Raw genomic sequence first — 144,179 nt, forward strand, 5'->3', positions numbered from 1 at the left:
GGTCGGTAGTTCCCAGGGTCCTCCTTTCTTCCCTTTTTAAAAATGGGCACAACATTCCCCTTCTTCCAGTCCCCAGGGACTTCACCTGACTGCCAGGACTTTTCAAATATCATGGAGAGTGGCTTGGCAACTACATCAGCCAATTCCCTCAGGACTCTGGGATGCATCTCATCAGGTCCCGTAGACTTGTGTACATTCAGGTTCCTCAGGTGGTCTCGAACCTGATCTTCCCTTACAGTGGGAGGGGCTTTACCCCCCTGGTCCCCATCTTGTGGTCCATCGACTCGGGAGGGGTGAGGGGAGAGGTTGCCGGTGAAGACTGAGGCAAAGAAGTTGTTGAGTACCTCAGCCTTCTCCTTGTCTGTTGATACTAGGTTGCCATTCTTGTTCATCGGGGCGGGGTACGCTTTCTTTAACCTTCCTTTTCTGGTTGACATACCTGTAGAAGTCCTTCTTGTTATTGTTTATATCCCTTGCCAAATTCAGCTCCAGCTGTGCCTTGGCCTTCCTGACCCCCTCCCTACACAACCGGGCAGCTTCCCTGTACTCTTCCCAGGACACCTGTCCCTGCTTCCACTGCCTGGGCACTTCCCTCTTACTCTGCAGTTTGACCAGCAGGTCTCAACTCAGCCATGCTGGTCTCTTCCCTTCCTTGCCTGATTTCTTAGTGCTCATCTATGTTAGGCCTGCAGATACGAATTTATTGTTTAATCTGGTTTTATTCTAAAGAATATATACAATTGTCTACTCAATTGTATTATAGCAAGTGCTCTAAATGCTGTATTTTTAAAAGGAGTGTATCAACTGTTGAATCTGCAAACTGCAACGTATAATTCATTGGAATGTGTTTCAGTGAGCTCCAGATCAGAGTAATTTCCAGGGATCTTTTCGATACTGCTTCCTGATAAGTTTTTTTGGGGTCGGTGACGACATGCAAACATACTTTTTTGGAGTTGTAATTGGGAAGAGAAAGAATGCTGAATGCATGTGGTTATAGTTGCTGAAAGTGTTTATATAAAAGTGTAAGATTATTTTTTGTATGCTCTTGGTATAGCTGAAGCATTGCTCTTGGGTCTATACTGTACTAATTGTTTTCTGTTAGAGCAAAGTTGAGGACATGTCTCATAAAAATGAATTAAGGTGAATCAAGAGTGAACAGTATCTTTGACTGTTTGCTTCTGTAGGACTCTCCTAATGTTTACATTTTACTGTAAAACATTCTGAACAGGCAACCCTTGATTCTGTGCTCAGTTATTCTATTTTTGTTATCTCTACTTGCCTCTTTTTAGGTAACTTTGTAAGTTTGTTAGTACAAGACTCTTTTTCTGTATTGCATTCAGAGCAGTGGGGCCTCATCCTGGTTGCATCCTCTGTGCAGTGTAGTACGCAAATGTTAAAGAACACAGAAGATAAAAATGATAGAGCTTCTTGGCAGTACAAGGAAAGCACTGTGCTCACACCTAACTGAAATTTTGTCCAGCTGCCAGTTGATGTTTTCTCTCGTAATGTTTTTAGTCTCTGTAAGTCTTCTGCAGTACTCTGACCAGCTCTGTTCCCACCTGCCCCCTGCTCAATAATTTAGATTCCCATCTCTGTATGTCTTTCTCCTGCTGCTCTATCTCTCTGGATCCCTGCTTCTCCCTGTGCATCAAAATTAATATTGCTTATTTCATCTTTCACTTGTTACCGCCAAGAAAAAAGAGAAGGGGTGGAGGTTAGGAAGGACCAGAGTAAGGGTCTTTTCAAGTTCTAGTAAAGCAGCTATGGCTCCATTCCTGTTCCCTAGACCGGCCCTCTGACTTCCAGTGAGGCTTTCCTACTCCTGACTCTTGCACCAAGTACTCCCAAAGCCTGCCTTTTTGCATTAGTTGCTGTATAAGCAGAGGCACAGCATTACTGAGAGAGGATGTAAATGTTCTTTTTAATATTTGGAGATTACAGGGGTGAGGAAATCAGTCGCCTTTTCCTCCCTCTGACGGGGGTCCCACACTAGGTCACCTAACCAGATCTCTCCAGGAAGAAAAAGTACAACCTGGCTTGTATTGATACAGATAACTTGATTTCATAAGAGTAGGGAAGATAATAGAAGGGAGGATGCAATGGCTCTTTCCCAGCAAATCAGTACCTGTCACATCCCCAGACCATACCTTATGTTAGCTTTTATTCTTGCTTGCTTCCCATAGCCATTAGTTCAAAATAGCTGCTAGTCTGTGGAAGCAAAGACTAAGTGGAATTTTCTGTGATTTGTGTTTCAGTCCTAGCATACATTTGTGGCTTGCTCCCAGCTGGAGATTTAGCAATCTGTTTCATTTCCGGGCTCAGGTTTATAGGTATGATGAGACATGTTTCTGATAATTCCACGCTTTCACAAAAAAGTTTGTTGATGTGGATGGCTTGGAAATGGATACATGACACTTTCAGTTAGAGAGAGGATGGTTTGAAACCAAATAAAAAGACACCTTTTAACTTTTATCCTAGATTAGTAGGGAAACTTACCAGGCTTTTTTCATTTAGATCATATTTAAAAAAATTTATTGCTATAATAATCTAGTAATTGGTATACTACTAACAATTGGTATACTAAGGTAGTGGCCTTCTGTGACGGAGTAACTGCATCAGTGGACAAGGGAAGAACTACTGATTTCATCTACCTGGACTTCTGTAAGGCCTTTAACACAGTCCCACACAACATCCTTGTCTCTAAATCAGAGATGGGTTTGATGGGTGGACTGTGAGAAGGATAAGGAGTTGGCTGGCTGGCCATGTCCAGAGAGTTGCAGTCAATGGCTCAGTGTCCAAATGGAAACCAGTAATGAGTGGTGTCCCTCAAGGGTCCATACTTTGATCAGTACTGCTTTAATATCTTCATCAGTGACATAGGCAGTGGCATTGAGTACACCCTCGGCAAGTTTGCAGCGGACACCAAGTTGAGTGGTGCAGTGGATTTGTTTGAGGGAAGGGATGCCATCCGGAGGGACCTTGACAGGCATGAGGAGTGGGCCGACTCGTGAAGTTCAGAAAGGCCAAGGGCAAGGTCCTGCACCCGGGCTGGGGCAATCCCCCATATCAGTACAGAATGGGGGATGAATGGATTGAGAGCAGCCCTGCGAAGAAGGACTTGGGAATATTGGTAGATGAAAAATTAGGTACGAGCCGGCAATGTGTGCTTGCAGCCCAGAAATGCAGTCGTATTCTGGGCTGCATCAAAAGAAGCGTGGCCAGCAGGTTGAGGGAGGTGCTTCTCCCCCTCTGCTCAGCTCTGGTCAGACCCCACACAGAACACTGCGTCCCGCTCTGGGGTCCCCAGTACAAGACAGACATGGACCTCTTGGAGCAGGTCCAGAGGAGGCCATGGAAATGGTCAGAGGGCTGGAGCACCGCTCCTGTGAAGAAAGGCTGAGAGCATTGCGTTTGTTCAGCGTGCAGAAGGGAAGACTCTGGGGAGACCTTATAGCAGCCTTTTGATACATAAAGGGGGATCATAAGAAAGATGGAGAGAGACTTTACCAGGGCCTGCAGTGACAGGACAAGGGGCAGTTGTTTTAAGCTGAAAGGGGATTGGTTTAGATTGGGTGTGAGGAAGAAATTCTTTACTATGAGGGTGGTGAGACACTAGAACAGAGAAGCTGTGGATGCCCCATCCCTCGAAGTGTTGGACAGGGCTTTGAGCAACCTGACCTACTGGAAGATGGGCCTGCCCATGGCAGGGGGGTTGGAACAAGATGGTCTTTGAAGGTCCATTCCAACACAAGCCATTCTATGATTCTGTATTCCTGGTGCAACCCTAATTAATGCTTTTGCTGTCTTCTACAGTGTCCATTTACTCCATTATTTCTAGTGTAGATGCAGATAATAACAAATTTGAGCAGCAAACTTCTTAGCATAAATTAAATAACTAGAATAACTTGTTTTCCCAGTGCTCTAAGACCAAGTAGCTACTACGTAATCTTGTGTGTACTGCAAAATTGCAAGTTGACATTGAAGGTTTAGATATGTTAATTCTAAGTCATAAACCCCTCATCTGATTGCTGTGATTAATCTCTGATTTAAGTTGAAGATAAAACAATGCTTAAATGAAAAATCTGCCTCTGCAAATGAATTATTTTTTCCCTGAAGAATGTGTCTTGTTAAGATAGTGTGTTTCTTTTATGAAGTAGGAGAGGTAAGTCTAACTGTTAAACTTTTTTTCAGATATTTTTGTTGAAAGTAGATAAAATGGCGACATTAATTCGCACTTTAGCAGATCATAGTGATGATGTCAACTGCTGTGCCTTCTCATCATCGTGCTTGGCTACTTGTTCCTTGGACAAAACAATTCGTGTTTATTCTTTAAACAACTTTGCTCAGCTTCCGTACTCACCTTTAAGAGGTCATACATATGCTGTCCACTGCTGCTGCTTCTCTCCATCAGGACACCTTTTAGCTTCATGTTCAACAGATGGCACTACCATGGTTTGGGACACTCGCGATGGTCGGATGCTGGCAGTGCTAGAGCAGCCCAGTGGCAGTCCTGTTAGAGTCTGCCGATTTTCTCCTGAGTCCACATATCTAGTGTCAGGGGCAGCGGATGGGAGTGTAGTTCTTTGGAACATGCAGTCATTGAAACTGTACAGGTGAGTGCCAAATATTTTTTGACAGCCTTGTTTACGGTGACAAGAATATAATTTAAGTACTGTGCTGTATTGTGTACAACGCTTGCAGACTTACACCACTGATTGACATCACAAAGAAACAGGAATAGGATTTAGAAGACCAAAAGATTATCAATAGGAGAGGGAGAAGTGCTGAGTCTTTTCTTTTTTTTTTTTTAAGTTAAACAATGCAAATTCAAGGAGCTTTAATTTTTACTAAATTATCTTTCATCTAAATCCTGATTTTATTTTTTTTTTTAAGTTCATGGAAGCATTTTTGTTGATTTAACATGAAATCATAATGCATTGCATACTGCATGCATCTGGTTTCTAAACAGTGGGCCAACAAACTATGATACGTAATATACAGTTAGTGGAGCCTGACTGTGCTCTGTGCCTTCTATTGCATTATACATAGTGATTTTTAACTAATCATTTAATTACAAGGCTACTTGGAGTCCAGGAAGGTCTTAGAAGCTTGATAGTAATCCAGCAATCAAAGAGTTTGGAGACTTGGTATATCCTGAAACCATACAGTTTAACAGTGACAGCAAGGAGTATTGGAACTGAGTGAGTTAAGTATGACAGTCAACATTTCACGTGGGTTTCCAGGATACATTTGAAACAAAGCAGATGAGCATTTTTAGTGATGCTGCACAGTTAAAGGCATGAACCTTAGGGTGATCTTCAAAGTCCTCTTCTACATCTCTATTTCAGTAAAGTCTTCAGGCCAGTTGTAATCTGTACTTAGGCAAGACATTATTTAGGTTTTAGAGCAGCAATTACACAATATGTCTCTAAAGTTAGGGAAGAAATTAAGAGCTTGGGAGAACTGATGAGATGTTTCACTCAGGATGAGGGAGCAGCCATTTCTGAAAGCCAGACTTGTTTGGTTTTGGTAATCCCCTGTCAAGCGTGTTACTGCTTTTGTGGCCTCTCTATCTTTGCCTTCCACAGCAGTGATTTAGATGGGAACTGTAAAATTTTTCAAAATGATTGATTACAGTTATCTGAAATCGTGTAAATCTGGAAACCTGTCCATAAACAGAACTGTAATAGATTTTTGCCACCTTGTTGTTTGTAATGCATACAGAAACACTGAAATGGTGGTTTTGTTTTCAGAGAATAGAAAGCTATTGATTATGTATTGTTTCTTAGTTTTGTCTTTAAGAAAAATTGGGAATTTCAATCTTTAGTATTCTGAAGTCTAAGGGTTTATCTATTTTGAGGTATTACTAGTGAAGAGGTTCTTTTTTGGTTCTTTTTATTCAGAATACTTGTTACTGACAGGGTAAAACTCAGGAATATGAAAAAGTAATTTCTTACAAGTATATGCTATTAATATATGCAGTGATGCATGTTTTAGACCTACATCCTTCATTGCCTCCTAGTTGAATGGTGGATGTATAATAACTATGTAGAACATAGTTATACATAGAATATACACAGAACATACATAGAACAACTACGTATTGTTGTTTTAAGCAGAAATTATTCTACTTTGGTGTTTCCATTGTAAAGAAACAAGAAAAAACTTGAACGTTCCAATCCTGTCTGCTTCACTTCACTTTTAAAAGTTCATTTCAAAGTGTGAACATGACAACAGTAGTCAGCTTAACTTTAATTGTATACATTTTGGGATGTGTGTGTATATATATTTTCAGCTGATGAATTTTTTTTATTGTCATTTGTAATCGCATCTGTCTTGTTTCCTTAAAGCTGAGATCAGTATTACTTAGAAATTATCAAGGTACTAAAAAATTATGTCAGAGGGTTTCAGTTAACCATCTGATGTCAGTCTGTGGTCCCCTGTTTCTTTTGCAACAGTTGATTGTGTTGATGCTAAAAAAGGGAACAGTTTTTACCACACTGTTATGTCACTTGACTAAATATATGGATTGTAATTACAACAAAGGTATCCAGCTACTCCTTATCAGCTCAACTGTTGTAATTGACTGTTCAAATTGTGAAGTAAGATGGCTATTTAAATCGTCTTTATGATGGATGTGAACAACATAAAAGCAAGTTAATATGTTTATTTCTTGAAGTGTTCTCTGTTTCCTGTTCAGTAGTTATGATACTGATATCTGGCCTTGAAAGTCTTAAATGCATACTCTGAATATATATAGTACTATTTATTTTACTGTTACATTTTCAGAGCAGAATCTGCAGCTTTTCCTGTGAAAGAAGGAAAGTGTTAAAAGCTGCACTAAGGAAAAAGAATTGTACATACAAAAATGGGAAGCACTGTAGTGTATTTGATAGTATTCTTAATGACAGAATTAAGGGAGTCAGTGCTTTTTTGAAGGTCCTGGGTCTGATTAGAGAGACTCTCAGGAAAGAGACTTGTCTTCTGTGGCATTAAGTTTGACCCCTCTGGCACTAAGTAAAATGTCTATCAGCAGAAGAGAATGAGCAGCTGTTCTACAAAATACAGAGTAAATAAGACTGACGTTTCTTGATGTATGACTGTTGCTTATGGCTGTGATTTTTTTTTTTTTCCCTCCCTGCACTTAAAGATTGAACTATGCATGCTGGGCTGGATCTAGTATCCATTAAAAGGAGTGAGACACTTTCAATTGACTTTAGGTTACTATCAGATAATCTAAAGGGTGTTAGGTTGACCCCACTTCCTTCCTAAGGATTGACCACACACAAACATATCTGCTAGGAATTTTCTTTTAAGTTCAGCTTTACAAAGTGCTTTGGCTGACTTAGTTAAAATGTAGAAATAATTTTTTTTCACATTGCTTTTTCTTGCATATGAATAGTCCAAAATTAACCCTATAGCATAAATCACAAAGTATTCTACTCAGCTGCAGCTTATCATATGGGTTAGTAGGTGTTCTGTTTTGTCTTTAAAAACAGAACAGAGAAATTGTGAGAGTCTTTTTTTTTTCCCTGTTTGTGTACATGTAAATCTGTGTTACGATAGTTGTGTATTTATCTCTGACTTTTAAAATTTATCCTGCCATAGAATTTTAACAGTGCATTGTACCTTTCAAATGGTAAGTCCATGCAGATTGTCTTTAGTTTGAAAATTATTTTATCACTCAGTTAAAATTATTGCTGTGGGGTGCCATCTCACATTTTTCCTCCTGCAGTCAAAGAGCAGGTCCTGGTTCCTGCAGCTGTGCTTATTTTGCATCTCTTTCAATGGCTGGAGTTTCTCTCCCTTCTGTTACTAAGTTCCAAAGTGCAAAACTTAGAACAGTTTGTCTTGCTGTATCAGATTGCATTTTAGAGATCGCTTCTTCAGAACGTTACTTACTCTAAATTCGAATCCCATGTACTCTTGCTTTTCAGATCTGGGAATGTTAAAGATGGTTCTTTGGTGGCCTGTGCATTTTCTCCTAATGGAAATTTCTTTGTCACTGGATCATCGTGTGGTGATTTAACCATTTGGGATGATAAAATGAGATGCCTGTATAATGAAAAAGCACATGATCTTGGCGTTACCTGCTGTGATATTTCTTCACAGCCAGTTTCTGGTTAGTGACTTGACTCATCAGGGGAGGAACGTGGAAAAAAAGAGTTATTTTATTTTTCTCTAGCTCTTGTTTTCGTATTCTTTTTGTCATCAGTGCTCAAGATACAAATGACATTGGGAAGAGCTGATGTTTTAGAACATTCTGAATATTCTTAAGTAAAAGTTGTGGTCAGGTTGATGACAAGGAATGGACTAGGTCAACAAACAAGGTGATTAACATGCTTAGGATAGCTTTCAGTAGCTAATTATCGTGTTAGGGTTTTGGAAATGTTTGGGCAGTGTCTGTAAGTGAAGCCTATCTCCAGGGCTAACAAGGGTGTTAGAAGATGCAGTGCTTGATTACCATTCCCACTTTCATACTTTGGTTCCCCAAGGAGCAGCATGGGATTAAAGCAATGCAAAGAACTGTAAACCTAATAAGCTGAATGCTTGAGCTGTGGGATGTGAATAGACAGACTGTCTTCCTGTACCTGACACTCCAGTTGGAGGAATTTGAGGGAGCAATGAGCCCAGAATCTCACGTGTCCCACTAAGATGTGGTACTGTTGAAATGCCTTACAGCTGTTTTAGCTGACCTCAGTGTGTAACTTGCATTTCAGTTTTGTCATTATGTGCTTCTTCACAGTTGTGATGGGCAAGAACTTAATTTTTTCTTTTGAGAATGTAATCTGATATTCTTGTATATATTTGGGTATTGTAAAAGCATGCATAAAGCATGCATTGTGTAGGCCTTTCTCAGGACTGCATTGCATATTATGTTCAGTTTTCGCTCATTTCACATTTGTAAGGCTTTCTGTGGAACTAAAATAATTAGAACCTAGATTTTCTATATGCAAAATCATGTATACTGAAAATTGCATATTTAAATTTCCAGCTATCTCAGGGAGAGCTTTGCATTTGTGTGTACACAATTTTAGAATTATTGTTGTGGTTTAACCCTGGTGGGCAGCTCAGCCCCGTGCAGCCACTTGCTCACTCTCTCCCAGTGGGGTGGGGAGAGAATCAAAAGGCAAACGTGAAAACTCATGGGTTAAGATAAAGACCGTTTAAGAGAGAAAGCAAAAGCTGCATGTGCAAGCAAAGCAAAAGAAGGAATTAATTCACTGCTTCCCATCAGCAGGCAGGTGTTCAGCCATTTCCAGGAAAGCAGGACTTCATCACGCTTAACGGTGGCTTGGAAAGGCAAATGCTATAAAATCTCCTCCCTCCTCCCCCAGCCCATCGTGCCGAGCACGACGCCGTGCGGTGTGGGACGTCCCGGGGCTCAGCTGGGCCCCGCTGTCCCGGCCGTGTCCCCTCCAGCTCCCTGTGCCCCCCGGCTGCTCGCTGTGGGGTGGGTGAGGAGCACAACCGGCCTTGGCTGTGTGCAAGTGCTGCTCAGCAGGAACGGACACATCCCCGCCTTAGCAGCGCTGCTTTCAGCACAAATCCAAAATGCAGCACTGTAGGAGCTACTATACCAGCCAAAATGAGTACAATTATGTCGCAACACCGACTTTTTGTTTGTGTGGGAATACTGAAGAGCTGCTTGTATAGCGGGAAGAAACCTTTGTGCAAACAAGAACAACTTCTATTTGAAATGTCCTGTTAGAAATTAATTGTAGTACAGGAAAGTGTTATAGCCGAGCAAGCACATACTACAAATGCTGAAATATTTATAAAGGTCTGAAAAGCTGAAAGGTTAATTTGTATAAATTTTTGTCAGGTAAAAGTGTTTAATAAAGAGTTAGAAAATCACGTAGTCATCTGCTTTTGGTGGAGGTTGGGAAACAGGGCAGAAGCCTCATTCTCACATTTAGGAAGTAATGCTGTAACTTGTCTTAACAACCTTGTGAGCATACTTTTGTGCTTTCCAGACCTACTGTGGAGATAAAGTGGTCTCCGTAAAGATACGTAGGCTTCTGTTTTCAGAGTACCCATGAGCTGCTCTTTCAAAGGTACCAAAAATTATAACTGAGCAGCCACTTGTATCTTTCAGTGCTAAACATGACAATAAGTACTGCTGTCTGTGTGCCACCTTGTCTAAGAAGGTGGTGCAGAGCAGGAAGAAAGCAGGAGAAGCAGCGGGGGAAAAAGAAGGACAGAAGCAGGAGAAAGATGAGGAAGTAGGATGTGAGCATGTACTTCAGTACAGAGAATTAGTGACTGACAACACCAAATCAATCAAGTGTGTCTCCACTGAAAGGTGTGGACAGCACTGAATTAATCTGTCACAACAGAAAGGGGATTAATCTTTAAATAACACCTCTAGATCTTTCTTGGTGAAAATACTACCCAAAAAACTCCATTGTGAACTAAGAGTTGCATCTGAGAGCAAAGGGACATGTTGAAGCTGAAACAGATCAGAGTGTAATTTCCACCGCTCCATTTCCTGTTGAGACTATTCTCTTTGTTTAAAAAAGTATGTTACCAACCCTCCAGCATTCTGCCAAGATAGAGAGAAATAGGCAAGAAAGCAAGTATTTCCTACACTGTGGATTTTTTTAGCTGATTTATGATCATTCTTAATTTTATTTAAGCCATATGTTATTGAAAGTCAGCATTTTTCCTTTTTGTGTGTTGCTGTTTAATCACCAAGGATTGGAACTTCCGGGATTATTGGCAGATTTAACACATTACAAAATCCATACAAGTAGTGCTTATCCAATTACAATTAAAGATGGTTTTAGATTGAGACTCTTCTTACCTGCTTAATTTGGAGCAAAATTAGAACTGGAGTTTCTGATTGGTTCTATGTGCTTTAGACTGTTTGTAACGGATGATTCTCCTACTTTTAAAGTGGACTCAGTCACAGTTGCTTAGAAGCTCGTCAGATCTATAGCAGTTTGTAATGCTGTGCAGGCTTTCCCGTCCAATTGCAAAGTTTCAGTGCTGTCCTCCTCCTGAATGAGTAAACTTCAGTGAAATTACCTAGCGATACTGGTAAAAAATGGGCAGATCTTGCTAAAATTTTCTGGTGAACCCCAGTGGAAGACAGCATAGTCCTCCTCCAAGTTACCCCAAAGAGCTCTGCATGCTCTGCATGTTGTAATGCTGTAATACCCCATTCACAAGTTGGTGACTTGTAAAATAGCAGCAAAGTCTGTGCATCATGACAGAATTCGCATCCAGACCAAGTTTCCAAGTAACATATCTTAGTTACCAAGAAACACGTGTTTTTACAACATGATAGCTAATGCGCGCTACTCATCTCTCTGTAAGACCCAAATCTTACACTGTAAAACCCTAGCAAAAATGATGCACTTCGATGCTTTAACAGATTTGAGGTAAGTCCTAAGATCTCCCACAATCATAGCAGCTCTGCTCTGTGAACAAATAGGTCTATGTATATACTAGGATTTTATTGTGATAACCATATGAAATTAAAATATACTTTATGTGGTGGAAAAATGGAGGTAAAATCTCCGGGGTTATTTTGTAAGACACTTGACATTTTAAATATTTTGACATTCCTGGTAACTACAGAGCTGGAAAGATGAGCCCTTACAATGTCTGTTACGATTTTCTGATTTCCAGACTTAATCCTGGTGATTCTTGTAGGACTTGGTACTGGCAGAGGTAATGCCACTGAAGGATTGTTATGGTGACTTGTGTCAGGCTTGTATGCCAGCTCAGTGGAGTAGAAGAGCAGAAATAACTTGGCACAGGACTTAAGAATGAAAAAAAAAAAATTGAGAATGGGCTGAAAAAAACACGTTTAGAACGGAACATGATAATTTGGAAATGTTCATATCCACTGAATAGAGAGGGGAAAGCCATAAAACTGTTACTGTTGTGTTTCATCTTTAATGCAGTATTTCTCAAGTGGCTGGCTGGACTGCAGTCATGAAACATCACTTAGTTTATAGAAATGAAGAGTTGAACGTTTAAAGATGTGAACATAGCCTGTCGGATACTCTCAAATTTTGTACATCCGTATGTGGTTAAGTTTGAGAGCTACTGAACTGTAGAAGAAATGCGTATAACCATATCATTTAGGTTAAAAGTATATTGTTGCATTCAGTAGATAGAGGAATCAAACATCTGCCATCAAGAAAACTTAAAATACGAGCCCAGTTCTGGTCTTTAGCTGCTTGTTCAGGAAACAGTATAACGGTGATACTTTTTAGAACTTCTGCAGTTATTTTTATTAACACTTTTTTAAAAGTAGTGCTGAGATGAAGGAAACTTACTAAATTCCAGTGTAAGAATGGTGATGTAGTTTACTGATATGCTGTTATTTTCAGTGCTTCTGATTCCCATTAATATATTTGAATTTTACCAGACGGTGAACATGGATTCAGATACTTCCAGATGGCTTCTTGTGGTCAAGATAATCAGATCAAACTCTGGCTTATTTTGTTTGCAGACTTCTTAGGTGTGTATAGTGATGTTTTTTTTCATATTCCAATGTGTTAAGTCTTTAGTGACAATTTACATTTAAGATCAAATTTATACTGCCGTCATGGATTCAAAGCCAAACTAACCACAAATTGAAAGTTTTCTTTTAATTGTTTAGCAGGAGAGCAGCTAAGGCATGCAGCACATTGTGACATTAGGCCCTGTAGGTTTTATTTAGTGATCTATTTATCAATAATTGTAAACATAAGCATAAAAAACATAAAAAAACCTCCCAATTCCCTCAAACTTAATGTTATGATAAACATTTGGTTTTAATTAGCATTTTTATCTTTTGGTAACCAGTAATATTTCTACTGTGGCCTTTGAGCAGTTTGATAGGTTGAAACCTCTTAATCTACCGGGCTATGGAGAGGTATCCTTTCAGTACATCTTGACCCTTGAGCAAGGGCTGGAGAAATGAAAACAGTGTTGGCTCCTGCTGAAACTGTAATGTAGATGTGTGACTGCTATGTAGAGACTAGGCAGATGGCCGAAAACCTCTTCAGTGGGTATTTTTTTGTAATCTCTTTTATATAGAAATCTGTAAGGATGAATGTTTTGTGTACAGATACACATTGAATTATCTAAAACATTAGACATGCTAAGACTACAAAGTGAGGAAGCCAGAGAAGTTAAAATTAAGTTGCCTCTGTGATCTTTTATCCCCTTTTTTGTAGACAGTGTGTTACAGATGTTACAGTGTGTCAGATCTTGGGTGCAGCTTTACCCTTCTAAAAGCAGCTTGTCTTATACCTTGTCAAATGTGTCCATATATAATAATCTACTTTTTGTATTTTTAGGTGTTGAATTAAAATATAAATGCACATTGAATGGACATTCTGCCCCGGTTCTGGCTTGTGCGTTTTCTTATGATGGGCAGATGTTAGTTTCAGGGTAAGCAGTATCTTTTACTTGTTTAAATTTCATGCAGGTGGCTCTCCAGGGTCATGCTTCAGTGTTACAAAACAAAGTTCAAAAGAGTTGGAGATTTCAAAGTACATTTCCAATAATTAAGGAATAGTTCTGTGACCTCCAGAACTATTGAAGTGTCTTTCCAATTGGTCTGTCTTGTGGGTGATTTGAATTTGAAATCTGGGATGTTACAAGCCGTGTTCTCTTGAGTATTGTAATGAGATTCATGATTTCCTGGTTTTGGTGCACTTATGTGGCCTTTCATCTGGGTACTCTAGCATCTATTAAAACTACAAATCTACACTGCAACCTTGCCGTCTCTTTGGGACACCATTTAGGATTTCCTTCTCACTCACACACTTCAGGAACTTTTTTAGAAAGTTAAATATCTTGAGATTTTTGTCTCTGATAGACTTGTTTGGGATTAAAAATTTCTTCACTGATTCACACCCAGAGTATGGCAACATAAGCCTTTCTTCTGTAAAAAGTGCTTGATTGAGATAACTGTAGACCTGTGTTTTTGATGTCAGTCCTGTACAGAATAATGGTTAAGACCCAAAATTAGTCATGAACCATCAGTTACAGACCAATATTATTATTAGTCTTTGTTAGAGGGTGATAAGGGAGTTGCCAGTGGTGTTGCAAGGTCACTCTTATGTTTGAAAGACCCAGGAGGGTGGAGGTGATGACATTTTAATGTCAATGTGTTTTTGTTTTTTTTAAAAGGTCTGTGGACAAGTGTGTCATAATACATGAAACTGTAAGTATAGCATAATGCAAGATCATTCCTTGGATTGTTGTCTTTAAATATCAGCACTGCTTCTGCAGTGTCCTATCAATGTAAAGAAATATTAAAGAATAAGAACTGTATAATCCCAAAATATTTACTATGCATTTGGGGGGGGGAGTGAGGAGTTAGAGGAAAAATGTCTCTTGAGAATTGATCAGTCTTTCTCACTTTTTATTTACATTTCTTTGAGGGGTTTGTCACTTGATTTCTCTGCAGTGGAGTACTATTCAATGAATTCCATACTTACATGTTATGTTCATATTGAAGTAGAAGGATTTTTTGTTATCCTAAAATTATCTTAGCTTCCAAAGCAAGAGAGACTGTAGCTTTTGACATAAAATCAGGAATGGTGATCATAGAAATTCTTTAGTTAATTATATAGAAAGTGCACATAAAATAGAAGTGTAATAAAGAGTTCAAGAAAATTTCGATGTTAAATACAGTGTCTTTTCTTTAAAACATATTGTTTAGGCATTTTCTATAATAGTGTTATTACATCCTTCATAGTCCACCTGTAAGTGGTATTTACCTTTAGTACTTTATAGTATTAAAAATAATAATAATTTTGCTGAAATGAAGGGTGAACAAATTCTAAGCTTCTCCAGCTTGCTCTGCACATACTATTGTATTGATACATTTTTTTAATTAGGGTTAAAGTTTTTCACCAAAATCACTAATTTGATACCTTCCCAATTTTTGGCCCAATTATTTTAGTAGTTTAATGCTTAGACAGGTACGTCAGCAGTCCCCTCGATTTTTGGAACCCCAGAAAATGGAAGGATGCAGAAAACCACACCATAAGTATTTCTTAATACTATTTGTTAGCTTTTGTGGCCTTAGGTTTTTACTAAATGGGACAATAACTTTTATAGCTGTTGAGGAGAAGTGGAGACAATAAACCTTCGTGGGAGGGAGAGAGATTTCAACCTAAAATAGAGCACTTTCCTCATGATGGACAGCTGAAAAAAATGGAGTGCTGACCAATCAATTAGTGATTCAGAATAACTTTGCTCTTCATCTTTCCAATCTGTCTGTACCTGTCAAATGGTATCTTTCATAAGAAGGAAGATCCTTCAGATCATAAATTAAAATGGTGCAGAAATTCAGGAATTTGTTTTTTAGTAGCATCTAGTGGCCAAATAGGAGAACCACAGGTGTGATTAATTATTGGCCCAATTCAAGGATTGTAGCATGAAGTCTATTTGAATTTCAGTTACCTCTTCACTTTTAGTCATTTTTAATCCTAGATTTATAGAAGAAATGTTTTTATGCACATGAGCAACCAGCCAATATGGATGTAATTAATTCAGTTGGTATTTCTGGCATTGTTATGCCGAAAGTTCCATGCTGGCTGATTCTTGAAGGATAGCAGTGTTCTGGTGAATTGAGTAGGGGGCTTCAAGCAGGAAAGTCAAGTTGCATTTCTGACTCTGCTGCTGATCAGCTTTGGCAAGGTTGTATAACTTTTCTGAAGGTAACTTCTGTCATCTTCCAAGAAGCAATATTATTCCTTATTTTGAATGACCATTCTTTTTATTCTTTAAGATTTAAAATCACAAATATTCTTTTACAGAGTACTGGCAATACGCTTCATACTTTGTCTCAGCATACCAGGTAAGAATTCAGTATGATTTTTCTGTTTTACTGTTAATAAATAAAAGAAATTAAATCCTTTCCTTGTGAATTTTCACACCTTTTTTTTTTTTTTTAGATATGTTACAACTTGTGCTTTTGCACCACATAGTCCTTTACTTGCCACAGGTTCAATGGATAAAACTGTGAACATATGGCAGTTTGACCTTCAGCAACCCTGTGCAGGTTAGTGTGTGAAATATTTGTAATCTGTTCTTTAAAGCACAATATTGTTGAACACCTTCTGAAGATGGAGTTAATTTGTAACCTGAGGATTATGTGCACATTATTTCTTTTCTCAGAATTGATATTACTAATGTCCTACAGAGGTATTATCTTTTTGTTTTTTAAAGAAAATGTATACTAGAAGTATTTTAATTCTGTTAATCTGCTATATCTTCTTTTCTGATATTTGCTATTTCTTACTCTCTGGACAGCATTTAAGAGATGAATATTATTCCCAGAGCACTGAAAGACTTTTTGGACAAGTATCATTGGTGATGAGTTAAACAGAAAATATGCTAATTGCAGGCATAATTGTCAACAAGAAATACAGCTTACCAGTTGTTATAGGTGAAAAAACCAGGGTAATTAATGTTACAAAATATATCAGCACCTAAAGTATGTGGAACAAAGGTACATAGATCTTTGTTCAAAGCACAAGAGTAAGTCTGGACTTTGGTCTGCTTTTCTAAGGATGTGTGAGACTTGGTTTCAGTGTCTGCTGACACCTTTCTGTCTTTTCGTTCAATTCAAATTTGATAAGCGTGGGCATCTGAGAGATTAAATTCCTCAAAACTTTGAAAACTGATAGATAAAAGACAAACCCAAATTATTGCCCCCCACTGAAGTAATGTCTAATAAGCATTTCTTTTATTAGACATTGGGGAATGTATAGTACTGAGAACAGTTGAAAAACAGCATTCATGACTGCCGTTGTTCTTAGAGCTGGGGTTTTTTTTCATTGTTGGGTTTTTGGGCGGCAGGTGGGTGTTGTTTGTTTGTCTGTTGGTTTTAATTGTCTTTTATCTTTCCTTTCCAAAGGAAATACTGTAGAAAATGAATCAAAGGTGGCTGTTGAGGACTGGTCAGAGGATGATGTTTCAGCCTGGCTTTATGCACAAGACTTAGCAGACTTTGTTGGGCTTTTCAAAGTGAATAACATTGATGGCAAAGAACTGCTGAATCTTACTAAAGAAAGTCTGACTAATGAATTAAAAATTGGTAAGAGTATAGAAATCCAAATAGTTCTTAATCTTTAGAGTATGTGTGAAATGTTGGAATGAAATTGAGTTAGGCGTTCCATACATGGATGTTTTTTTTTCCCTGAAATGCATTTTTATTTTGTTACCAGGGCTGATAAAAACCCCTAATATCACAACATTCACAGTACTCTTCTGGAGTTTTTCTTGTGTTTTCTTATACCTAGATGCACTTCCACCAACAATGCTGTGTTAAGTGGTCTTACCTGCTTTTGTTTCTATTTTCCTTTTTAGATCTTGTACCATTAAGCTGTGGAAGAGGAGTTTTAGATTCTGTGTATACTTAATGTTTCTGACTTTGGTTAATAGGGTACTCTCTGGTGTTTCCTATCAGTCTGCAAAAGTGCCATGTTTATAATACTATGCGGTCAACTACCTTGAATTTAGCAGTGACATTCTTCAGTGCACTGTTACCATAATAGAAAAACACAAGGTATGTTTTAGTTTTTAGTTGTTTTGGAGGTGAAGCATTTGATGTTGACATTTAGTAAGGGTCAAGCAAAGCTTGCCTGCCTCAGACACTTTATAATTCATCAGGTGTCCTAGTTAATACGTTGTCCTGTCACTTTATTGCAAAACTGTGATTACATTTTAGAAGGAATCACAAGGAAGTACCATATTAGTAATGATTCCACAGTGGTAATTCTGAAACAAGAAATTTAAGGATGATGAACTACACTGGAACTTTCTGAATATAAGCTCTATTCATTTTGATGGTTAGATTTAGGTGTTAATTACATGCTGGTATGTTTGCCAAGGTGAGATCAAGTATAGCAAAAGGCTGAATGAGTTAAGAAACCTTTTAAAAAGTACGGTTTCATTTTTAGAAGTTAGTATTCATTGTAGGAACACTGCTCCCTTCCTTTTGTGTGTGTGTGTCTGTGGTATTGGTCTGTATCAGATCATAGCATCTCTGTGTGTCAACTAGCTTTGTTGAATTCTAGAAATCAACAGAGATGTTGGGAATCTGTCAGGAATTCTCATCCACAAAAGGCACTTGGCTTCACCAGTTTCTGCAGACATTTTCTTTAACATTGGTGTAGCCTAAAACTGTTGCAGCAATCAGCAGCTGAGGCTAATCAAATAATGCTGACTAGAAAGTTATGTGAGAATTGAATGCAGTGTGACTAATGATGAGGACTGACATGCTGAAAATAGTGTTCTCTGTGGGGAAAAAGAATCAACAGAAGCATGTGTTGCCTGATAGATTTGTAATGATGCTATCGAGAACAATTTCAAACTCATGTTGCCTGATAGATTTGTAATGATGCTATCGAGAACAATTTCAAACTCAAATAAGAAAATAAAATCTGAGTTGTGAGAGCCCATTGTAAGGCAGGCTGTAAGTTGCAAAGGATGCATGTGGCTTCAGACAGAGCACATGTAGAATACAGGCTGATTATGGGAAGCTGTTGCTTTCTGGCTCTTTCATTTGCTGTAAAAGGATGCAGTGAGGATTGATTGTACATATGAGCTGAAGTAGCTCCAGTAGGTACTTTAACACCCATCATAATATTATGGGACAAGGAGTGAGATTTTCACAGGTATCAGGCAGCTATAAGAAATTTGAAAAAAAAATCTAACTGAAATTTCTCATTGTCTTAATAAACATAAGCTACTCCACAAATATGAACCAGCATATATGCAATGTGAAGCAATGAGTTCCACTGTAATGGTTATATGAAAGACGTTTTTAAAAGAGAAAAAATGAAAAACACTTCTCAAAGTCACCAAATAAAATCATTCCAATTAATCAGTTCTGAAGTGGTAAATGCTTCTGATCCTGCTTCTACATACCATTCTGCAACTGTAATTGGCACAGAACAGAAATTACGGCCTTAAATATTTGACTTGAAGAAATGCTTTCTATCTGCCATGGCTCAAGCATTTACAAAATAGGAAAATACTGTCTGCCTGAAACTTAAATGCTTTTCAGTGTTACTCAAATTCTAGTTTAACTAAATTTTAGGAGTCTATCACTATACAAATACTTGAATGAGCACATTCTTTCTCTCCTTGATAACCTGTTTCCTTTGCTCTAAAAAAGCAACATTTACCACTTCCGTAAGATCTTACCAAAGAACTCTTGAGTTTTTTTACAGTCTTTGCAAAGGGACTTTTTTTTAGACCATTTTACTTGATGATTGATAGTATAGGAGCTTTTTCTTCTATTATTTTTTTATTGGCTGCTTATTTCTTGTCCTGTTAGTCTTTGCTTCAGCTCTGATTTGTATTTAATAAAAAGGGTATCCTCATGCCTTTGAAGGTGTTTAATCTAAGAGAAGGTGATCAGCAAGTGGTTCACATAACATTTTGTTAGCTTCTTTGGTTGTTTCTGACAGCTTTTTGAAAAGTATGCTTCATTACCATGCAAATGGAACTGGCCTCTTTCCAACCTAATTGTCATATAATATAAGTAACACTGTATTAAACTCGGTAAGATGTTGAGCAAAAGTAAAGTGACCATTATACACATTCTGGCTGTAAAACTTGTGTACATTCAGCAAAGTTCAGGATTTCTAATTCTTAATAGACACAATGACACATTCATTGCAATTCTGTGAAGCAGTTGAGTCAGAAAAAAAGGAATACGCGTCCTCTTCCAATTCAGAATACAAGGTGGGGGGTACATTGTTCCATGCCTGCATACTCTTTTTCCTATCAGGCTAACTGAATGTGTTAATGTAAGGTGAATCTTGACTTCAGGTTGTTTGCAGAGGGTGGGCAGGAGGTGAGACTCGGTCTAATTTTTGGAAAACCACACCTTCAGTTTAGGGGTTAGCATCATACAAAGAATTTTGTACTTAAATACCACACAAACTGTATAGAAGTTGGAGGCATTCCAAATACTTTCCTTTCTTCTGCAGCACATTGAGAAGGCTTCTTTTCATGGGAGACTATCCTGATTTAGGTTAGGTATGTAAAGGGAACAGATGTCTTAAAGGCAGTTCAACCCTTTCCTAACTTACTGCAGGGTGTCTTTAGCACATAACTTAAACCAAGGATGAATACACATAAACTGAGTTTTGAAATCTCTGATCAGGCTGACTTTGTCTTCCCTTCATCAGCAATGTGCTCTCAAAGATGCGGGGTTTTTGTCTTCCTCTTGGTTTTAAGGTTTCGCTCTAGGTAGGTACATACAAAAAGTATGAGTAAGTGCTTTCCTGTTTCACATCTTTATCAAGAAACTTGAGAATGAGCTTGAAAACAACATTTTGGAGCAGATTTGAATCATTTGTGATTCACCATGCCTTACACATATACTGAAATAGGAGTAAACATTGGGGGAATTGCTCAGTATAGATTAAACAGAAAATTGCATGTGCTTTGCCTGTACCAACAAGATCTTATTTTAAGTGTTCTTTTATAACTAGTTTTCAAAAGATGATGTGTCGTGGATAGTTCTTTAATCCCTGACTAGAGATTTAATCAGGAGGTAGTTAATTGAGGTGCAGACTGGATGCAATGTCTTTAATCTGTTTGGATGAGAGGACTTTAGGAAAAATTGCCCATATGGTGAAGATTGTAGAAGATGCCCTCAAAATCCAGTTATAAGTACAGAATTATTTGGTTCCTTTTTTACCTTTCTTTCCTTTGGTTATATTCTTACTTTTTCTTGATCCCAGACTGATCTTGTAGATTTTTACAAAATTGCCATGCAAACTCTTCCTAAGAATAAGCATGAACTTTTATTGTATTTCAGTACTGTATTTAAATTCTTACATCGTCTTTATCTTTACATATGTAATTACATAATCCTTATTAAGGAAACCTAGGTTGATTTTTTTCTTTTGCATATATTTTTCTTACTCTGTGACATCTTTTGTCTTTGCTGACTAAAATGACTTGCCTATCAGTGTGACTGAGTTTTATCCCTTTGCATACATTGTTTGAGGCAGCTGATTAATTGTACAGTAAAGCTGGAAGCACTGGTGTGTTTAGGCCAGCCTGCTTGGCAGTCTTCAGATGGAGTAGGGCAGTTGGTTGGAAGACTGTTGTATCAACTCTTTATTTTAGTACTGAAGATGGAAAGTTAAGCAGAGTAGGAACTAGTTATTTACCGCTACTAGATTGGAAGAAAAAATTGTGACACATTACACCCACAGGCTTTTTGACATAAAACAATGTTCGAAAGGAGGAATGTTTTATGCTGTTGCAAGATGAAGATGACTGATATCTGGGATGCATTTCCAATCTTGACAGGTTAAAACTGTAGTGTGACAGTTTATAGAACTATAAAATTACTTTTCTCATTGTCAGAGCTTTTTCCCTCTTGTACTCAGAATTAAGTTGGAAAGAATGGCTGCTGTCTCAAACACAGATACGGCTCTTTTTTTCAGATTCACAGCTATTGTATATTCTCAGTAAACTGGTAATACTAATTACTCAAATCAATTTTGGGATACTTAAATAAACTTGTGGTCCTTCATGGGGGAATGTGTGTTAATTGGTATTTGTGATGCATTATGTGATCATGAAAAAGAGTTTATACCACAATAAGTACATTGTAGAGAGAAGAGCTTGCAAGTCCCACAAATCTCAGATCAGAGTATTCCTCCTTTAAAAAAAAAACCAACCCAAAACTAATGCAATTTTCATAGACAATACCGGCACTCAGGCTTCACAGGTCATTTTTATGCAAAAGAGATTGATTATATTTAATTGAACTGAAATTAATGAATTGAATCTTTACTAAACCCAAAGATTCTTACTGCTCACAATGACGGGCCCCTCTTCCCCTAGCCAACCCCACCATTGGATTTTTTTTTTAAGGGACTTGGTTTTCTGCCAAGAACCAGCTCTACTACCTTCACTTACAATAGTACACATTACTATAGGTAATTTGAGAACATTTGCAATAATAGATTCATATACCATCAAATTTAAAAATACCAATTGTGACCACTAAGTATATGTTAGACTGGAGCTGTATGTCAGTATAAAAGGCAACGATGATGAGGCTGCTGGGCATTTTAGTCATGTTTTTGAAAACAGTTTCTTCTGAAATGTCGTTCTCCCCCCCAACATACAAGATGGTGTTCAGTTTAGGTCAGAAGTTGCATCTGTTTTTTCAGCATGAGTTTCCTCTTGGATACAGCTCTTTTGGTGTTGTCGTCTGTGTCGTGTCCTCCCCCCCCCAATCAAACATGCATTATTTTTGTTTACGTGGAATGAGTGCGTGGTCTTTTCACTGCTTCTGCTTGGGCTGTCTTGTTTGATAGTGAAACTATAAATGCAGGTCATTGAATATAGCACTTTAAATAGCATAATTGAAGCACTGATATCTCAGTGCAGCTCAGGTGCTTTGGTGGTAGGTAGTCTTCTGTTTGGAGGTGATGATGGCACTCGTGCGCTCTTATACCTTCATACTGTTATTTATATAGTCCAGTGTCAAGGGAGAAAGACTGCTGTCTTCCACTCTGTTTCAGTTGTATCTACAGTTAGCTTTGCACATGCAGCAGTGCATGTGATTCTATTATGCATCAACTAAAATGCGGTTCTGTCGGATAGCCATGTCTTTCCAGCAGTGTTGCGCTTGTATTTGTTTTACTGTTTGTTTTCATTCCTCCACAAAGTTATTGTTAACCAACAGGAGTGACATGCTGTAGCTGAGCTGTTTGTAGTGGTGGCCAGGGGTATTTGCAGATTTTTCTGTATTAGGTGGTGAGATGGAGCTGTGTCTTCTGTAACGCAACTGCTAATTTATGCAAGACCTAACCTCTTTACCTTACGATTGTGTTGTCCGCTTCATGTATGAATAACTTTTCAGAGTCTCTAGGCCTGCGCAGTAAAGTCCTCCAGAAAATTGAAGAACTGAGGATGAAAACGATCTCTGTTACTATCCCTGATGAGTTCTTATGTCCTATAACAAGGGAGCTTATGAAGGATCCTGTCATTGCAGCAGGTATGTCGTTAAATGACGTTGACTAAAATGAATGACTTAAGGGTAAAGATAGGTGTGGAAACACAAAAATGGGGATATCTTATCAGTTGTAGAAAGATAAACTAATTCTAAATAGCTGTTGCAAAATAGAACTGTGGTAGATGTTTAATTTGCCAAACTACATCTCTGATACGGAAAAAAATACTGTATCAAGCAATTTGCTTAGTGTCAGCTCTGCTGATGAGGCTGTATAGATATTTTTTGTTTGTTTGTTTTAATGTTCCTTCCTTTATGTGCCTTTGCAAATATAATTACCAGCCTATTACAGACTTGTCTTGGTAAGTGCAAAATGGAATTGTGCACACGGGGTGGGGGGAGGGGGGGCAGGCGACAAAAACCAGGCTCATTACTACTCTTAGCACACCATGTATATGACACGTAAAAGTTTGTACAGCATGAGATTCATTTAAATTCAACAAGACTTTGGAACCGAGATACGCAAGGACCAGAAGATGATGTGTAGTTAAAACATTCTGTGAAGAACTAGTGTTTTATAGTTCTAATCTTGGGGGTGGGGGGCATATGATCATCAAAAAACCACTATATTATTTGGATGCTCTGTAAACAGTGACTAACTTCATAGAGTTTTGAGGTATCAAGACAGACTTCTGATAATTAAAACGTTCAGAATATGAAAACGTTTGCTAACTGCTAGAGTGGTAAGCACTGCACTTAACAGGGCTTGAGCTTCTAAACACGAGCAGTAGGAGGACAGCCTTGCATATCCTTTTTTTATATGTTTGAAATAAGGATACATAGTTTTAGAGCAGGATATTTTTGTTGAAAAGCTGAAAATTACTGCCAATCGCTATTCACATGTATATTACACAATCAGATAGGCATTTTTAAGAGAACCTGTCGACCTTTTAAAATAAAATGTTCACACTGTGTGTGATGAATTATAGTATTTACTATCTAATAAATATTGCCCCTGTGTCATTCAGTATTTGTGTATTACACTGCTGTCCTGAAACATGGGATTCCTCTGCTTTTCAGAACACAGGGTGAGCATATCTGGGAGTTCCTCACACTGCTTTATTTTTATAGAAGTTGATGAATAATAACAGAAACGTTAGTGATTGCAGCAGGAGAAAGGTTGGTTTGTGGCAAGACAGGTGAAGGAAAGTATAGTTTTGTATTTGGAACCTTCTGTATGCACTAGCTAGCGACTTCACTGCCCAGCACTATGGCACTGAAGTTCCTGTAGTGTGAACACAGCTGTCTTTAAGATGTGGGTACTTTGCAGATTCAAATTGGAGGAACTGAGATATTTCTGAGATTAGAAAGTAACTAACTGAAGTGAGCTGGATAATTTGTTTAGTTCAGTAAGGTAAGTAAGAATTAAGTAAAACTTTTATGCCTCTGTGCTATGTAGAATTTAAGGAAAAATAAAAAGAAGGTAGAATGCCAAACGGCGTATTTCTTTTACTCAAGTAACCAGCCCAAATAAGATGCCCCCCGCCCCCATGTTAAGTGGCTCACGTTCACTGCCGGGGAAGGAAGTAGAGTGTAGCTCCGTTGGAGGAGGGGTGGAGGACACGAGTTTGTGTTTCAGCAGCCAGAGGTGTTCCTGGGTGAGTGGGCAGGGTGTGGTTTATTCCTCTAGGTCTTTAAGAGCGAGCTTGTTTCAGCACTGACGGGAAGAGCTGAAGCCCTGAAAGGAGCCGGGTGTGGAGGGCAAAGTGTGTGCCCAGCTCCGGGCTTGGTCGGCCAGCCAAGTGCCAGCAGCGTTCCTGCTGAGCACTGTGCACCAGCCTGTGTGAGCTGTTGGCTGCTAAAGAGCTTTTTACTTCACATCACGGATCATTCAAACTGAAAAGAAAGTCTTATTTAACATGTGCATAATATATTTTGGTGCTTTGCTGTTAGAGACAGAAACAGGAAACCAGGCTGAAGTGTTCATAGTAACCCTCAGCTTTCATTGTCTTATTTTTTGTTTGGTTGGTTTTTTTATTATAAAGAGTGCCTGAAGTGAAAATTAAGTTACTCAAAAACTTTAGATCCAGCTAAACGGAAATGTTTGTTTAAATCGTGATTAACATGTAATAGTTTTAATAACCAAAGGTGTGCAGTACCTTTAACACCAGTATGCCATTTATACATTTTTGGTAAAGCACTGCTGGGGTGGGAGGGTGGTGGGGTGGTTTTTTTGGGTGTGGTTTGTTTTGTGTGGGTGGTGGGGTTTTTTTTTTTATTTTTTTTTTTTATTTTTTTTTTTTTTAGTTCTGCCCACCTTAGGCTTTTTTTAACTGACATGCTGGTGTTATTACCAACTCTGTTTCATATACAGCAATGGTTCAGTACCCTTTAGCTTTCCTCTCCCATTGTCCTTAACTAGCGAATACAAACATTGTGGGGTTGTGGTGGTGGTTTTTTTTTGTAAGTATGGGGGATATTACTTGCAAATGCTTGGTGAGACTTGACAATGTCTAGTATGGTGTCTTTAGAGTAATTTGTTATCTTTAGTTCTAAACAGAGCTAAGCTGCTGTGGTTGCAGGTAACTTGATGATGAGCATCATCTGCTTGGTCTTTAAAGGCCCTTTTTTTTTAAAGGACCTGAGTAAGCACTGTTGTTATAAATGCTGGTTGCCAACTGCAGTTTCTTGGCTCATCACCTCACTGTTCAGTGTTTACTTAGACTGATGATTCCTTTTTACAGCCTTATAATGAACTGCATCTATCTGTACTGTATATAATGCCTTAACCACAAATAAGGACACAGGAATATTTTAGATAATTTAGTCCTGTTTGCCACTTGTGTACCTCAGTCCCAAGTTCATGCACGAACATGGCTTAATCCCATGACCTTATCAATCAGAGACCGTCCCTTGGGTGGGAAAGGGCTCGTTTTTGCAAACGTCTGTTGCTGGCACCTCTGCTGCTAACAGACGTGAGGCAAAATTCAAAGCCTGCTGAAATCACTACAGCAGCAAAAGATCCCTGTATAGGTGGAGCCTTTTCTAAAGCAATCTGCATCTTGTGTGTCCTGTGATAGCCCCAGCCCATGCCGACTGCAGAGCTGGCTCTTTGGGGAAAGGCTGCAGACACAGCTGCAAGTGTCTCAAACAATACGCTGCTGTGTAGTCATCAATGAACCGATGCCGCTGTGATGGACTGACAAATTCACAGTGCTTTCCGAAATAGCTTGTACGTTAGTTTGCCAAGTACAGTATATTTAAGAAGTTGAACCAAATTTTGATCTTAACACTGCTGTGTGAAATTTTATTGTGATACCTTTAACTATGTAATTTGAAACAAATACGTATGAGTTTATGGTAAAGCATGTAATTTTTCTCTATCTCAGTTTTCCTGTTTGGAAATACTGATTCCCTTACACCCCTTTTAAATTTAAATAGCTAAAAATCTTGACAGTGTAACAGTGCCCAAGCATCTGTAGTAAAAGCTTTTGATGATGGTTTCTTTGTAGATGGCTATTCCTATGAAAAGGAAGCAATGGAAAACTGGATCACCAATAAAAGACGATCTAGTCCCATGACAAATCTTCCTCTCCCCTCTCTTATGCTTACACCAAACAGGACACTGAAAATGGCTATTAGTCGCTGGCTAGAGACTCAGCAGAAGTATAGTTAAACCACTGAGTTTGAAGTTGTTTTTTAAAATTAATTGAAATGAAATTGTAGCTCAAGGGAATAATTGTATCAGAAACAACTGGAAAGAAGAAATCGTGTTTCTGTTCTAATCAGTGGCTGCCATTTCAATGTTTGTTAGAAAGAAAATCTTCACTGTTGGTAGCTCCCAGAAAATGACTGAAAAACTTAAGTTTTGGTAATTTTACTTTGTGGTATTTCTGCTTAACAAATGAAGTATTCAGCTTCACAGCTTTTCAAATAAAGTTTTCTTAAAATTTTCACTACATTTATGAGTTTTGAGTCTTGATTTCACAAGTTAGTCTGTCAGAAGATAAATAGCAAAAGAAATCCATATTTCTTTTTCTAATTTAAAAGCCAAAAATGTGTCTTTCTCTGTTCCCTATTACTGAACACATAGTTGGAAAAGTTGGGATAAAGTTTCTCCTGTAACCATCAGTGACTGCATCTCATCCCACAGGTATATTAACAATCTTTATTTTGTATGGAAAAAATACAGTAGCTGTGCAAAAATAGAACTACAGGACAAGACTAATATAGGACTTGTACAAAATATCAAAGAAACAATAAATAAGCTAAAGCATAATGATGCAAACAAAGAATTTGTAAAAATGGATACGGCTGTTTACAATGTACATAAAACACTGTATACAAACAAGACATAAAAGTGACTAGGTAAAGTTGACTGCTCCAACCTAACTGCACTCGTAGGAATGTCCCTACGTCTGTTTATTTTCAGAATGTTCTTGTCAATACAAACCTTATTTCCTCCAAAAACAACTTCACAACTTCATCTTGTCATACAACTGCACATACACTTTTCCTCAAACTTTCATCTTCACTCCATCAATTTCTTGGGTCATCCATAAAAACACTTACTAAACATTTCACTGCTGTACCTTTTTCCACGAATAAACAATAAATCATTTTGCTTTAAGATAGCACCCAAAGGTGATTAGATATACTATATAAAGTGCGATTATTGTTAATATGCCATAATAATTGTGTTCTTCAGTGCAATAACCAATATGGTCAAAGCCTTTCAATACACATGCAAATGTCACTGTTTATTTTACTTGATTTCTTCTAGTAACTAAAAATAGTTATATTTACATGTCAAAACATGGCCGCTTATAGTTTACTCATACACAAATTATTTATGCTTCCTAAATGTACATCATGCAACCCAAATTAGATCCCACTAGAAAAGTGATAAAATACTTTGATTTTAAAAAAAAAAAAAATCACCCATACATATACAGATCTGAGTATTATGCAGCACTCTTTCTTAACACTGTTTTGAGAAGTAAGCACTTTTAAGCATTATAGAGGCACGATTATTATGTATGTGGCAAGATGTAATACAACCAAAACCCAGAATTAAAGCCCTGTGTAAAAGGAAAGTCTTATTTAATGGTAAAAGGAAATGGGAAGGATTTCTCTGCTTGAGGTCCTAGTTTGGTGGATTGATGATCCTAACTGGCTCTTTCTACACAAATTTGCTTTTCCAGTTACTGTAACTGTCCTGTGATGGGAGGAACAGTGTAAAGTGGTTGTATCCCATGACATACTGGCCAAGATGGACAGATTGCTCAAATGCATCTGTGACCAGCCAGTGGGTATTTTGTATAGCAGTAATACCCTCTGATGTTGTGAGCTAAGTTTTACACGCCTGTAAATATACAAAATAATATTTATACATTTGATTCAATGAATGAGCGCTTTGGTTTTGTAGACGTGGCATGACTTAGGTGGCCTTCCTTACTGATGTGAGGCTGCTGTTTTGATACATCTGGGTATAAATGCGAAGCTTGTTTAGGTGCTCTGTTGTCTTGACCGTGGGCAGATATTTGGCACTTCAGCTCCTCGCGTTCTTTAGCTTGCATACCATTCTGGTTGCTATCTCCTGGGGCAGCACCAGCAGAGGAAATTTTAGTTTGGTAGTGTTTGACTGAGAACTGCTCAAAATTTGAGGCCTGAATGCCCCCAGAAGCAACGTTTGTGGATAATCCATCTGATGCCTGGGAGTGCCAAGTGCGACTGGATTGAGTATTTTGCTGCTGAAACCTTGCAGTCTTATCCATGATGCCCATAAATGGGGTATTGCGAGGTCTGTGTTCAGCAATAATACCCGGAACTTGATTAACGTTATTCTCCTTGAGTCGAACGTCTGGGCCTAGCCCCTTAATATTATCTGAAATACTGGCTGAAGTTAAGCTGCTGGTTGAGCTGGCAAGAATCATACTACTGGATGGAGAACTAGAAGAGACACCACTGGTTACAGGACTTTGCTGCCTTGCTTCACTGAAATTCATCTGAGTAGGGGCTGTTAACCTGTCAGCGGTTTTAGACTTACTTGCAAAAGAATGAGAGGAGAGATTCTCATTATGCTGTGAATGGGAACACTGGCTGGACAGAAACTTCTCACCGTACAGTTCAGAACTGGGACCTGTGGAAACACTTCCAGATGACAATGTGCTTGTCCCATCCAGATGCTGAATCTTAGAGTGCCGGACTGGCAAGGGACTTTGGGGAAGATGCTGAAAAGATGGTTGTGTCTTTGTGTTACATTGACTGCTTCCCATTTTTGATCCAGGCTGGATGGAGCTCAGGTGCTGATTAGTTTTTACAATCTGTGCCTGCTTTGTTGGCTGCATGATCAAGCCTGGCTCTCTCAGATATTTATTGCCTGTTCTGCTTTGAGGGGACACAGATCTAGCTTTCTGCTGAACACCTTCTTGAAGGGTCCTGCTGTATGATGAGGCAGCTAAGGAACACTGCAGCCTTTGTGGAGGGGAAATGGATTCATCAGAGTGTGGCAGTTCCTCCTCCCTGTCTTTAAGATTAAAATTATCATTTACACCTTGTATAATGCCCTCCTCCTCATTATCAGAGTTGTTAATTTGCTGTAGTAGCTGTGGAGACTGATGCTTCTGTTGCTGCGTTCTCTGGAACTGTTTGCATTCCTCTTCTACCCGAGCCAGGAGACGTTTTATCTCCTGATTGCTAGGACACAGCTGTGTGGCTTCACGTAAGTCAGCAAGAGCAGCAAGTAGCTTTCTGTTTAGGGGAGGAAAAGAAAGTAAACTTAATAAAAACCCAGGGCAAATCTGAGTCTCAGCATTGTCTACTACTAATCCACCTCCACCACTTTCAAAGAAATATTCTCATTTGTCATCTCATGCTGCAGGTAGTGACAATGTAAGAACCAGATGTTCTCCAAACCAGGAAATCCTTTCCTACAGTGAAAACGCAGACCCAACCCTAAACCCTTCCCCTTGTAGCATAACAGGTTTTTCAGGAGAGCAGCAGAAGTCTGCTGATAACACTAGGAACCAAAGCTTTGTCTCAGAAGCCCTTTACTTCTTTACTGTTATCTTCAGAGTAGGTAACTTGCTGAACTCTGCTTTGTGACTATTTATTGTTCTGCTTAGAAAAGACATGGTGAATCAAAAAGGGACCTCTCCCTATACTTCAACTACAGGGCTAGAGGTTGGTATTTTTCCAGCTTAAAGGAATGGTTCCTCCTCCCTCCCCTTGTTTTTATCTTGAACTGCTAATGATTCAACATACCCTGTCCTATAAAAGCACCCAGTTATTCTTGGTAATAAACAATGCAGCGTGAGAGTTTGGTGGCACACTGCTGACAGCATTCTGCTGAGTCACGTGGAGTAGCAGTCCCATTCACTTAAAACAATCCCTCTTCATATCAATTTGTTACTTTCTGGACTGCCTAGTAATTACCTAAATGAGTATTCAAGTTGCTTTTTGGATTTGGTTGGCTTTAACTGATACAGAGACCTAATACAAATGGAAAGTGCACAAGGAAAACTGTTCCTCTGCAAGTTCCAAATACAACTAGCAGAAAAGAAAAACAGTTTTTGAAAGTGTTAGGAAGTTTAAAAAAAAAAGAAAACAATCTGTGCAGACAGATGCACAGAATCAAACAGTACCTGCTGTTCCTCTTGGCTCTTGCTCTAGCATAATAGGCTTCGTAAGACCTGGGTTTCAGATCCAGTGCTTTGGTAGCAAACTCCTCAGCCATACCAAAGTCCTAATAATTTAAAAAAATGTACTTATTATACATTGACAATAAAATTTCTTTTTTGAAATTTTGGGCTGCATGCCCTTTATTCACGGTACTGCTTCAAAAGTGCAGATAGCTTATGCAGTATAGAAAGTCACCTTTATCAGTCAGCAAGAGCAGGTATTTTCTGAAAGACTGAGAACAGACCTCATCTTGCTAACCGTGCCTCATGTCTAAGAGAAAGTGACTCCGAGGCAGCTAAAAAGCAATGTTAATATAGATAAGATATGGTTATTTTCAACCCAAAGATGTTAAAATGTTAGAACAGACTGCATGTTTAGCAGGATAAATGACTACCCTCAGGTAGCAAGGCTTTAGAATGTGTTTTGAAAAAAGGCTAGTTAAAGACTTAGGAGTTTAGAGAAAACCAAGAAAAATCAGGAAATGGGTTGAACTAGTCCAGAGCTTTCTTTGATAAGGCATGTGAAATTTTTAGAGAAGAATTGCACTAGAGGTAATGTTTGGTCTTCATTTAACAAGAACACAGAATAGGAGTTTAGTAAATTGTTGGTTAAACCAAAAACTGGAATTAACAAAGCAGGATTGAAATGGGGGCAAAGAGATGGCTATGGGGAAGATGAAGGCAGAAGCAAGTCTTAATTTTTCTAACAGCCATGCACAGCACAGGGTGTTCACGATACTGAATTATATCGAGCATGATGATTCAGGAGGTTGGAAAGTATTAACACCCAAAAAACCCGTCCTGATATATCATGCAAGAGCAGAGTAATGCGATGAACTTGAGCTTTGAATGTAAGGTGATGCACTTCAGGATTAGCAGACTGTAAATGAGAGTTCATCAGTGGGATATGGTAAGAAACGCACACACATGCACTAGTTGGTCACAGAGACACTTTCTGCTGTTAGTTTGATGCAACTGAAAAAGCCAATCTCATCTAGGAAGGCATCAGGAGAGGCAGTTCTAGCACAGAAAGGAAAGGATCAGTACCGCTGGACACCTATGTTTAGAAATTCTTCAAACTGGAGCAGATGCCAAGAACAACTTGGATGACTGGGGAATTAAGAAGTTACTGTTTGAAAGGCAGGAAGAGTGTAAGGTGTATTGAGAAAATCAGAAGTTTTTGCTCTGATGGTCATTCAGGTTCTTACCAGCCATCTGATGCACTGGTGAAGAAACAACCAGCACATGCAATACCTCCGTAATAGTAGGTTATGCTGTATGATAACAAAGGGTAGCGGTGGTGGCATTTTCCATTTAGTCTTTTAAAATTACCAAAAAAATCCAGCAGTTCATAATTCCAAAATAACTGGATTACGTAAGAACAGCTGTAACAGATCCCCCACGGCAACATGCCCTCATCTCATGAGCTGTCCCCATTTGTTGACACAACAAAGCCCAATATCAGGATACAGTGAAAAGGATCCTAAGATAGCAAAAGTAAAAGTCCAAGTACAAACTCAGTAACGCAGCAGAATAGAAGTCTAAGACTCCCAGTGCCAGAGAGGCAACAGATTAACAGCACAAGCTTACATTTGTTTTTCGTCGACATCGTGATAAATTTAGGTACAATGAAACTCTCAGCTCATTGAATGCTTTCATTTCTTCTCCAAATCCTTCCCTCGGAAACTTCCTCAAGGCATACTGATAGCGCTGTGCTGCTTCCTTCATCTTACCTTTCTACAAATTTAGGGAACAAGAGACTTTTCACAAACTCTTAATATTGCAATACTGTTGCAAAAAAGCACATTCATATTTGACATCTACCAACAGGTTCTTTTCAAGTAGAAAACACACAGCCAGATTTTTTTTAAAAATGAATATATACAGTATGAATTACACTTACACACAGGGCACAGTGAGAGAACTTGCACATTAACTAGAGTTTGTGTTTGTTTCTGAACTTGCACCTTTAATGGTATTTCACCAGGATAATATTTGCATTAATACATACTATTTGTACCAGAAAAAATCATGTATGTACAAATTCATGTATGATACGATTAATTATTTCTTTCTTTCCTTATTCTTTTAAACAGAGCAGTCAAATATCTGATGATGTAGCTGATTAACACTCTAAGGCCTAGATGCTTCTAGTAGAGCACATCCTTAATCGGGAATGGTGTAGTCTGAATCAGGTGGCGGTATGGCAGAATAAGCTCTGGCGATGGAAGGGAGAGGGAGGAGGAGTCCATAAAACATTGAAACACGCAGCCCAGCTACTGCCAGATTCATGTAGGTGTCTCAGCCATCGCTGGCTGGGTAACTATGAATTTAAAGTAGCAGAAGGTCACTCTCCTTCTGCTTAACAGAGGTTGAATAAAGGTGCTAATCTGTCCCTCAGGACTACCTGAACAATCCACCCTTGCATTGGAAATATTCAGATGCTTGGAGAACATCTCCATAATAAACTGCAGATCTGAGACAGTTTTGCTAAAACCACTGAAATCCTCCTACTATGATAAGAAAAGCAAATCTTTTAGCTGACAGATGAAGAAATTCTTCTCTTTATGGATATTACAAGTTGATTTCTTTTCATAAACATTGGGTGTTTTTTACTGTTTAATACATCTTAACACTCAAAGTGGTCAAAATTTACTGTTGAAACTGACAAGGAAAATATTTAAGGTTTATCTTATTTTACTCAGCTGGAGAGCTGAAAAGTAGTTACTGCATACTGTGAGCACACTCAAATGCACGTTACTCTTCAAAATAACTATCCATGTAAAACACTTTGGCAAATAAATAAATCAAAGTATACTGGAAAAAGCTTAACAAGCTAAATGACATACGGTAGCTCTAGCAAGTCCATTCAAATAACTGTAATAAAATTAAGCACTCTAAAAATAGATAGCAACAGGGAATTCAACCTCTTGTGACTAGCTGTAAAACATATTAGTACCAAGTCCTGCCGTGTTACTCTGTGGTCTCAGGGTCTAGGCAGGGTTCAACTTGTGGAGCAACTTGAGGAGAAACTGAGGAAAATGCATTGGTGCTGGTGACATGGTGGCACCTGCTCCCTGCACAACTGCGGAGTGGCATTCAGCACACCACTGCAGGAGTGTGACTCAGGAGAGCCTTCCCAGGGATGACAGAGCTGCCTTTGCAGCATAAAATCTCATCCTTTAGGTTGAAAGATGTCCCATGCTTAAAGGTACCCGCTTGGATATGAAGCTCGAAACCCATCTCAGGATCAATAACTTGATAAATTACCCAGACGTATTCATAAGACTCCTATACGGAATTTGGGAGAAATCGAAGCAGGTCCACCCTGATTCATGACAGCCAAGTCTCAAGGGTGTCTCTTCCATACTATGCAAAGCCATTTGATACAGAACAAAGATCAGAGAGAAGGTGGCAGGTATTTGAGGGCCCTTATAAATAAAACCCTCCAGATCACAAGTCCTGTAGCTAGAACAGACTTTGAATGATGCCCATGTAAGCCACTCAGCACTGTGTTGCACTAGTGAAATAACACAGGTGTATCGCACAGTTTACAAAAACAATTCCAGCCTCTCTTCTGAGCAATATATCACCACTAGTAAAAAGAACGTATCAAAAGAGCTGTCACTTCCCTCATTATATATTTAAATAGCACACAAAAGAACATTATCCTGAAGAAAAGGATATGCCTAACTGTCACTTAATTCAACCAGGCACTTCCAAACAAGCACCTTACATTCTGAATTGCTCTTAAGAAGCAACTGACTGCTAAAATGTTCTCAGAGCAACTTGCTCAACGGAAAGAAAATGTACTTAATATTTATTTATTTTACACAGGAGTTTTCAATGATTCTTTTCCATGGTTCTCAAGATTTCTTGCTCTCATTCCCAATGTGAGAGGATGTGCAAGTACACATCTTGTTTGAACAGAAAAGGAGGTATAGAGAACTTTAATCTACCTTCAGACAAGAGTCCAATTATAACGTTCTGCTATCAGAAAAGATAAAAATCTACCTACTTTGTACAGTGTATTTCCTTCTTCCATCAGCTTCTGCAGCAGAATAAGGAGAATATCGGGTTTTGAGGTGGCCATTGCCCATGCTGCATTTCCTGCAAGTTAAATTTTAAGGATCTCTGACAAAAGGGAAGGAAGTGTGTTTCTGGTATCTAATCACACTAGAAAGCCTAATCCTACTTCAGTAGATATTCCACCTGCATGGAACTACTATTATTATGATTATGTGCACATATATTTAAAATACATATATATCCCTACCTGCCCCCTGCCACCCCACACAGATAGCAGCCAAATATTAAATAGTCTGATTCATTTTACCCCTGGTCTAAAGCCAGTATAGGACAGTATGAAAGTCATGGTAAAGTTCAGGCCTAAGTACGGATCTGTATTTGATCATACTTAGTACCCAAATAATAATAAATGATGACTTAAAGGTACTACAGATTCAATAATTATCACGTACACAACTGCACCATCTACTTGCCTACTGATAATACACGATTTGGACATGTATTTTTTGCCCACCCTTTGCAAAAATGTATTATTCTATAATTTATTAGAAGAATGTTATTTAAATGTAAAACTTCTTAATATAAATTGTTAATAGTGTCAGAATTAAGTATCACTAATAGCGTAATCATCATTTTCTTGTTTAAGTATATCACGATAGAGTAACCATGTAAAGACCGAGTCCCCCAGACCACCTCATCAACATATATCAAAGAAAGGAATACAATAAAATTACTTGCATTTCCTCACTTCTGAAGTGAGTCTTGAGTGTCTGCCTTTAAAAGAAAGAGATCGATTCCTACTGAGTGGGCGTCTGCAAACCATACAACCTGCAAAAATCTAGTGTGTATTTCGACATTTATTTATTTAATCTACTCTACAGAAATGACAGCAATTCTAGCAGAGCAGATATTCAGTTGTTTCTCTTGAGTTTAGGATAGTTTTACTAACCTAGTTTAGCTCCTTTTCTCAGTAGCATAACCACTACTGATGTATTACGACATCCAATAGCTCTGTCCAGCGGCCGCATGCCACTGTGGTCAACATGCTCAATCATTGCTCCTTTCTCTACCAAATACTGCACCTGTGAAAAGAAACAGAACAAGCCTTTTAACAATATTTTCAGTAGGAGAGGCAGAACAGTGATATATTTAAGCTACCACCTAATCTTCCTTGAAGTATACTGAGTATACGCTCCAGAGTATGCTAAAGCCGTTTTAAATCCATTGAACTGAATCCATTGAAGACAAGCCAGCATGGGAATACTATCAAACTGCACCGAAGAGCTGCAGTTAGGGAATTAAAAAAAAAAAAAAAACAACCAAAACACCAAACACCACCCAAATTCCTGGCTGTACCTGTGTCAGAAAAACACTAAGACCAACATGTTATGCTTGTTTCCTTCTTCGTTCATGTTCTCCATGCCTATATGCAGACATGGCAACTCAAGCATAAAGGCAGTAAGCTCAGATGAAAACAAGAGTAGCAGCATAGGCCCTGTGGTTCAGCTTCAAGTACACCGTAACACTACAATGACAAGCATGAAGTGCCATAACAGAATATGCTCCTAGTGTAGGACACAATGCTATACAAATACAATAAACAGAAAATACACAGGCTACTATCATGTAATGCGAGAGATTTAAAACATTCTAGTTAACAGTGTAAATACAAGTTATGGTGCTGCAAGTGGTAATGCAAATCACATTTATAATTTTCTTCTTTTCTTAACCATTTATTATGACAGCCTAACACTGCAGTTGGACATAAATGCAGCAAATGTAAAATGCAGCAAAGGCAAATAAGGAATTTTAAGAAAGCAAAATAAGCATGCCAGACACCATCAGCTTCCACCAAGCATTCACCAAGCATCCAGAGCAACGGAGAAATTCTAGTAATTGTCCATCAGCAATACTAATTAAAATTGCAATACATAGGAAATGACAGCGATGGCAGGTTTGATGGAAGCAACAGTTCTTTCACATAACCATTGCTTGCCCAAATGTGACTGGCAGTAATCTAGCATGGCAAGAGGCATTAACAATCCTTCCCACTGGCAGGCCCCCAAGACCCGAAGGTGCTGGCCTGCCGAGTGATTGCTTAGTTAGTGTTATGGCACCTCTGTCTGCCTGTCGCCCTAGCACAAAGGCCAGGCTGTTCAGCCGTATAGACTGGCCACATCAGCAGTGCATCAGGTGAACTGGCAGCTGGTGAACTCCAATACAATAACCTGTAGTAAAAGTATGCACAGGAGTCTGGATATCCCTCATTCCCAAGCAGGAAAGAAGTCCCTCTTCAGGTACCCAGTGTGACCTAGAAAAATACTTGCAGTGGCAAGAATAGCTCCATGATGTGACTTCTGAAACCTGTTAAAGCCAGTACAGAATCTAAGGGCTTATTTACAATTTCAAGTTAATTCTGACTAAGGGTGAATGGGACTTAAAGTGTTATAGGAAGTTATACTGTATGGCAGCATTTTTATTCAAGAACTGCTGTTTTTCTCAGATTTGAGCATGCCCTTCCATGCAGTTTGAGGAAACCGTATTCCTATTTGGTCAGGCTTCTGAATTGTGCTTAATTACCGAGTTTTGAAGCATGAGAACAAAAATATGCAATCACTTCAAAAATCTGTAATTTTGAAGATAAATCACAGACTTTAAACTTATTGTATACTTTTGATCTCAGTTACAGGCATGGTCCATTTCAAATTTAGAAAAACTTCACCTAAAATGCCTTAAATTCTTGCACTGTAAGATTTATTATAGAGGAAGAAGGTAGTATGTGAGAAAGGTACTGGACTGAAAAAGGAACTTCAGTTGACCTATTTCTGAAATGAGCTGTGGCACAAACTGAGAAATACTGCATTCACACCTCAAGCCTTGTATTCCCATCCATATAGACTGGATAGTAACAGTAACACTGACATGTGCTCAGTGCCGTCTTCACAAGATGAAAAGCATAAGGATTTCTAACAGTTCTCTCCCTGTCATGCAAAGCATGTAAGATGCCTATCAAAGACAAGTAATGCTGCCTTATGATGGAGAAGCAAAATCTTTCTGCATTTCACCTATTCTGACAATAATATTCTTCTTCCTACATCTCTTGGGGTCTCTGTTCCACTAAGACACCCAACTGACTGGGACCCTGTCAGGTTACCTTGATGGGTTTGCAGAGGCTGAAAAAAAGATATTTTCCTTTTATGTCCCACAGGCTTTTTTTGTTTTTTTTTAATTCCAGTTCATCCAAACACAGAAATTGTAAATGCTACTTTTTATTGAGATTTAAAACACTCATGATGAAGTACAACAGCACACTGTAAAACGTAACGGCATAATGCTGGCCTTTATCACAACTACCTCAGTACTAAAACCTTATCTAGAAAATGCTTGTCTGAGTAAACACTTGCACTGCAGTTAAGATGCTAGCAGTGTTCTTGGCTGCTTCCTCAAATTCCCTTCCTATTCTGGTTGGCAATATTTTTTTCTAAGCTTTGTTTTGTATTATGAAAATTCAATACACACTGAGTTTTTCTACTGTTAGTTCTACTTACAATATCAGCATCTCCATAAAAAGCTGCCAGGTCTAGAGGTGTCCGGCCATTTTTGTCTGTCTGATCAGTTGTTGCACCTTTCTCAACTAAATATTGAACCACTTCCCTGTGGCCTTTTAGGCATGCCCAGCTCAAAGCCGTCAGTCCTTCTTTGTCCAGAGATGAAATAGTTGCCCCTGTAAAATGAGAATTAACTTTGTTATGAAGATGTCCTGTTTAATAAGCCAGATTACCTAACTCACACAGATGCAGTCTCTGGTACAGCTGTGCAGCCTTGAGCCACTAATTATTTTCTACCTTCAGAAAGCAGAAATTCCACAGTGCTCAAATGTCCTTCACAAGAAGCCACCATAAGCGGAGTTCGGCCTTGCTTGTCGCTTAAATTCACATCAGACCCATGCTCCACTAGAAGTTTAGCAATCTGAAATAGAAAATAGCGATTTAAAAATAAATTGGCAGATTTAAATTTTAGCCATAATAGCATGAACTCTTAAAGAAGAGGACTAAGCTGTTTTTTTACAGCAGTCATTGAGAAATCCTGCGCAACTCCAGCCTTAACTGTTTGCAGTTCAGGGCCTTCTCCTGACGGGAGTGGCCAGCACGAGGAAGGCTCCTGACTCTCAGGTTCTCTCTCCGTTAATACAGAGGCAGTATAGAGGATCTGAAATTGCCTCTGTTCTTGGTCTAGGAAATAAAAATATTTTAACTCCCATGTATTATTTTTCAGGTATACTATAACTAAGGTTGCCATGCAGCCGATGTACTTTTGAATCCTTTGTATCACTTTAAATAACTTAAACAGTGACCCTCTGAACATATCCCTTTGAAGTCGATGCAAATGCGTGTTAGAAAATTTACACTAATTTATTGCAGGACTAGAGATCGAAGGAATCAAGGACTGCTTCCCAAATGAATTAATTTAATGCGCGAAGATGTGTCAGACCTGCCAGTGCCCCTGCCGTACTGCACAGAAAAGTGGAGGAATTCCCCTCCTATTAGCTCTCGTCACAACTGCTCCGTGTTCAAGAAGTAATTCGCAGACTTCCAGTTTTCCTCTTCCTGCAGCAGCTGTCAGGGCTAAAGAAAGCATTTTCATCAACATCATCTCTGAGCTGTTTTACCCCATCTTTTGACACATGCCAATTATGTGAGTGTTACTGAATCCCCCATTTTTTCAACTCAGCTGCTCCATAAGATTTTCGTAACACAAATGAATTAGTCAGAATCAGGTTAAGTCAATAAGCCACAGACATTCTCTGGTAAATAAAAAAATTATTCTCAAAGATAACAACTGTGTCACGTGCATAGCTTTTAGGTTAAAAGGAATCTTTATGAAAATGTTGGATAAACCCATCAGCCTGAGGCAGTTCTCGTTCCTTTTTCATTAATCATTTTTTTCATGACAAGAAAGCTTCTTCTCTTTCCATCAGGCCCTTGACAAAGATGAAGATGACAACGGTTCTGGGAGTCAACAGAGGGACTGTAACTCAAGTTTCAGGAACAACTGTTTACTCCATCCCTAGCAGTGATGTATTACCAAGCATCAGATATTTAGATCTCTGCAGAAAGCCTGCATCTTGGACAATTTACCTTCATTCTGCACTATTTAAAAATGTTTTCCCTGGTTTTCATGGTGAAAAACACAGTAGGTTATCAATCCATAGTTCTAATACCTGTGCGTTAACTCTTGCTCTAGACTTCAAGGGATTACTGTACATTTTCCAGTACACAAGAGACATCAACATTCTAATTCACCTTAAAATCTTTTTTGAACTGAACAGTATATGTTGTCAAGAGTGAGTGCTCTTGACCTCTACCTAAAACGCAGTAACCTTGCAACTTTTAAACAGATAGATACTACTATCAGAAGACACCTTTCCAGCCCTGGCTGAAAACACCCGAGTATCGCAATTGCACGCACACCTGCACACGCTGGCGATGGAGCAGCCCAAGACAACATAGCAGCAAATGTGTCCAGGTAGCGCAATAATAAAACCACCGATAGGATCTTTATTTCATACGTTCATAAGACACAAATTACTGCACATCTATGTTCACAATATATGGCTTTATGAGAAAGCAGGTAATTTCCACATGTTCAGCCCTAGCATTTTGTGAGTCTACTCAGTACCACAGCGCTGAAGCGTTGCTGTAAGTCTATACGTTTAAACAACTTGTCACCTTCTCCTATAGCTTATTATACTCCTTGCTTTTCACTGTGACACTCATTGAAGCTTGAAAATAAAATATTTTCCCAATCATGATTCTTTCTGCTCTTCCATTTGGCTTGCATCAACTTCTTGTGTGTTTTAAATGGAGCTTGAAATTAAAATAGGGTTGTTTGTTGTTTGTGTTAAAGCATCATCAGTAATGTCAACACTGTTTAGAAAATGAGTTCATATGCTAACTTCTGCAAGAATCAGCAAAGGCCTTGCCCCTCCATTTTCTAAATCCTAATACCGTATATTTTCCAGTAAGAAGAGGGTCAAATTGTGAATTTCTTGTTACTCAGGTTTAGGATTTTCAAACATGATAAAGTAGAGTTTTTAAAAATTCCAATGGATGCTGAAAGTAAATGAAATTACAAACACCACAGGAAGCAGTAAATTCATTGTTTCTTTTAACAGCAATATCTAACCCATTCACTCTTCACTCACTGATACTTCACTTTGTTACAGTTAAGTCAACTGTTTAGATCTGAACAACTGGAAAAGTAACTGTTACAGATAATCAACATTAAACGCAAACCAAACTATCTTATTCTAAAAGGTCATGTTTCTTATTCTGTCAGTACCACCATTTTTAGTTCCTGGTGTAACTAACACTACAGCAACAACACACCTCCCTATACCTTATCCAGGTATAAGAAGACTAAACAAGTCCTCCAGTCAGCTTAAACAACATCAGGACTAAACCCTGCTCAGGAATTCCAACATTCTACTCAGAAAGATCACCTCTGATACGCCTAATGGTACTCTGCAAAAGTCGAGTGCAGCCAAAATGATGCTATTTTCTACCATTTTTACTAGACAGTAAGTAATGCTCCAAAGTAGCTAATCTGTATAGAACATATGCGGCTGGAAAAACATCTGAGAGCTGTCTTTAACCTAAGATCATCTGTTCCAACTAAGACATAGTAAAGTAGATTTTGACAAGGTTAAACTAAGGAAATTTAGAAAACAGGCTTAAAAGTCTCCCACCCCTACATCCTCTCATTTCATGTGTTACATGACTTTTTTCATCTGCTCCCCTTTAATTTACTATTTAACTTGCCCTGAACCTGTACTTCATACAGACATGGCCTTCAGCTACATTAATATGATAAAATATTGGGAATGACAATGATGATTTCCAGCCATCTTTCCCTCTAAACGATTCACAACATAAAATGCTATTGAAACAGCCTCCACAATGAGCAGAACCACCTTAGGATTCATGTAGATAGCAGCAGTACAAGTATACGAACAGAATCAAGCTCTTCCTGAATTACGTTGCTATATGAAAAGGAAAGATCTTTAACGTTGTTCTGTGCTGTTTCAAGGTGCAATGGATTTTCCCGTTTTAAAATGGGCACTCACAAAACACCGCTCCTCACTCCATCTGCCTCACACTTGTACGTTTTATCAGTACCCAGTTCCATGTCACGTCCCAGTTACCAAACAGACAGCAGAGACCCACGCAGCACCGTGCCAATGGAAGCTCACCCGCACACGCAAAACTCTGAAGGTTCCAGCAGCATGGAAGTCAGCATCCTTTCCACATAAAGTTTTTTACCTTCAATAACTGAAGAGTGATATTTCATGTAACGCCAGTCCTGTGGCTATTTTGCCTCACTCTATGTGTTTTTCTTGTCCCGCACTTTAACTACTCTACCTCAGAGCGCCCAAAAGCGCCACAGGAACTGCTGGCAGTTCTCTCGACTCGAACCTTCACCTCCATCGCAAGTATGGACTGCATAAGGAAGCACGCACTTAATGAGTAAATGTTCCCAGTACCTTAAGCAAGAATTTCAATACAAAATGCTGACAAGAAAATATTAAAGGAACATTAATTTAGAAACAGATGTATGTTTTTTGGAATTCACTGGACTTGCAACAAGAGTTTTGTATGTGCATAGGAATAAAGAACATTTGCTCCTCCAGTATGCGAAGAGGATACTGGCAATCATTAAAAAAGACTGCTTTCCCACCTGCTTGTGCAATCTCAGCTGTTTAAATGGAATCGAGATGCTACTCATATGGTAAAACAGGAAAACTTTCAGCTGCAGGCTGCAGTTTACAGTCTGTCTTTAAAAAAAAAAAAATTGGCATTTCCCATACATACAAAAGCATGTCTTTTCATCCATTGCCTAATTAGAACACAAGGCAATTGCCTAGCATTTCCTGCAAACAAATGACATTTTAAAAAAAAAGTTCTCAGATAATCCTATGACATTCTACACTGAAGCTTGAAGCACTGTATTTCCACAGACAATGTTCAATTTAATTAGAAAGTCAGTAATTTACAGTAATTTTAATATAAAAACCTCTTCTTTTCCATACATGAGATGAGTACATTTAGTGAGTTAAAAACTCTATACTTATGCTTATAAATTGCATTTTATTATTTAAACTGGTATTTTCCCATGACTTTTATCACAGAAAATTAAATTTTAAAAAAGCAAAATTAAAAACTTTTACTTCTTAAATGAGCAACTCTAATTAGGGAAAATATGAGAAAGGAAAATACCTGTTTCTCCCCACAAGGCATCAGTCTCATTGACGTCTACTTCGTGCTCCTTTTCAATTGTCAAGATGTAACAAACCACCTGTCAAAACCAGTTAGCAGAGATGCAGTGAGTCGCAAAAACCATCAGCTGCCACTTGCAAGATACAGCACCAGATAGAAGACTTAAAGCAAGTGAGAGTGCTTCTCTCTTAATGCATATGAATGAAAGAAAATTAATATTGCTCAAAATACATCAAAGCAAGTTCAGTATGATTTTTACTATGACTTGAAGAAGACTGAATGCTATTGAAAGCAGTTTAAAAAAAAAGTCCAGTGCCCTTCTGTGAATTGGTTCAGGGAGTTTCACATGATTATGATTTAATGAGCTCCTGTGTGATGTACATATACCAGAATAATCAAGACAAACAATGCCAAAAATAATAAAAAAAAAGCATCCTAGTTCAGTGAGGAAATTCCATATTGTCTAAATTGAAGGGGGGAGGGGGGAAGAGAGTATTTGCATACATATTGTAGAACAGGGATTCCTATGTTTTTCCTTTTACATTGTTCATATCTTAGCTGTTTTTCAGAATTTCTTCACAGTATGGTTTAAGCATACATTGTTAAATGCTAATTTTTAAACTTGAGACAAGGTATAAATTAAGTTTTATTGTGTTTTTATATTACTAAGGAAATCTATGTTTTGTAGCCACCTGCTAGTAAAAGATTATTAAATTTAAACCTCTGCTACTGGCTATTTTAAGCAAATTTTCTAATGGGAGACACGGTCACTGAGACTGCAGCAAGCAGGTAAGGGAGTAGAATCACATTAACAAAAAGTTTGGATGCTACGGGAAAACACAAAGGTAGGAAAGGAAAAAGTATATGGGTATTTTCGGGCTGTGTGAAAAGTGTTGTATACAGTATATGGAAAAATCCTAAAATTCAACATGCTAGAATATAATTTATTTAAAATTCATGAAACACACAAGCTTTTTTTCTAGCTAAGAAGAATTAAGCTTCTTATTGTCCTAAAAATAGAGAAAGATGGACATTTTCAGGTAAGAGTAAGTATGTATGATTAATGTGATCCATTTTGTTGATATTCAGGAGTTGACTGCTTTCATTTAATCAGTGAATAGCAAACAAGAACTTTTATGAGTGAAGGAATTATCCATTAATTCAAATTAATCATACTTCAGAATCCTCAAATTTATATTGTGAGACAATCATGGCTTCTATATCATATAATAAATTAATTGCACATAGACATTTCTACATTTGAATCATGTAAACAACTTTAAAGATCAGATTCCCCATCTTATAGCAAAGAGAAAAACAGATTTAAAAGTAGTAAACATTGAAATGGTTTTATTGAAGAGATTTTAAGTTTCCACTTTTGGCACATCACTTACAATACATACACAGGAAATTCCATCAGCCTAGTGTAATCGTTATTCAAGTATCTTTACTTACTGATCACTTTTATATCAAGGTTAAGATTTATTTTCCCAATGAACATAAAACATACTTGTATTATCTAAATGTCTAAAGCATTTTGAGTATCTCTTATGTATCTCTTTAGTTTTAGTGTTCCTTTTTACTGAATGCTACTGTAATGCTGACAAACACTTCTTTTATCACATACACGCACAACCCCAAATTTCTGTCTGAAGTGACATTAAGCCAAAGTAAGCCAAAGTCTGTAACTCGACACGTGCATCAGGTTAAAAAGTTAAGCGTGTGCAAGTATGTGCAATGTACAATTTGGTACACTATGAAAAAAAAATTTCAACCTGAAGTAGAAACATACTAGGGTGGGTCACTGATACCGAATACCGTCGTTGCCACTAGAGATTTAGGACAACTTCCAAGAACAGTGAGGAAAAAGTAGACAGAAAATTACATATAAACAAATCCCAAAGCAAATGTTATTGGCTAATTAACTACATCATTTAAAACAGCTGCTAAGAATGCATACTACTTTAAATATCAGAAGTTTCAATAGTTCTGCTTTCCAAACCTCTCTTAAAAATAGCTGCAAGCACTGTTGTACAATTCTGACACTTCAGACATTTCAAAATCTGTTTGAATTTATCAACCTACCTGACAGTGTCCCATACTGGAAGCTGCTGTTAATGCCTGTTGTAGTGCGTGGCTTTTTCTTAGTGAATTTTGTTCTTGGGAAGGAGTTACCCAAACAACATTGAGCAAGTACTCAAGGATATCACAATGCCCTCTCAATGCACTGTGTACCAAAGCACACTGGCCTTTCTTGTCTACATAGTCAGCCTGCATTGGGGAAAGAAAAAAAAAAAAAATGTTCAAAGTTAAAAAGTCTAGTGGATGGCCATGGAGAGGAGAAGCTCCTCAGCACTGCAAGAGAGCAAATGTCACTCCTATCTTCAAGAAGAGCAAGAGGGAAGATCTGAGGAATTAAAGGCCAAATAGCCCCACCTTAGCTGCTGGGATGGTGATGGAGAAACTAATCCTGGAAACCATTTCCAAACACATGAAAGACAAGAAGGTGACTGGCAGTAGTCAGCACGGGTTTACAAAGGGGAAATCATGCTTAACCAACCTGACAGCTTTCTAAAATGAGGCGACTGGCTCGGAGGATGTGCGGAAAGCTTTGGATGTTGTCCACCTCGACTTTAGTAAGGCTTCTGACACTGCTCCCATAACATTATCATGGACAAGCTGATGAGGTACAGGCTATGTTAACCACACAGTGAGGTGGACCCAAAACTGGCTGAGCAGATGGGCCCAGAGGACTGTGATCAGTGGCACACGGAAAACGCTTCATGGAAGTCTGTGTAGATGAGCTAGACTCCCCGTCTTCAAGTCTATGTGTGTTAATTATGTAATTATGTAATCAACAACAGTTTTCTTAGGCCTTTGCATGACACTTTTGCTTGCAAACATTGCAATCTTCGTGCACCAGCTTACCTTTGCACCTTTTTTGCACAGCAGTGAAACTATGTTCATGTGACCTGCAGCGGCTGCATAACTAAGTGCTGTCATCCCATTTTCTGAAGTTCCATCAACAGCAGCTCCAAATTCTAGTAAAAGAGTGACCACTTCTTCATGTCCAAGGTGCGACTGAACACACAGCACTGGAGCATTATTTAATACTTCAGTCCTGTAATTCACATTTGCTCCTGCCAAGATCAGCAGCCGACTCACCTGAAATTTAATTTAAACAAAACATTTTTTTCCTCAGATTTGTCTGAATTTATTAAGAGACTTTAACATCTTGATTCAGGAACTCATATGTTACTCCCTAATTTTGATGCAGATTTTATTGGCAGACATCAACTCTATCACATATATAGCAATATGAAAGTTTAAGATCATCTGTTAGCAAATAAATGATTGTATTACTGAGCTATGTATTCCTAATACAAGACTCACCTCTCCCCTGAAATTCGCTACTCTCTCACCACAATTTCATCTGTTGTAACAGTAGGATTTTTGAAGGTGTGACTCAGTAGTATTCTGCAGATTTATGTAACTGACTCCATTAATAGAGAACCAGATTGCATAAAAAGCAATCCCAAAGAAATTGTAAGAGCATGCGTGTGTGCGCACGTGCACACAAATTTCCAATCAAAAGGCTTAGCAGTTGGCTAAAATTGCAGCTTGTCAACTTGGATTTCCCTATCCATAATCCAAGGATTCAAATAATAGTGCAAAGTTCTGGCATTTTACATCCTTTCACTCTCACAGTATTTCCCCTTTTACAACTCCCTTGATACTTCCCCATACAAGAAAATACGGCTGAACTCCACCCCGCAAGTCAGGGGGTACATTTGACCCCCTGAAAATGCATCCACACACTTATCTATGCTACAGAGCACGGTTACCTCAGAATCACGGTGAAACCCTTCTTTCCATCAAAACTATCAAGGAAAACTTATTTGGACTTTAACAGCTTAAAAAAGTACATGAAGACTTGTTATAAAGGAGTTCAGTTACAGATGCATAGTGGTGGCTTTTTTTTCTTCACATTAATTTCAACATTCGTCAATGGAGTCACAGCAACAGTGGCAGATGAAGCACTGATTGCACATGAATGCTTATTTCTTACCTTCACATTGGGTGTATAGATGTTTCTCAGAGAAGCAAGGGCTGCAGAGAGTCCATCAGTACTATAACCAATCCACAAGGCTTGAAGATGACTGGAAGAAATTCCAGTCCTTTTACTGAGACCCTAACAGAAATGAATGACAGGAAATCACTCCATAGGATTAGAAATACTATTTATATCTACATCTCATCAGTACAGAGAGAAGTAACAATTTTGTTTGTTAGCACTACCAAGTATTTTGCATAAGCTTCTAAAATATTATTAAAGCAACTCAGAGGAGAATCTCTAAGACGCATCCATATGAATAGATCATAAACCTATTAAAGCTGTAAGCTTTACCTTAAAAATGTGAGCTTTAAGTATATGATGACCAAGTTCCATAGTTTGTTGGCGGTTTAACTTTCCCTCTTGTCGAGAAAACATGAAAGCCAGTAGAGCATGTCCATTCCTAGTAAAAGGAATTGAGAGAACTGCTTTTACAACTATACTTTCAGTAAATACCCTAACACATCTGTATGTCTGTCATAATAGTGCAACTTTCTTTGTCAAGACTACTGAAACATATCATTACACCTCAACAAAATTTTTTCCATAACAAAATAATACAAAGAGAAAAGAGGCAATTTCAAAGCTGAAACACACGCCTAGTATTTCTCTACTGTCACCTCACAAGAGGCCCATGTCAGAACCAATGCAGCTTTGGACAACAATGTGCATATCGCTCCCCTTTTGTCTTGTTTCACCTCACGGTCAGAAACTTCAGGTATCTCAGATAAAACCCAATCCTTTCAGAAGTAGAAGATCTGAATCCTTTTGAAATTTGACATAAAAGGTGTATGTAGTAATTCTACACCTACATTAGTTGGTTGTCAGTGTTCTACGAAACAGTGGAAACAGCATAACCTTGAGAAAACAAGGTTATCACATACTATACATTCATCAGACTATATACTGGAACTGGACAATAACCATATCCTAGTTAGACTATTCATCTGGGGGATGAATTTGTGTGGGGCTTCTCACCCCATCTTCCGAAATTTCTGAACAGCGCTTTTCAGAAATGGAAGCTTTAAGCAAGACTAGGCAACATGCTGCCTTCGGTTAGGGCACGCACTGTGCATCAGGTGCTCAGTGGGCCCAGGGTGCCGCTAGCAATGGTGCAAAACGGTAGGGACCAAACAGTCTGCAACCCTGATAACTCCACCTACTGAACTGGTTTTGTGAAATCTGCTCGAAAGCACAGAGAAGTCTTGGGTTGGTGATAATTTTAAATGTCAGCATTATTTTTTTGTAAAAACAAAAAACCTAAACCCATGGGGAATATGAAAAAAGTGGAAGATGCAGACTGTGAGAACGTGCACGTACAGTAACAGCTTACTCTCTCCAATTTAACTAATTCATGCTCTCTAAGTCAAAGAAGGTGAGATGGAACAAACTGAAACAATGCCATGAAGATACAGTTATAGAATTAAATGTCTTAATATTTTTATGTTTAAAAAAGCCCAAATGATCTGTTCTTTCTATTCCTGCACTCTAAAGAGACAAGGTGCTGCACATAATTCTCAACAATTTTGCTATATTAATAACAACACAATACTCTCATTTCCCCATGAAGATAGCAAAGTCAAATGCAAATTTGCAAATTCTACAGTGTCAATTATGCATTGTAACCTCTGATACTACTGGTCAAATCTACATATATAGAAGTTTTCATTTTGGAAAAAATTAGGCATGCTTGTGTTTTAACATTACTCTTCTCTCACTGATTGTTGCAACCAATTATATAAAACATGATAGCAGTTATTTGAACATAATATACTGCAGGTTTCATTTACCTTGGCTCACATAGGAAGTCAGTATTTTCACCGTCTGCTCTCCAAACAAGCCATTCCCTGAAGGAAGGATGGCAGAACATACGTGTTTTGTCACGTCTTTTTATCAGAAAACATGAAAGGGCTTCCATCCTTTGGCTGAAGTCTTCCCATTGTTGTTCACCATTTATCTGGCCTGCATTAATAGCTTGGAAAATCTGGTCATCTGTCATGGGATGCAGGGATGCCAGTGCCACATTTAATATTGGCAGAGCTCGCTCAAAAGCGGAGTTTGTCATAAACTTCATATTGCACTGAAGTAAGTACAGTTCCGATAGAGACACTGGAACAACTTTGTAGCTTGCACTTTTGATTACTAAGTGACCTTTTTGGAAAAGATCCAGAGTGAGTTTCAAATAGAGATAAGATCCCAGGCTTCTCATGATCAGGTGGTTACTCACTTTCCCAATAATAGCTGCATCAGCTTTTCCATTTAAAGATATGTTGTTTATAATTTCCTGGCTGTTATTAATTCTGTACTGAATGTAAGCATTCAAGTCCTCATGAATGTCTTTGTTGTCTGGAAAATTGTCCAGGGATATTGCAAGAAAGGGCAGTGAACTTACCACTTCCTATGGGGGAAAAGGGGGGAAGGGGAAGAGAGAAAAAACCACACAGGCATTACAGTATTCCAGCACTGAAAACTCAGCGATGCATCTTTGCTATATTTCTCTTCTGTAATGAGCACCAGACAGATTAAAAAGAAATTCAGCATCTCTGTGATGGCTTTGCAAATATTGTCCCCTGATAACAGGTAGAACAGTATTTCTACATTTCATCATTTTTCATAGTAAGGTCTCAAATATTTTACTGTATTTTACTGACCAAGCTCAGCAAGGCAATTGAAGGGGATGAGCTATAGAAATGATCACTTCAAAATTAAGGGAACAGAAAACAGTTACGGGAATTGCACCCTAAGACAGGCCAGGGGAAGGAGGGAGGTAAAAGGAATGATCTGGTAAGGAGGAGCGATTTAAGAAATATCTCAAATGACAAGAGAGAAAAGAATCTCCTCATCATTACATCTTCCAGTAGCAAGGTACCAGAAAGGTACCATCCACACAGCCCCATTTCGTTTGAAGCAAGTACCAAGTATGGCACAGTCAGACACTTCAGCAGGTTTACCTGAACGCATTTTTATGTTATGTCACACACAACACGTTCATGTTTATGTAAATGAAGATCCAGAAGAACTAAAACTACGTAGAGGCACATATCAGAAGGTTTTAACAAACTTCTCAACACTTTCACAAAACAAAAAGGAACCCCCTATTCCACTTAAGTAGTCACATGGATTTCAAAAAGCTGGACTTTCAGGGCTAGTGAGATGTTTTGGTCACAGATGCACACTTCTCCAGACAGGAGTAGTCCCTACTACAGAAATCCCTTGTAAAAAAAAAAATTTAGTTGAGAACTGAGCTCTTCAGCCAGTTAAACGCTTGGAGTCCTAGTGGCCAGAAGGCAGATACGAACTAAACTCTCAGACGGCTGTGCTGAAGCACAGCTGCACCTCAACATTGCCGAACCAGACTTCACATCAGCGCTGTCTTGCACCTTGTCGGCTTGGTTGCACAGAGCAACTCTGGAGCCACCTGCCTACTTCTGTCCAGGTACACTCGCAACTGCGTTTAGGAAACAGCTACTGCAGAGCTGGACTTCAGCCCTCCTTCAAGCCGTCTTTGAGAACGACGGATGCCTAGTCAAGAGGCAGTGCAGGACCGGTAGAGTTGTATCTCAAGCACTGTCAAAATATATAAAGGGTGCTATCTCAGAGACACGGTGAAAGACTAAAACAGACACACCGTCTTTTTTAAACTGAAATGAGCTGAAGGCGACTATCTTAAAATAGCCTGACTAGGGCTGGAAACAAAACCAGAACTTTGTTCAGAACGTTGCTGTCCAGCACAGAAAACCAGGAATTCTGTATGGCCTCGCTTAAACAGTCTCAGGATTTCTGCAAATGCCTCTTAGCTGCTTAATTCTGACAAAATGCTTTAACCAGAAGTTTTGTGGCTGGGTTTTTTCAGGGGCAGCAAACAGATGAAGAGATGCAGAGAGATCAGTGGTAATAAGGACAGAAATCGATCTCATCAACATAGATACTGGAACTGTGGCTTATCCCTTCCTAAAAAGTGAAAATGCAGAGCCTAATACTAGCAGAAATACACTCCAACATGTAAACATTGAAGCCAGAATCACTATGGGCTTCTAATTACTGGGGTTTTTTTTAAGCTTTCAATCATTCATTTGCCCATTTCACCCTTGAAGGCCAAGGAAACATATGCTGATTTCACCGCTTCTTGTGTTATTAATTCTTGCATACTCAAGAAAGTGATTAAAAAAAAAAAAAAAAAAAAAAGGCCTCCAATATCATACTTGTGCACTGTAAAGAAACATGCAACAACAAAGAAAGGAAGGAAAAAACCCCAAGAAACTTTACTTTGAATTCCCCTAAAACTAGTATTTTTCATAATAATGCAGCTGCGCCAATATAAAATATCACTTACTCTTTGACAGAAAGAAAAAAGTTAAAAGGTGTTTTTACCTGGAAGTTAGTTCTCACAGTCACAATGAGCTTCAACCAGGGAGGAAACTTACAGATTATGCTTGTGATAAATGAAGAAAGTGTGTCACCATAATCAGGTTTATGAAATTCAGCATCATTTAAACCATCTATCAAAATGATGTAGTCTTCCTCAGGAATTTTCCGCTCTGAAACATGAAAATAAAGAAGGAAAGGATGAATACAGGTTCTTCTATTAAGTGACATATTTTTATCCCCAAATTTTGAACATCAAGAAATAAAAACATACCTTTATGCACAGCAATACATCTTATATCATTTAAGCATTATTTAGGACGTTAAAAACAACATTAGAGATATAAAACGACATTGCCATAAAAAGATAAAAAGTGGAAGCAATCACAATAGTGTTTTTTACTGCACTATTACACAGACCTGTTTCACAACTGATTTAAAGAGAGTTAAATGATTAAACAAGGCTGTTAACATGTAAGAGATAAGAGATGCATGGATATGGGAAGAAGGCATATGTAGGTTAAGCTATCAGTTAACACTGCTTTTGATTATTAGCCATTACTTATCCCTTACTGGACTTACCAAACAAAAAAAAAAAAGTTTACAATTTGCAAAAATCTTAAAGGCACTGGTTTACACTTTCAGTTCTGAGGAGAAAAGGTTATTTTGCAACAGCTTGACAAACTAGCAATATTCATTTTGAGCACTTGTTAAGGATGAAAATCCCAGGGGTAAACCTATGACTTGCCAATGGATTTCACAGATATTTGTTGACAGTCAACAAAATTTGAGAACTGCAAAGCAGTTTTCATAGGAAAGACACATGCTCTGTTCACACACAGGCAAATCTCGTCCCCCATCTTGCCACGTATCAAGTACCTGCTCAAGCTGTCACATACTGTGAAGCTAGCTGTTTTCAAGGAGGATTTTGCTACAGTTTTTTTAAGTACGAAAATCATGTTGTTACACACTTTCTTGGAAAATTGCCATACCACATTTTAAAAGCAAGCAAAAAACACATCCACTTGCAGGTATTTAGGCACAGAAAATTAAAGAACAAAAAAGTGTGGCAAAACTCAAAAGCATCTGAAAACAAAATCCTTTAATGCAAATGTGCCAGCCTTGACTTCAAGCTACAAAGTTATCCTTGAGTTTTCTGGCAAAAAAATAAATGCCAAGTTCCCCGATCTTTAGTAAGTTTATAGAATTTTACTTTAAAACATGAAACAACTATTCAAAACCTATTACTGTTACAAACAACTACCACAATTAAGGAATCCCTTTCTCTACGAACGTTCCGATTTATTTATTTCTCTTAGAGCATTGAAATACATATTCTTCGGGGTTTTTTTTTTTTCACTTTTTATGCAGTTGAGATTCAGTTTCCAAGTCACTTCCTTTTTAACCTACCTTTCCTGAGGTTTGAAAGTGGTTCCAATACTCCCCTTTTAAAAGCTGCCGCTGGATCTTGGACACAGGATCTCAGGCTAAGCATGCTTTGTAAATGAGGTTCTTTTATCAGAAGATCTCTGTATGCTGCTAATTGATTTGAACGACACAGTAAAGCTGCAATACTGTGCACGAATTCTGGGACAAGACACGTGTATGTGTTGTCAGCTTGACAGTAGTGATAAGCAACGACCTGGAGAATTAAAAAAGAAAGAAAAAAAGTGTTACCCCTTCAATATTTAAGTTAGTAGTTAGTCCAATTATGATAAAGCGTCACTAAATTTCTCTTTCAACTACAAAATATTTTTCAGTGTTAGAATAATTATCCAACTCCGCAACTGGTCTCAGATGGCCTGTGCCAGAGACACAGAAAGGAAGACAATGAAATAAATTTTGACCTTGTAGGGCATACAAAGAGGAAAAGAAAGAAAAATGTCAGATTCTGGCAGGAAAACATAGTAATCTGAGTTCATGCCATTTGGATACAGTGGGTAAACAGCTAAGTAACTTAGTACAAGAAAAATAACTTGAGGCTCCAACTAAGCAACCTATTAGTTATAATTTAACAACACTGTGTCACACACTAATGACCCAAGGACTAATTTGATCATCCTCGGGCAAAAGTAAATGACTGACAGCTATTAAAGGCATCCTCATATAGCAAACAGAGAAAGAGGACAACTGGCTTTATTCTGATTATTGCAAAGGTGTGTATTACTTTAAAACATAACATAGGCCATACTTCTTTGGGAAACAAAGAAAGAAACAAACCAACCACAAGGAAAACATGGTGTTCACAGTAAATAAAAGGTTTTCAGCGCTTCAGCGGCTTTCATAACACTGTTTCCAAATAATACACATCACCTTAAAGACTGCAACAATAACCCCACGTTCTCCTCACAACTATTTGCATAAAGTATGCAATTCAGACACTAATTATTTTTACTACTTAGGCAAAAAAGAAAACACTTATCATAATAATCTAATGCAAAAAACAATTTCTTACTTCAGACTCTCAGAGTATGGACAACAGGCTAACCTGTATCAGAATATAGATGGATTATACACAGACCAAATGTCTTTTTTCCCCAGAATTTTGCTTTTGGAAGGCACACTGAGCATCTACCTGCAGAGAACATATGGCCCCTTTGGCAAGTAAAGGATCCCAACCTCCCATACACACGTAAAACAGATGGGAAATTTTTAACGTAACTTTTTCTAAGAATGAGCAGAATTCAAGTAGTAACTTGGAAGGTAGAGAAGGTAGGTAGGTGCTTTCAGCAGTCATGAAACATACACGTCTTTCAGAAGTGTCCAAGGTTACTGCCTGTTCTCCCACCACTGGGCGTGCCCAGGAGGCTTGGCAAAGCAGACGGTCTCCCCCCAGCTTAGAGGTTTTCTAGCATACTGAAAATCTATTAATAAGCGAAAACTCACCTTTGAAGCAAGGCGTCTCACAGAATCTCCTGTTTCGTTTTGGTATTCAGGAGTACCAGGACAACTCAGAGTCTTCACTGTATTGGTACCACTTGTTGGAGGAGCAGACAGGGATAACTGACTTAAGGGAATCTCCTGACAGGAGTCACCACCTATTTTTAAAAGACAACAAATATGAAAGAGACCAAACTTGCTGATAGCAGATTGCTTTATAGGAAAACATCACAGAGTATCTTTACTGCTAGACTAAAAATTAAAACTGAACAATAGCATTAAAAGAAGCCTGCAACTAGTCTGATAACTACAGGCACATAGTTGCAACTTTTCAATTTTAAAACAATTCAAATGACTTTTAGATCAAAACTATAGAATTATTGAAAGCAAAACCATGCCAACATGAAGAGTTTCCTTATGAAAATTATATGTGCGATGACTCAGTTAAACTAACAGTTATTATGTGACTGAACTCTTGGGAAAGATAAATGATTTATTATTACTAGTAATAATAATGTTATTATTATTAGCAGGGGAAGTAGCAGTTGCAACAGCCACACCATCCTTCCAGTTAACATAGGCACTGGATTGGTCAGGTGACAGAATCCTATGGATCCCAGTAGAAGATAGAATGGGTTTCTCCAGAGCTTTACTCTTGCCTCTACTGAAATTCTATGGAAAACGCGTGGTACTGAAAAGCATGCGGTACACAGCGGGGAAGAAACATGTCACTTCTCTCTTTCCAAACTAATGGGAGAACAACCTACTACAGTCACGCTACCAACAGAGTTTAGGGTACACACTGCCCAGCAGAAGGAAATGATTCTACATATTGCCTCCATTTTACCATCTCTTTGGATGGGCTGAGCCCACGCTATATTATGTGGAAGGTATTTGTCAAAGCATACAGTTTTAACAGTTGCTGTTCCTCACTGGAGAAAACAAGTATCTGCTGAGGAGTTGATGAGACCCAACCACCTTAAGCCGAAAAAGCACCCAACATTCAACTCTTGTTACCAGTACAATAACACAAACAATTACTCAGAAAAGGAACATACTTCTGGGGGATGAATTAGGGCTGTTTGAAGCTATTTGCCTCATGCGACTTCCATGGCAGCTAAGTGCCACCAGCCGTGAAATAACTGCAGTCTTCCCAAATCCCACATTTCCAGTAATGACCGCTCCCCTGTTCTCTGCTGGATCAGTATTCTTCAATTTTTCTTCAATCGCTTGGAACAGCCATTCTCTTCCAACAAACACGGAGTCTGTTGTTATGCTTGGCACTTCAAACAATAGCGGCTTCAGCAAAATGTCTTGAGGCTTATAGGGGATAAAACGAGCTGAGAAGAGGTAGTAGGGAGAAAAGTTTATTAGAAGAAACTCGACATGTAATAAACCAGAGTTGTTGCAGAAGATCATTTCATTCACCTTGTTAATAGCATAATAAGACTTCTTAGAGCTTTCATCATGAAAACAATAAAGACTGATCTGCTCAGTTCAGGTCACCTCCATAATTCCTATGTGAATTAAATTCTAGAGGACAGAAGCTACAAATATAATTTGAGGATTTTTTTTTACAATTGAACTTGAGTTAGTAAGTGCAGAATCCAAAAGTTTTCTTAAAAATTCATCAATAATTCTATAAATGGGAAAGTGCCAAACATTTTTCAGTTTAGAGTGAATTACAGTGCTGAGCATTATCAGTGTCAGGTCTTCAGATCTGTAAGGACATTTACAGAGAAAGAGAAAAAGGTACAGAGAATAAATAAATGTTTCTGTTTTCAAAAATCCCATATTTTTAAAGTAATGTAAAAAAAAAAAAAACATTACTGGCCTGTTTTTCCTGTACTTTTGCAGCCACAAGAACAGAAATTACACAGCACAACTGAAAGCATAGTCATGTTTGATTACTGAAATCTATACATTTGGCAAATACCTGACAAGACTTACAGAGAGAATAATTTGCATTTGGTTCCATAAAATACATTAAAATTTACAGAAATAACAATGTTCACTAATATAATGCTCTGAGGATTCATGAACCAAATCTAATGATACACAAATGCTGTTTCAGTGTTAATGTACGACTACGAAAAAACAAAAATGAAACAGGAGAGCATAGCACCTATGTATGATCTCAATATCCATTTTACTAGGAATTTGCTTTAATTTTTCTGCTTTTAATTGTTATTGGTTGTGACGCATTCGACTCCTTAACCAAGCTAGTGGTAGTTTGGTTCAAGCTCCAAAGAAGGTATAGGCCTAAGCTGTAACCAGGCCAAGAACTTCTCTAGTTCCAGTCTGTTCTCTGGAAACCCATAAAGGAGCAGAGTGACACAGTGAGCATCGATGCCTATGAGCTTGGGACACTGATCATGTGATTAACACATGAACAGCAGGTAGCTTTTTGAAGACTCATTCATCAAGGAACAAAGAAAGTTGTGGGTCTGAAGAGTCTCATGCATACCTTTTCTATTGCATGTACTTTGACTATAAGCCAACCACTATAAGCCTTTGACTATAAGCCTCCCTGCTAAGCAGCTGGCTGCATGGTGGTGATCACCCCTTGAGCTGGGATGCCCACATTGGATATTAGGAAAAACTTCTTAGAATCATAGAATCGTTTAGGTTGGAAAAGACCTTTAAGATCATCCAGTCCAACCATTAACCTACACTACCAAGTCTACTCTAAGCCAATCAAGGGCAGACCAGACTAAACCGTGTCCCCAAGTGCCACATCTACCTGGTTGGGTGGTCTATAGCAGACTCCCAGCAGGACACCTGCCTTGCTGGCCTTCCCCCTCATCCTTAACCATAAGCACTCGACCTTATCATCACCACTGTCGAGCTCTATACAGTCACAACACTCCCGAACATACAGAGCCACCCCACTGCCTCTCCTTCCCTGCCTATCCCTTCTGAAGAGCTGATAGCCATCCAGTGCAGCACTCCAGTCAGGAGAGTCGTCCCACCACGTTTCTGTGATGGCGACTATGTCATAGCCATCCTGCTGCACAAGGGCTTCCAGCTCCTCCTGTTTGTTGCCCGTGCTACGTGCATTGGTGTAGATGCACTTGAGCTGGGCTATCCATTTCGCCCCCAATGCTGCCATGCCGCCCCTGGGCTCCTCACTAGCGGGCACCTTTATATCCCCTTCCCCCTTCAAGCCTAGTTTAACGCCCTCTCAATGAGTCCCGCCAACTCATGGGCGAGGATCCTTTTCCCCTTTGGAGACAGCTGATCTCCATCAGCCGCCAGCAGGCCCGCTGCCGTGTAAACTTCCCCATGATCAAGAAACCCAAAATTCCAGCGATGGCACCAGCCTCTGAGCCACCTGTTGATCAGCTGGGCTTTCCTGTTCCTTTCAGCACTCTTCCCTGCCACTTGACAGGATTGAGGAAAACACTACCTCTGCTCCTGATCCTTCAACCAATCATCTTGGTAACTTTGAATCATTGTGACATCCTTTGTGCAGTAAGTGACAGAGTGAACCTCACCATCAAACTTTGTTAAGTCGCACTTTTACATCATCCTACTTCAGTAAAACCACTTTCGCTGATACCTTTGACTGGTTCTTTAAGCGGTCTAAATCATCCATTTGCGACATTGGTAAATTAACAGAGCCTGCAGATAACTAAGTTAGTTAAGAGGAGAAAACAACGGATTGCATACATCACTTGCATTTAACATAAACCTGCTATTTTCAGACTCAAAGACCAGAGATATCAAAGTATATATTAAACATAAATAAGTCTAATGGTATCAGATCAGTTTTCTTCCTAAAACAGAATTCTAGTGACAGCCTCTTGAAGATTTTAAATTCAGCATAGTATTTCTTAAGTTGCAGAACACTTCTATCTGAATGTCACATGATAAAATCTGGCAGTCAAGAAAATATTCAGTACAGTTCCTGAACACTGGTATTATACAACTTCAGTTTGGAGATTCACATGATCTGCACTGCACTGCCCATGCACACTTAGATAAACAATATACTGATTTCTTATCAAAAGCCATACGTTCAATTTCTAAACCACAGCTTCATGCAGGAAAAAAAGTGTAAGCAAGCATCTTATTTTCGGACATGTTGAGTGATCTGTCAGGAGCACTCTAAAATAACACTTTGTGGGATGGGGGGCGTTTACAAATATCACAGAACATCCATGTTACAAAACTAGTGAAGAACTGTATGACTGTGCCAAGACAAATGCAGATGTAAATATGTATACCTTTACTTTCCTGCTGCACTCTTCCACCAGCCGTGTTGTGCCAAGGTAAGCGAATTGAAGTGCGTAAAGGAGTATTTCTTTGTCCGTCCAAATAACTCAGGTCTTCCAGTTTGGTTGAACTTGTCGCTAGAGTATTAAAGGATTGAAGCTTATTTTTCTCGCAACATAAGTTACAAAGAACATAATTATTTATTACAGTTCCTTCCTCAACATAGTGCTTGCAGAAGGCAGCAGTTTACTGTCATTCTTTACCTAACAGGAGGCCACAATCAGACTCTTCTTGGAGCGGCACAGTAACAGGATGAGAGACAATGAACACAGCTTGGAACATGGCAAATACACAGTAGATATAGAGGAAAGAAATTCAGTGAGGATACCCGAACAAGCTGCCCAAAGACGTGGGGGAATATTCATCCTTGCAGTTACTCTACACTCAACCGAACAAGGCCCTGAACAAACTGTTCCCATTGTGCTTCCAGTGAGATGGTGGACCAGAAACCTCCAGGGGCCCCTTACAACCTGAAGTAGTCTACGGTTTTTTGACACTCGGAACACTCAGGTACTCGTAAGTCTACGAGAAGCCAAAGTTAAAATCTGGGGATCTGTATTTCAGACAGCTCTAACAAAAGGGCAGTTACTGCAGTCCTCTTTGGCAAGAGAGCCATTTAGTTCAGAGTGAAATTCCCCCAAATTCATGCAGTAGTGCTATAATACCCATGAAAAGAAGGTGGTTGCTACTTCTTCCCCCGTCACGTCCTAGCGTCAGCAAAACTAGTGTCCATCTCAGAAGGCACTACTTTAAAGAGACATGCAGATCAAGTACGTGGAAAAAACATGGGCCACGCACAAGCAGTACAAATGCTCCAGATGGTAATCGGAGCAGAACACATGAGCTTGACACATGACGCAGAGTTGGAGTATCATCTTTGTCATGCTTGTGAACTAGGAAGTTTTCTTCAGGAAGAGAACAACATAAGATAAAAGGAAAAGCAGGAGCATGGCATGGTTAGGGTCCATCTCAGAACTGCAAACCAGGAAGTGAGACATAATGAAAGCGGAAGCAGCAACAGCAGGACACAATTCAGTGATTCCTAAAACAACACTCCTGTTTCTCTAGCAGGGACTGGAGGAGTGACAACTGCCAATCCCACATGCAACTAGGAAAAATTTCTTCAGTCTTCCTTATGTACAAGGATATTGCAGATTAACTATTTAATTTCTTGCACGTGTCGCACAAGTATCCAGTTCTCAAAGAGAGATATTTAGCACTGGCACTCAAAAGCCAGAAAACAGTCATTTACAGCTTACAAGCACACTAGATTTCACAAAAACCTGTAGCCAAAAAGCCGCACCGTCAAATACTAGAACATCTAAGATCAGGATACTACATTGCCTTTGACATGGGACAATTCGCACAGAGCATTAACTTTTCGGCACTATAAAATTATATAACTCAGCCCATTCAATAGGCAAATTGCAGATAAATCAAACTATTTTCAAAGCAGACCCAAAAATTGTTTCTAACGTTTGTAATTTTGTAACTATGTAAAATAGCTAGACACATGCAAATTCATTACAATTCCTTGCTGCTGTTCACTGTAAGACATTCAGTTTTGTCAGCAGGATGATTCTAATGAACAAGGATAGCAGAAAGCCAAAAAGCTTTGTTCTGCGGTAACAGCAGTTTTATGGAGAACTGCGGTACTCTCTCTCCCCTGTGAACCTGGGCATTATTTTATTCATATCATAATATGTTCCTGCAAAATTACCTTTCAACCATAGAATTTTGAAACAATGTGCTAATAACTTTCACGATATTTTAAAACCTCAAATTACCTTTATTAAGACTGCAGTGCGTGTTTCAGTATTTTTCATAACACTTCATTAAGCATTCTAAATGTAGGACTTTTTTTTTTTTTAAAGCATTGGATTTTGGATATTAGTGACAAGTTCTTGATAACATTTACTGAGCTACATATTAGCATCTTTTTCTGTTGCAATTCCAATTTGTTGGACTTTTCTGGAATAAACACATTATAACTTCCTTTGAAAATGAGATGGAGAAATGTTTTTTTCTTTTTTCCCAGCTGAACCAACATGTTTGTGCCTTCACAATGGAAATGCAGAACTAGTGCTCATACTGCAATCTATAACCTTCCAAAATTTGAAGTGGTATTGTCAGAACTTAGAAGGTTCTCAGCAAAATTGCCAGCATGTTCTTTGCCAAAATTTTGCTGTTGACAATTTCAAAAGTTGGTTTACTAGCAGTATTTCCCCTGTACCTCTTATCATACTACAAAAATGCCATGCACCAATTTTTGTTTCATCTTTTATACTAAAAATATTCACTTTTACTGACAGTATTTTCTAGCTGGAATATAATATCCTCCCCTCTTCCCTCTAGCAATCACCAGCTCCCAAGCCCTAACCTCACTACTGAAGTTTTCTTCACTCTGCATTTACCAGGTTTTTTAACTTTTAACTTTTCAATTCGCTAAACCTACCACCACATATATGGCACCCATGCTTCTGAACACTATCAGGACATTTTTCTTGCAGGGTTATATTTATGTAAGTGAATTGCCCATTACTGTTAGAATTTGATGGGCTCTACTAATAGATTTCAAGTCAGAAGTGCTTTTTCAGAGATTTGTCTATTTCACAACACTTACAAAAAGTAATTGTAAGGTCTCGTATGTATCTATCACAACTGAACAGACTCACATTTTCTGAATGAATGGTAGGCAGAATTTCACATAGTTCTTTAAAAAAAAAAATATATATACATCACTTGTTCAACAGAGATCAAAGTATGACTTTGGTCTTAGTGTTAGTCAGATTTACAGATCTAGCAAATGCAAGGATACACGAAAGCAACAACCTCAAGGATTCGTTGACACCAGATACAGTCCTAGAATGACTGATGGACTTCTAAAGTGTTCCAGAAGTCCTGACCTAACCAATACCTACTGAAAAACACGATAAAAGCCCTCTGTATGACAATTTTGAACAATTTAGGTAATGCTCATCTATTCAGTTTAGAACCTATGCTTTTTTCTTTTTGTCCCGTAAAAATACTACCATACCAACAATGTAACTTCAACAGAAATGTCCTATCATTAAGAACATCTTTTTTTCCACCTCAGGACTTTACCTGCAACGGAGTTTGGACGAGGCATTATTAAAGAGCCAGAACTTTGAGCATAAGGAACTGGACCCTCTCCTGTTGGTACTACTTTTGGCAAGTTCTCAGCCGATCCAACAGCCTCCTCTTCCGCAACTGGTGAACAATTATCTGTTCTTCGATCATGACTAATCCCTTGATGTTTTCCAGCTCTGAGACTCCCATCCTTGCTCCATTCCAAACTGGATCCACTACGATCATCATTTTCTGATGAACTTGTTATAGTTGCTGAAGAAGAGAGAAAAAAACCAACTAAAGTACACATCAGAGGAAAATGGCACACTTGTGTTAATATGCGTTATAATTTTCATACTCAAAAGGCATTTTGGGCCAGCATATATTCAAGTATTTCTTCACTGGATATTTTGTTAAATTTAAGGAATATTGTTTATCTAAAAGAGCTGACTAACACAGCTTCTTAGATTGGGAAAAACACCTGAGAAAGGAGGCAAGAAAATGTTCTGAAGAATCCAAGTGTATCTTTAGATCTATGGGAGGGACGACGACGGGGGATGACCCACTACCACCAAAACATTTATGACTTCATACGAACAATCTACTACTTCACCAAAACATGTCTTCTTTTAAAAATTAAAATGCTATAATATATCTTGCAAATTTTCAAACCATTCTGTAAACATGGAGACAACAAAAGGTCATTAAGAAGTAAAAACAGCATCTAGAACAAGAAAAAAAGATAAATGATGTATCTTTTTGATATTTCACATTTTAAAAGACTAATATTTTACAAAAAGAATTCATAATGCAATTCTTTGAAAAGACTTGCACAATTCTTCCAAAGTTGGGAGGCTTTCCACAAGCCTACTCGTGACCAAACATCCTGTATATTGTGAAGCTTAAATGATAAAAATTCAATGTTGTTCAGAGATCTAGCTCACCTAAAATATAGTTTAGCTGCATTAGGATGACAATCAGCCTGCACTCACATACCTGGCAAACTAACCTTGATAGAAAGCTTCCAGCAACTAAGCTATACACCGCTCCTTTCTTAAGTACCTACTCCATTTCACTGTCAGAAAGGACAGACAAGGCTAGACGCATGTTTGAGCAGACCCAGCAGAGTATATGAACATTTCAGATGATATTAAACATACCGATCTAGGTTTTTAACGTATTTCAGTGCACTGCAGTATGAAGCAAAGCAGAGGCTCAAATAAAGGCTTTTTGTTTGTTTGTTTCTGATGTCATTATAAACCAATCAGAAAACATTTACAAATAGTTTCTCAATACTACAGGAAACTTTTTGGCAGCAAGATGTGGGTTTTTTTGCTATGAAAATTTCAGATGCCACAAAATAAGGAACACAGAGCTAGAGAGATCCTCAGCTAAAATTCAGCTAAAGACCACACAGATGTTTATGGATGCTGCATTACAGAACAGTAGTTTTCCACTGCTGTAGTGATTCACTCGAAAGCTGAAGCAACACGAACTGCATTATGTAAAGTGCTCCAAATATTCCAGTTTGGTGGCTGAGCGTTATCGGAGTGCATCTTTAGTTCCTCAAGACTGTAGTTAATCCAGGCTTCCTGCAGTAACTGAAAGTGTGAAGAATTTATACTCCTGAAAAACTACTTGAGTAACGTTCGATTAAACTATGCAGGTGTGCTCGCATAAGAACACTTTGCAAATATATACTGGGTTTTGTATGTTTCATAGTGAAATTACTGTTTCATTTAAAACATTTTCAATACTTACATTGAACTCTCACAAAATAACTGAAAAACAAATATTTACTAAAGGTTAAGCCACCACTCAATGCATTTTGAACACTTGAACACAACAGAGGAAAATACAAAATAGGATGAAAGGGCATCAGGATTTAAAAAAAAAAAAAAAAAAAAAAAAAAATCAATGCCACTTCCAATAATAATATCTATATGAACTGTGGGTCCTCCCCAGGCTAAAATTTTAAATGTTAAAGATATTTTTGTGGTGATTCTACACTCAACTGACCAAACTATTAAGTAAAACATTCTGGCATATTAGACTGCTAACGAAATGCAAATGCACAGACTGCTCCTTAGAACTCTGAGGCTTCTCCGGTCAGAAGAAGCACCAACTATTCTTCTTTTAACATCAACTGCACTGCAGCTTCGGCCTTGCAGGATGATGAGGTACTTGTACAACTTTGCATTCATCCAGCTTAGCCTCACATTCACAAGAAATTTAAGATCTGATGGTTAAATTCCAGACCTTGTATTCTAAGAAATACCAATAATACAACATACATTTTAGAGGCAATAGATGAAAAAGCTTTTCAGGCATTCCATTAACCTTTGCACACAGCTTAGACTGTCATGTCAAAAAAATCTGGCTCCTCCTGAAGTATGAAATATTTAAAACTATGATTCCTCCTGTAGTGAAATGTAGCATCAGGAAACCTTGCTGCTCAAGATTTCCACATTGAAACAGTGGCAAGTATCCAGAAAAGCTTACATTTTGGCCAGTAGCCCAGTCTTTTCTCCTGCTTAGCTCATTGCTGAACATTAAAACCTGCCTCCACTACTATTGTGTCAAACTCAATAGAAGCAAAGAAGAATTCAACTACAGCAGTAAAATGTTAGAAAACGAAAAGAAACCTGAACCATAAGTAAAAAAGAGGGAAAGGGAGAATAGATAGATTTCCCATCAGTCTCCTGGCCCAGAAAACATAGTGGGAGTAGAAATACAATGGAAGCCCACATATGTAGCATGAAAGAGCAAGCTATTTACATGGTTGGATGAACTCTGTCAAAGACATTAGAAAACATATACTTGCTAAACATAATTTAAAATGCACATTTATTACTAATAACAAATTTGAATGCACACATTTGTATTTAAAAAACAAAAACACGGGTCATTTATCAGAGAGGTGCCTCTGATTTCCCTTCTTGGTTTCATGCCTTTATAGATCTAAGGGGTGCTGCCATGGGTTGCCAAGGGACAAGCGGTGTTCAAATTCTCCCTGGATTTGAGACACAAATGACAGCTCCGCAGAAAACTGCAGCAGATGATTTTCATATGGTCCCATGATCATAAGCCATATATACTTGACCGAAGGAGCTATACAGGAATTCCCCCCAACCCTCCTATTTCTCTAGAATTTCCTCCCCCTGCTCTCACACTCATATGCTTCACAACTCCACCATCCTCTCCCTGTATAATAAAGGACTGATTTTCATGTTTCTCTATTTTTGAAACTCCTTCCTTTTCATTAGTTCAATAAGCAACTTTTACCACTGGGTTCAAAAACCTTTTCTTAAGAACATTAGTACTTAACGAGGTTATACAATGGATGATGTAGTTGTCATGCCAATATACTATTTCAAACAAACACAAGGCTAGTTCTGACCTCATTTAGAACACGGACATACTCACAGACTATTTCAAGCTTGCAAAGCATGGGTAGTAGGTTCCTATCAGTATCCACATTTGTCCAATTGAGAGAAGGGAAGCTATCGCTCAAGAACAGGTGTTAAAGAACAGAGCTCCAGCCTACTATCCTACCTTTCTTGAAGGAAAGTAGGAACCCACTCCACTCCAAAACCAGCAGCTGCTTCTATAGTCTTGGATGAACTACATGTTACTGATACTGTAAACATATTTATTCCAAGACTTCATAAAGTATCTGCATAAGAAATGCATCTCCTGTGACATTAAACAGCGTATACAAAACATGCAAGCATCCCTCCCCTGGGCTGCAGTACCTTACAGGAGAGCTCAGGAAGGCAGAAAGTATGTAATTAACAGAGAAACAGGATCCCTTTTTCCCCCTTCTATGTCATGTACCACAGAAGCAATTTAGTGTGTTAGTAATGCCATTTTTTATATTCCCATTGATGCAACTCTCACTGATATGAACAAAAGTTGCATGCAAAATGGTGTGAAGTCCTTAAACTTTTTTGCAAAGTCAACTAAGCTTTTCACTGCGGTACCACTTTAAACAAATTAACAATGCATTGGTTTAGATCTCCAAACAACTAAATGTTTCAAACCAACATGACTCCTCTTTTTATAAAAAGGCAAACACTCACCCCTTAGAGAAGCCTTAACAAAGGTCCCAAATTTTTAAGAAACACGCCTAAGCAGAAGTGCCTAATAGTCAGTCTACACATCACTTACAGAGCTAGTAAAAGCATAGATGCATTTATGAAGGTAGAAGTATCTTTGTAACTATGTCCTATCTGGGAAGCCTGTTTTCTTTTAATGGCACAACTCTCACAGATCCCTGTGTCAGAGAACTGATTTAAACTACTCTCTTAAAAAACCAAAACCCCTATAAAACATTTTAAACAAGGAAATGACTTAAGGTTTTGCAACAAGAGGCATTACTGTTTCTTCTAGTCATACATTGCTGTATTTTTACACCAATATACTCACTGTACAATCATTTCAGTTTGTTTTATACTTGGAATCAGTGTAATCAAAACAGGAAACTCTAAATTCTGACAAAACCTACAGCTAATGTACTCTATTCTCTAGTCAGGCAATGACTGAAATCTGTGAAGCCAAGAGCAGCAATTCTGATACAACCTTTCCTTTACAGCAAAATGTTAATGCTATCTCAAAACTAGATCTTACACAAAATTGACCATGAACAATGGCTTTTATTCATCTACCATGGAACAAGTTCACAAAAATCATTTTCTAAAACCGAAGTACTTAGGTGTCATATAAATGAGTCTTTTGACCCATGATGAACATCTCTTTTAGGGTAACTGATTGGTAAAAATAATATTGTGTTGTAACTTATGACTATTAATTACTCCACTTTATAATAAAATGAAAGAACATCTATAAAGTCAGAGTAGAGTGTTATCAACTGTGTAATGAAAACATATTATCACTACTTCTTGGCAAGTACTACACCAATGATCACGGTAGTATTCTTAATGGCAGGCAGAGACAACTTTCACTTGGAATTCCTTCTATAAACAAAAGTTGTAAATAAAAAAGTACTAAGTTCACAAAGACAATGACACGTCTTAAGTTTACTTTGTCAAATCCAGGCATCTAAGATTTAGAATTGCTTCCCTTTTTCAGCCTTCCTAAATTTAGTCTATCAGCTAGACTTAAATCAAACTGAAAGCTTACTTTTGCATACTGAGAAAGCACCAGGTTAGGGGTCATTTTGTGCTTTGTTTTTGTTGGCAAGCTTAACAGCTGTTAAAAAAATCAGTTTCAAAAGGGATCAATTGGTTAAGGACTCAGCATTTAAAAAAGAAAAATTGACTAAACCAATGAAGAAGAATAAACCTTCCTACAACAGTTTATAAAAATCATGAAAAAATATGGTTTTTACATCTTAGCCTGACCTTCCAGAAAATAATATTAAAGCAGCCACAGGGGTACCCAAAGGTATAGGTAGGTTGCAGTACAGAGACCCATTAGGGCAGGGAGCAATAGGGAAGATGGCACAAATGAGGCAGCAAAGAATTTAGATCTTTTCTTTAGTACTGAACAGACTTACTGAAATATTCAGCTAGCTGGTAAAAGGAGCTATGTAACAGGTGGTCTGCGATGGTAGCTGCCTCTAAAGATAGCTGACTCCCCATAGGAGATGCATATATAGCCTCAGTTCAGTCATCTATTCAGTAGAGGATCACACAATTTCACCTCTTCCGTGATGCCCCATTTTAGCTTCATTTTCATGCCAATTACTCAAAAGTTTGCACTGTTTTTAAACAGTTTGATTTAGGTTATTCTCATCAGAAGTAGCATAAATTATTTTTTACTCAGCTGGATATTAAACCAGCTTCAAGCTATGCTATGCTTCACCATTATAAAATGCATTGTAGCGACATACATAATGGAAAAGGAAAAAAGGTAGAGGAAAATAAGAAATGAGGCGAAACAGAGAAAATTAATGATTTTAAAAGGAAAGCATGGAGAAATTAGAACTGCACCAGGAAAACAGAAGAAGAGAAACACACACCTAACAACAGCAACTGTTATAGCCAAAGAATATGATTTCAATCTTTCAAGTACAGAGGATTTGAAACAGGATCCATGGACAGCGTAAAATTGAACACAATGACATGAAGCAGCTATTCAGACCTGTACTATTAAGAGAAGATTAATTTCTATTAATTGCATTACTAATTAAGATGCTTACCTATAATTCCACTGTCCTTGCTCTCCAGGGTGGAGCTAGGGCTGCTAATGGTCCCACAGGGGCTGCCTTTGTTAGCTGCTGTTTTGCCCACACAGCTGTTGAGAGTTGAGCAGGGACTATCAGTGCTAGGTGATGTAGTGCTGCTCGTGAGGGTGGAACATGGGCTCACTCCTTGACTGGTTACTGTACACTGCAATGTGAAGAAAAACGAACAGTTATTGCGCAGGAGGCAGTACACTACTGTGCTGAAAATTAGAAACATCAAGGTGAAGTAGAATAAGAATGAAGCAAAAAGCCCATTTTTCAAGCAAAAACTTCAAGAAGCGGAAGCTTTATCTTGATTGGGAACCTGAATGACATGTTTTCAGATTACTCCTTTAAGAGTGACTTCTGAAGAAAAAAAAAGGAATGTCACAGTTCAGTGGAAGAGCTGCAGTGAGGCAAATTTCTTCTCTATTACACATTTTACTGCCCCCAGTACTTATTCTTCGGGTTAAAAACACTAGAATTGCAGTCTTATTCACATTTCACTATCATAGAATCATAGAATGGTTTGGGTTGGAAGGGACCTTAAAGACCATCTAGTCCAACCCCCCTGCCATGCGCAGGGACGTCTTTCACTAGGTCAGGTTGCTCCAAGCCCCACCCAACCTGGCCTTGAACACTGCCAGGGATGGGGCATCCACGGCTTCCCTGGGCAACCTGTGCCAGTGCCTCGCCACCCTCAGAGTGAAGAATTTCTTCCTAATATCTAATCTAAATCTACCCTCTTTCGGTTTAAAGCCATTGCCCCTTGTCCTATCACTACATGTCCTTGTAAAAATCCCCTCTCCAGCTGTCTTGCAGCCCCCCTTTGGGTACTGGGAGGCTGCTGTAAGCTCTCCCCGGAGCCTTCTCTTCTCCAGGCTGCACAACCCCAACTCTCAGCCTGTCTTCACAGCAGAGGTGCTCCAGCCCTCCGATCATCTTCGTGGCCCTCCTCTGGACTCGTCCAACAGGTCAATCAATGAAACCCAAACTTATGCACTAAGATTTATGAGGCCTGGGATTAAAAGCGGAGAGAGGAAGGGGAAGAAACAGAGACTGGTAGTTACTGTGCAGTTCTGGTTAGCAGATGAGTTTCATATGGATAGTAGCTGCTTGCTTCTTCCCAGTTCCTCCACCCCCAAATGACAGAGAAAGACTGTCAAATGGAAGTGAACTTCTCAGGAAAAAACAAACACACACGCCCCAAAAAACATGCTCCTATTTTAGCAAACCACTGACATTTTCCATTCTCATAAACCACAGAGAATAGAAGGGAAAAAAAGTTCCTCCTAAATAGTAAAAGAAGGCAGAGAGAACCTTAGAAGCTATTCACATTCATAGTAGATTAAACTTCCAGAAATTGAGTCTATTTTTTCTTTTTTTTTTTTTTTAAGAATGCAAGATCAACTCACAACTTCAAAGTAAACCACACTTGTTATAATTAATTTACAATTCTATTACTGCATGTCTATTAAAATGGATTGTATTTTGGTAAGTATCAAGTAACTGCAACTAGGAAATACAGGAAATAACATTAGTCCTCTCAGAAATAGGATGAACATTAAATATATTATTTTCCATTATCCTACCATGACGTCATTTTTCTCTTCTACATGAGCAGAAGTTGGGATCCCTTCTCCCAGTAAAAACCCCAATCTTGTCATCAATTCTTGTGCTGCAGGAGAACAGCTCGAGTCTTTATCAGGCTTTGCTTTGGAGTGGGAGGAAAAAAGTTGCTAAAGATTAGAGTCTGTTATTTGGAAACTGTTACAAGAGGTAGAAAAAGTATAATCAAATGTAAACACCACTTCTGTCAGCAATATATATATCTAACAGAGAAGCTAATGCCATTAAACTTTTTGTCCATTAGACTTTAAATTGTTGGTGGGTCTTGGATCCTCTGCGTGTCTGCACAAATCTAGGGGAGAAAAGCCCCACCCTGCCAATCAAACCAGAAATGGTTAAGTGCAACCAGTTCATCGCTGGACGGATGATCGACATGGTTATTCTCCTAACAGCAGCATTAAACTCAACACTATCAAAGCTCAGCGGCAGACTGAAATTCTGTTCCATTATTTTTTTATAAAGTTTTCTGTAATGTTAAAAACGTGAAAAGTAGAGGTTAATAATACAGACGTTTTGTAATCTCACAGTTAACACTACAACTAATACCATACATTTTTGTTGTGCTTCATATGCAAAGGATGTGACGCCAGTTCTAAATGTTCCAGCTTTTCGGGCTGTAAAAATATTTAATTTTATCAGTACGGTGCTTTAAAACGTCTTCTTGTGTCCAACAGATACAATGAGACAAAGTTCAAAATGAGGCAGCCTCCAACAAAACCAGCCAAACACAGATCTGTTCAGGGAAACACCTATTGCTAGTATAATCTCACAAACTACCATCTTCTGCCGTTTTCTTCCTGATGCCAACAGCCTGGCATCACCTACCAACCTGTAATGCTCTTCCCTAGCAGAAACATTTATACAGCATTTATTTCTACTGTCCATTAAAAAACCAATAATATGTAGGCCTGTCCCATCCTCAGGTATAAATAGTCAAATTAACTAAAGAGCATCATCTAACCACTCCGAGAAATAGCTCACAGCAGGAATTCTCAGCTACAGAGCTACCATCCGACTCCGCAAGGAGGGAAAAAAGCAGGAGCTCCCACACTGCTGCTTCCCAGCCAGCACCGTCTCAGCCAGGCACTGAGCCTCTGGATGCCATTCCCACGCAGCTGGAAGACAGCAGGGACATCCGAACAGTTTCATCGGTTTAAAATTTGGAGACTTCACACAACAGTAAGTTTCTAATTGGTAAGGAGTGCCTCAGAGGCAGAGTAGAGAAAGGGAGAGAGACGTAGGGTATGGGCTTACCGCTCGAGTTTAAAGGGCGCAGGCGAGCCCCTCAGCTGCGCTGCCTTCTACTCTAGCAACACGCAGAGCGGGGGGACCTGAGCTGCCCCTTCTGCTCCGGTCTCTCCTTTGGGGCTTCACTAAGCCAAAAGAGTGCCAGGACAGTATTTACTCTTCAATGAAGAGCATGTGGTATGTAACCACATCAGACACAGCTGACAGTCAGTCGTATTTGCAATAAATAGCACATTTTTCCCCAAGCTGCAGTTTGTATGAAAAACATAGAAAACAATGATTTTAAACCGAACAGCTTGACCAGTAAGCATTACTTCAACGTTTCAGTTTTATGAGTGACATAAAACCCATGGTTTGCAAACATGAGTTACTAGTCAGCCATCCTTCTTCATTTCACTCCAGCTCAATGCCTACTTGAACGCACGTATTTCTTAATTTTGTGGCCAGCTTCAGGTTTTACTCTGGAAGATCGAATTATCTGATTCTCACTTAATCCCAAAAGAAGGAAGTCTACGAAATGGTGTCTTTTTTGATGTTTTTGTATCTCAGAATATTTTGTGAATTGACAGGTCTTAGAAATATTTGACTGGAAAATATATTTTCTCTGTAAAATTGTCATTTTAAGGATTACAATTAATCTTCAAAATTACAATCCTGGAAATTACAGAGTTCATGAAATCAACATCTTCATTCTTCTATCAAAGTTACAAACCCCTATTATTATATTTAAATTTTGATCTTTGACAAGCCTGAGTAAATGTTAGGCATAGTACTAAATTCAGTTCAGGAACAGAGACAAAAGCCAAGAGTCTAACCTTAGACTTAGACCTGTTCAACCCAGCAACCACTGTTTAATCCTTAAACACTAGAGTTTAATTTTGACCTTCAGCAGTCTCACTGTCTGGGAGTACAACTCTGTGAAGAGGAGGACCACCATGAGAGGGTCACCTTTAGATTAGGGAGATGAAGACCACATGCTCTCCCAGCTGGACATAAAAGCCAGCACTAAGATCGCTGTGAAGATGGAGGCACAAGAGGGACCAGGGTAACTATAACATATCAAATAGGGCATACAAAAGAAGATGGTGAGAACAATTACAATGAGTTCTATTTTCACTAGTATCAAAAATAAAGGGCTTTTATATAAAGAAAACATTGGCTTTTAAAACTGCAGTTTCCTTTAAAATTGAAGCAAAAGGAAAACAAAAAATTGTTCAGCTGGAACCTCATCAGTTCCATGCAATGACTTTAATGAGGCCAGTTAAACTAAAAGTTTAATCTAAACATACAAGGCATATGAAAACCATGTCACAGTGCATATAGTCACATACCAACACATGGGTCACTTTGCTGTGACTGTGACATTCACTGTCGTAGCCACACTCTGTTATGTAGTAGTCAAATTTAATGAACATGAAACTTTCCAAGAATACCCACTAACTCTAGGGAGGTAGCTTTTCCCAGCTTTGCCAACACAGGAGTCTACTGTTACTGCCTTCTTATTTAGCAAGCTTTTACAAAATTTCTAAAACGAGGCATTGTACCCCGTGCAGAGCTACACACTTGGAATCAATTTACATTAAAAACAACTTCAGAAAAATTCTAGTAGGTCTTTGGCATATGTAGCAATTAACAACACTCGGACATCATTTTGCCTGCAGTACATGCACAGCTCCAAGAATTGAGACAGTTATAAAGATCTCATACGTATAATGGCAAGCATCTCCTTACCACAAGCATGTTAAATCTGCAAAACATTCTTACAAATAAAGAATCAGATTTCCTTACTCCTTTGTATCGCTCTGTCTGAAATGAGCAGATGTTATACCAAATAAAGTATCACTGGACAGACTCTCACCATTTTGACTGGGTTCTCCTTGTTCTGATCCTTTCCTCAGTGGTAGAGCTGCCTCACCTGGCACTCTAGGACTTTCCACATACTTGGGCTTCCTGATCGAACCTGCAATGGGAACAAGCTGAGTGTATCTAATTTTTTCCAGACGGACCGCAAGTTTCATATGTAGAGTGTCTATCCTCCGTGATGCAAGAAAAGTAGAGGAATTATTTCTTTCATACACAGCTGCTACCGTAAAGACTAGCGAGCTGCTGCACTTCCACTCTTGTGAGAAACAAACACTCTCTTTGGGCTTTTTGGAATGCAAAGCCTGCTAAAAAACAAAACCAAACTGCTTGCTGTGACAAACCTGAAAAAGTTTCCCGTATATGTAAAGTGAGTGACTTTTTCATGTTCAAACTCAGACAACTTGCAATGGGCCTTCTTGGTTCAGAGCTTTATTTTCCATTATAACAGGAAGATAATTTTGTTATCAGCATCTTTGAAACTAGGAGAAAAAGACTACAGGCAGACAGCTTGCAACATCAACACATTAAATAACTCAAAGCCAAGATGCTTTATATTACAGCGTACTTTCTACAAATACTGATATATGCCCTGATCATAACTAATGGTGAAGATGAGTTCAAAACACAAAAGAAAACATTAGTGGCTACTAATGGTTTCTGATTTCATTAAACAGCAGCATTCCCAGTTCACATACATACAAAGTTCAAACATACCACCTTCAGTATTAAGAATAATTGTGTATTCACACACACACTTTCCAGAAATTAAATTGATTCACTCTTTACTCTCACTTTTAGCTTCATGCTTTGGTTTCAGGCTGTTTATGAGCCTATTCTTTGCTAAATACAGTATAGTAGCAACCCCAGGAAATGTTAACTACACAATTTATCTAACACAAGGGGAACGATGCTGCCCTCTAAAGGTTTACCAGAAAAAGTATACTGGTACTATTGAATCAACATCCGCTTGCACTACAAACACAGGGTGAAATTCTGATCTTAATTCAACAACTGATAGTAGTGGCAGGTAGACTGCTACGCTGATGCACAATATATGGTAGAACTGAAACTCCACCGTATATTTATCCACATCCTGAAAAATACGTCAACAGAATTTTATACCAATAAAGGCATTTGCAACACTAAGAGTTTTGGAAAAGCATTAACCAGGAAACTTGTAATATGACACGCTGGAAAGCTAAGACATTTAAACCGCATAGGGAATGGAAACATCAACATGGAATGGAAACATACTGAAAACTCAAGCCCAAATTTTTGTCCTAAATTTTCATTAAGACAACCCCAATTTCTTTCAATTTGTGTAACAAAGCCACTTGAAACTTTCAAAGTTTTAGTGAGCTTGAGGTGTGGTAGGCGGTTCCAATGTTTCATCCAGAAGAACCTAAATATTAGCTGGAAGTCCCTAGAAATACAGTCAGTTGCTGGGCTTAACAAAATACTAAAACAGAGGTACTTCTCCGGATTTCCCCAGCTTTGCCAATAGACAGGGATTTTCCCTTCTTATTCAAATACAACCTGTTGTTATACTACAGAGCTACAATGTCAGGTTCTATAATGTAAATTCATCCTAAGAGTAGGAAAGAAAGTTTCCTTACCTGAAAATATGTCTGACTTGCTGCAGCCAAAAGATTTTTAAATACATACATTAGGCCACAGTGACAAAGAACAAGAGAAAACCATTCTACTGGCAGCACTCCACTTCTGCATCTTGCATGTTCGGATATTACTCTTATTATTTTATTCATAATAATAATAAAATTAGTCTCAAAAGCAAGCATGCAGAACTTGGCACATTTCATGAAGAACATTTCTTGTGATACTCCACAGAACCCTGAACTTACACTTACATGGTCATAGATTTTTTCTTTTTTCTTTTTGTTTTTGTGGGGTTTTTTTTTTGTTTCTTTTAAATCAAAGAACCTCAAGCTGAATTCTATCAAATTCAAATGGTAGAAGCTGAAACGCTGGAACTCATTAAGTCCTAGATTGCATTCTATATTCTGGGAAAGAAGAAAATACAACCACAAAATGGCAGCAAAATTTTATTTTGGGAACTCCAAGAAGTGAATGTTTTTCACCTGTGATTAATTCAGTAAAGAAGGTGTAACACCAAACATGCACTCCAAAGGTTTATTGAAAAGGCTGTGATGAATGCAGATGTAGTACCAAATATCAGAGAATCAGGCCAGAAAGAAGTTAATAACTTTGTCTTTAAGCTACTCAAATTCTTTAACCCAGAACTGCTTGAAAGGTTGGGTCACTGGAACAGGCTCCCCAGGGAAGCGGTCACGGCACCAAGCCTGTCAGAGCTCAAGGAGCGTCTGGACGACGCTCTCAGCCATCTGGGTCAGTTGTAGGCAGTCCTGCGAGGAGCAGGGACTTGGGCTCCATGATCCTTACGGGTCCCTTCCAACTCGAGGTGTTCTGTGATTCTAACACGGCAGAGAAGGTACTGGAGCCTCATACCGAACAATAAAAAGGAGAAACGCCCTGAATATAGGTGCTTACTAAGCGAGCCCCATTCGTCCCCATCTAACTAAAAGAAGCCATAGTAGTACAAAAATATTCCCGTAAGTGTAATTAAACAGCACCTAAGCACTACAAAAGGAATCTTCAACAGTCTGAAATACTGGCCGTCAGCAGCGGAAGGACTGACTGTTAGGACTGCCACACTCTCTGGTGAAGCTCTTCCAGATCCTGGAATGAGAGGTTTCCCCACAAACTCTGCTTCCACCCCACCCATTCAAAACTGTCCCTGCAGGAAGCCAGGGCCAGCCCACGGCTCTGTCACAGCCGTACCTCCTCACATAACGTCAGTGCAACTCCATTCCCCAGCCAGGCTGCTTCTCTTACTTCCCTGCTCCTCTCCTCTGACGAAGCTCTTCTGCCCCTGCTTTCCTACTGTATCCCTCTCTTGCTTTCCCAGTACCTTCCACTCTGCAGTTTATGTTCCGAGGAAAAGACACCAGACCTTCTCACAGCAGGGTCTTGGTCTTCATCAAGGGCATCTGAATAGTACTAAAATTCTTAAGCACTAACAGTTATCAACACTATGCTGTACATGCCTTGTTTCCCAGATCGTTCACCTGCTCAAATGCGCTATAGTTTCCAAATTGCCTATTTTGTTTATAACCCAGTGTCGTGGCTCAGCCCTGGGCAGCAGCTCAGCACCACGCAGCCGTCGCTCGCTGCCCCTACCCCGATGGGATGGGGAGAGAATCGGAGGAGTGAGAGTGAGAAACACTCCGGGGGTGAGATAAGAACAGTTTAATAATTGAAATAAAGTAAAATAGTAATGATAATAATAACAATATAATAATGATGATAATAATAATAACAATATCCAAAGCAAGTGATGCCCAATGCAATCGCTCACCACCCGCCGACCGATGCCCAGCCAGTTCCCAGCAGCGATCGCTGCTCCCCGGCCAACCCCCCCAGTTTCTATACTGCCCATGACGCTGTATGGTATGGAATGGCCCTTGGGGCAGTTGGGGTCAACTCTTCTGGCTGTGCCCCCTCCCAGCTTCTTGTGCCCCTGGCAGAGCATGGGAAGCGGCAAAGTCCTTGACTGGCATAAGCAGCACTGAGCAACAACTAAACATCAGCGTGTTATCAGCATTCTTCTCCTCCTAAATCCAAACCACAGCACTGTGCCTGCTACTGGGAAGAAAACTAACTCTATCCCAGCCGAAACCAGGACACCCAGCATTAAAACTACTTTCTGAAGTCTTTTTTAAAAGCACTTACCAAATAGAAAGTCTAAGGCTACAGTGACTTCATCTTCAAGTCATGCCAATCTTTGGCTTTCAAAAAATATTCCTTTTAGATCCTTTATTTAATCAAATTTATGATAGACTTGAAATCAAAACAAAATCCCAAGATCTCAGCCAAGTGTATTCCCTGGTTAGACTGGTTAAGTTTGCACTGACATGCTTTTAAGCAACTGAAGCTCTAGAATCAAGATGTGTTTCCAAGCTCCACGTTTCATCAGGAATAAACCCATACTGAAAGCAGGTGATGAATTCAAGTATTAATATCTTTCTTATCTCTCTCAGTAATAAACTACTGAAAAGGCTACCTGATTTCTTTTTGCTTGTTCTTTTTTTTTTTTCTTTAACAAACAGGAAACAATCAATAAAACAATACACAGTATGCAAAACTAGGAGGCCTTTTAAGAAGCAGACCTTCAACACTGCTGCAGAACATGGGTTTTATCGTTACGAAACTTTGCAATTTTCAAGTCGTTTCACTTCCTGACTCTGCCTGTTGCAGAACTAGGGACTAGGTGATGGAAGGCCTTTTGCAAACAGTTTAACTTACGGTTAATGAGAAGCGAAACGGCAGCAGGCCAGGAAATGCTGCCATCCTGGACGTGAGTCCCGCTGTCCACACTGTAACTGCAGTGCCAGAGCTCTGGATCCGAGCACTGACCAGTGCCTCCAAAGAAGGCCAGAACTGAAGCCGGGAAGCGCCAAGAAAGCTAGCGGCATTTGCATGTGAACCAAGGGCAGCTGACAATACATCTCTGGAGCAACAGCTAGTTATGTCACTGGGTAAACACGTCCTCCATGTCCCATCCCCTCCTCTAAACTGAACTGCCTGTTCACCAGCTGAATGAATTCAGTCCTTCCTTCCCTCAGGACGTCTTGGATCAGCAAGCGCTTCCACAAAGCCAGCAGCTGTGCTCCGTCACCCACTGCTGACAGCGCCTGTTCTTCTCTGCCCTGGGGAGCCCGTTCACTGAAGGAAGACAGGACATTTTACAGGCTCCTAGGAAGGAACAGTACAGTGACATTCACGTAGCGCATCTGTAAAATAAGGAAAATACCCCACAGGTCCAAGTTTTATCACACTGTTTTGTGCACTCCCAAGTGCCATTGGTAAAGATGACAAAATTGTGGGCATAGTTTTTAAAGTTCTCTGACTTAATCATTATAATCACAGTAGTCTACTGATATCTGGTTAGAAAATCACTGACCCAGCACAAAACAAATGTTAATGAATCCTATGTCCTAACGGTTCATAAGCCCACCCAGTGATTCTACGGGCCTATGATACACCCATTTTTAACCAATGTATCTTCATGAGTTTTGCCTGCTACAACGTTAAAGAGCAATGTTTTTGATGGAACCGCTTAATATTCATAATGCAGCTTACGCAGATTTCACATAAAACTCAAACTGGTATTAAAATGGTTTTTAAATTAGAGCTTGTAGTCTTTCAATCCCTTAAGCTTACAGAATAACACATCAGATACTGTTTGACTGAGAAATCATGCATTTCTAAAAAGAAAGGAGTGAAAAAAGATTTCAGGTAAGTATTCTTTTATGTAGGAACTGTAATATCATTAATGAAGTGCCAGATTGAAAAGCTGATTTTACAAATATAACCTCATCAGTTAAAAGATTTATATGACAAGCTCAGTTCTCTCATTTCCTAAGGAAACCAGGCTACAAAAACAGAGAAAGAGGCTTAGTTATCAAGCTACTCAGCAAGATCTTTCCTGCCCACAAAAGTTCACAAACTTATCAAGTAGAAGCATAAGTCTCATGACATGAAAGAGTTCCAGTCGATAAAAGTAAAAGGCTACTGGTAAATTCCCAAATAATTGTAAAAGTAATTTTTCACTATTTCTGAAGCCCATATTTGTCAATCATGACCATGCCTCAGTGTCTACAGCTACTTACTCTTTCACATGGACAGCTGCAACTGCATCCACAGATGCTACTGCAGCATTTGACAAGTGATGACTTCAAATTAGTTTTACAATGAGATTTCAAGAAAGGAATGAAGTATACAGCTAGCACCTTTCCTTAATATACAAAATATAACCAAAGGTACAGTTTTCAAAACAAAGGAGGTGAATGTCCCATTAAACAACAACAAAAATACATCCTCAATAACAATAAAAAAAGTTTTAAAATAAAATAGCCTATAATGCACTGAAATCAGAGAAAAAAAAAAAAAAAAGACCAAAACCCCCTAAAACAACAAACTAGGCACAAACTGTTTCAGCACTAGTGGCTAACCACCACCTCACTGTGCCATGCCTTGCTAAAAGCTGCTTTGCACTGCAGCCCTTCAGGCCTCATCTTCCTCCTCTCACACCAGTAACAAATGAAGGACTACTTACCTACCTCACTTGAAAGCACCTGCAGTATTTGGATAAAACAGAATTGCCTTGCCAGTTATTCTTAGTATGCGGTGTTCAAGTCGCACCCTGCAAACAACTCCAGTAGGCTGGCTTCCCTCCTCGCTTCCTCCTTACTCCTAGTATACAACTTAGGGCTGCACTCCAGGCTTTCAACTTCTCCTCCTTTTTCTGGTCTGCAAACTCCCTCGCTAACAAAGTAAACCCCATTCAGAAAGCACAGGAGAAAGACTGCAGGACTGCTGCTAACTACACCACATTGCCCTTGATAAGGTGGTTTTCTTGTCTTCAATTTGGGTCTTCAAATAGCATCCTTCTACTTGGCTCAAAATTCAAGGGCACACCAAAGTTCTGAGACATCCCACACTTTGCTTATTAAAAAACCACGGTCTATTTAGGCTGTGACACTTGCAGTCATACGAAGAGTCCCATCCTTCCCTTTGGCAGCAGTCTGAGATGCTACATTACGTCTTTGAAAACTGCACTGATTTCTTGCTCATACCCATGAGCACTTTAAGGCTGATGACTGCTTTTAAAGACAAGCTGCAAGTCTCCGTTTTGGCCTTCGGCTCCCTGGGGTAACACGCTGCCCCGTCACACTGCAACTGACCCGAGCAAGCAGGGCCTGCTGCACCGCAGGCGTACGCACGCTCCGTCCCGGGTACGCTCTGGGTCTACAAGAGCGCCGCGGCGTTGCACTACTGCACCTATCCGTTCCTTCAGATTTCCACCTAAAAGTGGGGAATGTGGGAATACGGTGACAACCCCATTCCTTAGCTAAGAAATGCTGGGCAGGGAATGTAAGTCATATATGAACACGTGTTTATATCTCTACCTAGAGACTACAAGATGATTATATTTTTTAAACGAAAAGATAGCTTAGTAACCAACTATCACCAGAGGGTGCTCTTTCAATGCTATTTCGTAACAAAAATAAGGGGCATTGGCCCTGGTGAAAGCAGCTAAAAATACATTCCTTTGAAACAAAATCACATTCTTTAGGGAGACAATAGTCCAAATCTGTCATTTGTAAGCAGAAGTATAATTAGATGTGTCAAAGTTGAACAACAAAAAGCAACCATTCTAAAAGAAGCAGAACAACATGGAGCAGCCATGTAAAATAGATCAGAATGGAAATATCTTCAGCATGTATTTTTAACGCTCACACTTTAAGCTGTGGAGGAGACCCTTTATCAAATTTTCTTCCTCACAAACTAATGTGGAAGTGACTTACAGTACTTGCAGATTTGAAATACAACATTGCAATAACTAGGAAAATTCATGGTAAGTTTATTTTCATGCACTAATCTAGAATAGGACACATGAATTAATCCATGGATGAAAAAGGACCCATTTAAACATGAACTATATCTGCAGAGTGGAAGCTCTTTCTTGAAAGCGTAAGATGGTTGAATCAGGTTTGATACAAGGTTCATCTGGGACAGTATTTTATCAGCAGCAAACAGCAGAGAAGGATCCAAGTCAGAGAAAACAAACTTCCCTGGTACACTTTTCCTGACTTGTGTTAAGTGGCTTATCGTTTCCTGAGTCAGAAGTGGTCACTTTCTATTTAAGAGTTCTAGACGGATTTTCGTTCCAAGAATTTATCCCGGCCTTTCTTTAACAACATGCACCATCCACAAGTTAACCCAACATTGCACCGAACAGCAATCATACTGCTTCCTTTTCCCACCAACCGTCTTCCTTCCAGGCAGAAAAATACCAGCCAAATCTATTTCAAGAACTTTCTCCTTCAGAGCCATTCCACACCTTTACACATTCCTGCAGCCCTTCTCTAGCTCTTTCCCAGCTCTGCTGTAGATTTTTAAAGTTGGTATCACCAGAGCTACACCAGTATCTTCCTGAGGTAGATGAACCACAGATTTCTGCAATTCCACAACGATACTTTTTGTTTGATCTACTGCTTTCCTATTAATTTTTTATGCTTTTTTGACTGCAGAAGAGCTAATTTTCCACAAGATTATTCTAACTTGTGCATCTCCTTTCCAATCATCTGAACTGGCTTTCCCTCCCAGCAGCATTAAATGAATCTGTAATCGTACCGATACTGGGGATTGCCCCCACCCAGGTGCAGGACCTTGCACTTGCACAGCTTATTGCATGCCAGAGGAACTGCTTCCCAATGGCCTCAAAATCAGTGCACGAAACTGAAGCCTGAGGTGAAACCAGTTCTCTTACCTAGTCTAGTCTCAAGTATCAGGTATGCTGATTAATGTGTTTATTAATTTAAAGTTTTAATTAAAGCTTAATTTAAAAACTAATCAAAAGTTCTACCGCACATTTATGGAAGACTCTTCCTGCAGTCATCTTTGCAATTCACCGATACCTTTAAAAGGAAAGCTGCTTCCTTTCTCTGCCTAAGCATGATGTTATTGATAATTTACGTCAGCAAACATTTACTTCAAGGGCAGCAGCAGTACCTTTCATTCACACCTTAAACTCCCACAACCAATTTTTTGGAACCTCCTTTATAAATCAGTATTTTCATTCTTTTATAGTTGAGTCTTCTAAATCAGATTACAATCAACTATCACCCCTTTAAGAACACGAATATTGGTTTGGTTTAGTTGCACACCTGTAAGATTACCAATCCAAGCAATGTTCATTCTAGCTTTGTAGTAAAAGGAACTCAACTTACTGAGAGAGTTTTTCATTCACTGCTCCCCTCCCAGAGCTGTCCTGCTAACAACCTTTTCCTTGTTCTGTTTGTTTCTGCTCTTTTACCCACCTCCTCCTCAATGAACTATTTCATTAAGGAAACTTTTGACTCCCAATGAATTGGTCACTTTAGTTTTGCCAATAATTTCAGGCTCCTTAGTGATTGAAGATATAGTTTCTCTCTTCCCTCCTTTTACAGTCAGAGTTGAGGACTGAACGGGGCCAGAAACACTGGTATTCTTCCAAGCTCTTCTCACAAAGAAAAAGCTCCCCCACCTTCTATGCAAATAATTAGAACACAGTGTCACTCACAGTCGATCGTACAACTTCCCGTGTTCCCCTGACAAAGTTCAGCTTGCTCTCCCGCAGTTTTGCCTGCCCGTGCGCTATGAGGTTCTAGCGGCTGACCTGCTGCAGACAGACGGGCAAAACCGCAGCTATGACCACGCGCGCTGCAGCCGACGCCTCTCAGTTGCGAACATTTGTCATCGCGCCCATCCGCTGTGACAGCAGCAACAAAACAGCCAACAGTGCCAGCACTGGTCTCCTAGCATACGAGGACTGATCAGCTCAGTCTCAAGCCCGAACCCCTCCTCGAGGGGTAGCGGCCGGGAGAAAGGAAACGAAAAGCAGGATGCCAGAGATCAGGAGAGCAGTTTCAAAGAGACACCAAACCCAAAAGTCCCGTGTGGGTCCCAGGGGTCCCCAGACCAGCAATTTCTAAACTTAATCTGAACAGAGACCTCTAACTTGCTAAATATTAAGGTATCTAAGTGCTTTTCTCAGTGAGATGAGTCCAAGCCTGAGAAGTGATAATGACATTATTCATGGAACAGATATGCCTACGAGGGAGCAAAATCCTCTTAGTCTAAAGGCACAGAATGAAGCCACCACACTCCCCACAGTACCTCTGTGGCTAATCCACACCGGCAAAAGCATTCTATTCTCGGAGTCATCCGGAGTAGAAAACTACAAAGAGGTATACAACATTCACAGGGAAAATAATTTCAAGCATAACATCCTTTTCCTACCATTGCATTTTTAGTATGAAAAAAAAAAAAAAAAAAAAAATCAGATAAACTCAAAAAAACCCCGGAAGCAACCCAGAAGGTAAAATAACTTTCAAAATTAGGAATATGCCTGACAGGAAGGGGGGGAAGTACTTCTCCATTATTATAAATTAGAAATTAAACAGTTTCTGTTTGGATTTATACATTGCTTGAATGTAAATTTCAAAATGGTCTCATATTTTGGTTGTTGTTGCTGTTTTTCATATGGTACTACTCCTAAATGATATTGTAAATTTTGGTAATTTAGTAAGATGTTCAAAATGTTTGCAATACCTTTTGCTTAACAAGTCAAAAAATTTGCTTTCTTTCAAGCACTATCTATCTGTGAGCATGCAACTTTCTAAAAAGATAGGAAATTAAGTGCAAAACATACTTCCATCATTAACTAAATCACTTTTGGTGGAACTAAAATGATGTTTTTTCAAGTTTTATGCGACGGATAACCAGATTGTGAGTAGATAAAGCAATTAAGAAGGAAAAAGTTTCCTCAAGTCCTACTCAAAATGCTGACACATTTTAAAGATGTGACAATGGATAGGAATACTTGTTGCTCAGGCAGTAGTGAAGCCAAGCAAAGAGATGAAATGAGAACAAAAAACAAAACCAAAAATACCCCTCTGAAGCCACAGATTAACACCCACTTGGAAATATGCAGAAAGGGCAATGAAAGGAAAAGCAGTAAGAGCAACTTGTCACTTAATTAATTTACATTGAAGATTTTTCTGTTCTAGACATCACCAACTAGAGTGTAATTCTGTGAAAGAGTTTGAATGTCAGTATCGGTTACACAAAAACGTAAAACATTTTACAGTGCATCTCCTACTGCAGAATGTTCTTCCATGCTTCGTTTTAAAATTATTTAACTAGGAAAAACTATTATTATTCACTGATCATATAAGAATAATTAAGTACGTATTTTTAAATCAGCAAAAATAGATGCAGGACTAGATAAATGTAAGATAAGTGTATAGACAAATTTGCTAGAAAAGTGGGAACGTACTGAGTATGAAGCCCTCAAACGTAGGTGTTTTCATGAACATTAGTGCAAATAACTATTGGTTAACGATGACTTTTAATTTTTAACTCTGAAACACACTGTCAGGAAAATCTGACTGGTTTTAATTTACTAACCAATATTTTTAACTAAAACTACTCAGACCCAATAAGAAGTTATGAAAAACTCTTCATTAAAACCCGGGTGGCATTTAGTGAATATATTCTTTAATCATTACCACTGAGTACACATACAGTATATTGCTTCAGCCTAGTAGACACTAGATAGAATTTTATTTCAAGGAAATAAGTCATGCAAGGGTATCACCTTATATAGATGACCATCAACATGCCTGGGTTATATGAACAGAACTACAGAACAGAAACAAAGGTAGAACAAATGATTACATGTCAAGGGACAATCTTTTCTTCTGCTCTATTACACAGTTTCAAAAACTTTAAAAAATATTAATGCTACGATTTACATTGAAAAATACATCTCTAAGTAGTTGTTTTGTCTTCCTCTGTAAACTGAGAGGACTGAAATTAGAATATTCTTCTACCACTGGTTAGATAACTTCATCACTGCATCTTAACTTCAGAATACTACTTTAACTTTCCGTGCAATCCTTTCTTCTTTCATCCACCGTATCCCGAAAAATCTTTAACTTGCTATTTGTAAGCTACTACGACAGAGTGCTTTGAAATCAGTACATTAGTATACTCTCTTTTTTTATTACTCCTGCCCCAGATGCCAGACAGATATTTTATATTAAATCATCTTCCATCAGCTACAGTTTGTTGAAAGTCAAAGGAATAGCACAGAATGTTTCCATCAGCATCCTATCACCTGGTTAGGTATTTGTACAAAATACTGATACATAAATGCCAAGATTACGAAGTGCTGTGAATGCATTAAGAAATCTTTTCTTTGGCTACATATCACAGTGGAATGACTTTGAAGTCATCATGAATATAGCTTTTCATTCAGGATTTATCAACTGTTATACATTTTCTGCAAGAGAAACAGTTAGCATACTACACTCTGCTTACAAAAATGCGTGTCACTAAACTAAAGCATGGAGTGTGGAGGTTGGTAAGATATTATCTCAAAGGTACCGAGAACGCAGTTAGGATTTCCCAACAGTAACAAAACTAAGAGTTAGATCCTGACCTTCACTTAAGTCTTTGGCAAAAATCCCATTTCCTTTGCCATTACAAGGACTTCGCCCTACCTTGTACAGTTGTTGAGCGTGCAAAATCACTTGTAGTAAGAGACAAAACAACAAAATACCATTCTGTGGCTCAAAATTTTTGTGAACTGTCAAAAACAACCCAAAATTATTTAAACATGAAGTGAGATTATTATTTTTAAATTTTGAAAGGAAAAATAAATATTGATAGGCAACTTAAACCAAGAATACTTTTTGCAAATTGTATTTACTATCCTGTGGCAATTCTTTGAGCAACATTTTTTCTTTAATTTTATGTAAAATGGGTCATTAACCAAGACGTTTCTCAGTGCTGACAAAAAACAACTTTTGACACTGTTCCTAGATCTTATAAACTTTACAACAAAGAACCTCAAAACTGTTGAGTGTCTCCACAAGTAATTGGAATATGGACAATTTCACTTGACACTTACGCTTTGACCTGAACGAACCCGAGTGATGCTAGCGTGTTGGAATGATTTATATGTACAGAATGCTGATAAAAAGGGAACCAGACGGAGCACCTTATTTAGCAAGGCTCACACATAAGTATGCGGTCATTACTAAGGACACAGCCGCTGAAAATTAACAAGTTTCTTGTCACAACTTCAGCAGCAGTTTATCTAGTAATACATTTATGTATGTAGATGAGAGTAAAATAAACGAACTGCAAAAGCCATGAACAACATTCACTCTTACACAGCCACTAACATAGCATAAACAAAGGTTTTTGCATCTGTCTTCTACCTAACTGCTACACTAATCATAAATAACCAGTTTTAAACATATTCAGACATTTCAATATAGGAATTTGCAATACCAATTAGAATAATTCTTTGCCATATGAAATAATATATCCTATTTAATCACCAATTACCTTTTTCCCCTGGGAACATGCAAAAAGCATTCACCACTCTTGTTCTCACTGCGAAAGATTAACATGATTTTACTGTGTTACTTTTATATAAAGTGTATCAAAAACTGAATTAAAGTGCTCTGAAGATTTTAGTTGCTCATCAGTTTCATTTTACCTGGAGACTTTTTGTTTGCTCTTGACTGCATCAAATAGGACTGGCGTGGCAGCAGAGGTGAAGATGGCAGCGACATTGAGACTCCTTTAGCCAAGTTCATTCTGTAAGTGTCCTCAGAGACTGGCTGATTGCCAACGGGAAAATCTGCATTGTGGCCAGATGTTGCTATAACCTGCAAGGCATTCTCTGGGCAGCAGTCACCTGCTAAAAATAAAATTTTGTCATCTGTTATGCGAAATACCAAAATAAAAAGCATAGAGTTGCATTGAAGTACAAGTATTTAACACAGGAAAACATATTTGCCAGCAACAATTCAGCATGACTCATCTTTCTGTGCACCCTCCATTGCAGAATCCAGATAACCACTGGAAAAATTTAAATACACAAGTGAGATTTTATTTTACTGTAATAGAGACAGCAAGCGGGAAGAAAAACCTCACTTTCAACAAAGGAAGTACTTTTCAGATTTCATCCGTAGAGGTAGAACCAAGTTTCCTATGAAGATAAAAGTATTTTTACAGCTGAAAAGGAATTTTAGGATCACTGTGATATCCTGAAAGTCAAGACCGTCTGAAAATATTGTTTACTGAACTAGTTAAAGGAGGAATTTAGTTGCGTTACCCCTTACACTCAGTTAAAAGGTCACTAAAAGCTACACTCACAGATGGCCAGTCTAAGCTTTTTTTTTCTGTTTTAAAACTGAGAGGTCCAGTTATGTTCAATTTGACAGCAACTGATTTTTTTTATCTAAGGAAAAAAACAAGCTATTGGCTCACAACATACTAAGTGGCATATCAAAACAGGGACATACAGTCAAACCAGAGAAATTTCTTGCTGGTGCAGGAAATGCAATTTCAGCTAAATCAAGAATATATTTTCAAAAAACCAGAAAAATATATTGCTCAGTAATGACTCAAAGACAGCAGAAATACATGTTGAAAGTGCTAGGTTTTTCCTAGTCAGATGACAGAAACAGAGCTGAAAAACAAAGGTTAGCAACTAACTACAGCTTTTTTTAGTATACAAATTAGGGTATTGCTCAATAATTTACATGAACTACTGTTGAAATCGAATTGGTATGACCAAAGATAAAAAACAGCAAAACAAAACTGAGGCAAAGAGGAAAGAGAACGCCAGCACGTTTTTCAGGCAAGTCCATGCGTAACAAGCAGCATGCTTGCAGTACTGGAACCCAAAGCACAACCAGAAGACAAGACAAAGGAGAAGCAGTATCTTTTCAAATGCGAATCCCTCATACCAGGTTTATTTTCTTACAGTAAGGAAACACGTTAGACAAATGTGGCTCTACAAGATCCGCATTGCTTGTTCATTCTGTCGTCATTCAGTTGTTGCTTTCAGTTTTTAACAGCTGTTCTCCTACCACATTCCACTACAGGCAGCATCAACTGCATACAACGAACTTCTGCACTGTGTCAGAAGGAAAACACCAAACCTAACCCTTTGAGAAAAGTAAAGATAATTTTGTCAATTTAACTACCGCTCTCTTGTTTTAAGAAGTATGCATGGAAGGCAAGAAAACCAAACATGCCTGAATGTTAAAGTCTAATTCCCTATTTCCAAAGGTGCACGTATTTAAGATTATTTGGTTTTTTTTTTTTCTAGCCATACTTTTTTCCTCACAAGAACCACACACGAGGGCTATGTATAATAAATGACCTTGAAGAATGCTATGCTGGATTCAAAATTTTCTTAATATTTTGTAACTGTAAAATTTACTCTCTTATTCCTCTGAAACCAACTAAGCTATCACTTTCCAAAAGTTGTCCTCTCTGTTCAAACAAAATTCATAGTAGGAGGTAAGGATTTTAAGGAAACAACTCTAGTTTCATCAAGTGAAGATGGAAATTAAAAACTAAGTAACTTTATATTCTTTTTTGAAGTGCAACTATTATAGGAGTATAACTATTGGTTTACAATCCTTGGAACTAGAAAAGCAGCTTTAATGTTCTAGCAAGCTAGCTGTAATATACCGTTCTTAAAAAAAAAAAAGTACAGACTAAGTATATATTTAAAATAAAAAGCCTAAATATTTTAGACACTATAATCACATATACAAGATTTTTTTGAAACACCAAGGTATCTAAATTACTGAGTTCCCATTCACTTTCAGTGGAAATCAAGAGGCTAAGGATTTTCTTTCTCTGTTCTTTTAGAAATTAAATTTTTGCAATAACTGTTTTTAAACACAGATTTAACATTAGGTATATTATTATTTATTATTCAATACAGTACATGTGAGTTTGCTTCATAAATTGTTGAAGAACGCACAGAGAAATGTGTGATATTCCATTTTTTCCTTTGAACATAAGCAAAAAGCAAGAAGTAGCATGGTAACACAGCTAACTACAATTAGAAAATGCTGGCATTCTTGTTAGAATTTTTTACTAGATACGTTGTCAAGGTTGTAATTTGGAATTTGTGTAAGTATTCTGGCTGGAATGCTAGTGAGGGGGTGCAAGAGACAAGAGAACAACAAACAACAATTACCTCCTCCCCCTTCAGGGTTCATAAGCCCCCCTACAATTCCCTAATTTCTATTTTCCCTTTTACTATGACACAAACAATCAGTGTTTAATTAACTGTCGTCTTAGTAGACGTGCAAATTTTGAAGTAATTTAAATTTATCCTTCTCTATTTTATGTGAAATGTGACACCATGGAAGAGAGCTAGATGGGGCTAAATACACTGCTGGCATAATTCTAATCAATGAGTTTAGCTTATTTGATCATGACAGTAACTTGAAAGATATTTTACAGTCTATATATATACACCACCGTATCTTAGCAATTTTTGTTACAGCAGTACTCTGATTTTTCTTACTATTGTATTTTCCTGACAGCACCACAGATACGGCAGGGAGAGGTACAAAGACCGGGCTTTCACAACTTGGCATCTAAGAGCAGTATGACTGAAAAAACATCTATTCAAAATGCGTACCACAGAAATTCCCCTTTTCAATCACTTATTTTCCTAATTTTACAAGAAGCTTTTGCTTCTTGTCACTCACGTACCCATGCTGTTAAGATACAATAGCTCTTTAGAGAAAAAAAAGAAAAAGAAAAAAAAAAACCCCAAACCCACACCTCCAGAAAACCCAACCATACTGGTTTCATACTGTGAGGACATCACATCCTCAGTGATGCTGGAACATGTTTAAACAGTAACGTATTCCACTGAAGCAGAAAAAAGCATGTTATAAATGAAAAATGGTGAGGATGTTGTGGAACAGCAGGCAGCCATTAGACACACCATCCCAAGGAAGCAGAAACTGCACAGTTGCTCCTCCAGGACCTTTCTGAAAAACCGGTAACTAAACCGGCGACGCTAGCTGACAGGCCAATCCCACATCTGTGACCTCGGAAAAGATCAACAGGAGTGGAAGGGAACCAAGAGAAGGGGTCCACCACCCCCCGAGTGCTGCCCCTCCGCTGGCACAAAGCGCACCTCCCGCCGGAGAACAGCTGCCCGCAGAGCCCCGACCCAGGGACCCAACGGGAATAAGCAGTGAACGGGCACCTGCGGCGCTCGAACGCCAGCGCCTCAGAGGGACTCAAGGGGCTGCCCACAGAGCAGCGATCTGCTGATGGCAACTAAAAGCCACCGCAGCTGAGGACGTGCCCAAGGCCATCAACAGCGAGCGGCTCGTAACAGGGCAAGCGGGACAGCCGCCCGCTTGTCTGCTCTCTTCCCCACGCGCCTCCTCGGGGCTACTCTTCCCACTGGCCTTCTCCCTCGCAGAAGCAAATGTACCCTCACCCCCGAAAGGCAGCACGAGGTACAGAAAGGGGGCGCGGGGACACGAAGAAGCGCGTAGGGGGGCGAACCCGGGCAGAGGTTTGGAAACGCGCCCTGTCTGCGCTGATGCTAGGGCGAGGCTCACCTTCCCTCACCACACACGACGCAGTCACCGCAGCAGGAACGGCAGCTTCCTGCCACGCGAAGGCTGGGACAGCCAGCTCCCACGGAGACAGCCCAGCTCAGCTGCGTATTGAAGCATTGCCTCGCACGCACCTTTGGCAGGAGGCTCACGGGTCTGCGTCACACTGAGTTACAGGACAAAGTCAGAGGCGGGTGACCTCTACTTCTTGCTCCTACAGACCCTCTAAACGGACCCACAAAATTTATTATCCTTGCAGTACAGCACGAAGGGAGAGGTTCTGTATCCACACAAGTAATGTTCTACCTGGCTGGCTATAGTTAAATTATAGCTGTGATAACGTGGGACGGCAAGCTCCATTTTATACGCTTATGTCATCCTTTCCTAAGTCTCTGAATCTCTCCTGTATATTCGATTTATCCTAATCCTGCATTGTCTATTTTGTATACATTGGGCAGATGACCAAATCTACGCATTTCATCCAACTTACACCAAGATTCCCATAAGATACTTGCATCTACAGAGATGACAAGACAGACCCAAAATTAACAAGCTTGTGGGATCCACAAGGTAATGCATTATGCTTTCCACACAACAACTTGATATTAGGGAAACAATACTAGAAAAATGCATGAGTAATATAGCTCTCAAAATACAATTTGTTACAATACCTGAATAGAAGCAGATGCCACACACTGATGCACACAGAAAAATAAAATTATTTGTTACTAACTTAAAGGTTAGTAATTTCACATATCTTAGCCACCAGAACAATACTTTAAATTTACATTACATTTCTTGGTCTCTACCCCGACGTGAAACAGACAAACATCAGTTCTAGAATAGGAGGAAGATGACCTCTTACAAGTTTTTTAATAATGTCAAACTAAAACATAAGGAAAGGTCCTGTGAAATCCCACTTTCTTATTTTTAAAACCTCTGAGTTGTACATTTTCCACTGCCAAGTAGCCTCTGGACAAAAAAGTTTCATAAGTGTCAATCAACACCAGAGTTCTTATTCAGTGGTCAAAGTAACCATGGAAACAACTTAATAGCTTTAAAAACCACACACAAAAAGCTTTGAGAATGGAAATCAAATCCCAGTTTAGTTGCACCTAGGGACGCAACTGAAAGGCATAATCTGATTAACAAACTACTTTTTTTTTTTTTTCCCTTAAGATACAAAAAGATACAAGGATGGCTGACTAAAGTAATGATTTTGTAGAGCCTAATATCCTAAAAGAGAACTTGAACTTTAAACTAATCCTTCCATTGAATAGAGAGGATAACTAAAATGAAAACCTTTACAGTGTATATGTCAGTATTAAACATAATAAAATGCAGCTAACTCTTCATTCAATGTAAGCTGCTTAGAAACCAGAAGAATGCTAACTACCAAAACACATGTAAACTGGAGTTTGGTGCAAATGTTGGAATTCAGATTGTTTGAACATGAAGGAATAGGACCGCAACCTTCAAAACAGTGAAAGCTAAACCAATGAAAATGCAGACTCCTTCAGTGTGAATACTGACAGCGACTGCAGGACAGTGTTCCACAGACTTCTTGCAATATGCACTTCCGAGGCGGCTGATTTTGTCTTTTTCTCCCTCAACCTGTCTACTAAAGTGAAACAAAAGACTCCCAACCCACTTAAAAAATATATCTGACATAAAATTGTGCCATAGCAGAAGAAATCTTAAATTCTGCAGTTCTGCTTAAGATGTTTTTAAAAAATAAAGAAGAAGTGTTAATACTACAGGACCCCATTGCTAAAAAGGTTCCTCACAAGCACCATGGGGTGAAGTGCACGACACCTCCCGAAGCACTGAGCACCTGGCTGTGACAGCCCAGCTCTGACCAGGTTACTCTGGCATGAGCCGGGAAGCAAAGCAGCAGCAACCAACTTTGCCATGTAACAGCTGCAAACTTCGCACTTTTATAAGCTATTTGGGGCAGGGGGCCAAGAGAAAATGTTAACAGGACTGCTCTATGGCTACGTGTCTACCAAGGCCACTGCTGGCTTATGCGGACAGTCCTCAGAGATCAACACGGAGTGAAGACAAGACAGAAATCAGCATTAAACCTGGTGGCTGGCTTGCTCTCAACCTGCACGCAACTGCTCTGTCTGCAAACTGCCCTGACATTCCTATTGGAATAGAGGAATCACCAAATTTGTCAGCCGCTGGTGTTTGTTGTTAAAAACCACGAGGGCGGTAGAGCAGTGGAAAAGGTTGCCCAGGGAGGCTGCGGAGTCTCCATCTCTGGAGATCTCGAAAGCCGACTGGACACAGTCCTGGGCAGCTGTGGTGCTGCAATCCTATGACAACTTCTGCCTATACAGCCATCACTGAAACCCTTGTAAAGCGCTTTGGAGAATCTTTACCATGAAAAGCTGAAAAGGTGAGCTTAACAGGTATAATTCCTTTGCTATTTTAGAGCAAGCGTAATGGTCTGAGTTGAGATGGAATTAAATCACAGTGACACGGAGAGCATGCAAAAGGTTGTAACAACAATAACTACTGCTGGGTTATTTTGTTAGCTGCTCTCCATGAGGCTTCTGTTCTCTTCACACCAAGCGCCCCGTGATACCTCTCTGAAAACTGCTGAATTTCGAAGAACGGCACAAGTAGCAAACTGTACCAATCTACGTGCACAGGCAGCACTATGAAATGAAAGACTGTCTCTGCAAACAGGAATATCCAACATTCAGATGTGCTTACATGCTGCTACTGACAGTCTTATTAAACTTTATTCTGCTTCGCAGGATGTGTTTCATCCTAACAAATGTTAAGAAAAGATGAGACTTTACAGACAAGTTCAGAAGGAAATTATGCGTGGGTAAAAGAAATCAGTTGTACGGCACAAGGAAAGCCATACAGCTGGAAAGCACTTTCCGGAACGAGGCATCACTATGTCTAAGTAATAAGAAACTGTTTAAGGATTACCAAAAACAGTGGGTTTGATATTTTAAAAAACAGTTTTCTTCTATGTTCCGTTCCCATCCTATTTTTCAACAGGACTGACAGGCAACTGTAGACAGAACTCTGTAGCACGGTTCAGCGACTGTGTATAAGGTACTTTATTTTAACTGCAAAACACTGACAACTGCCCTTGAAAGGACCTGTGTCTTTCAAAATTGAAATGCTTACATGTATGCATATACTTGTACGTACACAGCCAGTCCAACTTAGTAAGAAGGCAATCTAGGAAGGCAAAGGAGCCGAGTGACCCAGTCTTTCCATTTAGGACAAGGTAACCACTCAGGAGCTGAAGAAAAATTCATGGTAAGTAGTTCATCAGCTAGCCTTCTGGGATAAGAAAATAGGCTTCTGTCATGTAAAATACACGCATTAGGAAAGATTGACATTTAATTCTTTTGCTCTTGAGACTCTGGAGACCAGAAAAAGGGAGAAACTAGCCTGGAATGGGAAGAAAAGTTATTACAGCCTGAGTAACAGAAGCAGCGAAGTGCACTGAGTGAGAAACAAACCAAGTAAAGATTAGAATAAAAGGTCCAAATGGACAATCTTTGCAAACTATGATCACACTTGACATTATTTGCTCACTTTCTGGCATTTATTTCTGAACTCTGGATCACTTTTTCAGTACACAAAATACTAATGTTCTCTTGTAGTGCTTACTTAAAAAAAAACAACCAATTTTTAAAGAAAACAGTGATAAATTGCGGTTATTAGGACCGCTGAAGTAATTTCCATTCACGTGTTTCAAGGGCAGGATCTTTTTTTTGTTTATATGTACATGGGATATATCACTGGAATTAGCTTCTGGGAAAAGACATTCACCACATTAAATACTCACTGCTCAGCAAAAAAAGGAGTTTAAACTCTTAAATAACTGTCAACAGCCACAGAAAGTGGGCAAAGCAACACAGAATAATCAAAAACAGCTCCATATTTTAAGCATGAAACAATGCTTCTTCTGTTGCAAGATATTTTTAGAGTAACAACAAAAAGTCAAACTGAAGCTTGAAAGTATTCCAGTACAAGTTCAATGTTCCAGCTAGTGGATTTGTACTTTATGCACCACAAAGTACCTTTGCACTTAAAATTCAAAGCCTAATACCATACAGTTTGGACAGAAAAAGCCAATTGAATTTGTGTATTTAGTTTTAAAATGCAAACTTGTTTTATTTCATGAATTCAAGCCTTTCAATTTGCCAGAAGGGTATCTGAAACTCTTGATGCTCTCAGCTTGGTTACAAGTATATTACTCAGATAGAAATGTTTAATAAGACATAATGCAAGAAAGGTGAGGTTCAAATGTGCACTTAACTAAACAAGTTCAGCTGAGAGTCAAACCTTTACTGCGACAGGGAAATAACTCTGAAAACACCTGATTTTAAAATAATGATTAAGTAGTGGGTCTGCATGAAAGATTAGGCCTTCTTGCATAGCAACTTCACTTTCATTTTAAAGTAGCAATTTGGTTGCCATTAGCAAAAAAAAAAAGCCATCAGTGAATTTAAGCACATTTATGTTTATCATTCAAAGTGCTGTGCTACTGCTGTGTGTCATCCTTCTAACAGTGGCCTATGCTAACAGGAAAAGGAGAAGGAAAAAGACGAATGGCAGAACACCATACGAGCGACCATGGCTCATGCTTGTAAAAGCCATTTTGTTTTTCAAAAAGAATACTAAGTATAATCTCAATTTCTTAATTGTATCTGATCATATAAGACATTTCAAACTCACAGATTTCATCCAACTTGTTTGGTATAAAATGTTTGTAAAGAGCAAGGCATACAAACAAAATAACTAAGAGTATGCCAATCTACAACAGAACATAATGCAGAAATAAAAGCATCCATTCTATCCTAATATTAAAAAACTTTGTACACGCATATTTAGGTCAAAGACACTTATATAAAGATACTGGAATACAAGAAGAAGGAAAAACAAAGGAAACTTGTAAAAAATTAAGTCTGATCTACAGGAGAATCAAACAAGATCCAAGAAAGATTTATTAATATGGAACTTTTTTGTAACCCAAATTAAAAAAATCTGAATACGAAGACAATCACTGAAAGTACAATGCATACCAATACCTAAGCTCTTCAATACCTTTTATTTCATCATCCAGGAATCAAAAACACTGATCTCATTTTTTCCAGATTCTCTACCTTCAATGCACTATAGTATTACATTGTAGACATCATCTTTTTGTTGCCATAATTTGTCCTTTGTTATCTGAGCACTACATGAACATCTAACAAGCCTTTAAGCTGAAAAACCTTAAAGTCCCAACTACTTACCACATCAATCTCTACTGAAATCAACGAAGTTTTCATGCATACTGTGTACTACATTTGCTGTTAAACTTCTGATGGGATTTAGTGCAGGAAAAACACTGCAAACTAAGGACAATACTTCCATTATTCATGTTCCTTCAGGCCTGATATTGGGTCAACATAATGACAACACTCATGCTACTAAAGAGCTATCTAAAATAATTGAGCATGTTCTGTAGAAATTTCATATACGGGATTTTCTTTTCTTTTTAAGTTCAAATACATTACAAGTATTTTTTATTGAATGGTCTTTTGCTTAGTAAGTAAAAAAAAAAATGCAGATTCCCAGAACACAGGCAAGTTGCTGGCTTTAGGATACTTAAAGAAAACAAACATAATTATATACTGCAAAGCAGCTGGCAGCATATAAAACCAACAGGAAATACTAATACAAATCTGTCTCTGAAGCATTTTTAAGCATTTAAGAATGAGCAGCTGAGTGGAACTTCTACTAAAACAATCATAATTAAAAAGTATTTTTGGTTTATATTCTGAAGCTTATTACGTATATTCTTTATACTATCACCTCATCATGGACACAGACAAGACTTGCAGGTAACCCTGCAGAACTTGAGTTCGAACAACAGTCTTCTGGCTCCAATTTCTTGAATTCTGACTCTAAGACACAAAGTTTCTGTGCTACGCTAAAATAAAAAAGGTCAGCTCCTTCCAAGAGAGGCCAGAGGCAGAGAATCTCCCACTGGCTACAGAGGTGAATTTGAAAACCTCAAGGAAAGAAACTGGAAAACATACAACCCACAATCAACTATGAAGACAACACAGAGAGAGAGCAGAAAGAAATTTCCAAGGTAGTCAGAAAGAAACACAGGGTAGAAATACAGACAAACAAATGAGATTATCTTAAATCTAGAAAATAAAGTCCATTAACCAAACAAAGGCAAAAGGCAAAGAATAAGGAAAGAAAACGTGTGCCCTAGGCAGAAGTCGTAAGGACTAGTTAAGAGCTACACTAACAGACTCCCAGTCAAAAAGACCGGGTCTGCCACTTCTTACTAGGAAGACACCTTCTAAGGAATCTCTAAAGGGCTTGGAAAGTTTTTCAGAGTTTAAAGAAATATTTATTTGATTATAATAACCTGACAAAGAGTAGAAAATACCAAATTTTTACTTTGTTTCTAAGACTGAATGACCTTGAGAAACAAAGGGAAACAGAGAAAGTAATTGCTCTATGCTTCCAGCTCAGTGTATGTGAGACAGTATAAAACCACAGATTACTTTCTGGGACACAAAAATTAATGTTCCCGTTTGCCCTCTTCCTGCTTGGTTCCAAACATTCACAAAATCGTCTTTTGTTACTTCAGTGTGACTGGTGCAGACTGTGGTTTTTTTCCCCTTGAGTTCTGTCCTTTACCAAGTATGTTCATCATTTCAATGGAAGGAAGGGGGACAAGACAAAACAAAAAACAACTTACAGATACTTATTTCCATGCAACAGAAATCACTATGTCTGAAGGGGTGTAAAGACAGGTTGCCTCATACTGCAGAAAACCTGTAAAAAAGCTGGATGCAGAGAAAGTTGGATGTCTCGGTCAAAAAAATTGGTTTGTTTGAAATTCTGTTCCTTTGGCACATCAGTTTAACTAAATACGATATCAACTACCTTGTCTTCAAGTCCATGTTTAGAAGTTTAGTAAGTTTTGTTTTGAAAAGCTGTTCTATGCATAAACAACATGCTGTCAACACTGCCCTCTTTTCATCTATGTTCAGGTTTAAACATACTGATAGACAATCATGTACATGATTATGTATATGCATGTTTAACCACACAAATTTTGCTTCATTTAGATTTCACCTAATCCTACAACAGCCACTTACCTATCAGTGCCTCCCAGCCACATCTAAATAAACCCATTTTAATAAAACAGCTGTAGAGGAAGGACTCACTACTGAAGCAACTGCAGGATCTGAGCCCAACTACGTATCACTAGCATACTGCTACTAGTGTAGCCCAAGGTGCCATTTTTCCATCCCAAAGTGAGATTTCCACATGACAGTCTTCCACCTTGTTAGAGCAGAAGTTGTTTATATAAAGACCCTCTACCAGCCTTTAGCATAGTACTTCAGTCTCTCTCCCAAAGCACCAACACTAATTCTTGCAACCCTCTCCTTCAGGATAACCCTGAATTTAAAAAGTTATTAAAAATTGTAATTAACATACTCAGCAGCTAGATTTCAAAAATGTTATGCACAACTTCAGCTCTTAAGCCCTTATGTCAGGGCAAATGAAAAAATTCTAACATTGAAATCCATACAAGCTATTTTTAAAAAAAAACAGTCCTAATTTCTTTTTGTTCTTTAACCCTTCTACAGACTTTTCAATACTACAGCTGTGCCTTCAACCCGGGGGGGCGGGAATCCTATCTGCACTGGTTGCTCAAGGCTACCAGATGTAAAACCAATAAGATATAGTTAATGCACAAACAGGAAGTTCTATTCAGTAAAACAGGAATCATCCCACTCAGATCTGAATTACGCAGACTTCCAGGCGTTCCTTTTATGCACAAGCAAACCCAAGGGACAACAGGGGTTACTTCAGTTTAAGACAAAGCTATTGCAGTTTAGCCTAAACCTCTTCTGGTCTGACTTCGGTTAGAGCGAAACAATCCCAAGTGGTCAAGACAGAGCTTTCAGGAGCTGCTGCTCCTCAGCCACAACTCACCACCTCAGTGCCTCTCCTCTGTCCACTGGGATGCAAAGTACGATAGATTTACCCACGCACCTTGGCAGAAGTCTGCAAGCACGTTCATACGGTCAATTCTGAAATGGCCAGAGCAGCTTAAGATTCTGCTGCCTTCTAGCTGTTCAGCATTATTCCAAAAATGGGTATATATTGAAAAAAGATCACAGAAATCTTCCTAATCGGATTCAGTTTGGCACTACTGAGAGCTGCGCTCTCTCGTCTGCTTCCTGCTATGCTCTGAAGCTCTGAGAAACCTGAAAACTTTTTCAAAACTTCATCAGCAAAAAAATCAAATCTATGTGCCCCCGAAGCTGAGAGAAGCATCTAAATTTACTATTGCATTACTCTCTTAAATGGTGGCTAGAAGGATGGATGTTTCCACATTAACAGTCTCTCAAGTCAGCTTTGATCATCAGCATGCATTTTCACTCTCTTCATAGCTCTTTAGAGAGTAGTAAATTTTAACAGCGGTTGTTGTTACTAAGGACGAGAAGGGCCATGAAATGGGACAACTCTACAAAAAATTTCCATTTCTCATTGTCTGGAGTTTAAGGACCAGGGAGAGGAATGAGCAAACAAATAAGCTCTATAAAGACCAATGTTCTTTGCCTTGATTCACATCTTCTCTAAAAGCTGAGAAATGTCTTAACAGCTGAAAGAATTGGAAGGTCCTTTGGAATAAAAGGGAAAACTATTAAACCGAACACAACTTTATGGGAAGTCCTGGATGTAACACAGAACAGAACGCACACATTTCTTTTCAAACTTTTCACAACATCTTCAAATACAAAATAAGCCAAAATCTCTGGAATCCACTGTATAAATTAATTGCTTCCTTTTTTTTAAAGGAAGCGGCTCCTGCACTCCTCCTTACTCTAGCTTTCACCAGCCAGGCATTATTCACCCATTTTTCCCAATACTTGGTTTCCGTAACTTTCAATTCATACACGGAACTCTAGAGCTTTGCTTAAAAAAACAAAACAAAATGAAAAACCCAAACCAAAAATGAAACCAACAAAACTCCCACACTCTAACACTCCCCTTGGTGTTCAGAAATACAGCAGCATTATATTTGTAAAAACAAAGGGAGAAAATCCTTTCTTTTGCACACATTAATCCAGACAGATGTGATGAAATCCTAAACAAAAAAAAAAAAAAAAAAGTGTTTTCTGACCTAAAGGAAAAAGGCTTTTCAAGCTTCAGATTTTAATCAAAGCCTGGTCAAAGCTCCGTTCCAAACAGACTGATTTTCCTTTTGAGCTAAAACCAATTTCCATCTAGTATTTTAAGGAAAAATGTACCAATGAAAGCCTCACCACAGGAATCTTTAGCCCACTATGTTTAAACAACTCCAGCTGGTAACTTCAAGTCAGCAGTACACACAAAATTAACAGGATGCCTTTCGTCTCGTTCTGTGATCACTTCTATGCATCTTTGATCTGGTGTCAATGTTTTTTCTTTTCAGGATAGCTCTCATCATTCAGTCACTTAGAAAGAAACCATGGTAGAGTGTAAACTTCAGAAGACCACAAAAATTTCCTGAAGAACACATTACCTGCCAGATGAACACAGAACTGCTTTTTGCAAAACAACACTTAAAATACCCTCCCCTTGTAGGACTCAGTGTAACTCAGTATAGCTTTCAAAGCTGCAATGCAAGATACGTATAAAACTTCCTTGTCAAAGAAAATATGACTGCACTGTTTTAATGGTTCTGACTAATGTGAATGTGGTAGTCTGTATTACATTCTGTACTTAATACATTAAAGGAATATTTGGTTTTACATTTTTTTTTTATTCTGAGAGTAATAAATTTGTGTTGCCAAAGAGCATAAATTCACTGCTACAGATAATCTAGGATCTAACTCATCAGAAAAACAGATAATAGATAAATTTTTAACTTCAAACTATTAATGTAACTGTGAAGAAAAGGAAACTGTCACTCAGGTCCATTAGCTTTCTAGCCATTGCAGCAAAGACTTCAGCATGACCTGCACAGCGCAGGCCGGTTTAATACTCAGCCACCAACACCTGCACTTCTGTAACTATTACTGCTTCTCAAAGGGCATTGCTGGTCCTTCTCTGCCCTCGAAAATGGCAATTGGAACGTAGTTACCCTTTTTCCTGAAAGGCAATACAGATAAGTAGTGGCCTACTAAATTTATGGTTAATAGTAAAGTAAGCTTTATTTTTTTAAAAGTAAAATCTGTTGATGATTAGTTTTACCTTCAAAAACTCTCTGTCGTTAAAGCAAAAACTAGAGTGATAGAAGTTTGATAACCAACTTAAAAACTTTTCACTAAATTCATTTTCAATAATTTTTTAACCCATGAAGAATAAAAATTCTATCGCCCATAATGCGTAATTTTTTTTCTATAATATAATTAAGTAGTTTAAATTACATTTCTACACTGCAGGGTTCTGAACCTCTGGCCTCGGGCCACGTTTAAGCTGGCAGGACAGCACACGCAGCCTGCTCTCAGTATGTCTACGGTGAGAGCCAAGAGCAAGCTGCTCTCGTCTCCCCTCCCCAGCAGCGACGCAGGACCGAGTGCGCTGCGTCCACCTTGCAGGAAGCTTCACCTGCTGCTGACGCTCCGCACCCCAGCGGTCTGGCCAAACTGGAGCGGGGGGCCTGAGGCCTGCAGACCCCCGCAGCCGGCGTCAGCAGGAGCCACCCCCCGCCCTGCAGATGCAGCACCGCTGCTGCAACAGGATACATTGAATTGCTGGATTTATAACGCACAACTCATCTACATTATAAAATACTTTATTAATATTCATACCTGAGTCTTTCTTGTTCCCTTTTCCACCCTCTCGGCTCTTTTTTAAAACTGCCTTTAACATTTTAAATGTTGTTCCTAAAGGATAACAGAAAGAAACAAAAGTAAATGCAACATTAATAACGTCCATTCACACAAAACCAAACAAAATATAGGATCGATATAAATAAAACAGTGAGGTAATCAGAAGAAACTTTTTGATAGTTACATTTATTTTTTACAACGTAGCTTGGTTAAGCAAAGTCCTGATGCACAAGGAATGTTTTAATACTTGAACTAAGCAATTAGAGTTCACTGTCGTCTTATACAGAAGAGTAATACGGCATTCTCCACATTCCACATATAATTAAGGTTATAAGGCTAAACCTGTGTAAGTTACTGTAAGACACTCTAGTGAAAATAAACGGAATAAAGGTCTAACTCCTGACCGCGGTTCATCAGCATAGCTGGGGGAGCAGGCGACATGCTACAAACCTGCTATCAGCTGGAGACTCCAGCCTGCAGGAGCATAAAACAGATGGGCGACAACGGGGCGTGGTATCACCACACAACTGTTCTTCACCTATACGCAACGCATTGTTGACCAACACAGAAAAAGCTGAACAAATTCCCCAAATCACTGCACTGCTCTGTACATGCCTATGTGCCCGCATATCCATGCCTGTGAGCACACGCATTTCTGTCTTCCACACATTGAATTTAAAAATCAACTTCAAGTCAGCAGCAGTTGCAGATTTTAGAGGATTATGAATTATAAGAAAGATGTATCTGGGATGTAAACCTGGAAGACAGTTGTTTCAGATAACTATCTTCAGTTACAAAGCAAGGCAAATGGAATGAAAGGAATCATGAAAAGCACTTCTTTCTCAAAAAGAGAATCTATAAACTCTAATTTAATTTTTTTTTCTATTGAAAAATTCCAAAGATATCTCATTTTAGAAAACTTGCAGTACAGAATATGCAACAAGAATGGGGGGTGGGGAGTAATCTCCCTATGCTGTCTAACATAACAGATTGTCATAAAAGCCCACATGAAATCAACAGGAAAAGCAAAAATCTGCTATCCAAAAAATACGGATTCTTCAGAAAGTTCACTTCTTTTTATGAAATAAAGCAGAAAAAGAAAAATCAGTACCACAGAGTTCTTAAGCTATGAATAACCTGAAGCACATACAAGTAATACTAATTAGAAAACTGGAAGGTTTCCAGAGCCTGTATTATATTCGGTGCACAGATCCCTGGGTCAGGTCCACGTAGGTACAGCTGTACACACAAACGGCTGTTTTCCACGTGGCAGGGTAACATCTCAAGCGAGGCGTACTGATGAGGTACACTCCTTAGTATCACACACCATAGGGCAAGCAGGTAGCAAATGTGCTAGCTTCTGTGCTCTGCATGTCGGGTGAACTATCTGCTAGGGATTACACACAGAAAAAAAAGAAGCTCTGCTAATACTACCTCTCTGCAAATTACAGGAGTAAAACAAGTTCTGCAGTATTTTCAGGTGTTTCCCCAAGAACGTAAACTAAGCAGCCCTCTCCAGTTTCAGCATTAAAAAAAAAAATCTGAAAAAGCCCCCAAAACACACCCCCAAAATTGGACCATCTAACTGAACAAGTAAATAAACTAAAAGGAAGCAAATTATGATTATTTATGGAATACAAAGCATAAGCAAATTTCTGAAAATAAGCATCACTGTACTATACTAGAATGTGGAATGCCAACTGGGAAGAGTGAAGCGGTTTTTTAAACATATACTCTATGTGCTCATAATACCAGTGAGTTGGTATCAGTCATATTCTATAGGCAAAGGCTATGTGCCAGCTCTCAACACATCTGGCCAGCAATGTAGAAAAGGCTGGATTGAAAGAACATGATTAACGATGCTCCCCTGAACAACGCTCAGTTTTTTGAAAATAGGAAAGTATCTCATAAAATTCAACCACAAGATCACGAGAAGGGAAAACTAAATGCAACATGAGGCAACACTCTCCCTTCCTTGCTGTCTGGATGAGCTAGATACAGAGACAATCCTCAACAGCAAAGAATTTTCTGAGATTAACAAACAGCATTGACAACTACAAAAAGAAGTTTAAAGCGGAACAACTGGAACCAAAATTTAACTGCAGCCCTGGTTACCTCCTCTGAAATACCATACACTTCCTGTTCCCCAACAGCCAGCTATTAGGGGGACGAGGAAGATAGCTAAGTACTGTCTCTCCACGCTCACTCATCAAGTGCGTTCCCCAGCTGTTTCCCCTTTCCCAGTACTTATGCCTTCTAGCTTTGCAAAGGAAAAAAGAAAGAATTCTCCCTTACACAACAGTTTTCACAAAAAGCAGTAACAAGGAAAAACGACAGGTCGCGTCCTCAGGTACGCTGCTACAAAGAAGGAAGAATGACTTTTCCGAGAGGCTCAGACATGGCCACCCAGAAACAGCCCATCTGATGATATGAGAAAGTAGGCCACTTACTGCGTTGCATGAAGAGCAACGCTGCCTTTAAAACGAGAAGTCATCGTTCCGCTCTGTCTGGCACTGACGAGGCCGCTGGAGGAGCCTGGTCCCACTGCGGGCACCAGAGCTCACATCTGGACCAGGTGGAGGGAACAGAGAAAACAACGCCAGAGATCGCAGGTCGAGACGCTGCAACTCGAGACTGAAAAGGCTGTTTACTTTTCAGAGCAGAAGACTTGAGGAGAGACCTAACTACATTAGCCTGTTACATATTTTAAGATTGTTACACAGAAGGGAACAATCTATCCTACGCATCATCTCTTGACAGACCAAGTAATACCAGTCTGCTTTGCAACAGACAAAACTTAGCTTAAATACTAAGAAAAAACTTCCTAGCAGTATGGACAACAAGCTACAGGAAAACTGCCAGCCCCTAAGAAGAGAGTGGAATATTTATCTCAGAAACAGACATCTGCAAGGGGAAAAAAACCCCAAAACCAACACCACACCAAAACACACAACTGGTTGTGGCTGGAGTAAGAGGTGTTAGGCTGAGGAGCAAGATCCAGAGAAGTTAATGCATTTCATTTGCATGACAGTTGTCAGCGGACGGGACAAAAACCACAAGACAAGCCATAAACCTCACACGCTTCTGCTTCAGGCATGAAAAAAGATTGTAAACTTTAAATCTCTTTTTTCTTCCAATTCTATCAAAAGTTGTTTAATAATGGCAATCTTTCAGATGGATCAGCTCTGTAAGCTGGAGGATGTAGTGACCAAGCTCCCGAAGGCCCTTCCCACACTCGTCTTCTGCGGTGCCAGACTTCAGCCAAGAGGAACATCCCGGCTACAAAAAGGTTCATCAGAAAGCTGTAACTCATTATCAAATAGCTAGTTATGAAATTGTAAATAAGAAGGAAAAAAATACTAAAAAAAAAGGGTTCAAACTGAAGATTTAAGCAGCTTTCCTTTAACAACAATCTGTTATCTCTCACAGAAATTTAGTGCATGAGGAAGAATATAATTTTTTTGATTAAATAAGAGTCTGGGGTGTTTTTGAGAAAAAGTCATGTGAAAACTTTGTATTTTTGGAAATCAAATCCATGTTCAAACAGTATTAACAAATAAAAAACCTAAGAATATCTCCCATAGTTTGAAACGGGTATGAGGTCAGAATGACTTTACATTAAAAATTATGTATAAAAGCAGTATTTGAATTATTACAAATATTCTCACGTTACAGACAGCTGACTTTCCTCCATCCCTATAAAATATTGGTCTTTATTATTATTTTATTATGATTTTATTATTTATTATGGAAAAAGATATTTAAAAAAATATTACTTCTTATAACAGCACAGGATTAAAATTTGCAGATTAAACAAAAAAGGCTTATACATGCATAAATGAGGCCAAAACTGTGAGGGCAAGCATTAAAAAAGTTAGGAAATCAGAAACGTAAAGGCTGGACCGTGCAATCCAAATTTGTGCTTCTTTTGTGCCTAAATTGTGCTAGAAACTTTAATTATGCAAGCATGTCCTGCCCACTTTGCGGTGCAAAGGATGCCCACAAGCAAACTAAAACCTTGTTTGCCTGACAGGGCCCTGACTGGGGCCCAGGAAAGCCGTGTTCTGTTCCTGGCTCCACCACAAGGCCACTGTGATACACGGAGGCTAAAGGCAAAATTTTTCATAAAATCTGAATGATTCACTTCCCAAGTTTATGAAATATTCTTTCAGAATACCTTCCTCCTTGTGCATATCATGCAGGCCGCAACGGCTGTAAAAACACGCGCATCCAGTGTCGCTGCGTGTACTTTGGCTACACCAAACAGCAGTGCTGTAGCGAATGTTCTTTGCTCAAAGACGGGGCTGCTTTGACGTTTTCCGAGTCACACAACGGTACTGTTATAGGACAGCTGTGATGTTGTACTTCTCATACCTGTCAGCCAAACTCTTAGAAATCTTCATTGTTATTTCTTCTGGCAAACAGCAGACACCAGCTCCATTGTTTTCTTTCTCACGTTCTTGATCATCATTTTAAAAAGGATCTTTCTAATTTTAGTACAGAACTCTTAACAAAAAAATCGGAAAACAACTGCTCTAACTCATCTCAAATCCTTCCAGCCACTTTACACCATAAGACACTGGTCCATGCATGGGTTTGGAACTAACACAGACTCTGTGCTTCATATTCAGACACTGGTCACTTGCTCCAGAAACCTAGATACATAAATTTCACCTTAATATTACAATTTGAAGGTCTTATGTTCTCTGGAACCCATTTTTATACGTAATTGGACAGTTTCTTAAAATTAACATCTTCTCAGCTCATTTTAGTACGCTGCAATTGAGGTAATTGTACTCAAGGGTATCATAGCTTTTAACGTTACGAGCAGGCATTCACAGGTTCAGTTAGAGCATGTAGTGAAGAAAACAGTGTTCAACCATATAATTCAAGGCTGAAACATAATGCATATGTAGAAGAATGGGAAGTCTAATTAGAGCTGCAGAGACATTCTTAGTTTGGTATTCCCTAACTTCTGCCTGGTTTTGAAACGTTAATGTTTCCTCTAAAATTATTCAGTGTTGTATATTGTTGGTATGTTGTATGATAAAACTTTACTTACAAGCATTTTTAAATCTCTTAAGTCTTGCAGAACAACAGTGACTTTATTAAAATTCAACTGGTATCACCACATGAACAAGGAAGAAACAGTCTACCTAAAGTCTTACTGAAGTTCACAGAGCACGTCTCATCTAGGTCTCCCCTATAGAGACCACTGGGTGTATTTTTTTTTTTTTTCCCCACAAAAGTGATACAGCTAGTGGTGTAATGCAACCAGAACCAAAAATACAAGAGGATAATTATGAAAGAGTTTGATTTCAGAGAGCTGATCGTTGGGGGGGAGCCTACTGCAAGTGAAGACAATGACATTGTTGCAGGATAACTGGATCTTTCCTAAGAAAAATATGGTAATAATAAAACAGAACATTTACAGGATCTTGAACAGGTGCAGTGCTGAAGGAAACTCTCCATAGCAGCTCAAAAAAAGAAGAAATGTGAGCTTAAAAAAAGTCAGTGGAAAAAATAATGGGTGCAAAGAGGAATCCAATGGACAAAGCGGCAATAGGTACAAACCGAAACACGGGAGGTTCCCTCTGAACATCAGGAATACCTTCTCACTGTGAGGGCGACCAAGCACTGGCCCAGGTTGCCCAAGCAGGTTGCAGAGTCTCCCTACTGGAAGCATTCAAGAGCCATCTGGACATGGTCCTAGGCAACTGGCTCTAGATAACCCTTCTTGAGCAGGGGTGTTGGACAAGATGACTTCCCATGGTCCATTCCAACCTCAACCATTCTGCGATTCTGTGATTAATGAAGATGTTGAGCAGGACTAGACTCAGTATTGATCTCTGGGGTACACCACGAGTTACTGGCCTTCATCTAGACTTCGTGCCACTGACCACGCATGTTGCATGCATTTCACACTGTACCATTTACGATACACTATTCCCTTTAGGTCTATCCATCCTGTAGGCCAATATACTGCATATACTGCTTTTAAAGGATAACCCCCACTCACTCTCAAAAGAGAAATGCCTTGAAAAATATCTAACACACACAGGGAGGGTGATGGGAATAGCAGGAAACACAACTGTAAATCTCAGTTATGTTCCATTTCTCCAAGAAAACTCACCTTGGATCAAACTCCTAGCAGAGGCAGTAAATAACCAGCTCAAGGGGCTACAGAGAAGGCACCTTCTGCCTCTGAAGAAAACCTCACGGCACAGACCAGAACAAAAACATTACAGAAGCTAGCTGTCCTGTAGTAGAAAGTGCATTCTAACTCACGCAATCTTAGTTTAAATGGCATATGCCTCCCAGTACTGCAAGATCTAAAAATTCTAATTATCAGATTACAAAAGGAAAGAAAAACTACTCTAAGCATTTTTGCTAAATATGTAGTCAAACACCCTCTGCCAGTTAACCTCCTAAGCTAAGACATCAAAGAAAATAAAAGTCCCAATGTGTTTATTACGCTCTGTTTTTTAAATAAAAAAGATTTTTTTTTCTTTTCCATACAAAAAACATATGCCATGTTAGAAAGTCTGCATTACGCAATGGTAAGATCTGGAGCTGTTAACGAATCTCAGAATCTGAGAATGATACTCTACATACATAGCTAGAACAGAGCGGCAATCAAAAAAAAAAAAAAAAGAACATCTGAAAACCTGTGTATGATATTTAGCTTTCTTCTTATTTTGCAAACATGACAAGTATAAATTTTCGATTAAGCAGAACAGAGAGGTTTGATATGGAACTGAAATTTTACAGTGCATGTCATTCCTATTCTTAGGATATAGGTGAGGGGTAATAAGAAATCAAATAAAAGGAATCAAGGAAAATTCCATTCTAGATTTTCTCTTTTTGGAATTGAGGCCAACTTCCCTACTGTGTATACGGTTCTTCAAGGATCCGTTCCAATACAGAATAGAAATGGCACACGAGATGGTTGCTTATTGAGACACGTTCAGTGTAGATACAAAAGTTGCCTATTACGTGGAAGCAAAGTCCATTTCCTTTCTTCTCCCCTATAAAATGATATGCAAAAATGAAAGATAACCACTTCCAAAGAAATTCACCTTTTGATATGTCAATTAGACTCAAGGAGAGACCTAACCAATGAAGAAAGGCTCTGAACAGGAAAGTAAACACAGTGAAATTTACTGTTCATTTGCAAGCTGAAAGGTACAAAAAAATAAACTGCCTTCTTAAGTAATTCTAAAGCCAACACCTTGGTTACTTTACAACATCATTCAAATTCCACAAAGGTGTGCAGCTGAACCATTCAGGAGATGAACCAAATACTACAGCTTAGAAATACTGATTACAAATAAGCTATGTGATATTTAAAAAACAAAACAAAACAAAAAACGTATTCGTACATATTGTGAAGCGTTCTGACATATATCCAAAAGCATTTCAACTTCAGGTAAAAAATTTCTTCATACCCATCTTTCACACTTCAAGAAGACTAATCAAATTGAACAGCAATACTGTACATTTATATTTCCTCATCCCTTGAAACAGACATGGGATATTGGATCTTGTTTTGGTTTAAAGATATTTGTATTAATAGGATATTTTCCAGTAATGCTGGTATCTTGTCCTTTCTAAGCACTTTATATTTCCTCTTTCTCCATAAGTAAGCTTAAATAAAATCATTCACTGACTAAGATTTCAGAAACACTTTCAGCCATTGCGATTGTTCTGCTTTAGTGAACAATTCAGTTTGGGATTTTCTTGGTTCCAATTTTTAAATTCTACCCTGAAACCCCCCATTTGTTGTTTGTGGGTTTGTTGGGTTTTTTGGGGGGGGTGGTGGTGTATTTTTTTTTTTTTTTTAAAGATTTGAAGGTCTTTTATAAACTTTAACTATCATTTCCGTTTTTAAAACACATACCAGATGTGGACTTGTTATCCAAGGGTTGATATTAATAACGTCACATAAGAAGGAAAACACCTCAACACTCTTTTCCTTATGCAATCAAAGATCATGTTAGCTGCTTACAAAGCTGATCCCCCATGCCAGCTCATGTCGAATTCATTTTAAAATGGGTGCTGCCCTCCTACCAGTTCAACTGTTTGTCTTTAGATACACAAGACATTTCATACAATTGCCTCATACTCAGAGCATGAAGGGAAAGGGCGGAAAGTCCCTTGATTTAAGAATTTGTATGATCAGCATTTTTGTAAATGAGCGACTCCAAAACAAGATCAGGTTTATAACATACAAATGCTAGGTTATGTAAAGAGTTGGGAGCACAGACACACACACCAGTTTACTTCATTCCTTATCTTTTACAAATTAACTACTTCACTACCTAGGGAATCCCCTCTGAAAAGCAAAAAGACAGCAAAAATATCTCCACATTTTCAGTCTGCTTGTGAGTCTCCCTTAAAACTCAGCAACTTCCTTGCGTGAGAGTATTTTCCACGCATAGCTACTACTGACAGATACTAAGATCAATACCAAGGTGATTCAGAGCTTTTGTTCGCATTCATAACTTTTGTTCCACCTTCCATAAAGGTTGGCAGCATGCTCACTTTACATACCTTACCTATCAGAGTTGGTTATTTTCAAAGATCTATCCACAAGAGTTCATCGCTTCTGGAGAGGTCAAATAAACTAATCCTACATGCTATGTAACCACCTGAGCTAATGCTTGTGAACTCCACATTTACCTGCTTCTCAAAGTTGTGTTGTTCAGTCTCTCCATATTTAAATCCTGAAAAACAGTTAGCATATATTTGCAAAGAAATAAAGGGTGGAATGTCTTAGTCATTCTACCACTTGCACAGAAGTACTTCAGGACTTACCACCTTTCAGTGCAGGATTTATTAAACATATACTTCAAAAAAAGCTGTATTTTAAAAAGTGCATTTTGTATTTTGTAAATATCCCAAGATTCGGTCCTAAGCTTTGCAGAAAACTTCACTTAGTCACAATGCTTTCGCTGCCTTTAAACGCATTAAGAATTTCATTGTTTACACATAGAAAAGTTTCAGTATTTCCCTTTTCTGGCAAATTCAAATTCCTTTAGCTTAACTGTAATCTTCCAACAAGGAAAACAACAACAACAAAGCACTTAAAGCAGCAAGGTGTTACGGATGTAACAGAAATCAAGACACCACAGCAAGTAAAAATTCCTTCCTACATTTTTTATTATTATTTGAAAGCATGAATGAAAACGATAAAATAGATACACTGAAGAGGTCTGTCTCTGACTTCATACAATAAAAAAGTAAATGGCATATACGATGTTTCCAATGGGCTATATTTAGCCAAATCTAAACAAACTCACTGAAGTTAAACAGCTATTACTGAAATATTTTTCTACAATACCCTGAACAATGATGGTCTTTACCCTTTGCAGACATTTCTTATGCAGAAAGATCAATACAGATACAAACCTGACAAGCTATACTGTATTTGTTTCATTTGTTGCTCACTCAATAACCTAATTATTATTAATCTTACCTATGAGATACTCCACATCCCCCCTCTCTTATGTGACACCCCTGAAAGCTATGCACCAATTTAGTAGGAGACTGCAAAAAAACACTGAGGTTTCCAATTTGCTGCTCACTTTTAAGTAGTGGAATTATGCCCCGAAGCACTATTAAAATACAATGAAAGAGGTGAAAGATGAGGAAGCGTGAGAAAAACCTCATTATCATGTTAGCTATTAGAATGTGCTTTTGCAGTAGCTTTTTTCCCACCAGTCTGGTTCTAGATTTGACTTCCCAGGTGTCACATGTGTACCTATTCTACCCTGCAGTCACCCAGTTTTCTGCTATGCTACTCTAAGGACTGCTAACACAGGGGAAAAGATGGTCTCTTCACTTGACTGCTGTCCAAAAATTCTTGGTCCAGTGCCAGACACTGCAGAAATGACTGTTTATCAGTTTTAAAGATTACTGGTCCCCAGCTACTTGTTAATACCCTGAAAGCACTGAAGAAACCGGTCTTGCACTGAAGCAGATGAAGAGCTCTCACAAGTCAGAAATATCAACTTCAGAGGTCATAAGCACCTGTTTGAACTAACCTGAACGATTCAGCAATGATCCGGATGAAGGATCATCAGCTGAGTCATTTGCCTGTCTACACTGGGGAAAAAGAGCAGCAGTTATCAACAGAGGAGCCAAAAAATCTTAAAGATTCATGGCTGTTTCTTATATGAAAAATATCTGACCACAGATGAGGTGTAGACAAACTTATTTTTCCCTTTCTCTTCCCATTCTGCTGAGTCCCTCCAGACAAAATGTCAAGACTGTAGCTTTCTGCCATTTTCTACAGAATTTCCCCTTTCTTCAGTTATGACTTACAAAACACCCAAACCACCCAACCAAACAAAAACCACCCCAAAAAAATCCCAACAAAAAACCCCTGCTACTCATCCCTACTGAATTTATCAAATTCATCCTTGCTATGCAGGCTTCTTTCTGAACCTCACCCCACTAGCTCTTGTGATTTACAAGACACCGCCAAATTCTTCAAAGGATCAAAAGATCCGCTGTGCTCTCCAGGTCTCATTTCATTTAGCCTAACTCCACCCTCACCAGGGCTGTTTTCTCCCTTGAATTTTATCTTTAGGTATCACAGAAGTAAATTACCCTCTATCATTCCACTGCCTTTTATTTCTAAATTCAATGAATTATCTTTCCTCTCCTCCAGCTTTGCAAGACAGAGATCAGTGTACATAGATTATGACGCAAAATAAGTTTTTGCTTCAGGGGCAAGAAGAAGGTGGGTGGGTGTGGTGAGAGCAGAATAATGAAGGGTGGGTAAGAGGAAGACTGCTTGCTACTTGTCTTCAGCAATAATCCTCACCTCAATAAAAAGGTTTCAGAAAAAGAAGCTGGCCCTCCTCTAAGTGGAAGGTCACTACTTACAGAGGCGTTCTAGAATGAAATAAGGTCACAAGGTTTAAAAAATAAAAGTCCTGAGGAAACACCATTACGAGCATCCCAGCCAGCAATCCCCAGGAACCAGTGGATGTCACAGACATAGTTTGCACTGAGGCAGGAGTGAGCAAAGGAAAATTAAATATAACCATAGACATATCTTTTTCTTGCCCTTGTCATAATGGCCGCTTTCATCCCATCTCTCTCCATCCTCCCATGTTAAACACAAAAAAAGTAACAAACCCCCTACTTTAAAATCAATTATGAAAGGGTCAAAACGCTAGGCAAGAAAACTCGTCATCACTTTCCAGCTGGCAGAAGTGACACCCTGCACACACTATGTCAGCAGAAAATCAAGAGCCTAAAACTAGATGAAAACTAGGTCAGAAACTGCCATTTTAGCTTTACTAGCATACAGAAAATCAAAAGGAAGACAAAAGTCATGCTACACAAAATCGTGACCCAACTCACAGTAATAAGTCTTATTTTACCGAATAGTTGTATGCTTAGGTTGACAGCACCATCCTCTCCAGAAAGCACAGAAGATGAGGAGTACAGAAATAAAATGGGTCCCCCATTTCTCAACCTGTCCTAGATACAGTCCCAATTTCCAGATGAACATCAACAAGCTGCCTGTAAAACAACACAACCATTCACTCCAAAGAGCCAAAGGTAAATGCAATGTGAATGCATCCATCTTACATTATACAGGCTGCAGTCCAAACAACTCAGTGAGCAAAACCATTTTCCTTCGGCCCACCACTCTACATCAGTCTAAACCTGCTTCCTCCATACTGCTGCAATTCCAGACATTGTTTCATGACCCACAAAATTGAAGACAGGACTGGTCTAGGAAGGTAAAAATGGGGACAGATAGCACGTCAGTATCTACGTTAATTGACCCCAACATTTTAACAGACTGGATCTCTGGACTGGTCAGGCATCATGCAGTTTCCGGCATATCCATTAGAAGAGTTGTGGGTTCCCCATTTCTAAAAAAAAAAAAAAAACTCAACAGGCAGCCTGTATTGGTCAGTCTTTGCAATTTGTATTTAAGCAAGCTCGTTCTGCTCCTGTTAAAACTACATGTACTATTAAGGAATCACCATAGGCTAGAAGGTTAAGTGGGGCAAGACACAGAAGAAATCAATCCAGATGTAATAAATATTTTTAGTGTTAAAGACAAGCAATAACCAGAAGTAATACCTACTTTGCAAAAAAATCTTTGCAAAAAAAAATCTACGAACTTCATGTAACAGTACCAAACCGACTGGCCACACACCAAATCTGTAATAATTTGGGGCAGGATTTTCAACGGGCTACAACACCTACTTCTGGTCAGGGATCCTCTCTTCTTTGTGCTGCAGCAAAGGGAAAAATACAGTTTCTCCTACAGCACCAGAAGTGATGTCTTCACCACATGAAAATTCTAAGCCCAATGACAGTTCATTTCACATCTGCGTGGCACCATAATCCTACCAGCTGATTCGGAAACACTACCTGGCATATTGGATTCATTACGCTTTAACACTCAGATGGCTGTCTCCTCCAGCTGTGCATGCAATTTTATACTCTCCTCCATAGGAGAAAAAGACCAAATTTCATTTAGTAGGCAGCAAAAAGATGTCATGACAGTTGAATTATTATCAACTTTTGGTACAGGACATTCTTTCAAGATGGTCAGTGCTTCCTCATCAGATAGGATACACAAAATTTATCTACGATCATAATCCAGGACAGAACTGACTTAACCAGAACTCAATTTTGTTTACGTCATACCATTTCTACTCAGACTTCCCCCAAAGGATAGACAAGTTCTCCAGTCACACGATGGGTGAGTAGCCAAGGGCTACATTTCCTTCATATGTCACTACTGAGAAGATTATAATGCCCACCCAGTGAGGTTGAATACTAATGACTTAACCTTCCTAGACTTACTAAATATCACTAAAATCCATAAGCCTTAGCAAATGAACTACTGCAGCCGAGACAGGCGAACCACCATCTGCTTGTTTATTGTGGCTTTTAGGCTACAGCTCACACAGAGAAACAAATAAATTACTATTTATTTCAACCACCCTGAAAGTTCAAGGGAAGGAAATTATCCCATGTAAAGGGATTTAATATCATAAAATACTTTATTAGAAGGAAACATCAGGCTAAACCAATAGCAAGGGGGATGAAGTTATTAAGTTTCAACTTGCTTAACACCTTCAACTTGACAGATACTGCAGATGAGAAAACCTATGTATAAAAAAATCCTACATAAACCTATCCAGCTATGTGCCTGCACGGAGTCTTGTTTTCAGATTTCAGATGTATATTTGTAACTCAGATCTTGCAAAGCAGCTACTTTCATTCCTTTTCAGTCCAAAGAACACCAACCAAGCTGTTATCAGCCTCAATATTTAAAAAAAAAAGAAAAAGAAAAAGAATCACAGACTATCTTTTCCAAAATTAGACTTGACCAAAACGAGTAACGTCTTAAGAACTACTAATAGGTTACACTGGTAAGCTAAGGCAGCTCTCAGAACAGTACTCTAGGCAATATCCAAAAAAATGTGACTTCAAACTGATCTAACACCACAGGTCTCTTCTGGACATATTAAAATAGCATGTTGTCCAACAAACACCTTAATTTCCATATTTGTTTCTTTTGTCTACAAAGCTACACATAACAAACCAGCAAACCAAAACAAGAACAAAGGAAAGAAAGAAAATATTAGGCAGCTCCAGATTTGAAGAAACTTTGCTTACCTCAAAATGAGCTGATTGTACCACCGGACTACATATAAACACGCAGCATGACTCTCTTCGGTCACATTTTTCAAAAGGGGATGTTTCTGTATACCTAAAATGCCGCCTGCTGCATCAACTGCATCTAGTCTGACAGTGGTACCACTTCATACATGAAAAAACATCACTAAATTCCGAAGACTTTAACAGACTAACTAATGATCCTTTCAGAAAAGGAAAACAAATTCCTTCCAAAGGCTAAATGAAATCATTTGATACCAAGCCAAAGCAGGCACTAGCGAAACCTGGTAGTATTTGTTTAGTAGATGCATATAACTCAAGGGAAATATTGTAGGACATAATATGAAAATATATGCTTAGTGTCTAGAAGTGAAGGCTTCTTCCACCATTTCTTTTCCACTGAAAAGCAAACTCACAGTAAGCATGGACGATTTGCCTTACAGAATTACTCTATGCAACCATCGGAAAGGGGACCAGTCAAAAATACTGCTGAATTCACGGAGTGCTGATACGTACCTACACTGTACAGTGCCTGCCAAAAGTCATCACCCCACAGTTTTTTTCCTTTCAGAGCCTTCAGCCCTGTCTCTGGTTGCAGGTAGCTCAGCAGGGCAGACCACCACAGGTGCTAAGAAGATCTCTCAGAACAGAAAAAAAATTTTGATAGAGTTGACAGTCACTCTACTAAGGAATTTGAACTTGTTGTTTCCAACAACACTGAAATGAATCTACAAGCGGAGGAGGCAGCAATACAGCTCCCTTCGGTTTCTCCACGCTGGTACGTCACCTTTTCTCTTACATGCCAGCTGTTTGACTTGCACTCCTGTATTGGAACCAAACCTAGGTCTATTCCTGGATACTTTAAGGAAACTATACCAGCAAAGCCATCAATAGCATTAATTGAGCATCACCATCGCCATCCAAGCGAAGCAGTTCTGTTGGTGTAAGCGTACGCTGCAAGCCCTCGCGTGCGTAACTCTGACAGCCACAGTGCCTTCACCTCTCTGGCCCAGAGCTCCTTTCAGTACAGCTTTGCTGCCCAGGGATGTGAAGTGCCACCCCCCAGCTTAAGCGTCCCTGACCAACTACCACAAGAAAAGATCCCTTGGATAGATCTAGCAACAGACAAAGCAGAGCTATCGGAGTCAGTATTATGTCCGGAACACAGAAAAGGTGGCTTTTTCATTATCACAGCTACTTTCCAAGTTTCCAATGGATCTAGCATGCCTGAGATACCTTTTTTTTAAAAAAAAAAAAGTCAGACTAATATAGACAGCTGTATTTCCTTGAATGACGGTAAGATGGTGCTGATGAAAGTCAAAGCTTTTTTCTATTTTAGTTCCTTATCATATCTAGTTCCAGATCTCCTATATTCTTCATCCATCCTACCAGATTATTTTCAGGATTTTATTCTCTGCTTTTTCATGGAGTTTTCCTCCCTTTCAAAAAGCAAAAATGGTCCTTCTCCTCCTGTTTTACTACTAATCTTCTGCTAACACTACAGGTCTCTATTTTAGACATCAGCGTCCAATACAGGTGCATGTTCTGGTCTATTCCCCCCCCCCCCAATCAGGTATCCTTAGCAATTCTGGGACAGTATGTTTTCTATGATCCCTAATCATAAAATACCTGACCTTGAAATGGCTGGGAATCACAGCCACCCACTTTTGCCAGAAATCAAATGCAGAGCTCCATCCAAACACTGTATACAAAGGACACATTATATACTTCCTGCTTCACAGGCATAAAAATAGAGATGAACGTATCTATTATTAAGTAAGCACTTTTGAAGGCTTTAATGTGACTTTTAAAATAGGTTTAAAATTGATGTTGATATTTTCTTCATTAGGTTATCTATTTTCTAGCCTCAGTTACTACAGGTAGAGTGGTATATGTGCAACAACAGCTTGAAATATCCACCATGACCAAAAGTAACCACACTCATTAAGACTTCTTTGATTAGGGTAGAGTAACAGAGTGGCTGAGGGTGGAAGGGACCTCTGGAGGTCATCTGGTCCAGCCCCCCCCGCTCAAGTAGGGCAAGTCATACAAGAAAATCTTGGAAACCTGTATTAAAAATGCGATGCAGACAGAGTTATTTCCTTCAGAGGATGCAATTGCCTCAACGGATCTGTTAACAAACACATCCCCCACCCACCCCCCCCCAAAAAAAAAAAAAGGGAGCAAGATGCAACTCCTAAGTGACCCTAAAACGCGGAAATAAGCAGGAACAGAAGGCTCAAACATACCGGGACTGTTACCGTTGTCCAGGACACATTAGCGCAATTACACACACACATAAAAAAAAGGGTATAAAGCAGTAATCTAAGTGGGTAAAATAAATCAGCAAACTTGGGAATTTAACATTCTTGAGGCTGCCTAGAGACTAAACATTTAAGTTGCATAATCTAGAAGGTATGTGAAGCAGAATGTCTCTTAGGCTTCTATATATACTGCCTCTTCTTCCTCAGAGCATCTCAAAACATATTACAGCTCATAACAACCTGCAGTGAGGGTAGTAGTCTTATTTCCATTTTACTTAAGAGGAGCAAAACCCAGTTTGCTCAATGTCACAATGGGCGAGTCCTTACAAGCTGGCCACAGGGGTCAGCTGTATATTCCTGCTGCGTTGTGCCAGTGCGGATATAGTTTTCTATGTGTTTACTGAACTGCACTGTGGAGTCAGATGAGCAAGAGATGACACAGGAAAAAGAGCAGGATCTCATGGCAGGTACAGAAGGAAGAAAAACCACTCCTTGGAGTCACAACAAACTGTTGGATTGGCTCAACTATCTCCTGAAATCTCACCCACAGGCATGTGGCAAAGCAGAAATATTACCCTCCCTACTTCCCATCTCAAATCCTGGAATGCTACCTTTTTCTGTCTCTTGTGAAATGTAAACCTCCCATTTTTAATTACTTGATTATGCCATTTTATGGACAAGACTCAGGCATTCTTCTGTCGTGTAAACTACAAGGAAACACTAACATCCATATTCTTCCAACTCCTTTTCCCTTAAAGCACTTTTCATTTTAATGTACAACGCAGTAGCATCAAGAGACCTTGTTACAGCGTTAAAATAAGCTCTGTTTCAACATTTACAGCAGGCAGTATCTACCACAACAGGCTTACAAGCAAGCCCTCCAATCCTGCCACAACCCAGCGCATGTGTACTCTCGTTACACAAGTAGACCACTGAAATCAATGAGATTATCCGCAGGAACTAGATACATGCTTTAGGTATTATTCCTTGTCAGACATAAGTCCACTACAGAGATCAAACTAAGGACAAGAACATACATGGAACATCCCAGAGTTTGCTCTTGAAGAAAAATTAAAGGCTTGTCTATACAAGGGGAAAGTGCTTCACATTCACACCCTGCCTCATTCTGCAGTAACTCCCTGGTGTAGACAAGACCTTACATGCTCTTACCAAAAATATGAAATACCTGGCAAGCCCATATTTATTAAAATTTTACAGTTGTCCTGTTGCTTTCAGTAATTAAACAGCCAAGCACCACTAAAGCCTTGAATTCAGGTGCCAGAAAGCATTCCCTCCTCAGGCAAATGCCCTCCCCCCCCCCCCCCCCCCCAATAATTAAATCCTCACAACCAGAATTTAACTATTAGTGGAATACAAACCTGTATCCTAAAAAAAAAAAAAAAAAAAAATTATTCATTAAAATCTTAGGTCTCTGTAAATCTTATCTTTACAAGTTTTCCAAGACAGTAGATACTGCCTCACCTTAACCTGTTAACGGGATGCTTGCAAGTCCCATGTAAATCAAATGAGCTGAGTTGACTGATTTATGAAGAGAATAGATCTAACACCAACAAGAACTCACGTAGCTCAAAATCCTGTGAACAGAAGAAAAACTGCAAAGAAACAAAATTCAGTTTTTCTCCTGGAGAAAACTAAGAATTGAAGAAAGGAGGCTCAAGCAAGGCTCACTAAGGAGAAAAGCATTTGTTTTTCCTATTAGCAGGCATGATGCAAATAGGAAGAAAAGAATCTTGTTTCTACCAGATTGAGGGACAGCGTTAGATTTCTCAGATGCTAGTTAGTCAGATTCTTGGAATACTCTACTAATAAAATGAGCTCTCTCAAGACGCTCACTCCCCCAGCGTGATCCAAGACGCAGCTCTGGTGGCACACGCTGCTGCAGAGGATGCAAGAGCCTTGGAGGAATCCTCTGCGCAGGCATGGGTGGGGAGGTGGAGAAAAAGGAAAAGAAAAAAGCCCTCTCTAACAAGCCATTCAGTATATTCCTCTGGTGCAGACTTTTACAAAGCTTTGAACTCTAGCAGAACAAAATAACTTAATGTCACTTTTGCCCTCCTTTCCATATGGTCATTTAAAGACAAAGTGCAGCATTTTTGGTCAGTAAAAAACCCCCCCAACATTAATTAGATCTTTCTTCCCCAAACTTTCAAAATACACCTAGTACCTCTGAATGAGTGTAAAACTTCTTATAAAGTGCTCCCATCACTCATTCATTGACTTACTGTAAACTTACAGAAAATACATCTGGTAACGTACCACAGTGGCACAAAAAATAGCTTAGAGAATAAACAAAAACTCTATACACACCAGCTCTGTATTCCCAGAGTTTTAAATATATCAATGAATTCTGAAACTGTACATTGGTTTGGTACATCATGCTAGAAGGCACAATATTCCTATATTCCACTCTACCTTTGCCAAGTATAATTTATCTGAGGATAAAGCAAAGTTTTCCTCTGATGTCTTTTCATTGTCTCTTGAACTTTTCAAAGTAATTCTTGTGTGCACACAAGGGTTCTCTATCAGTAGTTGGGAAGTGCTGAAAATTTTACTTTGTCATAGCAAAACCATGTCCACACTTTGTGGCAGTAATATTCCTCCCTCTTCAAACTTTCAGTTTCTGGCAAATATTGTAGAAAAATCCAGGAACTCGGATCTTACTAACACCAAAAAAAAAATCCCTTTGTGAACTCAATGGGAATTTAGCCCAGTGTAAAACAGACCTCGAAACATATTAACTAAATAATCAACTCAACTCAAAGGCATTTCTGGTATAAAATACAAAAACAGTCTCCCTCCAAAATTCATATTAAGAATATTTTGTGTTTTGTCATTCTTGTTCAAAACCAACAACAAAAAAAGAAAACAACAAAAAAGAAACCAACAAAAACAACCCCAAACACAAAAAAAGAAAAAAAACAAGCCTGAACCAAAACCAACCCACATATTATACTCTCTAGCAACTTCCATCTCATTTAAGTTTCAAAAAGCAAAGGTCATATTTTGCTTCTATTTATTCTTACTTGTATATTGTTCAAATACCGACTTGTTAAAGTATGGTCAGAAATATAGATTCTAAGGGAAGGACATCTGTTAAGAAAGAAATGGATTAGTTTCATCGTAAATGACTGAAAGAAGACAAGCACAATCTTTAGACTACTCAAATTCTAATTTTTTTCCAGATAAAACAAAGCTGAAGCAGTTTAATCTGGACTCTGTCTTTTCAGCAATTAAACCCCTCAGCTATTTTAAGTGCACTAGCTTTGAATTTGACTTAAAACTACCAGCTTTTGGCAAGTCATAGATATTTAAGGTATTAAGTACACGGCAGCAAAGTTCCACCAGAACCTCATACAACTTTTAAAGATGCAAAGCTATTCTAAACTCAACAGAGCTCCCCGCAGCCTAACTCCAGCCATATAGCTGCAGAGTTCACATTTACACACAAACATACACGTCAAAAACCTTCTTTCAGGGCGTTTCCTGTGTTGCTAACAAGTTCCAGCTTCTCTCCTGCTGGATCTAAATTTAACCAAGACTAGGATCGAGTCTTAAAAAAAAAAAAAATCCAAAACAAAAAACCAACAAACCAAACAAAAAACCCCACCAACAAACCAAAAACAAAACAGAAAAAACTAACCCACACCATACATGCAACTTCAGTGCAATGCAGCAAACATTTTAGAGGCACCTTTGTTTTTAAAGCTGTTAATTATCAAATATATGAAATACGCAGCAAGCAACTAGCAGCCCCTCACCCTTTCACCCTGCACGTTTCTGAAATGGCACTTTATACGCTACTAGGTACAGATAACGCAAGCACTGACAACAGTTGCGAATTCAATAAACGCACATAAACGTGAGTGAGCTTTACAGAGCAAGTCAGAAGTTCAACCAGAAGCCGAGGCTCCCCAGTATGGCCAAGCGTGCTTTGCTATCTGAATTAGAGGGCTAACCACAGCAGTAGCTTGGATTAAGCCAAAAAGACTCCTGACAAAGCCTTGTAACAAACATGCTAATTCTTGAATACTCTAATTACAGATTCGCCTGAGCTAGATAGGGGGAACATGCATGTAGAAGAGAAAGGGTAGGAAACACCTCAAAGCGAAGGAGGTTCAACGTTCAAGCGACGGACTCCAGTCGTGAACTCGCACGTTGACACGCCACTACTGCCCCAGGACGCGTACGTCCGTGCGGCTCCTTCCTGAGACCACCCACACGCCACTCCTGCTCCATCAGCACAACCATTTCGCTTCCCATGCCATGCAGTACATATCACACATCCACCTTGCATGCTTTTTTTGATGGGTTAATTCTTACAATGCTGGAATATGATGCATCTTTTTTTTAAAAAGAAGGTGTTAAATTTGAGTAATACTTGGATCATTAATCAGAGGGGAAATTCTACTGTGGGCCAAAATGAGACTGCAAACAATTCTACTGTAGGCTATGGCGTTTTTGCTCTTTTAACACCACCCTGTATTTTAGAAATCTAAGCCATGGAAATCTGCATTTATTGATAATTCACAAGTACCAACTTCAAAGCAATACCACGAATTTAAGGCAGCTGATAAAAAAAAGCACAGACGGACTCAAAGTACGTATCTGCAGCTTTGTACCTTGCGTGGTTACAATACTTAAGACCACTAGAACTCTTAAGTTGCATCTCGTTTTCCAATTCATACATGTCTAGATATAGCTGAATTCACCAAGGCACATGAGGAAGAACTACATGACTTCAAGATCAGCCCTATTCCCCAAATTATTTTGGTCATCTGGATTGCAGAAGTGTCTGAGAAGTACCTCACAAAGCAGTGCTTCACCGAATAAGTCACCATGCAAACACTGAAAAACCATAACCCCTACACCTGTTGACACAGAGTATTTACAGAAGAGCGTCAAATGCGCGATAATTTATTCAGCCTTGCCTCCAACTTCAACAACAGCAAGATCCTAAAAGCAGCTCTTGATTTGACCTCAAAGACATTTAAATTTCTGCTAACAGCTATGCAAAGAACTCATGTACGGATATCACTGAACTGATCTCTGTTTAAGACCCAGCGAGATTTTCAAGCTGAAAGCATTACATAGTCCATGAAACCTAGCAAACTGTTCTCTGCGAACACTTAAGAACCGACATCCCACACGACCAGGCACCAACGAGGAGACACTTCAGATCTGGCAAGCTGGCTGATCTGCAAGGCATTTCATCCAACAAGCTCGCGGAACTTCTGTTTTCAAATTGGCACTCTCATTAGAAATTATTATTCCAGATCCAGAAGAGAAAAGAAAATAAGTGAAATACTAAATTGGAGGTGGCACTACCTCAGGAAATAAAGCACACATTCCAGCAACCGCTCCCAGTCACACAATGGAGAAATAACTCTACTAGACACTTCGTTACCTGGCGTTCTGCTTCCAGACTCTTATGAACATTATTTAGACACAGGAGCGTCTCCTCCACAGGAGGCCAACCGCTGACGTTAAGATATCGCAAAGTTTAATGTCCCAGTACCAAAGTGCCTTTACAGATTAAGCCTATAGCTTAATGAGCCTCCTCTCATGAGCAGAGGGGAGGAAACAAAAACAGAATTCCCAAAACATGGGAAGAGAAACAGGGCTTTAAAAAGTTAAAGTCATTACATCAACATGAACTACAACACATATATTTCCAGAAGCAGAAGCGACAAGGATGGATGAAAAAGTCTATACAGCGACGTATCACCTACAGAGCACAGAAACCTGAAATAACTACAAAGCAAACTCTGCAGGATTAGCCTCTTTAGGAAGCTGAAAGGCTGGGGCGGGGAGCAACAGGACATTTTAGCTATGATAAGGAGATCAAAGGCACGCTATTTTGCTGAAGCACAAAACCGGACGGCAGAAAACTCGTGTTCCGGTTCAGGCTCTCCCTCCTTGAAACTGTCTCCAACCTAAGCGAGCAGGAAAGGTTGCTGCTCCAGACTCTGCACGAGACTCTCTCGCTGCACGAGACTCTTGAAGGTGTACGGTCAGGCTAAATACGGAACAGAGAGAGTATCTCATGATCTCTAGTGTATCTTAGACAAATAATCTAGTCGGGTAAGCATGCTGAAATACCCTTACAGAATTTCCTAAATACAGTGAGTACTAAAGGATTTAATCAGTCATGCTAAACAATGAATTTTAAAAGGAGAAGGTAGTAAGAGATAGCATAGGAAGAAGACACATGAATATTGGGCCACACAATAGATATTTTGCATTACTGAGCAACTGATCCTTTTATTTACTTCCCTTCAGGACAAGATCAGAGAGTTTAAGGCTTCACCGAAACAAACTTTCTTTTTTTTTTTAAAGACGAAAAACAAAACCCAAGGCATTTTTCAAACTAAAGTTAAATACAAAATCAAATGCAGTGAGGATCACGGACTGTCTCAGTGCTCACATCTGGGTTTTTTTCAGCTTGGTGTTATACTATGCCTTATTTATTATTCAGAAGTCAGTTTTCCAACAGCAGTGCCTCCTATACACAAACATACTTTAAAAAAAAAAAAATGAAAAAGACCTTATACATTTGTTAGGCCATATGCTTTTTTCTTTATCCATTGCCACAGCTTTGCGATAAATAAATTCTCCAACCTCCATGTTAAGTCTTGGGAGCTGAAAGCAATCAAAAGACATGAACCAACCCAGTTTTCTCAAACCTTACCCACACACAAAACCCAAAGCTGACCTTTCTGTTTTTCTGGAAGACATGAAAATCTAGCTCCCGATAGAGCTTGATATAGCAATTTTTAGTCAAAACAGCATCTCTACAGGAAAATCTTGATTTTAAAATTATTAATATAAATTTTAATTTACAGATGTTTATGGGTGTCACTACAAATCACCAACAGATCAGGCTGATGTTCTTACACACACAAGAGTTTGAAGACTTGCTGACTGAATCTTTCATCTTCAAAGAAAGGTTTAATCTTGATGACAGTAAGAAGTTCAGCTAAAGAAAAACAGAACACCTCTACTAAGACTGCTTAGCTGTCTTCAAAAGCATATACTCAGGTCCCCAGTTGCTACGGCATCAACTTCAGGACTGTGGTTAGACACACAAAATGTCTTTTTCCTACAGACTCTTATGGGAAGCTAAGCAACTTTGGCCATGAACCAAATATGTTTTGGCTCTAAAGCAGACATAATTCATCACCATTTGGACATTCCAATGGTTAGCTAAACCGAGAAAGCAAGACAACCAGCACTTTAGAGCATCCATGTAAACGAAGCTCTAAATACACTGCCCTAGCAATAGCAAAAAAGAAATTGTATTTGTGCTTACCTTGTTTACTAGCATTATTTAATAACAGAATACTATTTTTCCAGCACTTATCTGTCAAGTCAGAACAAAGGGGAAAGGTTCATTTTTGGCAGCTGCATATCAAACTACAGTGGGAGGAAATTCTGTAGGATCCAAGGTATCACATTTATTTCCCTTATTCCCTGGTATTTTTCATTTTACAAGCATCAGGCTATTTTTAAGCAACAGCTATCAAAAATACGACCTAACACAGGGCTTTTGCATATACTGAATAACCCTGCAAAACTCTGAAGCAGCCTGGATGAGTAAAACATTTAACGTACTCTAAACTGGCACACCTCCTGGCGAATGGTTTTACACGCAGCAATCGCAGAAGCCCAAACCAAGCCTCCCACGTGCCCAGCTGCTAGCTTTCCAACTGGCAAAGCAGCGGTCGCTCCGTCAGCCAGCAAACGCCAGCTCTGAGGCGGACCGGACGAGTGCCACTTCCACAAAGGGGGAAAGGAGGGGGTGCAAAGCAGAGAACGCGGCTGAGGGGACCCGCTCCATATCACACCGAAGCAGATCTAAACCCCTTTTTTTCCCCACTTCAGGCTCACCCTCACACAAAGATGTCTCCAGTTACACCCTGGTTTTGAAAACAATCACTCGGGACCCAGTTTACTCTCTGTCCAGTAAATACGTATTATGAGGCCAGGGCAAACACCGAAATGACACTACTGGGAAATCAGAAAGCTCTACAACGTATATTATAAAATACACAGTTAGTGTATGTTATTAGTAACACACGTATTAAAAGACAAATCAAATTATAGTTTTATTCTTGGGATGGCAGCAGGCAACCCTGGTGACGGCAGGGGCAGGCCCTTGTGTTTCAGTGGTCGGAACACGGTCAGCGCCGAGGGATGCGCAGATGCCTCCCCCCCCCCCCCCCCCCAGAGGCAAACAGCCACGCCTCGCCCCTCGCCAGCCGGCCCCGAGCACCCCCGACAGCGCCCGCCCTCGCCGCATTCCTTAACTCAGCGGCCGGGCCACCAGCGAGGCAACCCCGGCGCGCGCCCTGTCCCTAGCAGGCTCTTCCTCGCGTCTGGCTGCCAAAGACGGGGAACCACAAAGAATTCAAGTTTTCCTGAAAGCAAATTCCCCCCCCCCGCCCCCCGAATCTCCGCGAATGAAGCAGCGAGAGCCGCGCTGGCCGCACAAACGCGCAAGTTCGTGCCGGGAGGCGGAAATGCCGGCAGCGCGGGGCGCTCCAGGCCTCGCCCGCGGGAGCGGCGCCGCCAGCGCCCGGCCCCGGCCCCGGCCCCGGCCCCGGCCCCCCGCCGCTCCTCCCCGCCCTGCCCCCACCTGCGCCGGACGCGGCCCAGGCGCCGCCTCGGCCCCGGCCCCGGCCCCGGCCCCGGCCCCCGCCCCGCACACGCAGCAGCCCGACGCGCCCGCACACGCTCCTCGGCCAGAAAGTTTCGCTCGCGCCTCCGCTCCCGCCGAGCCCCCGCGCAGCCCTCCGGGGAGGCCGGGCGAAGGGCGCGCAGCGGCGGGGAGGAGGAGGAGGAGGAGGAAGGGCAAGGGCTCACCTCCGCCCGCGGGGCCGGCCCCCTCGGCCCGGGGCTCCTGCGGCGCGGCCCAGGCAGGGCTCCTCCGCGGCCAGCCCGGCGCCTCGGCGGGATGAGCTCACTGGGAGCGGGCGGCACCAGTCCCCGCCCCGCGCACCCCCGCGGCCGCCCCTGCACAGGACCGGCTCGGCGGGGCGGGGAGCGCCCGGGGCGGAGCGCAGCCGAGCCGGGCGGCGGGGCAGGTCCCGCAGCTGCCCCAGCACGGCCCCGCAGGCCGGCAGCCCGCAGCCCCGCCGGCGGCGAGGGGAGGGCGGGAGGGCGGCGGGCACGCCGGGGCGGTGCCCGCACTCCGCGGCCTGCTGCGGGCGCCCGCGGCGGGAGCTCCGCCGCCAGAACAGCGTCCCCGAGCCGCGCCGGGACCGCCTCGGCCCCGCCGCTCGGCACATGGGGCCCGGGCCGGCAGCCCGCGGCGTGCGGCCCTGCGCCGCGCCGAGCGCCCGCTCGTGCCGTGGCCTGTCGCCTTTGTGGCGGCCGGGGTGGCCGGGGTGGCCGGGGTCTCAGCCGGCTCGAGGGCACCCAGAAGCGCAGCGCGGGCCCGCGGGGCTCGTGCTCAGCAGGGCCCGGCCGGGGGCAGCGCGCCCCCGGTCCGTCGGTCACCTGGAATCCCGTCGTTCCTGTAAGACCTGCAAAGGACGCAGGGATGGCTGGCGTGTCAGCTACGGTGACAGACGAGCTCTGCGAGGGCTCCCAGTGACTCGCCGCGCTGGGCCACGCCAGGCCTTTCCGCCAGGCCGGCGGGAAGCGACACGTTCCAGACGGGGACCGCGGCCCCGCCGGCGCTGCGGAACGGCGCGCGCTCCGTCCCGCTTCCCGAGGGATTTGGGGCTGTACGGTGAAGCCATGCTGAATGCTGCTGCGCCAAAACCAGCCAGCGCGTTCCTTGCCCCTATGAAGGAGGGATTAGCGAGCGCGCGCAGAGGGGGCACCACCTGCGAAGGTAGCCGCGGTGCCGCCAGCAGTGGGACGCCGCTTCTTCCAAGATACTGAAAAATTAGAGAGGGTGCAAAAGAAAACCGCAAAAATGATCTGAAGACTGATGAAAGTGTTAAAGTATTCAGTTCCTCAAAAAGATGGCTCACAAGGGGGCTTCTGAGAAAGAAAATGAGGTACTGCTGTTTTACTGTGATGCACCTGTGGTCCACAACCACCTGTGGTAACCCCAGTGAGCTCTTTCAAAGTGCCACTACAGAGCATTATATCCAGCTGGTTGGTTTTTACGTTTAGGTAGCAGTCTCACATTAATGGCTTTAGTGTTAAACTGTTGGGGTTTTTTAAGACATAGGCTTAGCAGTGATGGTTTGAATGCCATCACTATGAGCACAAGAGTTGATAATGTTAGCAGAAATACTCACCTGATGTGTTTTTCTCTCCCAACCTCAAACTGCTTACGTTTTCCACCCCAAATGTCCCATACTCCAGCTATTCCCCACATAGAGGCCAAAGTCCTTTGCTTCCCTACACGTAATTTCTACAATACAGTTTCACATAATTAAAAAATGAATCCTCTTCACCCCAAAAAAGGAGAACGTAGGGACAATCCAAAATACATTTATAAATAATAGTAAGGGTTTGCTGGGCAAACTATGATTTATTTTCATATGTAATTCATCATGAAAAACTAAATCTGAATTTACTGCAAAATAATTATTACAGTGCCAGAGTATTCTAGAACATTTTCTACGCTGTGCATGCATTTCACAGAGCCTCTTTCAATGTGTCTGTAAGGGGTACAAAAGAGAATCCATGTATGTGGTCAGAAGCAAGTTCCAGGCTTACATACAAGATGCGCATCCTCTCAAGAACATGACGTGATTGCCTTGTATGGTATTAGAGCAGCAGAGTAACATGGAGACAAAGCCTCTCAGGGTTACCACAGCAGAGCAATTAGTTATCTTGCGCTTCTTTCATTGTGACTTCAGCAGCTTAGTAGCTGAAGACTTGTCCCGAAACAAGGGTAGGATGCTGTGGGCGACTCAGCCAGCAGCTCTTCTTTCTTCTGGTGGAGAATCCTCTTAATCACATTCTCTTCCCTCTGTTTTGCCTATGTGATGAGGCGTATGTCTGGAAGAAAGGAATTTTCTCACTCCCAGAGGAAGTGTCTTAGTTCTGGCAGCCTTTTATGATTTTGTCTTTGTCTCTGAAATCTGAGACAAAAAACTGAGCTATGACTCCACTGTTCTGGGATCTATTCCTCATCAGGTCCAGCGCTCGCCCTCTCTTCCTGTCTATGAACCCAGAAGTTTTGAAATAGTATTTACAGTCAATTGGATTTAGCTCCTGCTGTTCCACAGGAAAGCTCAGAGTCAAAATATTTTTAACTAGGGCTAGATTTTAGTGCTTCTCTATTTGTCTCAGTAGAGCAATGCTTTTGATACCAGTGACATAAAGTTTTTTGCTCTCATCAGTAGCTTCCTTTTGGGAAGAATTCAGCCCACAGCTGTTTTTCTACTTTAACTGTTCTGCCCTCTGCTCCTTCCACTCAGTTGTTCAGATGATTTGTCCATTCCCAGCCACTGAAATTCTTCAGCTCTTCTTTTTTCTGCTCTCAGTCTCACACTTATGATGCACACTTCTGGTCATTTTAAAGACTTTTTTTTGTTTGTTTGTTTGGAAAACAGAAACCTTAGACCAAGATGGAATATAATGGCAGGAGTGTTCACTGTAATGCTGCAGACTAGGGAAATAAGAAATCAGACTTCTCACTTTTTCTGCTCAGCTTCAGTGTTGTTTATGTTAGCTTGGGCTTCTCATCTTAACCTATTTCAATTCTTGGTTTTGGAGGGCTCCTTCAAAGAGGAGACTTTTGTAAATTTTAGGGCCTTCCTTTCAATGTAGCTGCTTTTAGCCTGTCATTCTCATGCAAAATAATAATTTGGTAGTAAATTCTGGATTTACTGATTTTAAGAAAATAACTTGTTTATAGCTAGTAGAATAAATACTACCTTATATTCAATAGCTTTGTGACTGTTGGATTTGCAGATGTCTAAGAAGGTGTAAGTTCTGATCTATGTTTTTTTGTCTATAAAAGTAGCATTCGTAATGTCTATCCAGTACGCAGTTATCTGAGGTCTCGGTCTGCTTTTGTTGTGATCCCACCTTTGCAGAGTGGGAGAATAGTAGGAGGTAGTCTCATCTTGGCTACCTGTTTTCAAGCAACACTACTTCACTGAAGCATTACTCTCCGTTGATTTTACTTGAAATGAACCAACTGGTTCTGAAGCAGTGGGGAAAGAGGAATGGGAACAAGTAGGTACGCATCCAGGGTTTTCCTATGAAACCAGGCTAGAAGTTGGTCACGTGGCTTTACAGGGCAAAGCAAGAGTGAAGCTTAATATCGAGTTACAAACAACACCTACGTCAAACTACTTTATGATCACTACATGCACCAGCTTAGGTCTTACAGTTGCTGTCCACAGCAGATTCTGTACAGAGCCTCAGTAATTTCACTGATAACACATCAGAACTTACCATATTTGTGTTTAATCTCTTACGATACTTGTTTGTCAACAGCCTCTGTAGGTGTAGTGCTACTTTGTAAAAGTGTTAATAGGATAAATAGTGAAAAATAATAATCAGTGATATCAACTAAAATATTCAACACCCTATTACATTTATTGCAATTGCTTCCATTAATACTTTGTTCCCAGTGCTCTTTTCTGTCCACTGTTTTCCAGCTCAATTTCAATTGTCTTTCACTATGCTTTGCTTCCATTCTGTCCACCTATTCCCTATTCCTTCCTTTATGTGCTTTTTAAAAAAAAAAAAAAAAAAAAAAATACCGGAAAGTGACCTCTGTGTAAGGTCTGGTCTTGCAGACAGCAGCTTGGAGAACTCAGCATTAGCTCGTGCTGTTTTCTTGACTGTTTGTCAGGAGTACACTTCTGAAAGGCATAGGGACGTAGGACAACAAATAAGCCTTATCATTTATCATAGGAATTGCTGTTCTGAAGTCGAAGTGAAGGGGACATGGACTTATTCTGTGAATATATACTTGTACCTGAATGACTTTCTGTTTTACTTTTTAGCCAGAATCCACATAGCTTCATTACACAAAAACAGATGATGCTTAGAAAAGAAAGAAAAATAAGAAATACATCGCCTACCTCACTACAGAAGCTGGACTGACAATGAACACAGAAGGCTAAAGCAATTTTGAGTCAGAGGTAATGTATTGCAAGAGTAGATCCAAGTTACCCAACAAGTTTTCTATTTCATCTGCAGATAAGCATTAATTCCTTACTTAACTTTTGCATGATTTTTTTTGAGGCTGTGTGGGAGATTGTGTCTTTTCTGTTGCTCCAGTGAATCAGAAAAACAGCAAGAGATGGGTAGGAAACTTTGTCGAGAGTAAGAAATGTTGTTAATCAATCTGTGCAGGTGTAATGATCCATGAACACATGTATAGGCACTGCTCAAAAGACAGCCAACTGCATGCATGCAGCAGGAGGAACAAAACCTAGGATTCATCTCTTCAAACGTAGCTTTATGCCAGTAGTCTACAGTCGTATGAACTGAGAGAGGGGTTATAGGAGAAATATAATAGCTGGATAGTGTACTGCAGGTCCCAATAATGTTAGCAGATAATTAAGATCCTACATGATGCCAAAAGCAGGTCTTACACTTTCAGAACAAGCAGAATTTGGATTCTGGCCTTGCTTCTACAGGTAATCTGCAGCATGGTCACACCTCTGAACTCCTAACGAGCCACTGATATTTGAAATCTTGATAAGGGCTACTAATTTGAAAAATCATATTCATAATACATTCTGTCTCACTTTCAGCAATAGAACTAACACCAGGAAATCTTTTTAAGGGAACGTAACAGACAAGTATTTAAAAAAATTACTCTTGGTTACAGGAAACAACAGCAAAAAGCAATACAATGCAGGAAAAATGTAGGGTGGAAATTTTCATGCAATTTATGTAGCCTCCTGCTTGAAATCCAGGAAACCGCAGGACAAATCCCTACACTTACGAGAACTCATTCATTTGAAATTTCTCATGTAGCCCTCTTAACTTAGGCAGCTCTAAAGGCAGTTATTGAAAATGAGTAAGCAGTTACTCATTGCCTATGCACAAAAATATTTAGATGCTAAGAAGCTAGAACTAATGATCTGAAACCTTTAAAGGTCTGACTAGGGAATCTTTTACATGATACACATGGATTTTTCATTACTGTTCAAGTAGTAAGTGATGATTTGGCTACCTAGACTGCCTATGGATTGTGCATGCCAAAATTAGCTATCTATCTATCTATATATATATAAAAAAACAAAAATACAAACCACTTTAAGTGAAAACTGTATGCACTTACCTGAAAGAAGAATTGGGTCCAATGATTAAGACCTCTTATCTCCTTAGGTCTTCCTGTCTCTCTGCTCCTTCTATGACAATTAATCTATCGACACTCAAGCATTCCAATCTCTGTACAGAGTCACTTTAAGAAAAAAATACAGTATGATGATAGAATGTAATGGTGGAAGCAAAATTGCTGCAAAAGGCGGCAGCAGGAAGAAGACAGTAGTAACATGTCCTAGATGCCAATCTGAGACAAGCTAGAATTTCTTCTTTGCCCTTTAGGCTCCCTCCCTTTCCTTCCCTGTACCAAAATAACAAATATAAACTGGTACAAAGGGCAGGGTTTGAGCTTGTTTGGGGTTTTTTAGTCTTTTTTTAATTATTATTTGCTTTTTTAATTTTAGTGTGTCTATCATAGAGGATGAGTTCAGAAAATGCATTTTAGAAAACTGAAAAAAGTTTTCAGATCATAAAGTTTGAGAAGCTTACTGTATATGAATTATGTGCTCCAACCAATGGTAAAAATCATAGAATAAGGGACACACATGCTTTATATTTGAAGAACTACTAACAGCATTTGTCTGGATGTGAATCACTATGTGGAAAATACTGAACGCAGTAGTAGTTTCAAGGGAAAAAATTGTTTTGAATTGTAGGAAATAATGTCTTGTAACACCTTATACTTTGGCAATCCCCAGGATGTAACAAAAAAAAATTAAAAAAATAACCAATTAATATCTTTAGCTGGAAGCACTAGAAACATCTATCTGATGAAAACAGTCATGAAAGTAAAGAGGGTGTGCTTATGGCTAGTGATCTGTGCTGTTTCACTAGTATATTTTTTCTTTATACTTCTATGGCAATAGGTCTGACATACAATATTAATTTATGTTTCTCAAGATTCTATTGGGAAAGACTGTTTCAAGAGAGACCGAATGGAGTTCTTCGGTTATTACAGTTCAGCGCTGTTGAAAAGAGGTCCTTCTCAGGAAAAGGTATTTTTTTGCCCCACCAAGCTAGAACCAAAGCATAGTGAAAGCAGTGTTCTTTCACATTTTTTGTTGCAAATATTAGAGACTGTTCTTTAAAATGAGAATTTGTTTTTAATCAGTGAGCCATAAAAGCAAAACACTCTGTGCCTCAGTGACAGTGTTTGAAGGCACAATGCATGCACCAGGCTACTAAAAGTTTGTACGTAAGCTGGGCAAAATACCAGAGGTGAGTAGTCCTTGTTGCTCCTTTTGAAAGGAAAATTAAGGTTGATTAAAGAAAAAATTTAAAAAAATTTGAGTTCATTATCATTCTACCATCCCTACTAGCTTCAAACTTAAGGTTCTTCAATTCGTGAAGTGTAAGTTGATTAGTTTAGAACAGTATATGCATTTAAAACAGCAGATGCATGCAGGGTATCCAATTTTACTGGCCAAATTTCTAAATTCCTTACAGCCAAGGTTTGCAGAGCTTTGGGATATTCTGCCACCTCGTCCTCCCTGCCCCCCCCCCCCCTTTTTTTTTTCTTTTTATTCATTACAATTCAAGGTACCAAGGCCAATTTTAGGCTGCTACTAAAGGACTAGCAGCTAGAGTTTTCAACATAATTGGAGGGCTCTTCGTAACATATTTTAAAGTACTGTCTTTAGAAACCTCAAAAGACTTCTGTATAGAAGAGTTCAAATGTGTACACACTGTGGACAAGCAATTATATGCCTACCCATCTTTGACTGGCATCTGTAAACAGCTCCAACAAAATCATTTTTCTAAATTTGGCTTTTTGACTTGTTTTACTTTTTAAGGCTGAAATTCATAGAATAAACCAAGTTAAAAGTTTTCAATTTCAGCTGTTTTTTTAATAGATAATCTTGCTTTTCATTGGTTTTGATGTTTCTTGATAGTAACATATAAAGAACAAATATTTCAGGCTTGTGTAGTTTAAAGATAGCTCAGAGTTTGCTCCAACTCTAACTTTGAAAAAACATACCAAATATGGAAAATTTAAACTAGAAGGAAGTTAAGAATGTTATTAACATTGAAAGTAGAAGGTTGGATTTAAAATTTAAAGTCAATCTTCATTTTAGTGACTGTTCTATTTCAGTATACAGTAAATGCATATTGTGCAACTAAAATGATGGCTATTATATAAAACATTTTTTTTTTTATAAAAGCTTAGGCAAAGTCTTAATCATTCCTTTATATAACTTCTGAATTAATCACCAGAAATAAACCCAAAATACAGGAGAAAAGCACTGTGCATAAATGAAGTCAGTTTCAGAAATTTCATCCCTTTATACGTAACTGTTGAATATGATGCTGTATCCAACTTTTCAATGTTGCCTGGTTCATGAAGCAATTAATTTTTTTCTGAAGTGACCACATTTAGAAACATAGTATGAAAGCATCTACGAAGCCAACAATTAATTAACTATGTAAATTTACCCGATACCAATACAGTGTGCACTTCACCTATGCCTTGTTCGATGTTTCATTTGTTAATTGACTACAGCTGTGAACGCAGAGAATGTAGGAAGGATAAGGAATCAGGTACCACTTTTTATTACCATCAAGTTATGCCTGTTCTGTCTTTACAACTTATAGGGAGTCATGTCCTCTGTGAAATACCAAATGATGCTTTCATAAACTAATCTATTATTTTCTTCTTTGAAACTCTTTCAGCAGATTAAAATACACCTCCTTGCGCTGTGTTTTCTGAGGCTAGCTCAGCTGGCAGAACCTGAATAAGCTGTAGGCATATAGCATCCTCTTGTGGCAATAATAAGTATACACGTAATAATTAAGAACTATTGAAACTTCTTCAGCTACTCTTGATGTGAGTCATAAACCTCTATAAAATTTTAAGTATTGGCAAACAACCGGAGAGTTGGAGAGTCTCTGTCAGCTGGAGAGCCAGCAATGCTCAGACTTCAGAATTGTAATACCCCTTCTCCCCAACTGAAGAAGGAACTAAAGTTATAAATTAAGTGCCAGACTGAAATTTCTGTTCATTATCTAAAAGCTTTTCCATTAATCAGCATGAGCGGAATAATGGCCAGGAGTAGAATCCATGGCCAGGTCTGACAAGAATAATAAACATGCTATTATGCTGAATCATTGTTCTCTGCACAGTTTTGCTGAATAAAGAGAAAACTATGACTGGTTTCACCAGGGAGGTCAAAGTGCCTTTAGAGTTTACAGTAGCTGAGCAAGACTGAAAACAGTTAGGAGTGTTTTCACTCAGTACTGTATTCTGCAGAATGCTGGCACAGCAGCAGCCCTTCAGCTGACAGCAGGGAGGACAAGAAACAGTCAGACAATGCTGTAGGCCTGGAAGGCAAAACAAATGGAACCCTGGTATCTGCAGTGAGTCCCATGACACCTACCCTCTTTAAATTAAAGATTTAACTCACAAGTGGTCCAAAATGGTGTAGCGTACATTCCTCCAGCTAAACTGACCAGCTGCAAGTATCTGTCCTGCTTACGCTCAGCAGGAAAGGACAGTCTAGAAGATGCAGGAAGGGAACAGGAGGAATGGCAGCACGTGGAAACAATGGTCCTCAAGGACAGCGAGGTTTTCAAAACCACGAGGTGCTCTACCGTGAACCTGTTATGGGACTTACGCACAACAGGAACAATCACAATAGGCGTATCACAGATGACACTGATTAGACCAAGGGATTTTTTTTACATTCTAGAAATACACTCCTTTACCACTGAAACTAAAGATGAGCTCAGTAAATGCTTAGGCTTATGTGCATACCAGTTACCAGAACTTTTGGGGTTTGTACACCAGGGAGAGGTTACTGAGGTTACTTGAAATGATTTGCAAATCTGTGCATACTACTTGGAGAGGAACAGGCTGAACCAATACATCTTGGAAGGGATAGAGGCTTTAAACAACAGTTAATATTTATTTATTAAAATTAAGTCTTTTTTTATAGTTCTCTTCTGTTGTAACTTCCCAGATTTGCCCTGTGTAATTTCTTTGCCATTTCATCTGCTGCAGTTTCACACAAGAGTCGGAAATCACATACTCTCAATTCAGACCTCAGATTGCACACTTAACAGCATACACTATATAGCTCATTCAAGACCAGTTAAAAGTTGCACACTGCCAAATTCCCAAACAGCTCTGTCAAGCACCACCCAACCTGGGACTGTCAAGTGCTTAAAGGTAGAGACTCTTCCTTGCCCAAGAGGAAAGTCATCCCTGCAGAGTTGTTCAGCAAAATGTATGTCTGTCTGAGGTCGTCAAAGAGAATGTGTGACATTATCTTGTTTACCAATATGTTGAACCAATCAACATTTACTGAAATCTGTTTTCACTGCTTTCATTGCCACTTGGCTTCAGTCATTCCGGTATCTGTAAGGTGTTTTGAGGTCTACAGATAAAAACAACTGTATATTAACCAACACTGTGTCCACCAAAATGATGAAATAAAGATCGACAGAAGAAATATTTACCTGAAACCATGCCATTCTTGTTGAATGCCTGCATCATTTGTAATAACCCTCAAGAAGCCTGAAAATAGGCTTCCTGCAAGGTTTTGATTTTTCTGGCAAACCAACTGTATTTGTTTCTTATGTTCTGAATTTAGCTGTAGTTCCTATTTAAATAACGAAAGCAAAATACTAATTTAAAACTTGAACTAAGTAAAACAAACTCCCTAAAACAGAAGACACAACCAATTCATCATAGTATCATCAATGATGGTGCAAACACAAAACTAAAATGACACACAGAATGGACAGCACAAACAGGATGAAAAACTAAGTTGTCTACTATTTAGAAGTTCAAAATACAGTTTGAGTTTTCTGTTTAGCTCTTGTTATTAAGAATACTATTATAAGCAGGACACCTTAATAAATAGAAATAAATTAGAGAAAATAATGCACTTAGTGCACCCGTCAAAATACAACAGGTGAGTAAAAGACTGACTTGGTTGAAAAGGGAGTGCTCTTAATTATAGAACGTTCTTCATTATAAAATACATTTAAGCAGAAGAGTTTAGATTGTTCTCCATACAAATATTTCAGATTCCCTCCAAAGACTAGTAAGTGCTATTGACACAAAAAGCAAGTATGGAACGCTACTGGTAATACCACCACAAGGAACAACGTCCTACAGAAGCAGGAAATGAAATACATCAGTTGCCAGGATTTCTTGCTCTGCAGGATATGGGTTATAGCAGAAGAGGAGCTTGCACCTGCTCTACATTTAGTAAAACCATAAAACTGAGTTCATCAAAATTTGACCTCCTGACTTCTTGTTAGGTCCTCTTTTTACACCTGAACATTTTTATACAGGTAGAACATGGAAGATACTTTCCATTAAAGCAGGCTTTCTGCTGGGCTGTTTGGAACTACCATACCATCACTCCAGATACATTCTGTACATATGCAGATCCTAGGCACTGCTGCAACACACATGCATGGATTCATTTTTCCAGGAGGACTGATGCTTCTTAGAAGCCTCTTAGAAGCATATGCTGAGCCTATGCAGCATAACTCCCATTTGCTGATACAGTAGACACTATACTTCCAGAACTTGAGTTACTGTATACACTTAATTCATCTATGTAGTATTGAACTTGCTAGAGAGTAGTATTCAGGACCTTTTAAACAGAACGAGTACGTCCATAAACAATGACTGTATGACTACCTGATTTATGTCATGAAAGTAATTTCCTTCTACATTGAGCATGCCATCCCTACCCTGAACATACTACTTTAAACAGTTTAAATTACATTCATTAAAAAAAAAAAACCCAAAAAACCCAACACAAAACAAACTGCAAAATTAAACAAGGAACTAACAGAAGGGTAGTCAGATCCTTTGGTTTCCTCACCGCCACTTGCAGCAATGTTAATGCTACATCAAAACATGGGTGTGCACTGCAGTAACAGGTTGAATTCCCACTGAGCAATCTGCACATAGTAATATTTCCAACCACTCTAGGGATGTAGGATAGAAGTAAGGATCCCAGATACCCTCATTCCCACAGTATTTGAGTAGCTCCTCACAGCAGGGTGCAACCTACCAGAGTTACCCATTTCTGTTGTGTGCCAGGATACGTCCCATCCCTTCCGGGCACCTGGAAAGGGTGTTCAAATGGTTTCTCAACTCAGGTGTATGTTAAGCACAAACTGGCCAGAACAATCGGGTGTCCAGTTAACCTAGCATCCAGGGGAGGGCTGGGTGTAACTCGGGAAAAGACAATCCTTTTCCTACAAGAAATCATTTTGCATTAAATCTTTGGCCAGAATATAAATAAATTTTCAGAAGCAGATTACTTCATAGAAAGTAGTATTCATAAAGGCCCTCAGAATCGGATCCTATAATTTTTCACTAGCCATTGATTTTCTTCAGAAACAAAAAGGATAAAGATTAGAATTATAAAGATCTTACTAATATTCTTTCTGTAGGGAGCATGTATTGGCCACTGACATGTTAGAGTGCATGGTGCTATTTTTGGCCTTGACAGCATGAATAATCATTTCACACATGATGGACAGCTTTAACTCAAATCGTGTTTCATCATTTATGTTCATATTGCTATTCATTTACGTACAGTCAGCCTGGGGAATGGCAAGTGTGCCATATATGATATAAAAGCAGAACTAGCTGTTTTCCAAATCCTGTACAACAATTTTAATATCCATAAAGTATATTGCTGTTGTTGTCCAGGATAACAGTGACAATATTTTACAAGTAGCTACCAGTCAGTTAAGGAACATGGGAGAAAAAAAGTCTTCTTCCTAGGAGCAGCACTATTTTCATTTTTCCTACTTATTCAAGGTATAACCAAATTATTTATTGCACATACTACTAATCACCACCTCCTGTGATCATAATTTAATCTTTAATCAACATATAAAGTTATTTACATTTTATGGATGGATGAAATGAAGCAGCCATTCATGTTAAATGGTAACACTAATTCTGGGTAACCCACCTGGGATCCCTCTATTTAAGAGGAAGTGTGTTTCGTATGTTTGTGGTAGATTCCCACTGCAGTCATGTGGAAAGCACACTATAAAAACAAGCCTCATTGACAACATAAACATTTGTGAGCATCACCTTTCATATTAAGTCTATTTGGACTCCTTGACTACAATTTTAGTGCATATTCATCTGCAATCACTACCTTAAAAAAACCCAACCAGTCCCAGCAGAATTAAATTCAGAGCAAGAAGTCAGCTAAGCTACCCAACCAACTAGCAGCAGCAGGAGAGTATTATCCTCTGGACTGGGCAGGACCGACTATTTCTGTTGTCCTTCTCTGACAGTATAAGCAGGCAAGGCTCAAGGATACTTCCTGTACTTGTATGCACAATTGCTCCTCCCCATTATTAAGCTTGACCCCTCAAGACCCTACTACTACCGGTCCATGCTCAGTCTCATCGCTTTTCAGGCTCATAGGCCGTTCTACCAACCTTAAATTCCATATTCCAATCACTGCATTCTCCGCACCGTGACTCCTCCCGCACCATCTGCCCCCTCATCCCAGAGGTTCAGCTCCAAGTCAGGTAGTTCTTTCACTCACCCTCCCCAACCCCAAAGGGGTTCACACACATGGACTGTTTTCCACTTGGTGCTTCCAACTGTCTGGATCCCAGCAGAGCAATCTCTGCAGAGGAGCTGGATTTCCTTACAGAAAGAAATGCCAGAAAAAAGTATTTTCTCTACTGCACAGAAATCTTTCCCAGGACTTTCTGAAGTTTCTTATTATGCAGTAAGCCTAAGGCATACATTCAGCATGGAACACCTCAGCCTAAATTAAAACAAAAAACATGGTTTTCAGTTGTGACCTGCTTTCTTAGGTTCATGTTCACTTCAGCTTTGCTATCATTAAATTAGGGAAAAAAAAGGAAAAAAAAGAAAAGGCGGCTGACAGTTTCCAGTACTTCAGTCAAAATTCACACAGTAAGTGAAGCTGTTAGACTTCTTGGCATTGAAGTTTTACTGTACACTAGTAAAACCAGGTTAGACAGAAGCCATGGTATTTTAATAAATCCCAAGTACATTTAGTAACTCTTCTTATAAAGCATTTTATTGTCAGTAACAGAAATACAGCAAGATACAAGGCACACAACTTTTGATCATTTTTCCACAGCATGCTAAGTGCTATTGAGAATAGAAACTCACTTTTAAGTAAACATGAGTATTTTAATGAATATCTTAACATTTCCGTGGTTGTTGAATAATGTAAATTCTTTTAGGCAGTATGAACTTCTCCAAGGCAGGGTGTGGCTTTTGGTGAGCCACCTGCAATGCTGCTGCATGAATTTTGTGGCTCATCTGTAACATTAAAGGGGGGGGGGGGGTGGGGGGAAGTTGTGATAGAATACAGCTTTTTTGCTATTCTCTTCCTAAATTCCACCATATAAAAGTAGTTTAAAAATGGTAGCAAAACCTAACTCCACAGAAAGTTCAAATGATCGATACATAAAACTCATGGTGACTCTGTACATTGAATTATAATTTCAGTTTTCAAAATGATACTAGCCTGACTACCTTTAGTGAACTATTTATTTTTTTCCCCTCCCTTTTTTCAGTAGTTCATAGAATGAGCTGCCAAGATAAGGAAAGCAGAGCAAATAATCAGTATTCCAGAGTTAAAAGCAAGTTGCTTGAAATTCTTATTTTCCCAGATTCAAATCATCATCATTACAGTATCTAATTATCACTTTCTAAACTACTGAGTAAGCTTCATCTGTGAGATTCTGGAAACCAACAGGAAAAGGAAGTGGTAGGTCAGAACAGAGGAGATGGGGACAAGTGGAAGAGAAACAGGATGAGTTGTATCTGTGCTCCTTAATAAACAAGTCTAAGCAAAAATTCAAGATCTACATACTAAAGCTATAATCACATCTGTTGATGAAAGGCTTATGTTGAAATGATGCAACTGATGTTTTACTAAGCTCTATGGATGAAGAACTCTTGTATGCTTCAGAACCTGAAGACCGCAAGTGTATGAAAAATAGATGACAACTGTCAGATCTTCAGATTATCATGCAAATTAAAAAGCTGCTTGTTAAATCAGCTCTTGGAAAATATAGGTGTAAGACTCTGCATCAACAGCCTAGCAAGAGATACTGGACAGTAGTTGTAAGCATAATGATAAATAGAGGGTCCGTCAACAGCTTTGCGACACAAAATTTTAAATGATCTCGTAGTATTTCCAAGGGAGAAGTCAAGAAGGTGCTTGACTATCGACTGTCAGGCCTCGGGTGAAATAGCTGCATATGCGGCAACAGTGGAATGTGCCGTGCTTCTTGTCTCGGGGATCGCTTAGAGTAGCTTGACATTAGCTCACCATCGTGGTGTCCACTGGGCACCTGCCAGTGACGCTATCCACTTCCTTCAAGCAGCTCTTTGCGCTTCTCCAAGTTGGACCCTTACAGAAGTTAAAGCTATTTCCGCAGTGGGATAGGGAACCGAAGGCTAGGTTTTGTTCTGGGTTGTAATCCCAGCTCTGCCACAAACCTACTATGTCACTGATAGTTCTTCCCCACATTTCAATAAATCTAAATCAACATACCTTAGTATCTTGCTGTACTTTCCTGTAACAGTTATACATAACTACCCTGGGGCTACTTAGCGTTAAATAGGAATGGAATTAAAACATAGCAGAAAGGAGGGAAGGGTAGTTACTTTTAACCCTAAATCTAGCATTTTAGCCACACAACCGCTAAAGAAATAGATCATCTCAAGAATATTTAGTTGTAGATGACAAACCTACAAATGTCAGATGACAGCAGTTTAAGGAAAATTCACTTTTTTTTTTCCCCCCAATGTTTAGCTTTACAAAGGCCTGACAAACATGTATCTTGTTCTTCCAGATGTACTTACTTTGCTCAGCACTTCTGCTAGCAAGACACCCATGTTCTGAGTTTTTGAAAAACTGGCAATGGCACTGTAAAGCAAAAGAAAAAAAGTGTTTAGCATTTCCATCTCACAGAAACACTTGTCACTTTCATTTTCCAGACTTAATACAAAACATTTTGTAATAGAAACTTAAGTTTTGGAGCTAAATCCTTTAAACACATTAAAGACTAAAAAAAGGTATGCTGCCTCAGAACAGAACAATGTAAAATCTTGTGTTTCAGGCTGTTTTATTTAGATACAGTTTTATTAAAAAAAACATATATAAAATATCCTTAAGTATCTCAAAAGGGATTTTTTTGTACACTGTGGAGTAGCTTCACAGAAGCTGAGCACTCATATCCAGAGCTACAAAATTTGACTTTATAATTTTCTTGATTTCAATCTAGACTGATGAAAAAAAAAAATCACCCTGTACTTTTGGGGAATGTTTCCTTTTACAGCAGCAATTTGTCAAGCAAGAACTTTTTGTGCAAGATTATCCCGTTAACTTCTTCATATTCCAATGAAGATCAGCCATGTTACCAATATTCCACAAATAAACAATCTGTGGATGCGAAATAATTTAGTTCAGCAACAGGAAGAACAGTGGATTGCACATTCTTCTGATAATATTATTTGCAGTGACAGCTCTGTAGCTTAAAATGGAGTTGAGAAAAAAATCATAAATACCCTTACACATGGAATCAGATACGTTAAATGTGACTCTTGAAAAACCACATACTGCTTAGGTTAATGATTCTGTGGATCGGGCAAGACACATTTCCTACTGAAATTTCAATTTATCAATTGATACAGTTTGCCACACTAACAAATATAAGTTATTCAAGATCTGTTTATGCCATCAGATAACTGACTATGGAAAAGACAGCAGCAAAACTACACACAGACAACTGGCAATCAACGAAAATAAAAACCTTCTAACTCCAAAAAAAATACAAACCAAAAGAACCCCAAGTCAAGTTATAAAAAACAACAGCAAAAACCCAAGAACACACCAAACTTTGAATAGTTTCTCAAATAATGAGGTATAGCCAAATGTGATGTATTGTCAGAAAACTGTCAGGCAGGCATCTAGTTATTAACATGATGCATTACATTCTATTATGCCATATATTACACAGCAACTTTAGAGCAAGCTTTTTTTTTTTTTTTTTTTTTTTTTTTTGAGAATCTCAAAGCTCAGCTCCTGCCAAGACCAATCTCAGCTCTTAGTAGCCACTTTAAGCTATGATGGCGACTTTGAGCCTCTCAGTTAATCTCATCGGAACCAGAAACTTAGAGGCAAGGAATCTGTATGTGATAGCTACTAAACTACTTTACAAAGTTCTCTGACTTCTGTGATTGCAACCTGAGAATGAAATCCATCATCCCAAGAAGGTACATATACTATATTGAATAACCATTGATTCTGGTGCAGAGAGCTAGTAAACAGGAAAGAAGTCCATGTTACTGGCTCAGCTTTGTTCCAAAAACTGTATTTTTGGTTATAGTGTCCTCCAAGCCAGTGAGGAAAAAAACACACAAAAACCTACAGTGGTGATTTCTGTAGTCTATCAAGAAATAGCGTCAATATGTCAGTGTTAAACATGGCTAAATCCACTTAATTTAAACATTATCCAGCTGATTACAACATTTTAGAGGAAAAAAATAAAATCACATCTTGGTCCAAAAACTGAGTTCAGCTGTCAGTCTAGTTAAAAGCTTCCCTTTAAACTCCTGGCAAAATAATCTATTTCACAACAACATTTCTAGATTACAGTACTTTGTAGTGACTGTCAGACACTGATACTATGATTGCGATGTACATACAGACATTCAACTAAAAAGGAAGACTTCTTGACAGCAGCTATTCAGAAACACCAGAGGTAAATCTGTTTATCAAAAGTAATATAGGCAACTTAAATCTCAGTGTGGAAAAAAAAGTGGGTATCAGAACAAAGTCACTCGGACCAGTTAGCTATCCTAATCCAGGCTTTTTATAAATGGTTACCTGGGTACTATAGAAACTCCATAGTATAGGTGGCTCCTAGGTAAAAAGTAACTCATGTCCCTAAATCCCCAGCAGTGGAAGGAGTAATTCACAGCTTTCTGGATAATTCCAAGATATGTTTTAATAAAGACGTGATTCTAGAGCTGCTCCCAGTTTGGACAGGCCTTTCCAGCAAGCCCAGAGCAAGCTATCATAAGGACAATATGAAGACTGCTTGAAGGGAGTTCTGTTCTTAAGAGATACAACAGAATATTTACTCTTTTTTTGAGTCAGTTTATTTTTATGCACAAAACTAGTCCCAAATTGGGACTACAGGAGAGGCATCTACATCCAGACAGAAATCAGAGCCCACTCCTACAGGTAAAAGTATTTGCTTACAAGTGATTTTTCATAGCAAGATGACAAAGTCACTTTTAAAACAACAACAGATGTGTTCCCTACCCACACCTAATAAAGTAATGCTCAACAGTTTCCAAGGGAAGAATGAATTCCAGGCTGTCCTTGTTCTGAGGGGAATGAAACAGGAACGCAAGTCATTAAAATATTACCCTCTTATCCTTATAATGGTCAACTTAACTTTTTGTTAAGTGATATTTAAGAAAAGTGCATATATTTTAGAAAAACATTCAGTCTTCATTTGACAAAGCTATAGGAAAATATTTGTTGTGATGACCCCTTCAACCAGTCACTGCTACCTTATTCAAAGGTAGAAGCATGCCTTCATTTTGGGGCAAAATAGCTTGAGTAACCTTATGAAGTAGAAAACAGAAAAAGCCAAATCAGATTTCAGATTGAAATAGGAGATATAGCCTATACAGGAAATAGACTCTTTGTGGGGGTGGGAGATGCGGGTATAATTTCCTTCAGAATGAGGAGAGCCTAAAATTCATTGTTATTCCACTGGAAACTGTTTGACCATTACTTTATTAGGTACAGGTAGACAACACATTGTTTCAATTTCTGTTCCATAACACATGACAACAGAGAAAAGATTCAGCCTCTGCCTTTGATTGCAAGGCATTGTCCTTAGGTTTTGAAGTTGGCGTTTTTTGGGTTGGGGTTTTTGGTTTTGTTTGTGTGTTTGTTTGTGTTTTTAAGTTGGTGATTACCTCAAAGCTGCCTTTTGTCTACAAATTGCACAAGTTAATTTAAGAATTAAAAACTCTTCAGAGATTAAGAGTTGTCTTTGTTTTCAACATTCAGCCCATTACTCATGAACTTCAACGATGGGGCAGGGGGGAACAAGCCCTGCAGTGCAATACCTTGTCTTTTCTTTTCCTGGAGGTTTAGCATTTTTCGCAACAGGTCCGTTTTCTTGCTTTTTAGACACTCTCATACGTCCAGCTTTGACTGCAAGAAGAAAATACAATTTATGTAAAAACATCTACAGAATTACATACTACATCACGTACACTTAGAGCAGAAAAAAATACCCTAGATAATTGTTAACAAGAAATCACCTTTCAATATTTAACTCTATGCTTCACTTTTAAACACACACATGCACAGAAATAAGCCAAAGAGATCCAACAAAGACTTTAAACTTGTGTCATGGCATACTCAAATCAACTTCCAAATATTATAATCAAGAAGTCAGAGGTATTTCGGTCACTGCTAACTATATTAAATCTTAACACCTTATTAAGTTAATACGCATTCTTCCCCCATAAATCTCAGATGTAATAGTT

The 144,179-nt window shown here is 39.2% G+C and overlaps 3 protein-coding genes across 6 annotated transcripts in view; 1 reads left to right on the plus strand and 2 right to left on the minus strand.

The window, feature by feature from the left end:
- Nucleotides 1–1,028: 1,028 nt before the first annotated feature.
- On the plus strand, nt 1,029–26,746 carry WDSUB1 (WD repeat, sterile alpha motif and U-box domain containing 1). Of its 4 annotated transcripts, XM_009484904.2 has the most exons (11): nt 1,029–1,037; nt 4,192–4,613; nt 7,938–8,122; nt 12,386–12,478; nt 13,302–13,395; nt 14,140–14,173; nt 15,777–15,817; nt 15,915–16,021; nt 16,880–17,059; nt 22,868–23,002; nt 26,470–26,746. In XM_009484904.2, exons 2-11 carry the CDS (start codon nt 4,216–4,218, stop codon nt 26,631–26,633), a joined length of 1,431 nt encoding a protein of 476 aa, XP_009483179.1. In that variant the 5' UTR covers nt 1,029–1,037; nt 4,192–4,215; the 3' UTR covers nt 26,634–26,746. The 4 variants fall into 4 exon arrangements, with proteins under 4 accessions (XP_009483179.1, XP_075567019.1, XP_075567020.1 ...); XM_075710904.1 differs by lacking the exons at nt 1,029–1,037; nt 22,868–23,002 and having other exon boundaries at nt 4,216–4,613; XM_075710905.1 differs by lacking the exons at nt 1,029–1,037; nt 13,302–13,395; nt 14,140–14,173; nt 15,777–15,817; nt 15,915–16,021 and having other exon boundaries at nt 4,216–4,613.
- Nucleotides 26,747–28,339: 1,593 nt separating this feature from the next.
- On the minus strand, nt 28,340–100,512 carry TANC1 (tetratricopeptide repeat, ankyrin repeat and coiled-coil containing 1). Its single transcript, XM_075710100.1, has 25 exons — nt 100,452–100,512; nt 85,758–85,958; nt 72,594–72,695; nt 69,451–69,572; nt 67,835–68,024; nt 61,687–61,944; nt 58,533–58,658; nt 55,362–55,643; nt 54,310–54,461; nt 52,834–53,065; nt 51,430–51,596; nt 48,849–49,456; nt 47,353–47,461; nt 47,014–47,136; nt 45,873–46,109; nt 45,030–45,215; nt 42,945–43,023; nt 39,160–39,293; nt 38,514–38,637; nt 38,217–38,392; nt 35,618–35,750; nt 34,658–34,749; nt 32,230–32,376; nt 30,604–30,704; nt 28,340–29,710 (listed from the first exon to the last, which is right to left on the minus strand). Exons 1-25 carry the CDS (start codon nt 100,510–100,512, stop codon nt 28,345–28,347), a joined length of 5,508 nt encoding a protein of 1,835 aa, XP_075566215.1. The 3' UTR covers nt 28,340–28,344.
- A 38,279-nt stretch (nt 100,513–138,791) lies between these two features.
- Nucleotides 138,792–144,179, minus strand: part of DAPL1 (death associated protein like 1) — a 9,257-nt gene continuing 3,869 nt past the window's right edge. The window contains exons 2-4 of the mRNA XM_075711659.1: nt 143,754–143,841; nt 140,466–140,529; nt 138,792–138,911 (exon numbers count right to left, since the gene is read on the minus strand). Coding sequence (XP_075567774.1) covers nt 138,792–138,911; nt 140,466–140,529; nt 143,754–143,841 — 272 coding nt within the window. The remainder of the gene's footprint in view (nt 138,912–140,465; nt 140,530–143,753; nt 143,842–144,179) is intronic.

Source organism: Pelecanus crispus, chromosome 5, assembly GCF_030463565.1.
Source record: "Pelecanus crispus isolate bPelCri1 chromosome 5, bPelCri1.pri, whole genome shotgun sequence".
Classification (NCBI taxonomy): Eukaryota; Metazoa; Chordata; class Aves; order Pelecaniformes; family Pelecanidae; genus Pelecanus; species Pelecanus crispus.

What these genes read in the sequence shown, in the direction of transcription:
- TANC1 (XM_075710100.1), bottom strand. Translation starts at nt 100,512, where the DNA reads ATGTTAAAGGCAGTTTTAAAAAAGAGCCGAGAGGGTGGAAAAGGGAAC. An exon ending in CTGTGAGAACTAACTTCCAG is followed by an intron (nt 49,457 to 51,429) that starts GTAAAAACACCT and finishes TTTCCCCCATAG; the next exon opens with GAAGTGGTAAGTTCACTGCC. An exon ending in GAGAAAAGGAGCTAAACTAG is followed by an intron (nt 34,750 to 35,617) that starts GTTAGTAAAACT and finishes TTTAACTTGCAG; the next exon opens with GAAATGCAGCATGGGCAATG.
- WDSUB1 (XM_009484904.2), top strand. Translation starts at nt 4,216, where the DNA reads ATGGCGACATTAATTCGCACTTTAGCAGATCATAGTGATGATGTCAAC. An exon ending in TTCTTCACAGCCAGTTTCTG is followed by an intron (nt 8,123 to 12,385) that starts GTTAGTGACTTG and finishes GAATTTTACCAG; the next exon opens with ACGGTGAACATGGATTCAGA. An exon ending in TTTGTTTGCAGACTTCTTAG is followed by an intron (nt 12,479 to 13,301) that starts GTGTGTATAGTG and finishes TTGTATTTTTAG; the next exon opens with GTGTTGAATTAAAATATAAA.